Below are 141506 nucleotides of genomic sequence, written 5' to 3'. Positions count from 1 at the left end.
TCTGACGCAGGGCAGTGGATGGGGTGACGGCGAACGAGGCGTCAGGAGCCGGCAGTGCAGCAGGCAGGGCCCGGCTGCCCGTGAGAAGGCCTGTTCTGTGGCCAAACACGCAGCTCCCAGGAAGGGGCATGGCCGCCTGGAAGGGTGGTTGGACTGAGCACCGGGGGGTCGGGGACACGGTCCCAACCCTTCCCCAGACCCCGAGCAAGCCTCCCCCTCCCTGAGCCTCATCCCTTGCGGTAGGGGTGAACAGAAACTTCTCAGCCTCCACCCAGGCCTGTGATGCTTTTGCAGCAAGGATTTGGTCAAATCCCTTAAGCATCTGGGGTCCAAATCCTCCTGCCTGGGAGGCAGTGGCACACGGACGCCAAGAACCTCGACCCTGGAGCACGGCTGCCTTGGCCTGAAATTCAGTTCTGCCACTTTTAAATGTTCTCCCAAAATTTTCTTATGAAACATTTTAAACTCGGCAAATCTGAATGAATCGTCCAGTGAACGGCCCACCGCCTAGACGCTGTGCAGCCACCGTTTGATCCATTTGTCCTTCTCCCCAAGCCTTCTTGCTATTTGTGTATTTCAAGTCAAAGCTCCCTGACGGGACAGCAGCCCCTCATCAGCCCAGCTCTGCTGCACCTTGGCCATGTGATCTCGGGCCAGTCTCAGCTGCTAATACTGTGCTTTGTCAGATTATTTTCATCGTAAATGGTTTCAAATATAGAGGACGTTTGAAAAAAGTAACCCATTGCCCTTAACTATTGTTTTTTTTTTTTCTGATCCATTTCATGCAGACGTGGTGGCCATTCACCCCCAGTCACCTCGCCCTGTGTCTCTCACACAAGCAAAGCCTTCCTGTCATACAGGGAACTCCATCCATCCTGTCCCAGTGCCTCTAATCACAGAACCCGGTCAAGATTCATGCCTTGTGTTTTGTTTCAAATGTCTCTTTTGCCTGTTTCAACCTAGAACGGCCTCCCAAAATGTTCTCCCTCCTTTATTTACATAATATTCTCCCACAAAACATTCATTTCTCTTCCATTAAGAGGCACACAGGGGCTTCCCTGATGGCGCAGCGGTTGAGAGTCCGCCTGCCGATGCAGGGGACACGGGTTCGTGCCCCGGTCCGGGAGGATCCCACATGCCGCGGAGCGGCTGGGTCCATGAGCCACGGCCGCTGGGCCTGTGCGTCCAGAGCCTGTGCTCCGCAACGGGAGAGGCCGTAGCAGTGAGAGGCCCGCGTACCACAAAAAAAAAAAAAAAAAAAAAAAAACAGCACACAGACCCCTCACCCCTTCATACCGTTTAGGAACTCAGAGCCAGTTTTACTTTCACGTGGAGAAGAATGTTCCTCAGATACGTCTACCTTCTCTAAAAGTCACGTGGCTTCCTTCTTTTACTATGAAGATTCTGCTTTCTCGTCATTTTTTAACCTCTTGACCCTCAGAACAATTAGAAAAGGAACAACAACTCGTGTGAACTGAATTCACAGGTTGGGTCTTCTCCACAGGGTCTCCGTTGCTGCTAAAAATAACTGACTCTTGAAATTTGATTGGATTTTATCAAAAGTATCTTAACGCCTCTGTAATGCACCCTGTTTAAGAACCAGATAGGGAAACTCTGGAGTCAGTTGTTTGAATACTACTATGGACTTTATTGAAAGTTGGAATTTGCCTTTCATTACCACATGCAAGTCTTGCACAAAAGCTGAAATATAAACACGTTCTTCACCTGAAGGGGAGGAATCCTGTTTAAAATTGGTACAAAGCGGCCCTATTGAGGCTGTGTCGCCTGGCTCTGGCCCGGCTGCTCCAGAAGAAGGTGCAGACCCGGCCCCCCTGACCCTGGCTGGGGCAGTAACATCCTCAGCCCCCTACCCGGCCCGGTTGGCGTGGGGTGCAGGGCTGGGACACGGTGGGTGCGGGAGGTGGCTACAAAGCATCACCCAAGACAGAAGTGAAGTGGGCGATGCTTCTTCTCTGGGCTCCTGCCTCCCTGTCATCCTCTCCTGAACCCTGGACCCCCGGCCACCCCTCACCCCCACACAGAAGGCCTCGGCCGTCCTGCTCCGCCCTAAGTGGCGTCCAGGCCCTGACCTCACAGCCTGCCTCAGGAATCCCATCATGGTCCTTGGCGGTCAGACCGGAGGACAGTGGCAGGTGCTCAGGGACGGACAGTGTGCCCCCAAAGTCACGCCCAACAGGAGCTTGTGAATGCGGCCTCACTGGAAATAGGGTCTTTGCAGACGTCATCGAGTTAGCTGAGGTTACCCCGGGGTAAGGCCTGTCCTATAGTCCAACAGGACTGGAGTCCTTATAGGAAGAGGGAAACTTGGACACAGACACACAGAAGCCACGTGAAGACGGAGGCCGAGACTGGAGAGATGCACCCGCAAGCCAAGCACTGCCGGCCAGCCGCCGTCACCGGGAGCTGGGCGAGCCCGGCCCCCAACACCTGGCTTCCCGACTCCGGCCTCCAGACTTTCTGTTGTGCTAGCTGCCCGGCCGTGGTGCTTTGTTGGCCCTGGCAGCCACCACGGGAGGTGTTCACGGCCGGTAAAAGCCACCCTTTCTGACGGCGGGATCATGGCTCAGCCCCGAAGGGGACATCCCAAATGGTGACAGCGTAGAATCAGCCACACGCCAGGGAGGGGAGGATGGGGTAGGAGGGCCTCCGGGGGCCCCGGCCTCACCTGGGCTTCAACAGGAGTCGGAGGAAGCTTCCTTACGTCATTCTTCTAAGCAACTGTGTCAGGACAGCCAGGTCAACCCGAGGAATCACACATCTTTCTTTCCAAGTGAAGTTTAGGCAGACGTGCCTGACGTGCCCCACCTCCCCGCTGAGGAGACGCTCGGCCTGGGAGGGGGCAGCTCACCCCATCATCCAGTGGAACAATTCAGTCACTTTTCAAAGGATGAAAGGTACTGCGTGGGGTTTCTGGCTGGTTGTTTTTCTAGGTCAAATAGAAAATGTAGCCAAGCCCGGTCACACGCCCTGGGCAGGATTCTTCACATCCTCAATAACACCAAAAACACGAAAGTTTCCCCCCACTCTGATCTCATTGTTTACACACTAATAAGGAGAAACACAGGACACGGCACTTCGGTATAATCACACCGTTTCTTCCTCTTTTCAACAAAGACCCCACCGATGCCAAACTCTTTGGCAACTCGTTGATTCAAGAATTGGCAAATGAAGTAACCCCACCCATGTTTTTAAATATGCGGACAAGAGACAGAGAAAGACCACTTATATGTGGAATCTAAAACAAGTGATACCAATGAACTTACATCCCAAACACAAATAGACCCACAGACATAGAAAACCAACTTATGGTTACCAAAGGGGATAGAGAGGAGATAAATGGGGAGTTTGGGATTAACAGATACACACTACTACGTATAACATAGATAAACAACAAGGACCTGCCGTACAGCACAGGGAACTCTGCTCAATGCTCTGTTATAACCTATAAGGGGAAAGAATCTGAAAAGGAATAGATACACGTATATGTATAACTGAATCACTTTGCTGTACACCTGAATCTAACACAACATTGTAAATCAAGTATATTTCAATTTTTAAAAATTATTTTTTAAAAAAGGCAGAGAAGAAAAGAGCCTGGAGAAGTGTCTCCTGACTTTTCCTTTAAGGGGGAGGGGGTCTTGAAAACCAGACCCAAGATCTGCATCCAAGATTCCAGGCCTTCTGTGGGGTGACCACATAACACAAGCTGTACCCTGTGGAAGCCTGGAGTATACTTTTTCTAACGACCTACAGTTTGGGGTTGAATTAAATATTGAAGCAAACTCCAGAAATATCGACAAGGAAACACAGCAGCAATATTGTATCGATCGTGCTAGATTGCTTAATAATTAATTCACTCACCTCGGGGTTTGAATGTCTTTCTGTTTGTGCCTCAGCATCACAGACAAAATACCGGGTGAGGGGCTGCAGCTCAGGGCCTCACCTGGTGTCTCAAGTTCTGAGCAGAGTGTGGGAAGGAGAGGGCTGACCTCATGTCCCTACATCCTGCTGACCCAGGCAAGGGCTCTTCAGCTCGGCCCTTCTAAGTTCAAGCCTCGTAGGAACCTGGTAGGAGCGTTGGATGAACCCCTGAAGGGACCCTAGTGGATTTTTGGTGATGCTGCTTCTGTGCCCTTGCAACAACCTGATCAGTGTTTTGAACACAGTTAGAAGTAAGTGAGCTCAGCTCTGAGGCCGTTTCTGTTGTAAAGCTGGGCCCCCACGGCTTGTTTACATGGCCCCATGGGAGATAAGAACCAGAAATACCGGTCTCGCGTCTGTGTCTCTGCCTCTTCTAAGGAGAGACCTGTGTTTGGCAGCATCACACCGGGCGCTCTGAATTCGGGATCAAACCCAGCACATGTGCGTATCCCTGCTGGTCCTCAGCGCTGAGGTTCCGAACGGGGTTCTGGGAAGATCCGGTTCTGGGAGTCTCACCTAATTCTTAAAAATCCTGATCAAGTTATGAATTTAACAGCTGAATAGGTGAAAATAATCTTGCTCCAAGGATTTGCCAACAGGAAGTTCCCTAGATTATCAGTCAGTGTTTTTGTGTTTCTTTCCTCAACAAGTACAATGAGATGGTGGACTTCTTCATTCCAGGAGAGCGATGGGTGTCAGGTCTCAGTGCGGACACAGAACCCCCCACCCCCCTGCCAGGGCCAACTCGCCTGGAGGGGAGAGGGGCCGGCACCCAGCTCAGATCCCACGGGGATTCAGAGCTTCCAACAAAGGTTCTGGGGCCTGGGTGGAGCTGAGGGTGCTGGCCTCCAAGCTTATGTCAGATGATTTAGACAATCCAGTGGTGTGGGAAAGGGTGATGGATCCGGGCCCACGAGGTGAGGGGTGACGGTGGGTGCACGTGACCATCAGGGCCTGAAAGGAGCATAGGCAAGGCATGCGGGCGCTGACAGGGGCCCAGACAGGCGAGGAGAAGGACCACAGACCCTCTGCCCTTGGGCCTTGATCTGATTCTCTTAATGTGTGAGTTTCAGGGCTTAAGAAGCATAGATATTCAATTGTGTCTTCACTGCATCGCCTGGGACTTTGGAGTTTAAGCAAGTGGAACACAGAATGTGGTAAACGTCGGGCCAGCAGGCCCGGGAAAGCACACTTCACACCTTCACACCTTCATTCATTCATCCATTCACACCTTCATTCTTTCATTCATTCCTCTGCTCCACAAATATTTCTCAAGCATCGACCAAAGCAAGAGCTGCCTCCTACTCTGAGCCAGGCCAGTCGGTGCTCCTTCTAGACGCGCTGGACCCTCAGTTTTGTGGTGGGAGGGGACGAGTGGGGGCGGTCCCACCGTTTGCCGGTGAAGGATAACACGGCGCTCACTGTCAGCACTGTGTGGTCTAAAATTAGGGAAACATCACGAAGCCTCAGGGTTTCTACATCTGTTGCAAATGTGAGGGGTCCACATGGACGAGGGTGTAGGGGGCTCTCTGAGTAGGCAGCCTCCTCTCCATCCATCAGGGTCTGGAAACACGCACTTCCCTCGGGATGGGACGTCGTGGCCACGGTGGTCCCACCCCCACTGCCGCTTCTTGGGCACCTCCTGAGCCTCCCGAGCGAGAGCCAGCGGCAGGGCTGCATGCCCCTCCCCCGCGGCTGAACAGAGCCCCCAGCTCTCATCCTGCCGCCACCCTGAGGCCACTCCCAGCCCCCTCCACACCCCTCCCCCACGGACAGACCCAATATCCGGCTCATTAACGAGAAACCTTTTTACGGAAAATTCGACAGGTGAGAATTCACACTTCTCGCCATGAAGCAGACACTTCACACAACTTCTCTTGGCCAGCCATCTTCTTTCCTAAGCTCCCCTCTCCCTTTGCTCATCCCAGGCAAAGTCTCACCTGAAGTCCCCACCTCTCTGTTCATCCTGTGAATCATCTACCTCGGACCTTCTCCGGGCCAAGCAGAGCCTTATAAATCAGAGGGTGGGGCAAATAAATCAGAGGGTGTTTCTTCAAAAGCTTTGAAATTCAAAGAACAGTTCCAGGTAGAACTCCAAGATAATAACAATAACACCCAAAGGCGCCCTTGCTAAGCATGTAAAGCAGCTCAGAGTGACCACACGGACCCAGTAAGCACGAGGAAGGAACAAGTTTCCCTTAAAGGAGAGGTGGTGCAAAATTTCCCATTTCATAGCAAGAAAAGTGGGAACCCAGTAAGATGGAGTGATGTGCACAGGCCCACCCTGTGACCGAGATCTGGGAGATGGCGGGTTGGACCACCACCCAGCTGTGTTTGAAACCCTGTGGGACTTCCCTGGTGGCGCAGTGGATAAGAATCTGCCTGCCATGCAGGGGACACGGGTTCGAGCCCTGATCTGGGAAGATCCCACATGCCGCGGGGCAACTAAGCCCGAGAGCCACAACTACTGAGCCTGCATGCCACAACTACTGAAGCGCACATGCCTTGAGTCCGTGCTCCACAACAAGAGATGCCACCACAATGAGAAGCCCGTGCACCGCAACGAAGAGTAGCCCCTGCTCGCTGCAACTAGAGAAAGTCCGCATGCAGCAACGAAGACCCAATGCAGCCAAAAATAAAAATTAATAAATAAATAAAAAAACAAACAAAGAAAAAAGAAACCCTGTGCTCCATCCACTGTGAGGCCCTGGGTCCTGAAATGTTCCTGAACTTTCCAGGGTCCCACGTCACCTGCCACACAGCACTCTGGCCAATCTTGATTTTAACGCTTGTCACGCAGATAAGGCCTGGAGAGCATTTAGAACAATGATTGGCATTTTGCCATTCAAAACCTCACATGACCTCCAATTTTAAGACACCAGCCTTTGAAGTTTATTATCATGCAGCCTCCTTGATTGTAAAGCTTCCCCGTCCTACTGAAATCTTGGGCTGTACCTGGTGCACAGGAAAAGCACAGCTATTGTAAAAGGAAAGTCAGAAAAGCAAGAAGGAATATAAAACGGTTGCAAAATGCCCTCCTCGATATTCATGTTTTATTCATGAATGGACTTCATCAACACTTAGACCACACACTTTGTGCTATAAGTAGAATTTCTCAGGAAAGTGGCTAACTTAAATTTCCTCGCTTCAAGCAGCTCTTCATGAATAATGTATCATGTATAATCCAAGATGCTTGTCAAGTTTGACTTAGAAAATGGGAAAGTAAATTTAGTGAAGTAAAAAGGAAAGGAAAAACTCCAAATCATTCAAGTAACAACAAAATATGACACTTAAAAAAAAAAAAAACAACCAAGTGAAATTCCTCTCCTTAGTCACCAGGTAGACACAGAAAAACAGATCATCACTTATGTAGAACTTCATTTAATGGCGTTGGTTTGCTGCATACAGAATGTCCTCTGTCCTTGGCCCCTGCCTAGTACCAGCTGTCTGTAAGTTCCCTGTAAGAAACAGTCAGGGGACTTAAGTCTGAGGCTCAAGAAGTCCTGCCTCAGACACCACCATGTCATGTGCGGGGTAGCGCCCACCTCGCGCCATCGGGGGAGAGGGCGGACCTGTCCCAGCATCCTTCCGGTGGAATGGGAGCTGGGCCTGGACGTGCTCCCTGCATGGAGGGAGAGAGAGAAAGAGAAAACCCCCGGGTGAGAGAGGGAGTTTTGTAGGTTTCAAACAAAGATTTTTAATTAAATTCATTTTCATTTTCTTTGGTGGAAACTAATTCAAATTTTTTATGTTGAACCAAATGCAGCTGCAATTTTTCTAGGTGAAGTGGGTCACATAGGGGTAAGATCACATGGTTCAACCTCATATGTCGTTCGTGGCGGTCATTCTGGCTCAGGCCCACACATGCTACACCTTCCCGGTCAGGGGCTGGGAGTCTAATGTCCTAGCTCACTGCTTACCTCTTGGCAGGATGGGGTTTGCTCCCCAATGTCATTTTTGCCAGAAGCTCGATGGCGTAAAGAGGGGGAGGCGCCCAGGAGCGAAGTCTCTCCAGCCTGACGCAGAGCAGTGAGTGAAGGGTTGTCAGGGTGAGCGTCCACTTCCAGAGACCACCCGGCACATGCACTCTGCTGTAGTGTATTCATTCGACAAGTATTGTTTGGGGACCTACTGTGTGCACTGCGAAGTTTGGGGCTAGTGAACAAGATAGACATCATCCCTGCCCTCTGACCTTTCGTGACCTAAAATGTAAAATGAGGCCACGGTTTCTCAGATATGACACCAAAAGCGAACCCGTGAAAAATAAACTGCACTTCATCGGAATTTCAAACTTTGTATTGAAAATACCGTTAAGAAAGCAGAAAGCCCCTAGAGTGGGAGTATTTTCAAATCATGTATCTGATGAGAAAATTGCATCTGGAATATATAAAGAGGCCTCATAATTCAACAATAAAAACACAATCCCTATCTTAAAAGGAAATGGACTTGCACAGACATTTCTCCCAAGGAGACATACAAGGATCCCATAAGCACATGCAAAGATGCTCAACATCTTTAGTCATTGGGAAATGCAAATCCAAACCACAATGAGAAACCACTTCATACCCACCAGGATGGCGATAATAAAAAGACACATAATGACAAACGCTAGGAGGGACGTAGGGACACGAGCCCCATACATTACTGGCTGGATGTGACATGGTGCAGCCTCTTTGGAAAACAGTCTGGCGGTTCCTCAGAAGTTTACACACAGAGTTGCAGTGTGACCCAGCAATTCCACTCACAGGTATAGGCCCCAGAGCAATGGAAGCATATGTCCACACAAAGACTTGTATATTAATGTTTGTAAAAGCATCATTCACAAGAGCCAACAAGTGGAAAGAACCCAAATCTCCATCCACTGACCAATGGACAAATAAAATGTGGTGTATCCAGACCATGGAACATCATGCAGCCATCAGAAGGAAGGAAGCAGTGACACATACCACACCGTGGATGAATTGTGAAAACACATGAAAGAGCCGGTCACAAAAGACCACGTATTGCATGATCCCATTGATATGAAATGTCCAGAATTGGCAAATCCCAGAGACAGAAAGTAGATGAGTGGCTGCCTAGGTCTGGCGGAGGTGGGGGGAGAGTGAGGGCTAATGGGGAGGAATTTTCACTGGGGGTGATGGAAAGTTCTAAACTTCGTGGTGACAGTTGCACAGCTCTGTGAATATATTAAAACCATGGCATTGTACACGTTAAAGGAGTGAATCTTGTGGTATGTGAATAATATCTCAATAAAAATGTTTTCTATAAAGATACACAATACGAAAGTTTATATTTGGGGAAAGAAAAAAGTACCCATCATTTCATCAAGTAAAGCAGAGAAAATAAAGTTCAACTGGATCATCTCACGGGTAGTTTCTGTTAAATCACTAGGAAGGTGATCCTGAGCCACTTATCAGAACTGTGCCTGGCTTATAAATGTTGAGAAACGCGGTATAGACAGGCCTCCTGATTATACTCAGCCTATAAGATAAGGAACATACCACTTAGAAGGGAGGCTATACGTGTGTTAAAGTGTTTTATGGTTTTACAGGACCATTTGGCTGAATTAAGAAGTCCTCCTGGGCTTCCCTGGTGGCGCAGTGGTTGAGAGTCCGCCTGCCTATGCAGGGGACATGGGTTCGTGCCCCGGTCGGGGAAGATCCCACATGCCGAGGAGCGGCTGAGCCCGTGAGCCACGGCTGCTGAGCCTGCGCGTCCGGAGCCTGTGCTCTGCAACGGGAGAGGCCACAACAGTGAGAGGCCCGTGTACCACAAAAAAAAAAAAAAAAAAAAAAGAAGTCCTCGTTGGTAAGCAGTGCTGGGAAAACTGGACCGCTACATGTAGAAGAATGAAATTAGAACACTCCCTAACACTATACACAAAAATAAACTCAAAATGGATTAGAGCCCTAAATGTAAGACCAGACACTATAAAACTCTTAGAGGAAAACATAGGAAGAACACTCTCTGACATAAATCACAGCAAGATCTTTTTTGACCCACCTCCTAGAGTAATGGAAATAAAAACAAAAATAAACAAATGGGACCTAATGAAACTTAAAAGCTTTTGCAAAGCAAAGGAAACTACAAACAAGATGAAAAGACAGCCCTCAGAATGGGAGAAAATATTTGCAAACGAATCAACAGACAAAGGATTAATCTCCAAAATATAGAAACAGCTCATGCAGCTCAATATTAAAAAAACAAACAACTCAATCCAAAAATGGGCAGAAGACCTAAACAGACATTTCTCCAAAGAAGACATACAGATGGCCAAGAGGCACATGAAAGGCTGCTCAACATCACTAATCATTAGAGAAATGCAAATCAAAACTACAATGAGGTATCACCTCACACCAGTTAGAATGGGCATCATCAGAAAATCTACAAACAACAAATGCTGGAGAGGGTGTGGAGGAAAGCGAACCCTCCTGCACTGCTGGTGGGAATGTGAATCGATACAGTCACTATGGAGAACAGTATGGAGGTTCCTTAAAAAACTAAAAAGAGAACTACCATATGACCCAGCAATCCCATTACTGGGCATATACCCAGAGAAAATGATAATTCAAAAAGACGCATGCACCCCAATGTTCACTGCAGCATTATTTACAATAGCCAGGTCATGAAAGCAACCTAAATGCCCATCAACAGACAAATGGATAAAGAAGATGTGGTACATATATACAATGGAATATTACTCAGCCATAAGAAGGAATGAAATTGGGTCACCTGTAGAGACATGGATGATCTAGAGACTGTCATACACAGTGAAGTAAGTCAGAAAGAGAAAACAAATATCGTGTATTAACGCATGTATGTGGAACCTAGAAAAATGGTACAGATGAACCGGTTTGCAGGACAGAAATAGAGACAAAGATGTAGAGAACAAACGTATGGACACCAAGGGGGGGAAAGTGGTAGGGGGGGATGGTGGTGGATGAATTGGGAGATTGGGGTTAACAGTATACACTAACATGTATGAAATAGATAACTAATAAGAACCTGCTGTATAAAAAATAAATAAAATTAAAATTTTTTTAAAAAGTGGAAAACAAAGAAGTCCCCCTTGGGCTCTGCTTTGAGGTGCAGAGCAGGAATAACTTAGTTTGAGGGAAATATTATATGCTTCCATCTCAGCCCCAGAATTCTTTTGTCCAACAGATTTGGGTCATAAAAAAGGCAATTGCTTTGCTTTTATACCAGCTATTTACAAGATGTATTAAGCAAGTACTTGGGCACAATTCACCTGGGAAGGAGGGAGGCGGAGGCTTCACACACACAACCAGTCATCAGAGTTCTGGTGACAACCCCACATCCAGAGCAGCCCGGCTGCCGGCGAGGCCTGGGGCGACTGTGACATTCCTCACAGTCCCGGGGAAGGGCAGCGGCTCCAGCTCCCTGGGCTGTCGTCCCACTGGACCCCTCTGGCCATGGACCCCTGGGCAGTCGTCCTCCAGGGACATTATCACTAGGCGGTTGGAGAAATAAATACGATAGAGCCACGGAAAAACATTCAATTCAGCGATTTAGGCCAGAATGAGGGAGAGCTACACATGCTGGCAGAAAATTGTCCGGTTCCTTAAGTGAGAAAAACATTGCAGAGTCTTATGGAGACAACAGGACACACACGCATGCACGTACACACACGTGTGTGTATATACACACACCCGGGGGGAAAGATCCGGGGTTTGGAAGCAAGCTTTCGATTTTTACCTTATACCTTCCTGTATTATTTTCATTAAAAACCAACCAACCAACAAACAAACATGAACGTGTCTTATAATGAAAAGCAGTTAATAAATATTTTTCAGTCTCTTTCCCATGACAACAAGCGCGCCCGCACATCCTGCTTCCGGGCCCCGTTTGCCACAATGAGGACGTTGAGGGAGTGACTCCGGGGAGGACGGAGCTGGTGGCGGGGCTGAGTCTGAGGCTGCCGCATCCCCGCAGAGGCGTGGCGGGTCCCTGCCCATCCCGGCTGGCACGCCCGGGGGAGGGGGCACTGGGCCGGCTGTCCTGGGGGCCTGAGCCACCTGCTTCAGCAGGTGCCTGAAGCGGAGGGACCCGGGCTGCCTGGAGGCGCAGAATCGACTCCCTTCTCGACCTTTAATCACCTCAGTCTCGGTTTCAGTGCATTCAGCCCCACGAACACTGTTCTCTGGGCCCCTTGAAAGACATGCGGCACGGCCCTCCCCCGGGCTCTCGGGGACGCAGAGCATCACTGCTCCGTGGGAAGGGCATCCAGCCTGCTGGTCTCCACCACCAGCTGCTCCGAGGCAGGTCCCCGCACCTCTGTAAAATGAGGGGAGGGAAGACCATCTCGTTACGGCTCTGCAGCCTCAGGCAGGAGAGCACAGGGCAGACAGGAGCCTGACTGCCAAATTCAGTGTTGGGTAGGCTTTCTGGAAGGGGTTCCCATTTGTTTTATTCATTTCCAAGGCCTCCGTCTTGGTTGCTGTCCAAACCGAGGGATGCCAGGTGTGAGTCCACGGGGGCAGAGTCCGCCTCACGAGGACCCGAGATCGGTACTTGGCACTCGGCGGATGCACAGAAAATGCACGTAGAGTGACGGGGGGCGGGGGCCGTCCTGCTATTTCCCGGGGCAGATCTTGAAGCCGGTGTGGCCTCGGGGCCCCAGGGGAGAACTGGAAGATCACTCTGCAGTGAGTCTCTCTGAGGACCCAGGACCTCTTGGGAACTGGCCCGGCCCTCGTGCACCTTGGTGGCGTCTTCCCTTTTACCTGACGGGATAAATTGTTTTATTGTTTCCTATCTTCCTGCTCTTTAATGATTGTAGTCTCAGGGAAATGTACACTATTTCTATAAGAGGAAGGGGAAAAAATAAGAGCCCTAAAGGCCTAAAAATAAACTGCCTCTGCTAAGGCACGGACCTGAGGCCCCTCCAGGGGTGTCGCCAGTTTGGTCTGTCTGCCACGTCGAGTGTCCAGGGTTGGTTGTGCTCTGAACAAGTCGGCTCAGGACTTCACGCTATATGTTTTACTTCCGAGCTTCCCGAGATGAAAAGGATCTTTTCATTAATATCAAGAAGAATACAGCCAAACTGAATCAGGTGTTTTATAAGTGGTGACCAAATGCAACTGAATAGTTTCCCATCTTGAATTTCTGTGAGAAAATATTTTAAACTTGGATAGCCAATTAGTGAAAATAGGAGACTCTGAGAGCAGAATGGGAATGTGTGATTCCTATTTCTCTCCTTTTCATTTTCGAAGCATTATTTGTGGATTGCTAGCCACTTAGACTTGAACTGATCCCAGTGTGCTATTGACTAGAATGGCTTACAGAGATTTATTACCTTTCTCTGTGCCCAGAACAAAATTCTATTCTCAGATACCATGCTTAAGCCCTTCATGTGTGTCAGGTAAATATTTTCTAATCTATCTCCTTAGACATTCCTCACAGTAATCAATATCCTTATATTGATGTGGAAAAACTCAAGATTGTAAGTAGTTTTGCCAAAATCAGTTCAGCAGTCTAGGAGAAGATGTGAAGCTTTCAGACCCGTCCTTCAGCGGCTGCTGTCTGCCTGGCCTCGCACGGTAGAGAAGATTCCTCCAGATCCTTCTCGGGCGACCATCGGAAGCTGCGCGCCATCCCACGTTGGGGGGAGGGGGAGACGGAGGGGACACAGCCAGACTCAGCCAGGCTCCGCCCCGACTGGGTGGGCCCTGGCCTGTCCCGTGACCTCTCTGAGGCTCGTTTCTCCCAGGGCGGAATGGAGAGCCCCGCAGGGTGTTTGAGATCATTCACACGAAAGAACTTAGCAATAATCAACTTAGCATGAAAGAACTTAAGCATCTTGTAGGCACATTTTATTGCTCTCGAGGTTTGACCTTGAAAATGCAGGGTAATATCCCTGTGCTGTTTCAACTCCTGGAAAAAGAAAGAGTCATAGATTTATTTAATCACTCTCCTGAAATCAGAGGTTTTCTACAGTAGTAATAGTGAATTATCCTCAGAAAGACCCAAGAATTAATGTCTGGGCTGAGCGTTAGGGTGGGAAGCAGATAGCATCTTCGCTGTCCCACAAAGCCCTGTATTCGGGACAACGCTGTATTTGTGAACCCTTCTATTTGTTCATTCATTAGAGAACAGTGGTCGGCTTTGATTTACTGGAGCTGAAGTGATGCAGAGACTTAGGCTCTCCGCTTCTATCAGCTCAGCCCCGAGGAGAGACGACAGCTGGGGGGCGGTCTGCTGTTCATTCGTGATCGGTGGGGAGCACAGCGAGAAGGGACCCTCTCCAGGCCCTGGACCGGGGCATGGGGCCCCTCCCTGAAGCTCTGGGTTCCCCCAGGGGAAGACGCTCTCTTCCCTCTGATGGTTTACATCAAGGTCGGGACAGCACATGTGTTTCCACTGACCGAGGGGCATGAGGCCCCTCCTGGGCTCAGCTGTGAGGTTTGGGGGCAGCGTTTGTTGACTAATTTTTTTTTATTGTCTATTTATTTTTGGCTGCATTATATGTTTTGGGTCTTTGTGGATGCACGCGGGCTTTTCTCTAGTTGCGGCGAGTGGGAGCTACTCCTCCTTGCAGTACTCGGGCTTCTCATTGTGGTGGCTTCTCTTGTTGCGGAGCATGGGCTCTAGGCGCGCGGGCTCAGTAGTGGTGGCTCGTTGGCTCTGTAGTGGTGGCTCACGAGCTCTAGAGCTCAGGCTCAGTAGTTGTGGCGCACAGGCTTAGTTGCTCCACGGCATGTGGGATCCTCCCGGACCAGGGCTCGAACCGTGTCCCCTGCGTTGGCAGGCAGATTCTTAACCACCGCGCCACCAGGGAAGTCCCCTCACATTATATATTATGTGTATATACCTATATATTTCCCTAGCACATAACAGAAATATGGAGATATTGGGACCCCACGTGGGACTAGATTCACTAGTTTGAGATAATATATTTTATACTTGGAAATAAGAGAGAACATGATATTGTATTTACCTGATATTTTGTCTAAAAGTGACCACACACATGTGACAGGGATAGAAGGAAAAACTGGAGAGATGTGCTGTAATCTGCCTCTCCACTTTTACCCCTGCCCCCTCCCTCTCCTGGACCTCCTGCCCCATCCTGGTCACCCAGGGAGGCTGCAGCCCCCAGAGCAAACAGAAGGGGCAGAGCCTGGACCAGCAGACTTCAGTCCTTCAGACCAACACCTTCACCAGCCTGAGACGAAGTTAATTCACGCGTGGTGTGAACACCCTCAAACACTTTAGAAAAATCTCCGTAGCGCCCAAATTCCTACTCAGAGAAATATAAAGGAGAAACCAAGTGTAATTTATGATAAAATAATGCATATCTAAGAATGTAAGTTCTCAGGTAGGATCACAGGGCAAAACAGAAAGTACTCAGATAACGTAATCAGAGGCTCACTCACTTTAATGTATCAATCTTTTGTTTTTCTTTTCTTTCTTTTTTCTTTTGCCCAGGGCACGCAGCTTGTGGGGTCTTAGTTCCCCAACAAGGGATTAAACCCAGGCCCTTGTCAGTGAAAGCACGGAGCCCTAACCACTGGACCACAAGGGAATTCCCTAATGTATCAGTCTTGATGCTTTAAAAGTATGTTAAGAAGTGATACTGTTCAAAAAGTAGAGAACATGGCAAAACAGTGGTACAGGTGAACATGAGAATTTAAACTGTAAGTATACAATCTGCATGTTAAAACCACACACAAGTTCTTTAGGTTCCTATGTAACATGAGTGTCCAGGATGACTTTAAGGATGCCTCAAGGACCACTTCAGTCATGGTGACGACCAAGAGTGCCCCACAGAGTCCCAGAACACACCTGGGAGGCACCACCGCTTCTGTGGGATGGAAACAGTCAGATGAACTAATATTAACCATCTTGCAAAAAAAAAAATTAAACCCTGTTGGTTTTCTTAAAATTGGTTCCACATAATTCTAGACTTAAACATGGAAACACCCCAAGTGATAAGGGTCCCCAGTGTCCATAAACCTGGGGGGTGTCACATCTGCCACCTTGACCTTTGATGCTGCTATTTGACCTTGAAAACGGGCTACCAGAGAGGAAAGCTCTTTAGGATGCTGAGTCGATTCTTGCCCAGGAGGTCAGTGTGAGACAGGGATTCTCAGCCTCAACGCTGTCACTTCAGACCGAATAAGGTTTGGTTGTGAGGGCTGCTTGGTGCCTTGCGGGGTGCTAAGCAGCATCCCAGCCTCCACCCACTGGGGGCCAGTAGCGAGGTCACGAGGCTCAAAACTGTCTGCAGGTCTTGTCAAATGTCCCCGGGCGATGGAGTCTGTCTGCAGGCTGAGGAGAGCTGGTGGGAGCCGCGTAACATCCTCCTTTGGTCTCTGTTTAGTGCAGTTAGTGATTTTGTTTTTAAAAAAAGAGAGTATATAACACAGAAGCTTAACTCGCCCACTTAGAGCAGGGTCAGATATTATTATATCAAGACCATGAATGGATGGAGCTAGAGTCTGTCATGCAGAGTGAAGTAAGTCAGAAAGAGAAAGACAAATACCGTATGCTAACACATATATATGGAATCTAAAAAAAAAAAAAAAAGGATATGAAGAACCTAGGGGCAGGACAGGAATAAACACGCAGACGTAGACAATGGACGTGAGCACACGGGGAGGGGGAAGGGTAAGCTGGGACGAAGTGAGAGAGTGGCATGGACATGTATACACTACCAAACGTAAAATAGATGGCTAGTGGGAAGCAGCCGCATAGCACAGGGAGATCAGCTCTGTGCTTTGTGACCACCTAGAGGGGTGGGATAGGGAGGGTGGGAGGGAGATGCAAGAGGGAGGGGATATGGGGACATGTGTATATGTATAACTGATTCACTTTGTTATACAGCAGCAACTAACACACCATTGTAAAGCAATTATACTCCAGTAAAGATGTTTAAAAACAAAACAAAACATGAAAAACTCACACTTCCCTGTTCTGTGTTTTCAGCTATCAGTTTTGGCTTCAGGTTTGTTATCTGTGGTCCCAGTAACAATCACTGCTTTCGACTGTCTCCACAGGAAGGCCCCGCTTCTTTGCTCCTGCCCCCTTATTTCTAAAAGGTCTTCTTCACATGGGAGTCCAAGACCCAGGAGCCCTGGTTCCCACCCTAGTCCCTGCACAGTGGAGGAGGGTCGGGGCAGGTGTGTGCGAGCCCGTGCATGGGTGTGGGTGGGGTGCAGCTACCGCAGATCCACAATCTGGCTTCCGTTTGGGGTTTGCCTCCTGCCTGTCCCTCCTACTTGCTCATACCACCCTCCACCGGGAAGCAGCCATGCTGTGTGTGGGTCAGGGGAAGGCCCTGATGGCCCCAAGCTCATTGGGATCCTTCCACCCACCATGGACACCTACTAGCCAGGGGTCTGCACTTAACCCAGGCCTAAGCCAATCATCTGATGGCATTCCACCATCCTAGTAACTGATTGGCCAGGAATGCGCAGAGGATGTGGCCGGTCCAATCAGGGTGGAGACTCTCTTTCCCCTTGGATGGGAATGAAGAAACACACAGGCCCTGGAGTTCCCACAGCCTTTTCACTGTGACCTTCCTGTGATACTGTCAACATACTCAGTCGTCGTTGGATGTGTAAGGTAGGTTATTTCTGAAGATGACTGTTCATAGGTTCTCTCATCCTTTATGTAAAAGGCTCTGCCCCTCCCCCTTGAATCCAGGATGGTCTTGGGCTTACTTTCCCCAATAGAATGAGAGGAAGGTGATGATCCGGAACTTCCAAGCTCAGACCTTCAGGGGCCGGGCACTGTCCACTTTGACCCTCTTGGGATCCAGCTGCGTGTAAAGAAGCTCAGGCTGACCACCAAGCACGGACACAGAGGCCACCTGCTCCCAGCTCTCCATTGACCCAGCCGAGACACTAGACATGTGACTAAAGCCATCAGAAACCCCCAGGGCCCAGCTAAGCCCCCAAAAGAATGCAGATGCATGAACAATCCCAGCCAAGACTAGGTGGAACAGAGGAAACTTCCCCCAAAACACTGTCCTGTGAAATAATAGCTCACTGGTGTTTAAGCTCCCAAGTTTGTGTGGTCTGTTACACAGAAATAAATAACCCACTCACAGCGTGAGTTGGACTTAATGTTACTTTAATAGACACCTAACTGGTTTGGTTCCATAGGTTTATTTTTTTATTATTATTATTTTTATACAGCAGGTTCTTATTAGTTATCTATTTGATACATATTAGTGTATATATATATCAATCCCATGTTTCCACAGGTTTAGAATTAGGATGCTGTGAGCCGCTAGCAACAGAAAATCCAACTCAATAAGGATATTTATTATCTCTCAAAACATGAAATCCAAGTTAGGGTAGTGGCCCAGTGGTGTCACCAAGGACCCATGCTCTTCCCATCTCTCCACGCTGCCATCCCCACTGTGACGCTGTTCCTGTCACATCACGGACGCAAGAAGGCTGCGAAACGCCAGACATCCCATCCAGACACACAACATCCGGCAGGAAACGAGGAGCATGTCCTCTTTATGTGCTTTTTACGAGTGAGGAGACCTTTCCCAACAGCAGTATTCACTGGTTTAAAACTTGTTTCAAAACCAGTCACAAGAAGAGGCATGGAGTTACCGAGATTAGCTTACATGGACCAGTTTACCCCTAGCCACGCAGAGGGTGGCCACCTGCACCAAGGTGGGCTTCTGCCAGCAAGGACGGAGGGCATGGCTGTGGCCACCACAGTGTTTACTACAAGATGAAATTAGCATTGACCACTGAACAAAACAGGCGTCCCTGAAAGGCACACAGCCTTTATCCTGTGGCCTTGTGTGGCCTCTGCCTGTGTCCTTCCACCCGCCCCCTGCAAATGTCACCATTCGCAAGGTGCTAGGCCGGTCAATATCTGTCTCAAGCAGCCAGGGTCCCGGCAGAAAGCAGAAGGCGTTCCTGGGAGGAGATGTGGAAGACCGCATGGCGACAGGACCACCTGCTGCAGTGTGAACGTGGCTCCACGACCCACCAGAGGTGCTGCTCCCTAGGGCCCAGCTGACCCCGCTGCCTGGCTGTAGGAAGCATGGGGTGACAACTGTCACCCACTCATTCGGCGCCTGACACGAATTGATCCAACAGAAAAGAAAGCTGGGCAAGCACTGTGGTCACCGAAGGACACAGACACTGCCAGGCCAGGGTGCAGACGAGGGAAGAAAGGCCCCAGCCTCTCTGCTTGGTCTCAGCTAGCAACTGGCGCCCCGTTGGTGAAGATTCACTGATGCTGGCCATAGGCCTCCTGGATGCCACGCGGGAGAGAGTAGATTTGGTTGGAAAGTGGAGAATCGATGAGTTAGGTGACCAAAAATGAGCATTTTACTGAAGAAAAGCAGTTCAGAATCCAGATAGTTTAGCCATGACCGCCATTCACCCCCACTCAATCCCAGGCTTCTGTATCTAATCCCCAAAGGGTCCAGCAGCTTCCCTTCCACGACCAGCCAGGGGGACACTCAGTGGCGTTCCTCCAGGGGCGCTGTCAGGCCCCTCTGGTTTCACAAGCGGTGGCCCGTGGCAGAGAACAGATGCTGGAAACAAAGTGCACCCATTAATTCAAGGCTGACTGTGATTGAGGAGAGATAGTTCGTTTCACGTTGGGGAAACAGAAGCATCCCCTGGGATTGAAATCGAGGTGTCTGAGAAACGCAAGGATTCTCCGTCTAGTGACCAGATAACGCACGAGTGCGCGCCCCCCGGGGCCTGGAGGCCCGGAGCCCAGAGCTCCTTCCCGCGGGCCCAGCTCAGCCTCCGGGTGACCGCCTGGCGCAGCCAGGGACGGAGGCAGGAGCTGGACCGGCAGGACCGAAGGGGGCGGCCAGTCGGGCCGGGCGGGCCGAACAGGTTCAAGGCTGATTCCAACCCCTCAGCCCCGCCGGATTAAAAGTGCCTGTGACTGTCGCAGCTCTGGAGTCCTTGGGCCAGGGGCCCCGGGCGAGGGAGCCGGCGGGGTTTCAGAAAGAAGCGGGGATCCTAGGTGGGAGACGCTGAGCTCACCTTCGCCCCAGCGCAGAGGAGCTGCCCGACCCTGGGCAGCCCCGCGGGGCCCGCCTCGGCGCCCCCTCACCTGCCAAGCAGGCGGGCCGCGCGTGGGGCCAGCGAGCACGAGGGAGACACACGCCGGTTTTAGCTGGCCTCCGGCCCAACCTGATCCCGCCCCCTCCCCGACTCCCCGCGATCTCGCGCCTGCCCTCGGGTCTTCGCGGGGAGATACACGTTTCGGGCCGGACCCAGGGCTGGGCGCACAGGGCCCGCCGTCCAGGCCCCGGCTGCGCGGCCCGCACCCCCGCCCGGGAAGCGGAAGCAACAGGGAGCCGCGCCCCGCCCTCCGCCCCCGGGTCCCCTCGGCGGTCCTGCGCCAGGGGGCAGGCCGGGAGGGGGCAGGGCCGGGGCGGGCGGGCACCAGAGCGCCAGGGCGCGGGAGCGGGGCGGGGGCGCGGGCCGCGGGCGCATGCTCACACGCGCTCGTGACGTGCGCGCGGGGACCGGCCTGCCGGAGGCCGGGCTGAGACGGCGGCGGGCGGAGACCGGGAGCAGAGCAGAGCAGAGCAGAGCAGGGCAGAGCCGCGGAGCGGAGAGGAGGAGCCGAGCAGCAGAGCAGCGGCGGGAGCGCCGGCCGCCGCCCCCCCGAGCCCGCAGCCCCACCGCCTGGGCCTCGGCACGCGGGCTCCGGTCGCCGAGCGGCCACCCCCGAGCCGGCCGCCGCGGGCCGGGCCGGGCATGAGCGCGGAGGGGCCGCGGCCGCCCCCCGCACCGCCCGGCGCGCCCAGGCCGTGACCGGGGCGGGGCGCGCGGCCGCACTCGGGCCCGGGCCCATGGGCGCGCCGAGCCGGGCTCGGGGGCGCTGAGCGGGCGGGCGCGGCCGGAGGAGCCATGGACTGCACCCTCGTGCGGACGCTCCTGCACAGATACGTGAGTGCGGCCGGCGCGGGACCGGGGCCGGGGCCGGGGCCGGGACCGGGCGGGACGGGCCCTCCGCCCCCGATCCTGCCGCGGCCGCCGGCCCGGGGGCGCTGGGGGCTTGGGCGGCCTCGTGCGGCCGACCGCGCCCCGGGGGACGGCAGGACGCGGGGTACCTGCGGAGCTGGCACCGGGGCCCCGACGGCGCGGGCGCCCACCCGCCGCGCGCCTTCCCGGAGCCGGGCGGAGCTGCCGGGGCAGAGACTGCTTAGATCGGCGCGGGCCGGGCTGGGGAGGGATGCTCGGGCTTAGCCTCGCCTGCTGGCGCTACCCCAGGGTTAAGGGACAGGGAGAGGGGCACCCGCAGGGAAAAAGGCGGTGGCTTTGCTCGTTAGTTTGGTAACAGCACCGGGGGTTTCGGAAGTGAAGTTTGGGACCTTTGTCCCGAAAGTAACCAGTCAGACCCGAGGCCGGCGGTTCGGGGTTCCCCCGGAGTCTTCGCTCCGGGAGGGGCGTGGCGACGCCGGGCTTGGGCAGGGGGACACGGAGGGGCAAGTTGGGTTTGTTTCCCATCCGCCCGAGGGGAGCCGCGTGCGGCGCTGACGCCGGCCCCGGGGGTAGAGGGGGTGCGCGCAGGAGAAGGAAACTGGTCGCGTCTCTGACAAAGGCCCCCCTGTCCCCCGCGCGCACCGCCGCCAGTCCCAGGTTGGAAAAGTCGCGCGCACTGAGGTTTCCGCTAGGAGAGGGAACGGTGGTGGGAACTTGTTTTCTTCTGGCTGAGGAATTCCCTTCGTCAGTCATTCATATTTACGTGTTTTCTTCGAGGAGACCTCGGCCGCATACGAGAGTGTTTCTGTTCATCCAAGGGGAACGTTGAATCAGTGCCTTCCCCCGAATCCACTCACTCACCAGAGGACTCAAGGGTCAGGGGAGCTCGTGGCACCTTCCAGTAGCTCCCCTGGGGAGGACGGTCTGCCTTGCAGTTAGTGGGGCGAACCCCTCTGGGATTCTGGTTAGGGCCGGGAGGGCTTCCCGTGGGAAGGGCCCTGTCCCCTCAGGGATTCGTGAGTCCGTCTTATAACGTGAGTGTAAATATCAGGGTCGCCTTGGTGTCTCTACAGTAGTAAGTTCTGGAAAATCAGGTAACAGTGGCAGTAGGTAAGCAGATGTCTTAGAGAAACGCTTGACGGGTCCCAGACATTCTGTTCTCAGGCTTATGGCCCACAAGCTCGGAGCCAGCGTTTGCCTGGATGTGCTCACTAGTTTTCCAGTTAATTTCTGTTCTCTTCCAACTCTGAGACTCTGTGATAGGAAGGAGAGTTGAATTGTGAGCGGTAATGCGCAGTCTCTATCCACGAGTCTCCTGCTCCGAGGGCCACCGCCTGGTGGGTCTTCCCCTCCCTCCTGCTCCTGTGACCCCTTCGTCGTCGGAGTCCGGCAGACAGGTGTCGGAGTTTTGTGCTTTTACCCCCTTACGTCCTCCAGGCCTTCAGCTGTTTCATGGCATATCAATCTATATAAATGTTGGTGTACCTTATATATTTTAATTCCCCTTGGCTGTGTTATTAGACTTACTTTTCTCAGACCTAACTGGGAAATATTCTTCAGTGAACTTTCCCAGCATATATGTTTGGTAATGTCCCTGGAACCCAGTTACAGGGTGCTATTATTATTTGTTTCTCATTCCACATCTTTTTTTTTTTTTTTAACAGTCTGATCATTTGGCTACTTCACCATATTCACATACAAAACCATTCATTTCTATGATATGAAACTCATGTCTACGTTATTAAACTAATTTGACTTTTTCCAGAAACAGTCAATTTGTTTGCTTATAATTGGATTATGTTTCAATATTTAGGAATTAATTATACTTCCTTTTGCTAGAGGGCGAAGAAAGACTCTGGGATTAAATATTCATATTTCCTTGTGGTTTCCATATATGACGTACTTCATAAGCATGAATAAAGTCATACCCTGTTCCCATCTGGTGTTCACATAGTCAGAATTTCCAGGACAAAGAAACCTTTTCATGATGACGCCTGAGGGCTGCCAAAGATAAAGGAGTCCTTGGAAACCATTGCTGTGGGTATTCTATTCTGGGTTAATTCCAGAGAGGTAGAATAGGCAAATGAATGAGAGGATGCCCTTCCGGGTTAGGGCAGGTATATGCCAAAGCTGGCATTACTGGTCGTTTGTGAGCCTGGATGCATATAAGCCACGTAGAGATGCGCTGTACTTGTAAATGGCAAAGCGCTTCTGTACCTTGAGCTTTTAAAAGAAATGTTTAACGAAGTGGGTGGAGAACTAGTGTTATCCTCCTAGAAGAGATGTGAGGTGGGAAGCCCAGAGTCAGGTAGTTTAAGTTCTGAGAGGAACCTGCAGGGTCTCCGGGAGCCCACCTGGATGTGGACCTGGCCTGCCCACTTTGAGGCCTTGTCACCCTGGGCAGGTGGCTTCGCTTTTTCTCTGCCTCTGTTCTCTCATCTGAGGATGAATAGCGGTACCCGTTGCAGAGGGTTATCGTGAGAATTAAGTGAGTTAGTACAGGCCAGGAGCTAAGAGTGGTGCCCGGCTCTGCGGAAGTGCTCAGCACACGTGTCACGACTAGCCGTTAGCATAACTTTGCCCCCGGTCACCGGCCGGGGGAGGGCAGGCACCTCTGTCGGTTGCCGGCCAGGCCAGTCAGTACGGCCACCAGGGGCCCTGGGTGCCCTGCTCTGGAGCAGCTTCGGGAAATTTTAAAACGAGGGGTGCCAAAATGCTGCAGGCCCAACGGAAAGCCTGCAGGCCACCTGTGAGCACAACAGTTATTTCCAGGCCAGGAGGCTCACCTTGTCGGGACACTTCTCTCCTTCTTTCCATCCACGCCTCACATTCAGGAGATGTGACTGTAAAGCTTAAGTTTGTTATGTTTCTGGCGTTTGTGTTTAGTAAACATCATTGATCCCTGGAGAACCTCAAGCGTGGCTGTGTTAGAATGCTTTACACCTGAAAAATTCACCATTTGAATGCATGCACATGGGTCTGCTTTGGTTTGTTTTTTGATCACCAAATGGTGTGTGCCGTGGACGTCAGTGCCCACTGATGCTGCCCTACAGGCGGACCCATCCATCTGACGCAGATTTAGTTTTAACAACTTTCAGTGCCGCCTGACTCGGGGTTGCCTCTTAATGGCGCTTCCGACGTGGGGCCTCCGGATCTGCTCCTGGAGTCTACACCCCAGGCTAAGTTAAGCCACTGGAACCACCAAGGCCTTCAGGTATTTGAAGTAGGTGACCCCTTAGGATGGCCCGAGGGCTGTGCTACAGTGTTTGCACAGGCCTTTCAAAGCAGTCTGCCAGGTGTATAATTTAACCTTTGTGTCCTGGCTGTTAAGTTCAGTTCCTTCCATTGTCCTTTCAAACCCTGTTTAATGTCTGTTGCCACAAGGGAGCTTGACATGCTTTTCTTTCACGCCTGAGGGTAGGTTTAATAACCCGAGGGGAAAAGGGAGTTTAGGTGTTTGGGTTTTGCTGCAGTCAGTTGCATTTCTAGGGATGAGCACACTGTCCTCAGTTTACAGTTAGCTAAAACCACCTGGAATCCACTGAGCTGCCGCTCAGTACGCAGGAAGGCCTCTGTTCACAGCTGTGCTGGGCCTTGAAGCCTAGAGACGCACTGTTCCTCGGTGCTGGGACCACATGTTCCACTGGCAACAGGGTAATCAGAGATGCTTAGATCCCCAAGTCCCAGACTTACAGATGCTTTTTTAACCAAGTTAAATGCCGGCAGAAATGCTATTTATTTGCAAGGAAAGTCAATAAAAAGCCATTTTTACAGCAATATAAACTCAACAAGACGGAACAAGGGATCGTTTCTGCTTTTACTTGACTCCTGGTATCTGAGAACAAGACAGTTGTTTGTGGAGGTCAAAAGTTCAGCGTCAGAGCCTAACAGGCAGCTTAGACCTGGCCCGGCCTCTGACTGCGAGGCCTTGGGCATCTTCCTGCTTGAAACGAGGCACCGACTGCGGCTCCCTGGGGGCGCTGCCAGGATGGGGCGCTGTGGCATGGGGAGATGCTCTGTCAAGGGGCCTCTTATCTGAAAGGTGAGCCTGGTGCTGCTGGCAGCCCAGCTCCTCAGAGGGACGGCGTCTGCTGCTTCCTGGAGAGCCTCTGGCCCCCCTCCCCCTGCGGAAGGCGTGGAGGGCCGTGCTTGCCCTGCACTTGGTGGAGAGCACAGCGGTCCTCAGACGGGACGCCCCTCTGCCGCCGGCCCACGCCTGTCGGTGCTCTTGCCGCCCGTCTGGTTCGGGGCAGGTGAGCCCGCTCTGTAAAGGTCTGTCCTGCAGCTTGGGGTCCCCCGCCCCTCACCCCTCCTTATCCTCAATCAGCAGCGTCTCCCTTTTAGGGTGACGTCACCCAGTCCCTGTGGCACTCAGCCATGCCTTGAAATCGCCTTTTTTTTTTTTTGAAAAGCAAACTTTTGTTTGTTTGTTTGTTTGTTTGCGGTACGCGGGCCTCTCACTGCTGTGGCCTCTCCCGTTGCGGAGCACAGGCTCCAGACGCGCAGGCTCAGCGGCCATGGCTCACGGGCCCAGACGCTCTGCGGCACATGGGATCTTCCCTGACCGGGGCACGAACCTGTGTCCCCTGCATCGGCAGGCGGACTCTCAATCACTGCGCCACCAGGGAAGCCCTATTTCCCCCATTTTTAAGTGGAGCGGGAGGAAAGTCATTTCCCCCGAGTCCTCCTTTCCCCACGCTCTCAGCGAGGAGTTTGTTGGTAACATATTTACACACATTTGCAGGTGTCCTTCCCATCTATGTTTCCGTCACTCCTGACTTGAGGGGTTAGTCATCCTCTGAGGAGAAAAGTCACTCGGATGGATTTCCAAATTCCTGGTCCAGAAATGTTTAACCACCTCTCACCCTCCTGGTTTATGTGGGCAAAATGTTTCCCATTTTTCTGGGGTTTTGATTTTGTCTTTGGTGGGTTTCGGTATCAGAGCATCTCTTGGGAGTGGTGTAGGCAGTAGAAGAAGTCAGTTTTCCTGGGAGGCAGCAGCGTGCCCCGCGTCACCCGGCATCAAAATCTGACCCCGCTCGACACGGACTCGAGCCCACGTTCGTTGGCTGCCCCTGGCAGGGTTGGTGGCCCTTGAGAAATTTGCCCCGTCCATTGTGTGTGATTTGCGGATAAAACATTTTCACAAAGGTGGGCTGCCGGTGGCAAAAAGGCTTTTAACTTCCACTCACTTTGTTTCTGCTGTGCTCACACCAGTGCCTGTTTCACGGGTTCCATGATGGGTAGAGGCCAGAGTTACCGTCTTCTGCACCGTTTCCTCCACATGTTACCTGCTGGGGGACCTGTGTCCGTTCCAGGAGCCCCTCCCGCCGCCGGGCACGCGGGTGGATGGGATGCTGCCCATGTGGGCCTGGTGTCCCGCTGGAGCCCGTGAGTACATATGCGCCTGAGAAGATGCGAACGCTCTTTGCGAGTTTCCTTGGGGCTCATGAATCTTTCTGTGAACACAGTGGACGGGGGCCTGGCTCGTCCAGTCTGCTCTTCCCGGCTGTGTTCCCTGGGGGCAGCTCACCACCCCTCCGTCCCCTCGTCTGCGTTGGGCGAGGGACTTCCCAGCGAGTGTGGACGTTGTGCCCTTTGCCATGACCTTTCAGCGCCCTTCTTCATGCCTCTTTCCTGGGTCTTAGGTCAGAGACCAGCCAGCACGACTCTGAGATGCCGATCATGTCAACACACACGTTTGATTATTGAGGACATTGATGCTAAGAATGTGGCTGAGGAAGGAGTGGTCTTGATGGCGAAAAGCTGACATTGTTTCTGGGGTTGTTCTCTGAGATGCTCATGGCGGGTCTGTGAACTTTAATGTTGTGTTTAAGCGCCAGCATCTAAAATACGAAGCTGTGACAGGCCTGGGCGTGTCCTGGTCTGCTCACCGCAGGCAGGGCTGGTGCCCACTGCAGAGCTCAGATTCTCAGCCTCGGGGCTACAAGTGCAAGACCTGGGGCCTGCAGGTGGGTTCCTGTGAGGGGCCTCCTCCTGGCTTGCAAATGGCAGCCTTCCCTCCCCTCAGCTGCCTCCTCTGGTGCCCAGAGAGGGAGGGAAGGAGGGAGGGGAGCAGAGCAAGTGATCTCTTCTCCCTCCTCTTGTAAGGACACCAATCCTATCAGATTACGAGTCTACCTTTATGACCTCATTTCATCTTAATTACCTCCCCAAATCCCTATCTCCAACTCTAATCACATTGGGGGTTAGGGGTTCAACATGTGAATTCAGGGGGACACAGTTCAGTTCAAGGCTGTGTACTATTAAAGGAGGCACTGTTTGGGTTGTAAACATTCACACAGGTAAAGAACCTCAAAGGGGGCGGTTTGAAACAGTGCATCGTTTGCTGACTGTTTTATCAAACAAATACAAAAAAAAAATGTTCTGCAGAATCTGGGAAGACTGAAATAAAATAAACGTGTAGTGGGAATGGGTTACTTTTTAAACTGTGGGGCAGATTTAGGCCGGTGTTACCTCTGACAGACCACAGTTTGCATTATTTGATCAGATCTAAGGTTGTGTGTATTTATATCTTTTTCTTCTCTTTCTGTTGCTTCATTCTTCCCCCCGTAGGAGGATTGGTAGGAGAATGGCGGTTGGTGTTAAGACAAGACTATAAAGTGTTGTTTTGTGTTTTGTGTTATAACCAGCGTCTGGCTTGGTGACAGGACAGATGTCACGGTATCTGCCACGTAACTGGATTGGGTGCACATGTCTGCTTCGGAAGCTGGGAGGCCGCTGCGTAACGAGCCGATTCTCCTAGTCAGTGGGATTGGGTTTTAGGGACTCCACGCTGTCGATCTGCTCTGTACAGGGTGACCTCTTACCTTTGGCAAAATCGGAAAGCGATGGTTGGAAGGTGACCCCGAGCTGTCATTAGGGTGACAAGGACGTGACTTCTCTGCACATCCAGAGCATGGTGTCACCCTGTTGCCCACACATCGTGGGCTTTCGCGGTAGTGCGTATATGTTCCCAAGCCAGCTGCTGTGGACCTTTTCCTGTTAGGTTTCTCTGTGATCACAGCCTCGTTGTCTTTTATTAAAAATCTGCTTACGCTGTTGTCAGCCCGCGTCGGAAGTGATCCTAAAGCATTGTTCATCGTGTGATTAGGACCTTGCATGGCCTCTGCTGTTGCTGTGAGGCTGGTCGCTCGCCCCGTCTGATGCTGTGACACTAGTTAAAGCCACAGGACCCTGAGGGGCTCTCCCACCTCCCTGTACTGTCCCGTCTGAACTGTCTGTGCAGAATGACGGGCTCTGCTTCCTGAAGGTCAAGTTCGTACCTGGGCCGTGTGTGTCTGACTCTGGCCTGGCATGTTGGCCTCCCTCCCTTGAACCTGCTCCCGGACAGGGGGCCGACTGCCCCTCCCTCCTCTCCGGACAGACCCCCCGCTGCCGGGAAGGAGTCAGCCATCCTAGCCGTTACCTAATCTCCCTCCTTCAGAGAAAAGAGGATCTCCTCCACCCTTAGGGACAGTGAAGGGCGGCCATTGGAACGTCATCCGGATTTCTTTGTGATTTTTCAGGACGGCCTCGGGGACTGCCCACAAAACATGAGATTTTAAATCATGGAATTAATTTAAAGTCATTCCATGGAACAAAATCATGGGGTGATCATTGGTGTGGAAGAGATGTGGTATGAAGGTAAAGCAGACCTAGATTTATCTGTCACTTTCAGGTGAAATATCTGATAAAAGTGACGGATATATGCATGTGGAATAATTTACGTTACCTTTTCTGTTTAGAAAGCGTACGGAAACAGTTGTTTTGACTCGGATCAATTTAGGCAGAGCATTAAAATAGTAGATATAACCATGAGGCGTGTGCGTGCATTTTTTCAGTTGGATATAAACCTGAAAGCCACGTGTGTTAGAAAGTTGGGGTGACCATCTTGTGGTTAGGGTCTGAGTCCTCGCTTCCGATCTTCAACTCACTTCACCATTTTTCTGTGGTAAAATGGGAATAAGCTATGGAAACTCTTGACACTGAAGAACACGTGTGGGGTAAACCTAGTAAGATTCCAGCAGAGGAAGGCGTGCGTTGCGCTCGGTACACACTAGGTGCTCGGCATCGGCTGTTCACCACATGTTTATTGACACTTGCTGAAGGGATTCCGCGGCAGGGCAGGATACACAGACACCCCGGGCGCCCCTGGAGACTGCATTTGGGTGGTATAGGACAAAATAAATAAGCACACAGTAGGCTAGGTGTCTGGAAGGGCCACGGACAGACGTGAGCCGAGGAGGGGTCAGGGGGCGGGGGGTGTGACAGGAGCCAGGTCTGGGAGGGGGAGACAGGATGGTTCTGGGCAGGATGGAGGCCAGAGGCCAGCCCAGGGCGGCAGGCCCGAGGGCGGTGGCGGGGGTGGGGGGGATGTGACAGGGATGATATGTCACCAACGTTTTTTTTGTTTGTTTGTTTTTTGCGGTACGCGGGCCTCTCACTGCTGTGGCCTCTCCCGTTGCGGAGCACAGGCTCCGGATGCGCAGGCTCAGCAGCCATGGCTCACGGGCCCAGCCGCTCCGCGGCATGTGGGATCCTCCTGGATCGGGGCACGAACCTGTGTCCCCTGCATCGGCAGGCGGACTCTCAACCACTGCGCCACCAGGGAAGCCCATCACCAACGTTTCAATAGGAGCACGTGGCCGCCCCGCAAATTTCATTGCTTAAAATATGGAATGTGTTATATATGTTGCCTTTGATAAAGGTTTCAGTTTGTTTTAAAGTTATATGGACCTACTGTAGAGCACAAGGAACTCTACTCAATATTCTGTCATTACCTATATGGGAAAAGAGTCTAAAAAGAGAGCGGATATATGTATCTGTATAACTGATTCACTGTGCTGTACTTCTGAAACTAACACGACATTGTAAATCAACTATATAATAAAACTTTAAAAAATTATATGGCCAAATGAGAAAAATGTTACATAATAGCTAAATTAAGATGGTTTAACATTATAAAGATGCATTGACTTATTGAGTGAATATACGGTAGGTTGGTTTATGGGCAGTTCTTTTGTTATTGTGGTAGAATATCCCTAAAATTTACCATTTTGACCATTTTGAAGTAAGTGTATAGTTCAGTGGCTTTAAGTACATTCACATCACCTCCATCCATTTCTAGAACTATTTATCTTCCCAAACAGAAACTGATTTAAGAGCAATTTTAAGTAGTTTATTCCACATTTGATATTGTATATCTTGCTTTTTTGGGAACATGTTTTTTTTAAATCAATGATAAGGACCTTATCAGGGTCATGGGAAGACTTATTTAAACCTAAGTGCTGATTAAATTTTAATGGAAAATGTACCTTTGGCAGGAGGGTTTTTTTTCTTTTAAATAATTGGCAATGGTAAGTTTTATTAAAATTTAAATACTTGAATGTGCGGATTCATTTGGGCTTTATGTTTTGCTTAGTGTGTGCTTGTCGAGAGCGGCCAGAGTGGTGATTATCGCTCCAGAGAAGAAAATCTGATATTTGTCTTAGAACAAGTAATTCTGTAATGAAACAGAATATCATAAAAGTTATGTCTAGGGCTTCCCTGGTGGTGCAGTGGTTGAGGGTCCGCCTGACGATGCAGGGGGCGCGGGTTCATGCCCCGGTCTGGGAGGATCCCACATGCCGCAGAGCGGCTGGGCCCGTGAGCCATGGCCGCTGAGCCTGCACGTCCGGAGCCTGTGCTCCGCAACGGGAGAGGCCACAACAGTGAGAGGCCCGCGTACCGCCAAAAAAAAAAAAAAAAAAAAAGTTATGTCTAGTTGGCAATACTTTCAAATAATATAGTTCATAATGGTGTTTGTTTAACGATATGGTAAAGCCACGTGGCTTTCTCCTAAGTGCGTTAATAAGGAATAGCAATTAAAGCATTTTATGTGAAATTTTCCTCCAGAAACTGCATTCTGCTGATTCACTGGTTCAGATCAGTTTTCTGTTTTGAGTTAATCTATAACATGTGTTCTTTTCCTGTGTTATTTCTCCTCCAAAGGGGATATGAGATTTTTCTGTTCTTAAATTGAAATAATCCCTTGATTTCATAAATTGCCCTGTCGCTTTTTAGAGAACAGCCTGGTTTCAAAAGCAATAAGTCCCATTCTTATTAAGTACTTAATTTATTAACGAGAAACTTAGTTGAAAAGTTGAATAATTATATCTTGTAAAACGCTGCAGCTGTAACAGGGAGTTGGCGAGATGCCCAGCTTGGCAGGTGATCTTTGGAGCTGACGGAAAAGTAAAAATTAAAGGGCGCTGATGGCACCTCCTTAGCCCCCTCACAATTTAAGTTTCTTGAAAGGTGGGTTGATGCTGGTTTCTATCAATCCATTACCCTTGCAGATTCAGAAAGGTTTTAGGTCTGAGGGAGGACGTCTCATCCACACGGAGGCCTCTGCCCCTCACTGGAATGAGGACTTGTCACTGTGGTCGCCGTGCCCGGGGCTGATTTTTTTCCCTTTTTTGTCCCAACCTTGGCAGACAGTTCACCCACCTTCGGTCATTTTCTCAGTGAATGACTGACTTCCTGCCTGTGCTCTGAACTCACCGAGGGTGGGATTTGTGTCCCGATTGAGGATCATGTGTATCCGATTCTCCTCGATTTTATTATTTTAATGGCCCCGTCGAGGAAGAGAGCGACTTGGTTCAGGTCTTGACCCGAAGGCTGTGGGCCGGGCCCAAAGAGCAGACCCTAAGGGGGATTCAGGGAGCCGGTGTGTATCAGGGATCCTGCGTGGCAGGCCGCCCACCCGGCGCCCCACGTGGGCCCACGAGCTGCCCGCTCCCGCCCCGGGCTCGCTGGCCCTGCTGGGGATGGGGCCGAGGGGGGACCTGGGCAGTGGGAGCCTGGACTCGGGCCTGCCGCTTGCTCGGACTGACCAGCGTTAGGTCTGTAGCCGGCGACAGTGTCACGAAGATTTTCCAGGCTTTCTCTTCGCAGACGGGCAGGCCTGCGACCTGAAGTCCCATTGCCGGCCTTGTGGGCCCTTCTGGAAAGGCGCCCCCTCAGTGGGTTTTGGATTGTGTCTTAAAGGCCAGGACAAGGCCTCCAGCGTGTAAAATCCACACGTGGCTCTGCAGCCGAGGATGCCGTCCACACGCGGCCCGTGCCCTGTGGAGTCCGTGTCCCCGCTGGTGAGTGTGGTTCACTCACGCGCGCGTTTGCTTCTCTGCTTTGGTCCTGACGGCTTGACGACCACCCGCTGACGTAGCGCGGCCCCCGTGGCTCTCCAGCGGGTGGAGTAGCAGGGGGAGGTGGGCACAGCGCCCCCAGAGGACAGCCCGTTGTGACGGGCGGGGCGGGTGGACACAGCTCCACAGCAGGGGGCCTGACCCTGCGTCTGGGGTGGGGTGTTGGCCTCCCTGGGCCTGTGGGCGGTTCTGACACCTGGGCCCTACGGTCGGTGTTCTCGCTGCGGGTAGGGGGACCAGATGTTCAGTATTTAACGAAAGGGGTGGTAGAGGGAGGTCGTTCAGAGGCGGCCAGCAGGGCCGCGGGGAGACGGATAGTAATAAAGCTCGACTGTCAAACCAGGAGAGGCCCGGGCGGAGTCCGCTCTTTCCTGCTGTCACCGCTGACCCCCGAGGGGCTCGGGCGCCCTGGCCCCCGTTCCCGCGGACCCGGGCAGTGGTTAGAGATTAGCGACGGCGAGTGGCAGAGCTCAGAGGCACTGATTGTGGGGCTCAGGGGGACGCGAGGGGCACAGGGTGGGCGCCGACCGCTGCTGCCCCTCACGAGGGCGCGGAGGCACCTTGCTGTTGAAAACAAATTGCTGAGGTCAGAGGTCGCTGAGGCCAATGAAGGCAGGGTGGGGGGTCCATCCGGGGACTGGCCCCGTGCGCCCCTTCTGCCCGAGTGCGTGATGGGTAGCCCAGAGTGGCCGTGCTGTTGACTCGGTGCCCAGCGCGGGACTGATGCTCGGCCACCGTCCATTCCCTCCGGGGTCCCAGCCAGGAGGCGGCGGTGGGGAGGCAGGTTTACAGCCGGCCCGGGACTGACATTCCTCCTAACGCAGAGCCAGCTTCTTTTCCAGTCCTGTTGTAATTTAGCATTTAGGGCTCACTATAAAGTTTTGTGGTTTTAAAAATTGACTTGAAGTAGTCAAGGGGAGAATTGTCCGAAGTTACTTGTTTGTTCAAACTAGAAACTCAGAGGGAAGGAGCGGAGCTAACTTAGGTCAGATCTCAGCTCTGCTTGCTGGGACACCGGGGAGGAAAGAAGGGCCACCGGACTTGCTGACACGTGACTGTCCCCGGGTCCCGGGTGTGTTTCCATCTTGGGGCAGCTTTTCAGAATTCCAGGCTTGATTTTACTAGAGAGTGGTTTTCCGGGGGCTGGGAGGCTGCTCCAATGTGTGAGGTCGGGTTGAACTTTCACGCTGATGGGGACAGACAGAAAGGAGGCTGCGTGGTCCCCACCGTCTTTCTGAATGCGCCCCGGGAGCCTCGGCGCGGACTCGGTTCTGGAGTGCGAGGATGAAGAGAGGGCAGGGGAGAAGCCTTACTTACCATCCCGAGTCTGAGGTTCCTCACCCCAGCCCGGCCAGCTGTAGGGGACACAGTGCTAGACGGAGCTTTGTGATAAGAGCTGCCACGTGCCTCTTCTCCGTGTTTGCTTCCAAATGCCTAGCGCTACATATGCCTCAAACATACTGCAGTCGGTTTCTGCTTCCCAGTAGCTCCCAGGAGTAAGCAACACAGTGTCCCTGCAGGTAGAGAGCAGCCTGATTAAGTCCCCCCACCCTGCCCCCAGACACGGATGAAATGCTCTGTTCATGGTTCGGTTTACCTGGGGATCAGGGCATGAGGGCTGGTTTCCTGCAGCCCTCCTGTGTAGGTGGTGTCATTTGGGCCCCCAACTTACAGACAGCGAGGGGAGGCCGCCAGCCCAGGTCACACAGGGGCTGGGGGCAGAGGCTGGCCTGTCTCCAGGGCGGGTCCTTCGGTAGGCAGCCCGCTGGGTCCCACAGCTTGACTGCTAAGAGTGGCTGGGGAGAGCTCCACACCCTTGGGCGGGCCCGGCCCGGGGCAGAGGACCTTTCTTATGGTTGCAAGTGCTGCTACTGATTAGCTGGTGGTCACAGCCCCCAACTCCTTTCCTGTGGAGCCCCCTCCATGGACCAGCCTGGCGCCCCCGTGAGGCTAAGACCTCCAACGTGCCGCTCTACGGCTGCAGCGAAATCAGCCAGACAGCGCCCGCCCCTGCCCGCTCTCAGATCCACTGGACAGAACCATGAAGAGGCGAATATTCCGGAGCCATGTCCCGGGACCCAGTGCCGAACACACGCCCGGGCGGGGCCGTGCATTTAGTGTCGGGACGCTGTCAAAGGTGGGTGGTTTTCTGGCAGCCGCCCTGGAGCTCAGGGCCCGATAGACCTACAGTTGGTGTTTGTTAGGATCTTCGAGCGAGACACGTTTGGTTATCGCGAGTAGAGGCGTGAACGTTGAAAACAAGTTCCGTTGGATTTCCGTGGACGTGGACTAGTTGTAAATTCGTCCGCACGGTATTACCTAACGGAGTTCACAAAGCTCTGTGGATCTTTCTGAAATTATTTTTTATGAATTTCATGATCCTCGTGGATGTAAGAATTCATATTATTGAACATGTTGGAACAGAAAGGAGTCGTGTCCTGTGTAAATGGCAGTATTGAAATTGTATTACCTGTCCTCGTGCCTACCTTTTAGAAGATCTCGTGGGCTTTTAATTCTTGTTTAAGCTGTGGCTTCTAAGGCCGCAGTTGTTCCAAGCAGGATGGAAATTTTATTCCCATTTTGTTTGTGGGCCATTTAATTAAATGGCCATTCGGGCCATTTAATCTTTTGCTGGTAGCTAACTGTCGATAAGGATGAATTGAAACCAGGTATCAGTTTGGGTGTACCTGATTGAGGACAAGCAAGCCATACTCAGGCAGGTGGCGTAGGACAGAGGGGGGGCAGATGAGCCCTGTGGCTTAATTACCTCTTGTCCCACCGGCCCCAGGCTTCTCCGCCCTCCTGTTCCCTCTCCCTCACCTGCCTTTCTTCCTCCGTGACAAGCCCGGATCCCCTCACCTTACCCTCCGTCATCCCCCATCCTTAGGGAGCATCTTCTGAGTTCGACTGGAAACGTTCCCCTCTCAACCAGAGGAAACGCTGTGGTTTTCCTGCCCTTCGGAGGATCCCCACCCCAGCTCTAAGCCACCACGGGGCGGGGCGACAGGAAGGAAGGAGCAGAGCTGGGGGCCGCCCTGGCTGCTCATCCGGGCCGCTCCGTGTTCCGGCCCCACACCCGGGGCTTACTGTGTGTGTTCCTGGGCCATGACAGGTGCTCTGTGTGGGGAAGCCTTGACAGAGACACGTGAAGGTGAAACACCCCTGACCACAGGACGGCTGCAAACACCCAAGGCTGTTCGTCCTGTAGTTTCCAAAGGATTCATGAGATACTTATGCAGCACTTTTTTTATTGTAGTAATTTACCACTGTAACCATTTCATGATATAAAATCAGAGGCACCAAGTACATTCACACGCTTGTGAATGATCCCACCGTCCATCCCTGGACTCTTCGTCTGAGGTGGAAACTCTGTCCCCATTTAACGCTAGCTGCCCCTCCCCCCCACCCTGGTGATCACAGTTGTGCTTTCTGTCTCCGTGACTTTGACCTGTCGAGACGAGTCCCTCCTCTAAGTGGAGTCACACAGAATTCCCCTCAGCAGAGTGTCCGGAGGGCTCATCCACGTTGTACGTGTGTAGAAATCCCCCTCCTTTTTCAAGGTGAATTGTTGCATGTATATCACTCATTTTGTTTATCCATCATTGTTGGTAGACACACGGGTTGCTTCCTGCAGCATTTTTTTATAGACCCAAAGCCTCAGGTTGCCCCAGACTCCACCGGAGAAGGCCGTGTCACCTGTCTCTAAAGCTCGTCGCTTCGCACAGGCCTGCAGCTGGGCGGCTCCCTCCTGCTGCCGCTGTGCCCCAGCTGCTCTCCTGCCCTTGCCTGAAACCGCCCTTTCCCCGGGAATTCTTTACAGACTGGTCTTTCTCCACACTGACCCTAATCTCCGCCCTTTCAGCACACGTGTGGCTGCTTTGTTGTCAGCTTGCCTTCACCCCTCCTGCAGCTCAGGGGGACTCAGAGGGAGCCACCTTGGTGCAGCTGGCCCAGCCCAGCCTTCTGGGGCCAGAGCAGGGGCGGGACCGAGGCCCCCTCAGGCGCGGGCAGGCTCTCACCCCTCCATCCAGGGCCGAAGCCTGGCTGGCTCCGTGGACTTGGATTTGCCATGCATCCCCCCCACTCACGGCTGGGGTCCGTGTGTGTGCGTGAAGTGGGCTCGGCTGGGGGCAGCCTGGCTCCCCTTCCAGAGCCCCCTCTCCGTCTGCTTTGGAAGAAGCTGCACGGGCGATGGCAGGTGAAACTGCAGAAACCCCGGCAGTTCCGGGGCCCGCCCGAGCCCTGTGCTTTCTGGGCTCTCGGGTCTGTGGACACGCAAGCCCCGGGGGTCGGGAGCCCCGCACGGGGGTAAGGCGGGGGCTCAGGCGTGTTCTGAAAACAAGGAAGTGGAAGCTTGCTGCTGGGGTTTCTTGAGGCTCAAGACCTGTGAGCAGAGATTGTCCTACTTGGGGAAGAGGTCGTTTTCCAGTTACAAAGAGCTGAATGAGCGGGACGGAATGTCAGATGCACAATAGGGCCTCATGTATTTGGAATAAAAGCTGGTGAAATGGGTACATGAAGAGTTCACAGCCAGAAGAATAATTTTCCTCCTGAGTCACATCCAACTTTATTTCAGAATGTACGGCCGCACCCCAAAGCAGACGGGGCGGGCTGTCTCATCACAGCGTCAGGTCGGTCGTTGATCAGGAGGGGACGTGGGGTTCTTTGGAAAACACAGTTTTAGAAAACATTTTAACAGCCAAACATACTTGGATTGAGAATAAATATCCCCAAGTTCTTCTGTGGTAAATGTTTGTGATTTTGGCTGTACGGCCTTATGCTACTGCGTATTCCAGACACTGCCGCGTATTCCAGACACGTGCAGTCCATACAATTCCAAGTTTTATAAAAGACACAACTCTGCCCCGGGCCCAGTGGAAGTGGGGCCTGGGGTCAGGGCGGGGCTGAGGCTTCCTGCCCTGTCCCGGGGAATCGGGGCGTCTCTCCTGGCACCTGAGGTGCCCGCCCACCGCAAAGCTCCCCAGGCTGCTCCCTGGGGTCTCAGCACATCACCGGCCACGTGGCTGAGACCAGTCTTCAGCCCCCTGCCCTCCCCAGAGGTCAGCAGCGGGTTGGGAGTTCCAACCCTGTCATCAGTGTGTGGCCAGCCCCTCCCCTGAAACCATCCAGGTACCCACCTGAGCCACCTGGGGAGGTGTGGCCGAAAGGGGCCCGTTTTGAAATACAAGGACACTCCGGCCTCACAGGAAATTCCAAGGGCTTGCGAAGCTCTGTGCCGGGAACCACATCCGCAGTTTGTTTCAGGAATCATTTGCTCTCCTTTTCCCACCCACCGTCTGGCGCCCAGCCCTCCTGTTTCCCGCCTCCTCTCCAGGCCGCACTTGCGGCTTCTGTCCCCGGGCCTTGCGTCCTGGGCAGTGTCTTGGTTCCCAGCTGACAGTCACTGCCCGTTCCTATTGCCCCTGCCCCTTCCTACGGTCACTGCCCCTTCCTATGGTCACTGCCGCTTCCTAAGGCCACTGCCCCTTCCTATGGCAGGCAGGCCGCGCTGTTCCTGGTGGATAATTTGGACCCCACCCCTGCTTCAACCCAGGGGCCATCACAGAGGCCTCACCACCCCCCTGCCCCGGGAAACTGCCCCTCGGACAGACAGGTACCTCCATGGTTCCAAGACGTGTGGCCTTGTGTGTCAGGGCGTGTCCGCGGAGGAGGGGACCCGGGGCCGGCGAGGGGCGCTCGTGCTGAAGGCCGATCGTCTCCCTCCTCACCAGCCTCTTCCCCCCCTGCTGAGAGCAGCCGGCCCTGACCGCCCCGCCCCGCCATCTGCTGCCTCTGCCTTTCTGTTTGTGCTTCTCGCGCGCTGCCCGTCACGTGCCCCCCGGCACCAGCCTGGTGGACCAACTGCACCCACACGAGCCTAGGCCCCCCAGGTGCCTCAGCATAGTCTGCGTGGGGTTGACGCTGAGTCTGTGTTTCATGACCCCGGACGCAGACAGCGGGTAGTTTTCCCCTCTGCATAAAGTTAGCCTGTGGTGCTGTAGTAACGAAGGAGCTTAGACACACGGGAAATCAGCTTTTGCACCCAGTTCCACGGGGGCAGCCGGGGGGCATGTCCCCTCACTCAGTCAAGCAGTACTCCAGCACCACAGGGCGCTCCAGACTTCAACTCCATTATGACCGTCGACAGCGTCAGATCCCGCGAGACCACCCTCTGCTCCAGACGCGGGTCACAGGTCCAGGTTGCCACCTGTGCTTCTGACCCACCGGCTACAGTCAGAGGCTCCCACGGCCCCTCCTCGGGTTCGGTTAAATTGCTGGAGCGCTCACAGAGCTCAGAGAAACACTTTACATACTAACTCACCAGGTTATTATAAAAGTGCACAATTCAGTGTAACCGAGCAAGGGCTGTGAGCCTGCAGCACAGAAAGCCAAACTCCGAGAACAGGTGTTCGTGGCAAAATAACGGTTTATTTCAGGTGCCAAGCAAGGGGGTGGGAGACAAGCCTCAGATCGCTCTCTCTTGGACACTGAGTTGGGGTTTTGTTTTGTTTAGTTTTTCCTTGCGGCACGCAGGCCTCTCACTGCTGTGGCCTCTCCCGTTGCGGAGCACAGGCTCCGGACGCGCAGGCTCAGTGGCCATGGCTCACGGGCCCAGCCGCTCCGCGGCATGTGGGATCTTCCCGGACCGGGGCACGAACCCGTGTCCCCTGCATCGGCAGGTGGACTCCCAACCACTGCGCCACCAGTGAAGCCCCAAGTTGGGGGGTTTTTAGGGGAAGAAAAAGAGACTGGGATTCACCATCATCTAGTGACATTTCGGGAGCCAGGATGTCCCTGTGTTTACGATTCTCAGGCCAGGTGGTCCCTGGCTCAGGGGTCTGTTCACTCGTCTCGCCCTGGAGAGACAGCCTGAGTCGGTAGGTAATGATGGCGTCTATGGTAGCGGTTTTAGTCTGTTAACAGTGTTACCGGCAGCAGTGATCTTAGCATCTGACCCTGTTGATCAGTGTTCCGTGAGCACAGGATTGAGGTCAGAGGGCACAAGACAGGGAGTAAAGTTTTGCATGGAGGGATGAATCATAAACTCAGTTAGGGAACAGGGTTTCATCAGGAACAGCCAGATGGAAGAGGTGCACAGGACAAGCAGTGGGGAGGTGGCGTGGAGGGTCCAGGCCACCACAGTCCCCATCTGCACGTGCTCACCAGCCACCAACTGGGAAGGTCTCCAGACCCATCCTTTTGGGTTTTTATGGGGACTTGGTGTCGGGAAATCTTACGGAAAACTTTGGGGACGTTGCAAGTTTTCATTAATTTACATCTTTAAGGCTCTTTCATACTGTCTGTGAATTCTTTAAAGTAACTCAGTTTTATAGGTGTTGGTGAGGCTGAATGCTGTTTCTGGCAATAGCTTGCTGCTCTATTTTCAGCAAGTTTCCCTGTATTTTTCATTTTATTCAACCAGTAGTTAAGGAGCGCCCACTGTGGACCAGGTATTGTGCTAGCTGCTGGGAATATAGAAAAAAACAGACAACAGAAATAAGAATTGCTCTCTTCCGTGAAGGAACTTAAAATCCAGCGGTAGAAACCTGCAAAGGGGCACAGTTTCATTCTTGCACGTGAAGGAATCTCGCAGGGTGAGGTGCAGCGATTTTCTTTGGGAGGGTCCTGCCTAGCCCCTGGCGTGGGTGCAGATGTCCTGAGTCAGCTTTCTCGAGGGCAGCTGGCCGGGGGACCTTCCTCTCACCCAACTCGTGTTTCCGATAGGAAACTCTAGACCAAGCAGCCCACCCAGGGGCCAGCCTCAGGGCTGGGAGTGTTTGTTAGGGGTGAGGCCACACTTGTACTTGGCACTAGCGACCTGTCTCCGACCTGTCTCCTTGACTCATAACTGGGAATGAATGAGTAATGGTTACTCATAGGGCTCTAGTGACGGCCCTTCTCTGATGAGCAAAGGAAGAAAGTCCTTTTTCCCTTACCTTTTCCCTAGGCCAGCAGGTAGCAAACTTGTTTTGAAAAGGGCAAATCTTTTGGGTTTATGGGGGTCTAAGTATTTACAATATAGTAACTGTCTTAGGCTCTCAGGGCTTCGAGCTCTGTGGCAATGCCTCAGCTCTGCCGTCTAGCAGGAAGGTGGCCGTGGACCATTCATGGTGCTGGCCTGGCTGTGTGCCAGTGAAGCTGCGTTTACCAGTCTCCTGCTTTGTCCTGGACTGAAGGGGTGGCTGTTGGCCCATGAACTTGGTGACTACCCCTCCCCCTGACACTTGGCGCCTGTATCACTTTGTCAGTTTCCAGGTAGCTTTAACTAAAAATACTGCTTGCCTCCGGTGTTCATGTTCTCCATCTTTTTTTTTTTTTTCAATACGCGGGCCTCTCACTGTTGTGGCCCCTCCCGTTGCAGAGCACAGGCTCCGGACGTGCAGGCTCAGCGGCCGTGGCTCACGGGCCCAGCCGCTCCGCGGCACGTGGGATCTTCCCGGCCTGGGGCACGAACCCGTGCCCCCTGCATCGGCAGGCGGACTCTCAACCACTGCGCCACCAGGGAAGCCCATGTTCTCCATCTTTTTATCTTGATGACTTCGTTGATGGATGGATAGACGTACACGTGGCTCGAGATGCAAACATAAAAGAAGAGCATGGGGTGAAAGCCCCTCTTGCCGGCCCCCCCCAGGGCCCCCCACCTTCCCGCCACACACGGGGCTGGCGAGTGGGCACACATGCGGGGAATGACAGGGAGGGTGGGTAAAGCAGGCTTCCACACTGGCAGCGTTTGGGTGCTGTCTTTGTTCATGGAAATGACGCAAGGGCTTTCTTCCCTCCTAAAGTCCAGGATAGGGCCCAGCTGTCCCAAGAACCCAAGTGACAGAACCTTGAGGACTGGGGGACCGCCTTGCTGGGCCCAGGATGCTCGGGCTATGGGGACGTCCTGCCTCTGGCCGAGCTGACTTTTCTGGGGCTGCTGCTCCGTCACAGCTCAGAAACCACTTTGCCCAGTTCCCACTTCGTCCCCGCAGCCTCTGGGCTCTGCTCGCATGAGCCTGCTTGCCGTCTGGTACCGGCCCGGCGTCTGCGGTGAACAGAGCAGAAGGGCCTCCAGGGCGCCCAGCTATTCTTAGTCTCCTGCTATCTTTAGCTGATGCTGTCAGGCCACCTCCTCACGGGAGGGTTTAGGAAACTGGGAGGCTGCCTCCCGCCTCTTTGAAAGGCAGCAAAGGGACTGGGAAGCTGCTATTGTGGTCAATAATGGATCTGATTTGAAGCAGACTGGGAAAAATAACCGCTCTTAAGTGGCTCATAAGTATGATTTGTTGAATTCTTTAGGGAGAACGGTAGAGTCCACACCGCTCCACTGGCCAGAATTTATACTTAAGAAAATTCAGCGCTGATTCTTAGTTACACATTTGGCCTCTGGGGGGAGGGGTACAGATGCCACCTCCTTCCCCATTTTCTGTTTCCCGGTTAAGTGTGTTCCTGACCTGTGGACGTGAGCGTTTCTTCATGGGAAGTACGGTCATCTTTGGGAAACCTCAGCAGCCTAAACGTAGACAGTGGACTGAGCGGATGTATCGCGGGGCCAAGTGGAAGATGCCACCTCAGGGCCGGTCTGTTTGTCCCATCAGCAGTGGTTTCACGGGGCTCTGTCTGTCATCTTTGTTTACGGCCCACCAGAGCCTCGTGGGAGGAGAGGCGTTGATGGGGGCAGACAAGGATGGCACATTCCTGTTGTGTGAAAGCATCCTTGGAGCAGGGTCACACCTCACAGCGGTCAGTAGCTTCCACGCCTGTCCCTCGATTTCCGTGTGACGTCGACTCTCTCATCCTCAAGGGATATAGGAGTTAACTCCTCACACATCACTGTGTCTGTGATAAAGTAATGGGGGGGCACGCAGAAAATAGACACAGTGAAGGCGCTGGACCCCCGTGCCAGTTTGGGTTGGGGGCTGCGGGGGTGGATTCACATGGGGGGATTACAGAGGTGGGCTCGGGCTGGGGGGGAGATCACGGAGGTGGGCTCAGGCGGTTGGGGAGAGATCACGGAGGTGGGCTCACACCCCCACTGCAGAGCTGGGCTCCCGGGGAGAAAGCAGCCGAGGCCCCCGCCTGGGCATGGCCCTTCCTGACCTGCAGAGCTGGCCACTGGACCCAGCAGGTGAACCCAGGCTTGGCACAGATCATGGATTTGTAAATAATTTCATAAGGGAGAAGCTTTTCGGGGGCTTTCAGGTGTTTGGAGGGGAATTGCTGTAACGTTTCCAACTTCCCAGTAGAAGTTGATCAGTATTTCCTAGCTGGTTTTGTCTGCACAGACCTTCATCAGGGTGATTATCTGCTCACCACATACCTCACATCAGCCGTTTATCCGTTACCGGAGGCAACTGGGGTTTCAGCGCGTCACCCAGAGAGCAGGGTTCTTGGGGGAAAAGATCTAACATGTCAAAGGTGAGGGTTGAGTAGGACGGGAGCTCGTGAAGGGTGGGAATGAGCTGAGCCCCGCTGGCTGGCGGGCGTGAGGGGGACTTGTCTGAATTGGGTTGCTATTGTGGTGAAGCAAGTGGGCTTTTAAACAGAACTTCCTCGTGGGAAGATACTTCCGTTCATTATACATTCTTTCTTAAATAAATCAAATAAAATATTAAAGAGTAAAATTAGCTTTCTTACTAAATGAAGAGGAAATGCCATCAGAGCAACGACAGAGGCTGCACTCAGAGCTCTCCTGATGACAGCGCAGTTCCTGACTCGACATGCCTGTCCCGTTTCCCCAGCCAGACGCCCAGCCTGCGCCTCGTCCAGCCCCCTGCCGACCCCCATTCCCCAGGGTTCTCCTCTGTGCTGATGGATTTCTGTTTTGTATTAGGTCCGTGGTAATGTGACGATGTAGGTGGGAATTGGCCCTGCGTGTTAGAATCTGATTTGTCCCCATTCAGTGACCGCCTGGCCCGGCTTGTGTGTCCCCTTAAGGGGTGAGGGGTGGGGGACATAGGGGAGGCCACCCTGCCAGACCGTGGATCCAGGGGAGGGCAGGTGGGCTGAGCCGGGTCGGAGGAAGCAACCAGCCCTCAGGCGCCTGGTGTCCAGGGAAGCCTGTCGGACAAGTGTCAGGTACAGCAGGGAGGAGAGTGGGTCCCCAGTGCCTAGAGGGAGGGTGGCCTGCACGGTGTGGGCCCGGGGCGCACTGGTGTTTGCCCGTCACGAGTGCTGATGGGTCATTAAAGCTCAGGCAGAGCCTTCCTCCTATTGGGAGGGTAGGCCTGGAGTGTCCATTCTTAACCTGTCAGCAGGGACGCGTCTGCCGTACGTACCCTTACCCAGGGTTCCGCAGGTGCTGTGGTGGGCAGTGGGGGGGCGTGGTCGGGACCACAGGACCATCTTACCTGTCTGCTGGTGCATCGGCTTTATTTGGAGGAATGTTAACTTCAACATCTTTTAAGTTAAAACAAATTCTGGGGACTTCCCTGGTGGCTCAGTGGTTAAGAATCCGCCTGCCAGTGCAGGGGACACGGGTTCAAGCCCTGGTCCGGGAAGATGCCGCAGAACGGCTGGGCCCGTGAGCCATGGCCGCTGAGCCTGCGCATCCGGAGCCTGTGCTCCGCGACAGGAGAGGCCACAACAGTGAGAGGCCCATGTACCGCAAAAAAAAAAAAAAAAAGTGTTAGTCCGTGCACATGGAGCACACTTTAGACCATCAAACTTTGCAGGTCCACCCTCAGGCTGTTTGAGCAGCCAAACCCCGGCTGTATTGGACTAAAAGTAAATTTATTAGTATGGTAAATATTAGCGACCAATGTGACCCAATACTAAAGTGTCATTTCCCTTCCGTAACTGTGCAGATTTCACAGTGGATAGCGATACAAATCAGTCTCTTAGTCAGCGGTGCTTTGTTTTTATTGACGTAACAAAAGCTCTCCTGTTTCCCGCCACTGGTGCCCACTGCTCACGTTGCTTGTGGGAGCGTCATCCCAGTGTTGATGGGATGGCAACTCCAACAGCTGCTCCAACAGCTGAGTGTTGTTTTAAATGTCCCTCGACTTCCAGAATGTAGTAGAGGTGCTGTGAGCCCCCGCTGTTGAGATCTGGTCTTCCTCCTTCAGGAAGGGTTCGCGGTAGCTTATGCAATTAAATGCAACAAAAAGCAGGACATTTAAGAAGAAAAGCGTCAGCAGACAGCTGCTTACATTAGCTCTTTGTTTTCTTGCAGTTAAAGTAAAAAAATGGAAACGTGCATCTGGGTTTGGATTCTTTACCTTTATTGGGCAAAGCAAACTCTTCCATTCAAGGGAGAATTAATTATAAAAGGACACGGGGAAATCGATCATCTTAAACTGTGATTTTGCTAATGTTTCCAAAATGTTCAGATTAAGGTGTTCTTCTTTAAATAAAAGTTGGTCCCTCTGAGAATCGCACAGGCCTGGTATCCTCTCTGTGACTGCTGGACTTTGCTTTCCGAATTCCTACAAGGCTCAAGTTAGAGAACCCACAGCAGTCATTTCTAAGGTTTTCGGCAGCAGAGCCTCATCTCAAAATAATGTCATCTGTATAAATGTATAAGTTCCAAGTTTTACCATTTACTTACTATAAATTCAGAGACAGTGAGACTTTAATGAGCAGGAAATTTGCAGTCAGAGGTTAGGATGCCTGCTGGGGTCCATCTCTACTGCCGGGCTCTCTTTTGGTTGCGTCGTGTAGGGAAAATCTTGCTGACATGTGAGTGGTCGTGAAGGTGGCAGGTTTTGGAACCCTTCCCTTTGCAGTGCAAACAGCCCCAGAGCCTGCAGAGAGGCACACGTGGAGCTCCATTCTCTAGCAACTGCTTGAAATCACCTAACATAGTTGCCTGCGTTTCCGAACGTGTGCGCACATCTCAAAATGGTTGCTACCTGGATATAGTGCAGGTGAAGCACCCAAGCTTGCCCCTTGGCGTGAGCGAGCTTAGAGGTCTCTCCCTCCATCCGCACCTTGCACTGTGTGTGGACCACGGTACCAGGATGCTGGTTGTGAGGGCAGCGTGGATGGAGGGTGAGACCGGGGCCAACCCACTGCCCTGGGTTTGAATATGACTCTGTCACTTAGCAGTTGTTTGACCTTTGGCAAGTTATTTAGTTTTTCTTAGCCTCGGTTTTCTGGTCTGTAAAGTGGGAATTGTGACAATGCCTTCTTCCTGGGAATCTTCTGATGGTTAAATGAGAAAATATATGGAAAGCGATTAAGTAATATCTGACATAGTAAGGGCACAAAAAGTATTAGCTAATTTTATAGGAAAAAATGTGATTATGGGACAGCGCAGCTACCTCCTAAGACTAGCAGCTCTGACAGTCGAGCATTATTTTAGCTTCGCCTCAGTTTCTAGAAAATAATATATGTAAGCCACTCAGCAATGAAGGCCAGGCTGATGAAAGAGAAAAGAACTGCTAATTATGAGTTGTAGTATCCCTCTTCCAGGAAGGACTTGAAGTAGCTTACTGGAATTTAAAAAAAAGAAAAAAAAAAGTCAGTGTGGAGCTACAAACAATAGAAAAAGTTCTGTTCCGAGGTGTGCACACAAAAAGTGAGTTAACCTGGCAACACGAATTAAATTTAAATGTGGGTAGTTTCTAGCATGTTAATGTTTACAGCACATTTGAGTGTGCAGGTTTTCTGTCAGTATTTTGAGAATCGTGCCCTGGTGGTGTCCACGTAGTTGAGTGTCCATGGTGGAGGGAGAGGCTGACAGCAAGCAGATCACCTGTTAAATTACATAGTAGACAACCCGGATGTTGGCAAGGATGTGGAACTGTTAGAACTCATATATATGTATACCGCTCGCGGGAATGTAAACTAAGGAGCACTTCAGACAACTGTTCGGCCATGTCCGGTCAAGTTACATATATACACCTGGAAGCAACCCAGACATTTGTCAGCAGTAGGAAAAAAACAAAATAATTCATGATATGTTTATATAATGGCACAGCACACGCGATATAAAATGAACAACACATGTGACTCTCACAGACCTAGGGTTAAGCCCAAAGAAGCCAGATGGAAAGAGTACCTTTTACAGAGTTCCATTTAGTGAAGTTCAAGCCAGACACAGAGGTCATGGTGACAGATGCCCTGGCGGGAGTGGCTGGGAATAGTGGGAGAGGCTTCTCAGGGCAGAAGAGATGTTCTATTTCTTGATCCCGGTCTGGGTACCCAGGTGAAGGCTGGGCTACACACCTGGATGGGCACTTTTTGTTTGTAGGCTACTTTTCAAGGGAATGTTCATCGAAATATAAAGTGATATGGTGGTGAGTATCATGGGGAAGCCTCCAGTGGGACCAGGAGCTAGGGAGTGGTGGGCTTGGCGGGGGTGGGGTGGGTGGGTGGGTGGGTGGGTGGTTGCAGGCCCTGAGGTGAGAGCAGGGAGGAGGGACAAGTGACCTGGGGAGCCTTGGGCAGTGAGGTCAGGGAGGGCCCGGGGGCTGAGATACTTTCTCCTCTTAACTCTGGATGGATGGGAGCCTTGGAGGATTTGGGAAGAGGTGAGAAGGAGGCCACCTTGTTTCTACAAGGCCCTCTGGCTGTGCTGAGAATCACTGCGGGCTCAGGTGCTGAGCTGATAACCGTAGGGGGTGGTCCCAGTGACCAGGTCCTCCCAAGTACATTCCCCACAGCGGGCTCCCCGTGGTTCCGGGAGACGCTGCTCCAGCACGCCCTCCGGAGCCCTCTGAGCCCTGGAGCAAGCATGCAGGTGCTGTTGCCTTCTTCCCGGGACCACACTGGTCAGAGCTCCCGGCTTTCCGCGCCCTGAGCTCCAGAGGGCGGTGGTGCCCATCCGACGTCCGTCTGTGTCTGAAGGTGCTGGCGGTTCGGAAAGGCCTCTGTCCCTGTTCCCTGAGCCTGGAACAGTCGTGGGTGACATTTACGACGTGTATTGACAGCGGGTGATGCACGGGCGGGGCGGGGCTGTTGGTAAGAGGTCTGGACAGCGACGAGGGAGGGCGGCCCGGTCCTGGGCAGCTTCAGGTGGAGGTGGGCAGGAAACGCGGTGGCCTCTGGCCTAGCCGCGCCCGGCTGCAGCCACCTCCCGAGGCCCTGGGCGAGGACGACGCCCTGTGAGTCGCCAGGGCGAGGAGGGCTCAGGGGCGGGCCACTGGAGGAAGGCCCCCACACCTGCCGAGCTCCTCCATGGCCGTCTCTTTAAGGCCCCTCTCCCCCGCGACACACGTCCCATGGGGAGAACTGTAAGGTGTGCATCTCAAGTAAAAAGAACTGTGTCCCTCGGAAATTTCCCGTGGGGTGTGTGGTTTATATTTAACTTCCTTTAAAGTTAACGGTACTTAACTTTAGACCTTTTTGCTAGATAATACTTAATTTTTGGAGAATTCAAAGGAGGGGGATTTTTAGAATTAAAATCACATCACATTCACCACGGGTGGTTTCAGAATTCTTAGGGTTTATTCCATTGCCACCGTTTGTTTTTTTTTTAAGTTTATTTATTTATTTATTGGCTGCGTCGGGTCTTAGTTGCGGCACGCGGGCTCTTTCGTGGCAGCGCACGGGCTCTTCGCTTCGTTGCGGTGCGTGCCCGGGCTTCTCCCTAGTGGTGGCGCTCCAGCTCAGTCACCCCACGGCATGTGGGTTCTTAGTTCCCTGGCCAGGGATCAAACTGGCGTCCTCGGAATTGCAAGACAGATCCTTAACCACTGGACCACCAGGGAAGTCCCAGCGCCACTGGGTTTTAGCATTTACAAATCCAAGTCTTTGCAGTTGTTTGAGCTGTAAGGACCCAGTTTGGCAGGTAAGCGCGTGCATGTGTGAATCTGCAGCTGTGGGACTGAGGTGACAGTGGAGGTGGGGACTGAAGCTATAAAACCTGCTGAAAAGCCACGCATTTCAACGTACAGCCACTGAATGTGGTATGAAGGTTATTTGCTATTAATAGCTACGAAAGGCTGTTATTTCCCAATTTGCTATTAAGTTTATTCTAAAACAGTAGCAGTAAAACACTGGCGTGCAAAATTGCCTTAAATTATGTATGAATATGGTCAAAGACAAAGGGGGTGTGCAAAGAAGAAAATAGATACTAGTGTGTCGTTGTGGGCCATTTGCCTTTCTTGTCCAGACCGTCTGTAATTTTATCTGTATAAAAGTAACTGGACGCCAAGTGGTAGAAGGCGCCATTGTTTGTGTTTCTAGCAGCATAATTGGCATAAGGGCTGTGGGGCAAGATTTTTGGACAAAAATAAGCTATTAAAATTTTTAATATGCCTGAGTTTGTCTTTTAAGGAGAGTAAGAAGAGTTAATGACAACTTTATAACATTGTTTTCAGAATTAGATGAACAATAAAGTGTTCAGAACAGTACCTTATAATTAGGAAGCATTGCGCTGTGTTGTTTTTTTTTAATTAATTAATTAATTAAATTTTTGGCCGCGTTGGGTCATCGTTGCTGCGTGCCAGCTTTCTCCAGTTGCGGCGAGCAGGGGCTACTCTTCTTTGGGGTGCGTGGGCTTCTCATTGCGGTGCTTCTCTTGTGGAGCATGGGCTCTCGGCGCACAGGCTTCAGTAGTTACAGCACATGGGCTCAGTAGTTGCGGCGTGCAGGCTCTAGGGTGCACAGGCTTCAATAGTTGTGGTGCGCGGGCTTAGTTGCTCCGCGGCACGCGGGATCTTCCCGGACCAGGGCTCGAACCCGTGTCCCCTGCATTGGCAGGTGGATTGTTAACCACCAGGGAAGTCCCCACTGAGCTGTCTTAATCATGTTACCCTTGTTTGTTATCCAGGAGGCAGTGCTGTTGGGATTTTATGAGTAAATTTTACTTTTTTATCACGGCAATGCAAGTTTACACTGAAATAAGTTTCAGCTTTAGTAATATCAGATAAAACTGCCTTTGATATACATCTTTCTTGAGTTGTCTCTGGCCTTTGGCAGAAAGGTGTGTAAAGTTAAGGTAAGAACATTTTATCCTTTGCACAGCTGGGTCACTCAGTAACCCTTTGGAAGGAGCTTTAAAGTGAATGGTAGCCCAGGCTCCAGAAGAAGACTTCCCCAGAGAAGAACCGGCTTTGTCCATCCCAGCGGGCGGGCGCGCCTCCCTGGGCCCTCACTTTTGGTGTAACGGGTTATACTGTCACCACCTGTCTCCTCATCCCCGTGTGTCACGCCGATTCTGCTCCGGGGCCCAGGAGCACTGGTTTTGTGAAAGATGAGCCGCTAAGATGTCTTCTGAACGAGGCACTCGTTGCTGGAGTCACCTGGCAGTCGGCGGCGTCCCGTCCAGCTGCTAACATCTTGTCACGCTGAGCGTTAGTGAGGGTGAAATTTCGCTGATCTGACGAGGACTCTGACGTGCTTTTAAGCTTGTGTTTTCTGCAGGTGTGATTGTTTGAGACCCAAACGGCACCTATGTAATGATTTCTGCGTGGGATTTTGTCTTTGCGTTTAGGTCAGCGTTTTCAAGGGTATAAAGCCAAACAAACAACTGCTAAGTTCCTCTGGGGCTGGTAGTTTTGAGGGGTGGGGTTTGGGGAGGGGACTGAGGGCTGTAGTGGGGGAAGGGGCGGGGGGGGTCATTGTGGGGGGGGCGGGGAGCCACGGGGAGGGGGAGGGAAGCCACGGGGGGGAGGGGGAGGGGAGCCACAGGGAGGGGCAGGGAACCATGCCAGGGAGGGGGCTGGACAGGCGAGTCGGGGAGGCTGCTGGCCTCGCCAGGCTCTGTGGCAGGTAAGCGCTCTGGGGGCGACCAAGAGGGTAGAGGGTGGTGTCCGGAGCTTTCTGTCCCGGTGGCCCAGGAACCCTGTTGATGGGGGGAGCAGAGGGGCTGGCAGGAGGGCTGTGGCCTTGCCGTTCATGGATCATCTAGCTGGCGGATGGCCGTCCCGGGGCAGTGGGAGCCCGGCTCCTATGTCACGGCAGCCAGCCTGACCCCCGGGGGGCTGATTTTCAGCCGAGGCTGCTGTGTCTCTGCAGCTTTGTTGGACGTTTTCTCTGTCCACCTGGGTGGTACCCGGTCCCGGAGGCTTGAGGCCTTAGGAGCTGGAGGGGGTGTCTTGCCTTTAACACTGAAACAAATACTCGAGCCTCTTGTCCCAGGACTGTCCTGGATCCAGGGGAGAAAAGGTGACGATGACCCCTCCCCTGCAGAGCCCCGGCTGTCCTGACGCAGGGCAAACACCACACTCACTCCTGGTCCTGACGCACCCCCGGGACAGGCACATTCCGAAAAAGAGTGCCCTCGGGCGGGGCATCCCTCACGGTCACGGCGGGTCTGAAACCCCAGCCTCGCAGCGAGAGGATGCTGAGCGCGACCAGCTGAAGGAAGGGCCTCCCGTTTGGGGACAGGCCTGGAGCGTTTGTCACCCTGACGCGTCAGCGGTGCCCATGCCTGCAGGGTTTAGAGCAGCACCGGTGTCTGGCTTACAGTTGATGGGTATTAGGGTAAACTTGATATCAGCACTAATTTTAGATCCTAGAGAACCGAAAGCGAGACAAGGAAGAACTAAAAATTTGCTCAACTGTGTAAAAATGACGCTAATTACAGTAATTTGTATGAAGCCTATTATCTGTGCATAATAACAGCCTCCTTTCTCATGAAGCACCGGACTCGCCTTGTTTTCGTTCATCCCGATGGCATATTCCACGTAAGGTGACCAGCCTTCACGATGTGCCCCACGTGTAGCTGTATCTCACGGGCTCCAGTGCGTGTTCTCAACCTGAAAATTCCAAAGAACATTCTCGGAGACTGACCTTGAGAATGTTGTGCTTTTCTATTTACAGAACATGCACTTTTCAAATCCTTTATTGCATGTACTGCAAGAGGGGAAAGAAACTCAAGAATTGCTTAGAAGTTCGATAAAGATAACTTCCTAAGCTAATGTGGTTTGGTTTTTAAGCTCAGGTAGCATAGTTTATGATGCAGGGGATGCTGACGGCCTTTCTAGACGCAGAACGATTTTTGAAGCACAGTCATTAGCCGGCTCTGGCTCCTGCAGAGAAGATCCCAAGGATCGGAGCAGAGCTCGTGATGCCCTCATCCTAGCGGCGAAGGGCGTGGATTTTGCTGGGTGTCTGTCTCACCCTTTACAGCATCATAAGTACCAAGGGCTGGTGATGAGCGCATCTCCAGAAAGTGGGAGGGCCGGGGGCGGCCCTGGGGCGTCTCCAGACCCTGACTCTGCGCAGATGCTACAGGTTCATTGAAGCTGAGGAGTCTGTGGAAATACGTTTACGCTGACTTCTGTAGTTCAAGGGAAGAAAATGACCCATGGTTTATCTGCACTGGCCCCAGCATGTCCCGCTGTAGTTTAAAAATAGGGCCATCCAGTCATCCAGGGGGGTTGCTGTGATCTGGGGCGTTTGCCAAGGACCCTGGTTGTGACTGAACCAGCAGTGCAGGTTGTAGGGAAAGCCAGTTTTCACATTTTGAAACTATTTTGTGCTGGTGTGAAAAGTGGCCGTTTTAGTCATAATACTACTCGTCACAGGTAAGACTGAACCAGACCTCCACGGGGGGGAGTTTGGCTGCCTGCCTGTTTCGAGTAAGAAATGCCTTCCTCTTTGGCAAGAAGGTTCATCAAAGAACCGGAAGTGTCCCTGTTCTTTGACCTGATTTGGGCTGATCTAAAAGGGTGTGATTTCAGTGTTTTTCCTCTGTGTTGACTTATCCTGCTTTCCTCTGGTGATTTCAGGGGTAGTCCCTCTCAGTTTGCCAGCTGGTCCGCCTCTGAATCTCCCGTTTGGTGACCCCCGGACACATCATATGAAAGTGATAGAGCTTCACCGTGGTTAACAGTTTACAGACGGCACCGCCCCCCGCCCTCTGCTCACCAGCCCTCCCTGCCCAGTGACCTCTACTTGGGATGTTCACTGAACCCCAGTTGACTCTCCTGGCTTTTGCCAGGAAGGCACATTTCTCCACCCACCTCACCTGGCCGACCCGCAGTCATCCTGGTGTGTAGGGTGCGGTGTGGCGTGTCCCTTGTGTACACAGCTGTAGTTCGAGGTGTGCCTTTGTAGGAACCATTTTCATGTAAATCCTGCAAACTGTGACCACAGGACACACAGGGGCTGCCCTGTTCTTTTCCAAACATGCTTCCAGCTTTACAGGCACCTGACTCACTTTCAGATGAGTTTCAGTGCAGAGTCAGCTGTGGCCTAAGGTAGAGCCCAAGTGAAGACTCTTCAGAATGAGGAAATTGTGTCTGAAAAGATGATCCTAAATTGCAGTATTTCAAGCCAAGTGGAAGGAGAGGGATTTAAACTGTAGCTCTGGTGGTTTATCAGGTCAGAAAGAGGCAGAGCTAATCCGGAGGAAGGACCGTGGTTGGGGTGATGGAAGGGTGTCTCCCGACCCCCCAGTTCTTCCTTCTGTCCGTGTTCATGGCGCTCGGTGGGTTACCGTGGTGATGAGAGTCAAGTTTTGATCTTTGCTGGGATGTGAGGCCGAGGCTCCTCCCTGCAGAGGTGGGAGCTACCATTGCCTGGCCGTGGCCTCGCAGTGGGTTTCCTGTCTGGCGTCCAGCGAGCCGTTTGTCAGAGGGGCCTCACCCTGGCGGCCGAGGTGCGGGCAGCACTGCCCGTGTCCCTCCAGCGCCCCGCGCCCCGCCTCCCTGGCCTGCCCGCTGCCCGTCGGGAAGCAGCCACCCTGCATCTGGACACAGTGAACAGACTCTGTCCTCTTGGAGGTTCATGTTTTCCTCCTTAACTAAAAAAATAAAACAAAAACGAGCTTCTCCGTAGCACTGGCTTTGGCTGTAACTTCTGTTACCGTTTTCTTTACCGTGTGACACTGTCCCGTGACCCCTTGTTGACACTTGTGGCCCCCAGACTCCAGGTCCGGCCCTGCCCCCCAAGACGGGTGACTGCCGGTCCCCAGGCCCTGCTTCCTCAACTGGGAAGGATGCCCATGGGGGCGCCTGGTCAGTGCCCGGCACGTGGTCATGGACCCGCACTGCTAACTTCCCAGTGGAAATTGGCACTGGATCCAGACGAGACTTACGAGTCTTGAGGGAAATTGGCAACACAATTAAAACAGAATTTAGCTCTTTATGATTTTAGCCCAGGGTTTAAAATGATTATTTAGAGTGTCATCGCTACCCAGCTAATTGTTCGTTCTTTTACTCAGTCCGCGGTCATGGGAATATTTTGTAAGTGCTGAGCACCTACTGTGTACCCGGGATGTAGAAGATAAAAAGACACAAATAAACAAATATCCTTAAATTGCCGTTTATAATTTATAGATGTCCCTAGTCATGGTTATATTAAAATCATAATAAGAAGCTTTAAAAAAGGAGATACCCAGCTCCCACCCCAAGAAATGAGAAGCTCTGAGAGGCAGGCCCAGGCATTGTTCCTCCTTTTACTGCGTATTGTTTAAATGTATTAATGAACGCGTAGCATAAGGTGCACCATCCTGACTGCTCTTCAGTGCACAGTGCGGTAGTGTCAACTGTGCTCACATTGGAGCACAGCAGACCTCCAGAACTTTCTCATTTTCCCAGCTGAAGCTCCGTGCCATTAAATCCCCACCCTCTCCCCTCCCCTGTGTCCACCATGTACTTTCTGCCTCTGTGAATCGAAGCGTCTCATACGGATCATACATTATTTGTCCTTTTGTAAGTGGTTTGTGTCACTGAGCACAGTGTCCTCGAGGTCCATCCATGCCGTGGCAGGTGTCAGAATTCCTTTCCTTTTGAAGAGGCCGAATAACATCCCATCGTATGTGTGGACCGCCTTTTGCGTGTCCATCACCCTGTCAGTAGACGTTCGGGCTTCAGATCCTGTGTTATGAATGGTGTTGCTGTGGACATGGGCACACAAATGGCTCTTTGACTCCCTGCTTTCAGCCCTTTTCGGTGCGTACCCAGAAGTGGGGTTGCTGGGTCACATGCTAATTCTATGTTTAATTTTGTGAGGAGCCTCCAAGCTGTTTTCCACGGTGGCTGCACCGTTGTACGTCCACAGCGCACTCTCGGCACGTCCTCTCCCGCACCTGCTGTTTTCTGTTTTGACGGTGGCCACCCTGTTGGGCAGTGTCTTGTCGTGGTCCTGATTTGCATTTCCCTGGTGATCAGTGATGCTGACCATCTTCTCACGTGCCTATGGACCACTGGTATATCTTCTTTGTAGAAATGTAGATTCAAGGCCTTTGCTCATGTTGTGATTGGTTGTTTATTTTTGTGTTGTTGAGCGGCATTGGTATTGTTTTTTCAAAGCGTCCTAAGTGGTACTGATGTGCTAACGGGGCTGGGAACCAGTGATCAGACGTAAAACCAGCCCATAAGCAACGGATCTGAGATTCTGGTTTTGTGCCATTAGATCTGCTGTGTGTTCGGGAGGGTGGGAGAGGGGCCGGAGCCTCTGGAAAGCTGGCCGTAGGAGGTGGGTCCCTGCTGTGTGTGTCGACAGTGGGCGCGACAGTTCAGAGTCAGGGCCTGGCTGTGGACGGGGGGTGTTTCACCTCAGGTGCTGCTTAAACGTTTCTTCAGCACAAATGGGTCCTTGAGGAAGAGCAGTCGGGGAGCCAGGGAAGAGCTCGTGATGCCCAGTCCCGATGGGGGGCCGGGCAGGGAGCGGACAGCGAGAGTGACGGTGCACAGGCCGTCCCCGCAGGCTGGCCGACCCCCGGGCCGCCTCCTGGACCCTGGAGCCCTGACTGGCGAGGATTCGCTCCACTCAGCACGGGGCCGATGGTGCAAGATACTGCAAAGGCAAAATAGTTTTTTTGGCAGTGTTTCAAAGAAGCTCTTCTTTTCTTAGAGAGTGCGTCATGTGCACATTTCACAGATCCTTTGTAGCTTTTTGCAAAAAAAAAAAAAAAAATGTAAGACTGTGTGCAAAAAGAAAGGATAAGACGAAGTCGAAAGGATGGGATGAATTCATAAAACATTTATGGGCAGCGGCTGGAAGCCATTACACAGACCAAGATGGGCCTTTGTTACCTTTTAATTTTGATGAGCATGCAGTGGATGTATTTATTCTGAGAAGTAATCCTAAGTATGAATGCAACTTTAAAATTATGGGAATTTACGCCTATTTTTTGTTAATCTGAATAAGCAATTGTGTTGTCAGCCAGCCAGCTGCAGATATAATGTACAAAATATTGTAAAACCCTGTTACCAGGCAGAAAATGCTGCTTGTAGGTCTGTATCTTCAGTGTTTGCACCATTAAAATTTTAGCCTGTGGTCAGCTCTGATTGCTACAAGGGCTTCAAGATCATGCTGGCGTCTTTGTAACACCTTAAATTTGTTAATTCAGCCACCGCTGCCCGCTTTTGCAGTGCCCTCCACCCTTTTCCAGCTCACAGAGCGCGCACAGAGTCGTAATATTTGCACAAGGCTCTGGGTGGGCGGATGCGGCCCGGTGACACCTGAGTCCCCAGCCCCGAGGTAGCCGGTAGCCGTATGTGCAGCTGGCCCCCTCCTGGGCCTGGCCTTCATCCCAGCAGGATGAGAGTTGAGAGCCAGCTGGAATCTGTCACCCTGGCCCCGGCCTTCTATTTCTGATGCCACACTTCCCTAAAAAATGGAAACTTGTTTAGCATTTTGGAAGGAAGGGATTGTAAACAGTTTTTTATGAAATATATCAAGCATGCAAAAGTGTGTGTAATGTATACGAACAGTTTAAGAGTAATAATAGCACAAACGTGCAGCTAAATAAATCGGTTATCACCAGTATCTGCACACTTCTCGGGGGGGGGGGTCCATCCTGATCACCTGCCCTTCCCTTGTCCTTCTGTAGCATTTTAAAAACATTTATTTAAGAAGTCTTGGACTTCCCTGGTGGCACAGTGGTTAAGAATCCACCTGCCAATTCAGGGGACACAGGTTCGATCCCTGGTCCAGGAAGATCCCACATGCCGCGGAGCAACTAAGCCCGTGTGCCACAACTACTGAGCCTGCGCTCTGGAGCCCGCGAGTCACAACTACTGAGCCCACGAGCCACAACTACTGAAGTCCACGTGCCTAGAGCCCGTGCTCCGCAACAAGAGAAGCCACCGCAATGAGAAGCCCGTGCACCGTGACGAAGAGTAGCCCCCGCTCGCCACAGCTAGAGAAAGCCCGCGTGCAGCAACGAAGACCCAACGCAGCCAAAAATAAATAAATAAAATAAATTTGTAAAAAAAAGAATTGCAAGCCATTGAGAAACTATTATGGCCACTAGGTAAGAACAGGCAAAGGAGATGCATGGAAGTCAGAAAGAAAGAGGGAAATACAGACATGCTTTGGGGGAAATACTGAACCTAGATAGTAATCAAAGAAAGCTGGAACGTTGGCTTCTGGGAAGGTGGGCGCTTTGCTTGGAAGGGAGAAGGGAGAAGGGACACTGAGGCTGGTGGGGATCGGGGGAGGCAGCGCAGGTGGCACCGGCCCCCAGCCGTGCTGTTAGGAGCGGTCCGGCCTCCGTCAGCCCCTCGCGAACGTCTCAGTGCTGCCTCTTCTCTGCCCGCTGACATCCTGTGGACCAGGCTCTCTCCTGGGGTTGGGGGGGTGGATGCTGAGAGGCTTGGAGGTTGGACTGGCACGGAGACGGAGGCTGTCTGTCTGGCAGGGCCGACCCCTGACCTCTTCATGGTTAAGTGTGAGCAGCTTTCCCCTTTGTAACAAAGAGGATTGTTGTCATGGTTATTAGCAGCAGCCAGTACTTGTAGAGCAGTGGAGTCTGTGTTAAGGCATTTCTGGGTCTTATTCTCCACGACAGTCCACGAGGTGGAGCGCAACATTGTGTTCCATTTGCTGATGGGAATCGAGGCGCAGAAAGAAGGAAGTTGCCCTTGTGACGCGGCTGGTGAGTTTCAGAGAAGGCCTGTGGCTCGGGGTCCATCCCTTTACTGTGACGGACACTTCTTGTGTGTTTGTTCGTATACACATGTACATGCATAGGTGTGCAGATCTTAAAAATAATCATGTGGCCAATTTGTCAGTCTTTTTATGCCCGCTGGGGGGCCACGTGCTTTAAGGGACCATTTCTCTTCCCACAGCACAGTCATTCTTACCTTAGGAACTTAAGGTGTGTTACCTTTCCTGGGGCATTGAACTTGGAGCCTGGTGTCTGTTGATGTCGTGCAGGGTCTGTCTCCTTCCAAAGGAATTCTGTGCTTGTGGAATGGATGGCAGCTGGGGGTCAGGGCCCCCTGCACGTTGGCAGCATGGCTGGTACGGGCCTTTCTCTGCCAGGATAGTCAGGTGTAGGGTGGGCTGTGAAGGGGAGTTTTGTTGGTTTTTATGCCACCTCGCCATAAAAATGCACAGCATTTGCACTGTGTTATGGGAGAGTTTGGGATTGATTTCTCTGGGGTCCCTGCAGACTCTTGACTGTCTGTGATGTTGTGGAAGAGCCAGTGCTCTGCACCCTGGCCTCAGACTGCAAGGGTTTACTGGGGAAGAGGTCCGGAAGAGGGTTATGTGTGGACCTAGAGTCCAGATGTGCAGGGGGTGTTTGCCCTGCGGGCGGTCTTGGTTTCTCTTTCAGCTTCGTTCGGTCCACGGTGTTGCCTGAGTGCCTGCCCTGCCTGGAGAGTGCCGCTCCGTGGCGGTCACGGGGGCCCTCGTGCCTCCGTTCCGGCGAGTCAGGCGGTCCATGTGTAAAAACAGGAGCAGCTTTGTCGGATGTGAGGGCACAGAGAGAGGCGGGGGGAGGGTGCCGGTGGGCGTGATGGGCTGTTTGTGCGGCGCCCGCGGGGAAAAGGCGTCTCTGAGCACAGACCTGGGTCGTTGGAGTGTGCGAACATCCCGGGCCGGGCCCACGGTCCAGGGCCTGGGTGGCCGCACCGTTCCGTTTGCAAAGCTGGGCAAGGGGGGTTCGGGGCGGAGCCCCTGTGCGTCGGGGGCAGAGCTGCAGCCCAGAACGTGGACGGTCCCTGCTGACTGGTTGTGCGTTTCTATGTGAGAAAACTAATGAGGACTTTCGGTCAGAGACGTTCTGATCCTCCGAGCTTAACTGCCTTCTAAGTGGAGTACACCCCACGTTTCTACCAAACAAAGCGCGGACTGTAGTCGACACCCGGAGGGGCTGCAGATGCCAGCAGTCACTTTGCATCGCACACAACCGCGCTGGGCTCTCGCCATCCTGAAACTGCGGAAGAGAAGACGTGGGGTCGCCAGGCGACACCAGGGTTTCCGGGAGCGCCTGGCGCAGCGCTCCCGGGACGGGGCTCCTCCTGGCTCCAGCGGCTGCACGCGGGGCCTCTTTGGGGGCGAGTCCTCCGGAGTGAATGGAGGAGATGGAGAGACTGGATGTTATTTACACCTGCTGCTGTAAGGGGATGGAGCGCGCGGGCGATCTACGCGTCCTGCTCGCGCACACGCGAAAAGCCCAGGCGCTGTCTGTTCGTTTTGCACCCAAGTCTTCTGACCGCAATAGATCAGAACACCAGGACCAGGTGACTTCGCACGGCAGTCGTGGGAAATCCGTTCTGGGCCTCAGATGGTCCATAAGATTCGGCAAAAAACTGGTACTTGAACGCCATCACCATTTTATCTTTTTCAAAATCACCTTGCTTTGTAGACATTTGTTTGGAGAAAGGAAATGAGAATGAGCTGTCCTCGCAGTCAGCACAGTGCCTAAAAGCCACAGATTCACGCCGTCCATAGCTGGCGAATAGTATTGAGCATCAGGGAGCAGATCCCTTATTTGCAGCAGGACGCTCAGGAAGCTAGATTATTAGTATAGGAACAAAGGGAACCATAATCAGCGAATGGAACTTTCCACGCATCCTGCGTGGATTCAGAGGCAAAAATGTTTTAGGAAAAATGGCTCATTTATTAGCGTGGCTGAAAGTTTTGAACCAAAGTTTGGAAAATAAGTGGAGGATTGTGATTTTGTGATCGTGCGAACATATAGATTACGTGGTCCATCATCTAAAAGTCCTCAGAATATTTGTATATTTAATGCAGCAGTTCTCAGTGAGGGCGGGGGTGACTTTGCCACCCGAGGGGCACTTGGCGATGTAAGGAAGCAGTTTTGGTTGTCAGAGTTGGGGATGCTCCTGGCAGCTAGTGGGCAGGGACGCTGCTGACACCGCACAGGATGGACCCCACGACAGAGGTCTCCTGCCCGAGGTTGACAATACCTGATTCAACGTTATGCTCTTGGCAGGAAAGTATCGTAGATTTTGAACTCATTTCTGATGTTTGTGGGGTCTTTTCTTTTACTGCTTTTGAATTAAAATGCGAATTGTACCAATAGGATATGCGAGAGTATCCTACAGCAGTGAAAACAGAGATAAAAGTGTCAATGTGAAGAAACTGAATATCACGTTGAGCAAAGGACCACAGTGGTCACCTCTGGGCACGCGGAGAAGGAATGACATGGCGAGGGTCCAGCGGAGAGCGGCGGTGTGTTCTTCCTGGAGCGGCCAGAAAAAACTACCGCCGCGCGGGGGCCGAAGACACAGGGCTCTGTCCTGTTACGCCCTGGAGGTTTCCATCCCAAATCCAGGTGTCACGGGGCCGCGATCCCCCCGCAGGCTTCAGGGGAGGGTCCTTCTGGAGCGTCCTCTTCCTGCCTCTGGGGTTGCTGGGATCCTCTTTGTTCCTGGACTTGTAGGTGCATCACCCCTCTCTGTCTCCATCTCACCTGCGTGTCTGTGTTCCTCCGAGAAGGACACCGGGCGCTGCACTTAGGGCCCCTCATAATGCAGTGTGAGCCAGTCTTAACCAGTCACGCCGGCAAAGACCCCGTTCCCACATAAGGTCACAACCTAAAGCCCCAGGAGTTAGGGCTTGAATATGCCTTTCTGGGGGACACAGTCCAGCCCATTACAGATTGCAGGGTTTCAGTTTTCTTACGTTAGATGGCGGGTTCATGGACGTTTATTGTACTCTCTGTGTTTTAACCTTTTATCGTACACATTTTCAAACATATACACCATTAGAAATAACAGTGTAATGAACCCAGTCTCACTCAGCTTCAACCGTAACTAAGTTACGATCCATCTTGTTTCCTCCTTACCCTGCAAAAGCTCCTTTTTTCCCTGCTAGTGTACAAACCCAGCACTTCAGCCAGGTCACTTCACCCTACATATTTCACCCGGTCTGTAACTGACGAGAACATTTTTTAAACATAGGTGTTGCCCCATCATCACACCGCATCAAACCAATAGCAGCTCTTGACTAGTATCTACTATTCGGTCCACGTTCAGATTTCCCGATTGCCCCCAAATGTGTGCCCGTATTTCTTCTTTCTCACAAACGACAGCAAACCATAAGCACTGTCATGTCCTCGATCTCTCGGTACATCCAGAGGTCCTTCCTCACCAGCCTATTGCATGGACACAGCTGGGTGATATTCCCTTGTGAGTCAACCAGCCCGTTTATGGACACTGGTTGCTAGTCTCCTATTACAGTAACGCCGCAGTTACTAGCCTTGTGAATCGATAGTATTTTTGCAAGGATGTCTTTGGGATAGATTTTTAGAGGTGGGATTCCTGAGGCAGGAGGAAATGCCTCTTTTATTCACAATTTTGCATTTTCACCTGCAGTGACAATGATACTTGTTCTCCACCCACCTCACCTGCGCAGTGTTGTCAGACTGGGGTTTTCTCCATGGGGATCTCGTGTGTATCTCCAGTTTTTGGGGTGGTGGTGGGGAGGCACTGGGATCACCAAGATGCATGGGCCTGGGGGGGGGGATCCAGAATGGACCAGCTATAATTATTTTAGCTTCAAGAAGCACTGATCAAGCCCCAAGCTTCCTAGCCACTTCTGTCCTGTCGGCAGGGCTGGCAACCCTCTGTCGAGGCCTTGATGGTAAATATCTCGGGCTGCAAGGCCACGTGGTCTGTCCACGCCAATCTGTCCTGCGGTGCGAGCGCAGCTGTGACAGCCATAATGGACGAGGGCCACTGCCTGACAGTAAGACTTTATTACAGATGGCGGTGTTCTACTTTCCTCCAGTTGTCACGTCGTGAGGAATTATTTTTCTTTTGATATTTTTCAACCGTTTGAAAATGTAAAACCTGTACCACAGCTGGGGGCCGTAGTTTGCCAACCCTGGAGGTTGCTGCATTGCAGCTCCCTGTGCCCAGCCTGGCCTCGGACCTTCCAGACTCTTCCCCAGCTTCGACCAGCCTCATCTTCATCACGAGGGACGGGTTTTCTCCTTTTCCTCCAGTAGAGTTAAAGCCCCAGTTTGACTATACTGAGGTGAAATGCTTGTATTTATTCACTCGGAAAATAACTGCTGGGCGCCCACCGTGTGCCAGGCTCCCTGCCTCTCAGCTCATATGTGCTCTGTGCCTTTTTTATTTTAAGTGCAAGGGATTAAAAATGTACAGACACTAGAAAAGCTGCAGCTCCCACCTTCCAGGTGGCCGATGCTGTCTACTGCCACAGAAGGTGCTGGTCGTCAATAATAACACCCCGGGCCACGTGGCTAGAGCGGTAAACGTCTCTGAGAACCCTAATCTTGACTTAGTTTTATCATGATAATACTTATACCTTGACGTTACGTTACACTTACGCCGTAGAACCCAACCCAAAATGCACATTAAATACAATTTAGCCCATAAAACAGGAGGTGGGGCTGACCCTCTGCCGTGGCCGCAGCCTGAGCCACCAGCACGTTGTGGGTTAGCAGACACGCTGTCTGCGTTCTTTGCTGGGCCCCTCATCCGGGGCCTGTGTCAGCAGCGCACGGAGGCGATTTGGGTCAGGCCAGCATCACTGCAGATTCGGGAGAGGCTTCCCTGGAGGTGGCGGTGAGGGAGCTCTGGAGTCCACCTGGGAACCCCGGGTGCTCTGGGCCGAGCCTTTGACCTTTGTGGGTCTTAGCACCTCAGGACTTGTCCGCCAGGGGCACATGGAGAGTGCTCTCACCGGGGTCCTTCTCGTCCCTCCTCCTCTGAGGGACGGACCTCGTGCCCTTCTCACGTGTGTGTGTGTCAGTGACCTGGTTCAGCAATCTGTGACCTGCCATGTATCTGTCATCTTTGCTGAGTAACAAATTACCCCAACCTGAAAACAGGTCTGGTTATCACCTCAGTTTCTGGACCAGGAATCCTGGTGCAGGTGAGCTGGGCCCTGTGACTCCAGGCCTCTCCTCCTGGCCTCACTGAGGACGCCCCCTCCAGGTCACCCAGGTGCCCGTGCTGGCCTGGGTCCTCACGGCTGCTGCCCCCTGGCTTCTCCCTGGGGCGGCTCACACAGGACAGCCCCAAATCGACTCTTGTCAAGTACCGAGTTATTCGAGAGGCTCATCCAGAAGTTTCTGTCATGGAACAGGGGAAGGGGTGACAGTCTGAGGACCTCTGCCAGACTGTGGCCCATTCCTGGATCTAGTTGTTGGAAGACAGGGATTTTCAAGCATGTGGAGGACACGGGCCAAGGATAAGAACCGGGTATTTCTGGACTTTGAGTCCTCGGTTATGTTAACAGTTCGTTGAACTCGCACGCCAGTAAAATTTCCCCGACATCAAGCTCAGCTCGGCCAGTTGACCTTCGTTTACTGATGCAAAAATCAGAGATGGGCATTCTTTATCTTCTGTTTGCTTGTCAAAGATGCTTCCAAGATTATCTGGAGCATTTCGGAGCCTGTCTTGGAAGCTTTTGTTTTATCTTTTTTTTTTTATAGAGTGATTTCATTTTTTAAAAAATTTATTTATTTATTTATTTTTGGCTGCATTGGGTCTTCGTTGCTGCTCACGGGCTTTCTCTAGTTGCAGTGAGTGGGGGCTACTGTTCGTTGCGGTGCACGGGCTTCTCATTGCGGTGGCTTCTCTTGTTGCAGAGCACGGGCTCTAGGCACGCAGGCTTCAGTAGTTGTGGCACGTGGGTTTCAGTAGTTGTGGCACACGGGCTCAGTTGTTCCATGGCACGTGGGATCTTCCTGGATCAGGGATTAAACCCATGTCCCTTGCATTGGCAGACAGATTCTCAACCACTCCGCCACCAAGGAAGCCCTAGAGCGACTTCATTTTGTTCTGATTTTGCCAAGCAGGCAGAATGACATCGATTCTGAAATCTCGAATTCTTACTCAAATTAACGACGTGTCAACTGAAAAAAGACCTTGTGTAGTTTTTCTCCTAGAAAACCATAGTAACCGACTTGGTAACAAGTTATGTGTTTTTCACGTGAGTTGCTTTTTGCTTAAAAAAAGTGCACATGGTGGAAAACAGAACCTTGCAGATGGATCCACGCCACTAATTCCCATCCCCTCGGCTGGTAGGAGGCCCTCTGCCCACATGCCTCAGGACAGCTCCGCTTGGGATTAGGGGAGAGGAACAGGAAGGCTTCGCGGTGTTGGCAGCAGCGCGTGGGCTGCGCTTCCTGTCCCTCAGCCTCTGTGCACGCCGTCCAGAGATGAGAACAAAAGTCGCCTCTCTTATTTTTTTTCTCATTATCTGGAACTCACGAGAGTGCGGTCATGCTGGTTGCCCTGTGCAGGTCCTGGGTTTCCTGGGGTCAAGGCGCACGAGGCCAGCAGGCTCAGAACCACACAGACAGTTCACACGGGCACTAAGGGCACGTTCAGAGCTGGACGGGCGCCTCCTTCCACTCAGACTTGAGTTCCCGGATGCCGAGCCACGTCTGTCTAAGATGGTAATGACGGCCACAGCGCTGCCCATAATACTTATTGCTTTGATAGGAATTGGACAAAACCAAGCTGAGTTTTAAAGTACTGTGGCTGAGAAAGGATGAAAGTTAGTCTTTTCTGTAGTAAGTGTTTTCTTTGTCGAGTCCACAAGCCTTTTTAGCAGTTACTGGTGCTGGGATGGTGCCATGCATTGTACACATTGGACAAATACTGCCTCATCCGCGGGGTGTGGCCCCCAGGCCAGATGTCGTGGCATGTCCTGCCTGTGCTTTTACAAAGCCTTGAAACTCCTCAGCTCAGCCAGTGGTCCCGAACTGTCCCTGCCGCCCCACGGCTGCCCGAGGAAGGGCTGCCCAGCCGTGGGACACGCCCATCTCGCTCCCTTGGTTACCTGCCCGGCCCTGCAGGTGCTCGTGTTTCCTTTTTATTTGTTTGTTTATTTGGTTGCGCCGCGTCTTAGTCGCAGCGGGAGGCATCTTGTTCCCCGACCAGGGGTCGAAACTGGGCCCCCTGCATTGGGAGCGCGGAGGCTTAACCACTGCACCGCCAGGGCAGTCCCCAGCTGCCTGTGCTTCTGACCCTGACAGAAGATAGAAAACAACATTAAATATGATCCTTGCTGTTGCGGGGCTTTCATCCACTCAAGATCATGATAGCCAACACTTATGAAAGGTTTTTACTCTCCCCTAATTATTTATCCAGCCAAGCTTGACTACTTGGAATCTTATTTCAGCTCCTGGCCCTGACAGGTGGGACAGCACACCTGGTCCTGACAGCCCAGCCCGGGGACACGGGTGGGGAATCAGACTCCTGGGTTTTGCCCTGGACCTGCTGCTTTGGGCAAATCAATTCCTCTTACTGGAACTTTATCGTTCCTTCGTCTGTCAAATTATGTGGTGGGGTCTTCAGATCAATAAATCAATCAGCCATCAAATTTGTATCACCTAGGAACGGAAGTCAGATAACATCTCCTTTAAAAATATCAACGTGTACAAAGTTTTGCAGAAAGATGGGTAAGTCTGACTGCATCACAGTGTAAAACTCTACGCAAAAGACTATAAAAGTTAAAAGAGAATGACCGACAGGGAGGAGGTGTGCAGTGCTTCAGTGTCTGTCACCTGTAACAGGCTTCTATGAATCTGTGAGAAAAAGAAAACCCAGTAGAGAAAAGTGGGTAAATGACGCAGAGCTCACAGTTCACGAGGGTCCAACCGCGGCAGCCAGGAAGGCAGCGGGCTCTTTCCTCAGTCAGCTCGGCCGCATGGATAGGCCCGTGACAGCTGGCGGGGGTGGGGACCCGGGGGTCAGACCTGCTGGGGTGTACGTTCAGAACGCATCAGCTCCCCCAAAATGTGCCTGCCCGTGGTTTACTGTCCGGCCTCCTCTTCCAGAGTGATCCCCAGAGAGGCTCATGCCCACACGAGGATGTCTGTCTCGGCGTGAAACATCTGGGGGAAAACCTCTCGGGTGCATGGGTCACTTGTAAGTTCCTTCTCTGGGGTTTGCAGTGGGTTAAAAGGATGGGCCCGGTCTGTGTCTATCCCTATAGGTAAGCCGTTGTCTCAGAGTCACCGTTACAGCCCCATTCCCATGACCCTGGGTGAAACAGCGGGTTGGAGGGGATTAGCACGCATGCTGCCGTTGTGAGACACATTTGGGGACTCATGACTGCAGCAGGTCGTGTGCATGGCTCGTGGCTGGATTAACGTGGACCTGCGTGTGACCTCACCTTTGGGACGCCCCCAGAGTTCACCATCCATCAGATGTGCCTCGTGGGGAGGGGGCGGGGCTGAAGGGGGAAATTGGGGGCTGCAGCTCTGTCCATGAGGTGTTAGCTCTCAAAGGTCCCGAGTCAGACATCACAAGATGTTCATATCTGCCAGCTCTGGATGGTGGAGGCCTGGGCGTTCATGTCACGCTCCTGCTGCTTCTCTTTATTAAAGACAAAAGGTGTTTGACCCCAGAAATCAAATGCGGGGAAAGCCCCGGAGCCTTTTCCTGTTTCCGTCTCTCTGTGGATTTGAAGGTCCCGGCAGAGGGAGTGGTCACCGCGCCCCTCCTCCTTGGGACTTGCCTCTTGCATTGAGGTTTCTCACTGCCTGCCCCTCCCGCTCTAGTTTCTAATAATGAATGAGTCGTGTGTGGGGAACAGGGCAGCACCTCTGAGGCTCTGTGCAGCCCAGCTGTGGGGCGCCAGCCTTGCTGCGTTTCCCTCCATCCCCCTCCCCGCTGCAGCCACCCCATGTGGCCCTGCCCGCCTGGCCTGCTCCTGTTTCCGGGGATCTGTGATGTAACAGCTCCCTCCGCCAGGACAGTCGTTTCTGGTTCTGTGTGACTCACCAGACCTGATTAAAACAAATCCCGGTACATTTCAAAACATCAGCTGTGGGCTTCCCTGGTGGCACAGTGGTTAAGAATCCGTCTGCCAACGCAGGGGACACGGGTTTGAGCCCTGGTCCGGGAAGATCCCACATGCCGCGGAGCAACTAAGCCTGTGTGCCGCAACTACCGAGCCCACGTGCCACAACTACTGAGCCCACATACCACAACTACTGAGCCCACATTACCACAACTACTGAAGCCCACGCACCTAGAGCCCGTGCTCTGCAGCAACAAGCCACTGCAGTTAGAAGCCCCCGCACCACAATGAAGAGTAGCCCCCACTCACTGCAACTGGAGAAAGCCTGCGTGCAGCAACGAAGGCCCAACGCAGCCAAAAATAAATAAATAAATATTAAACACAAAAAACAAAAAACAGAAACGTCAGCTGTTACCTAAATTGTGGGGAGAGTTTATGTTATTTTCATCAGAACCTTACCAGGACTGGTTCCCATTGTGGAAAGTCACGTAGCCTGTAGTATCTCTGCTCATGGTGTCAGAGCCCAGTAAAGCAAGAGTGTTGTGTCTGGTTGTGCCTGACACAGACCCAGGGTGTCTGTCTGGTTGTAGCCGTGCAGCCCTGGTGACATCACTCCTGAAGTTTCGGGTGGAGCCGTGTCTGTGTCGTATGGGCTGAAATGCACGTGTGGTTTTCCTAACTTGTGTTCCTTCCATCTTCCCTTTAGAATCAGAGCCTCCCGGCGGTTTGTACGAGTTATTAGGGTTAGTTGGGGTTGTTCCTAGGAATTTCATAGCAAGGGGACGGTAAGAGGGGTTTACTAACAGGAGGGGACCCTGGGTCTGACGGGGTGAGAAGCACTCCAGGGACGGGCAGGGCGGGACGCAGGGAGACTCTGCCCGGACGGTGCCAGACCCCGGTGGGCTTGCTCTCAGCCCCTCCTGCCACCTGGCTGGCTCAGACGGGGTCTCCGGGCAGCTTGTTGACGGGGATGCTGGCTGCTAAGCCCAGCACGGGGATAGGCAGTGAAGGAGCGGCCCCAGAAGCTCTGGGACACCCGGTCCTCCCCTAGGCTGTATAATCTGTCATTCTTGTTCTGGGGGTGGGGCTGTCTGTATTTCATTTTCAATGAAAAGAATCAATAAACAGTCTATAATAGGAATAGAAAAGTTTTATTTGAGCCGAATTGAGCCCAGGAGACACCGATTCAAGAAGGACTGACTTGAGGCTCAGAAAGGCAAAACCGGCAAAGTTACCTAAGTTGTTTGCCAAGAAGTAGGATTGGAGCTGCAAGAAGTGGGACGGGTTGGGGTCTGAAATGGTTGCTTAGTTACACGGGGAGACCCTGGGACCCTAAGGTTGCAGCTGGCAGGTGTCGCCTGTCCTCCCTGCTATCAGTTGCCTGGCGCACCTTGGGCCTGTGGCACAGGTGGTGTGAAGGCCCTCACCTCCGGCCCGTCCTGGCCTTCGGCTCCCTGTTCTGGAAGCTTCTTTCTCAGGCCCTCCACCTAGTGCTGCAGGCCTTGGGCCCACCCTGCCCCTGGAAAAGGCCTTCCTGGCTGGCGCCCAGCCTCCATCTAACTATTCCTTCCTCTGAGAGTGTTTGGTGACACAGTGAAGATTAAGGAATGGCCTCAAGAGTGGACAAGGAAATACCGACATTTCTTGAGTGGGCTTCACACACAGGGAGAAACACTCAGTTATGTTTTCACGTCTGGGGAGTGAGTCACTATGGTGAGACCATTCATGTTGAGCACCTGTCGGGAAGTGGGCGGGAGCGGTGCAGGTGTCACGAGTCACGCAGAGGCCTGCGCCTTGAGCCAGGGGAGGGGCCGGACCTTTTGACCCCCTCGGAGGAGCGTCACAGTGAGCTTCCCTGGGGAGGGGCGGAACGGTGGGTGAGCTGGGCCGTCAGGAGAGGGGCTCCCGGTCACGGGGGGCGCCACGTGCAGACAACACGGCAGCCGCCCTGCTCTCCCCTCCCGCTTCTGTCCCCGCCAGCCCGGCCCAGGTCTCAGGACTTGTTGGTGGCCCCCGGTGGTCACCTTCCCGGGCCTGACACACAGACCACTGCGGGGTTGGCCTCATCCTCAGGCTCCCAGGCCGGTATCTCCCCCGAAATAGACTCTTCGCCTCGGGGTTTCGGAGATTCGCGCGGGTTTCAGGCAGCCCGTTTCCAGGCCGAAGCCAGCCAGCTGAACCACGATTTCTGAAGCGGCTCTGTGGATGTCGTTATCCAATTAGTCGGTATTTTCACCACGCAGTTTGCCGTAATTCCTGACTCAGCCCTGCGGGTCCTTCATTAGATATATATTCAATATTTAGAAAATATGCCTCCAGTGCGGCGGAAGGTATATAATTTCAGCTGTGAAAAGCCCCCATGTACACCAACATGTTTCTGTGTGGGAAGTGGGTGAGTTTGCTTAGATTTCTGGCTAATTCGTCTCTGGAAGGGGACGGTCTTTCCTGGGAAGTAAATATAGAAATCACGTGGGCCTCCTGCCGGCCTCCTGGTGACAGCTTTTCTAGTGCCGTATGAAGCACTGCGGTTGGATCCTTGATCATTTGAGCATCTCTCTCAGGCTAACTGATTCCCACCCACCGTCCTCGTGCTGTGGTTCCTGCTGGCCCGCGCGCGTGGCTGATTCTTCTTCGCGTTGCCCGTGTTCTGGCGTCTTTATCCGCGTTTCCTTCTGCAGAGGCTGCAGTCGTACTGTAATGTGAGCAGCCGGGGACGCACCGGGGTGTGCACCTGTTGTAAAGAGGGGCTGTTTCGTGGGGGGGACGTGGGGGGAGGAACCAACAGCCTCGGTGAGGTTAGCAGGTTGGGGGCAGATGCAGAAATTGGACGGGTCCCTGACAGGTGCCCAGCCCACCCCTCTGCCTCCTCGGAACCTGGGCCTCTGTTCCCTTTTCTGTCCCTTCTTCATAAATGCCCCCTGCCGGCACCAACACCCCCCCCCCCAGCACAGGGACCGTCTGGCCTGTGACCCCGTTGCCCTCCTGACGCTCCAGGGGACCCGGGGTCGCTGTGCTGTGCTCTGGACCGTGGGAGCCCTCGCCGCTGGCTCACAGGGCAGTACTTATCTGGTCAGCGACTCAGGACTCCCTGCCCTTCTCTCTGGGGGAGGAGCTGACAGGCTGGGTCCCCTCTGGCCCGGGCCGGGGAACTGGGCTCACATCTAAGACCTGCGGGTGAGGTTCTTTCTCCGATGCTGTAAACCTCGTCTCCCTTCCCCGGGCTCTCTCATTTCACCGCCTGGTCACTCACCTGGCCCAGCTCGCCCGCACCTCCACACTGACTGCACCAGCTCAGCCTGGAGTCGTTGCTTCTCGTCGATAGGCTGGTTCCCTGACTTCTACGTGGGGAAGCCGTGCCCCCAGCACGGAGACTGCCCCCTGAACAGGCAGGGACGTGATCCGTCCTCCCTGTGTCCTCCCAGCCCCTCCCCAGGCAGCATGCGGGGGACCCACCCGGGCCTGCTTCCCAGGGGAGCCGGGCCTCTGTGGCCTCCATGGGACAGGTGGTGGCAGGTAACCCGCCTGCGCGAGCTGAGCTGCAACCTGCTCCCCCGTAGGGAGGTCTGAGCCCCAGCACCCACCCCCAACCCACGACCAGAGACGAGGCTGCATCTCTGCACAGGCCCTGATGACGTGCGTCGTGAGGGGGTCACGGCGGGAAACTGGACGGAAACCCCCCTTTGATCGCTGCTGCCTTTTTTCACGTTGAAGTCGCAGGAACGATTGTATCTGCTTCATCTGCAGCCTCGTCTGGAAACTTATTTTTGTCAAAAACGTCACTGTTGTTTTTGCTCCCGTGCGTTTCACAAGGGGGTCAGTGGCGGCCAGTGCTCTGTCCTGTGCAGCCCAGTCCCGGCCTCCTGCCCGGGCGCCCCAAGCACAGGACTCTTTATCTGCTGCTGTGAGCTATCGAATTAGGAGAGCCCAGAGCGGGCCAGAAGTCGTCTGTGGTTAGAGTTTTTATTTTTAGTTTGGTTCTGGACCCAGTAAATTATGGTTTAGGTCACCTGGCGTCTTCATTTTCCAGATGGTCAGTGTTTCCCAATGAAGTGGACCATCGCTGGTGCTTCTGTGATCCAAACAATTTTGTGTTGGGAAATATGTCCACGGCAGGAAAATGCCACTGAGAGCCGTGCCGAGGCCCGGATCTGTCTGGGAAGGAAGGGCCTGTCGTTCCATCGAGTGTGGTCAGTGGGGAGGGGCTCCGGCAGAGGCCAAGGGCACTGGTCCAGTGACAGGAGAAAGGGTGCGCACCTGGGCTCCTGCCTCACCACGGGAAGTCGACTCTGCTTACTGGCCCTGGGAAGGCCGGTGATTCACGCAGAGAACTCTGATCTGATCAGCAGTTAAACCCATGGGTTCCACTTACGGAGCATCACTTTAATCATTGCTCCCGAGTAAGGCTTGCAGAAGCAGGAGTGAGTGAAGGCTCCCTGGGTGCAGACAGACACCCATGTTTGTGGGCAGGGGTGACAGAAGGGGCCACATCACACACTCCGCATCACGAGGAAGCTGAAGTGCTGGGGAAACTGAGCCAGAAAAACGTCTCAAGTTTAGAAACACCTCAGCGCTGTATCATCTTCTTACCCGTCAAACAAGAAATGTTGCCTTTTAAAGCAATAAACAGACACCAGAACAAGGAATCGCTTTGTCATTGGATCCCTGTAAATTTGAAAAATGGTCGTTAGGGGACTTCCCTGGGGGCGCAGTGGTTGAGAATCCGACTGCCGATGCAGGGGACACGGTTCGAGCCCTGGTCCGGGAAGATCCCACATGCCGCGGAGCAACTAAGCCCGTGCACCACAACTACTGAGCCTGCACTCTAGAGCCCACGAGCCACAGCTACTGAACCCACGTGCCACAACTACTGAAGCCCATGCGCCCAGAACCCATACTCCGCAATAAGAGAAGCCACCGCAGTGAGAAGCCCGCGCACCGCAACAAAGAGTAGCCCCCGCTCGCCACAACCAGAGAAAGCCCGCGCGCAGCAACGAAGACCCAACGCGGCCAAAAATAAATAAATACATTTATTAAAAAAAAAAAGAAAGAAAGAGATGGTCGTTAGGTGGAACCACCTCTACAAAAATTGATCTGGTAATTCGAGGCTAGATTACATGTTTACGTTCCAGTCTGACATGTAACTCAGCTAATAGGTTCTGTTTGTTTCAGCTGAAATTCAAAACTCCCATTAGGTGACTATCGCTGGGTGAAATTGATTTCCGGAGTATTTTAGAGTCTCTTCTGTCCTTGTGTGCTTTCTGACGTTAACGCTCAGGCTGCTGTGCCCCACATCCTAACAAGGCTGATGGCGAAGTTGCTGAAGGCGCGGCCACTGCGTCTGACATACCTGATGGCCCCGCGAGGCCCCTACAAGTGGGGTGTTTCCTTGGCTCAGGCCCAGAGAGCGAGGGTGCACTGCTTGCTGTGTTCATCCCATTTTACCCCAGATGTAATCTCTTCTTTTCCAGTTCCTCGGCTGTTGGGCGTTCTCCTTTGGAAACGCATTCAGCTCAGTTTATCCATCAGGAAATGCTATCTATTAAAAACCAAACCTTAAAGATGTTATTCGTTTTCCCTAAAACGGAGAGGATCCCTCATTCTGGTAAAACCCAAGCTTCACTGTGGTAAGAGGAGGGGGTGGATTTGTCTGGGAAGGAAGGGCCCGTCTCAGCTTCAGAGACGTGAGGCTCGCTGCACTGACGCAGGGTGAGGTCTCAGCACGGACGCAGAAGCAAGTGACGGGCAATGCTCGGGACCCAGGAATTCGTGGCGAGACCTAACCGACAGCTTTACTGAGGCAAAATTCATGGATCCTAAAACCCACCTGTTCAAGGAGTACAGTTCAGTGGAATTTAGTACTGAACCAAGTTATGAAACATCGCCATAATCTAATTTGATTGACTGATTGATGGCCACACTGTGCGGCAGGCAGGATCTTAGTTCCCCGACCAGGGATTGAACCCGTGCCCCCCCGTATTGGGAGTGCGGAGTCTTAACCACTGGACGCCAGGGAAGTCCCCATCATAATCTTAATTTTAAAACATTTTCATCACCCCGAAGAAACCCAGTACCCAGGCAACGGCTTCCCCAGCCCCTGGCAGCCACCACCACGCTTTCCGTCTCCATGGATTTGGCTGTGCTGGACGTTTCACACAAACATCATCCAGCGTTTGCTCCTTTGTGTCTGGCCCCTTCCGCCTGTGCAGGGTTTGATTTGCGTTTCCTTGAGGGCCGTTGATTTTGAGCATCTTTCCATGTGATGTTGGCCATTGTAAATCTTTGGAGAAGGTCTAGTCAAATCTCCTTATTTGTTTTTTCATTATTGGTTGCGATGGCCTCTGTCTATCCCAGATACCGATCCCTCATTAGATATGATTTGCGAGTATTTTCTAGGGCAACCCTGGGGACCTTTCACGCATCCTCAGGGGCCACGCAGGCAAAGCCTTGACGTCTAGTTCACCTGCGTTTTGGTGGAACGTCTCGTGATTCCCCAGGAACGTGGAAATCTGTGGGGCTGGGTCTCACCCACCTTCCTGCCACCCCCGGGAGGGTGTCCGGCACAGTTTCTTGTGGCCGCCCGGGGTTCTGATGCAGGGGAGCTGCCTCCTGCCCGCCACCCCCAGGACTGGGCCGCTGGGCTCTAGCAGTTTCCCAGGACGTCGTGCCTGCGGCCCTTGTTCACGCACACACTGCTTAGTCTGCAGCCAAGGAAACCCTTCCTGCTGCCCCTCGGTTGAGCCCTTCATGGAGTGCCCTTCTGCACCCCAGGTCTGTCTCGGAAGCCCCGTGGGGCCTGCTGGCTGCGTGCCCTCTGAGCAGACAAGCAGTGGTGCCCTTCTAGCTCCTGGTAAACTGGATGCTTCGTCTGTGGTCGACGTGGGACCCAGGGAGGGCCCAGGGAGGGGCAGGCGGCACTTTGGGTTACCTCATCCTTCTTCTGCGTTATAACCTGCGGGTGCTCCTCTGCACTCAGCCCGAGGTGGGGAACTTTCCCTTTCATGTCCACAGAGCCCTGGGGGTGCAGCTGCCAACCTCAGGTGTACCTGCGACCTCAGGTGTACCCGGAGACTTAGGTGTACCCGGGGCCTAGGGTGTACCCAGGGCCTTAGGTGTACCTGCAGTCTAAGGTGTACCCATGACCTTAGATGTACCCGGGGCCTTAGATGTACCCGGAGCCATAGGTGTACCGGGGGCCTCAGGTGTACCCGGGGCCTCAGGTGTACCCGGAGCCTTAGGGTGTACCCGGGGCCTCAGGTGTACGCCGGGGCCTAAGGTGTAGCCAGGACCTTAGGTGTACCTGCAAAGTCACCTTCCATAGGTGACACGTGTTGGGGGCTGAGCCGTGTCGCCTTAGGGGCACATGCAGGCTCTAAAGCCCTGTCCCTGCTCCAGTGGGGCCTGGAAGTGGCAGCCGAAGGCGTCACAGCAGGGAGTGTGGGTTTCAGAGTCGAGGGGGCCCGTGTGGAGCAAAGGGGTGCAGGATGCTTAGGAGGTTCACCCTCCCCAGGTCACCCCTCTCCTGTCCTGACTCAGCTCCTCCCCCGCCCCTGAGGAGAGGCTCGGGCAGGACAGGAGCAACGGCCCCTCCCTGCACCGCAGCTCTTAGTGAAGTGTCTCCTGCGCCCCCCGGGCCTTCCTGAAGCTGGAGGAAAGCTGGCCTCGCAGGTTCAGGGCCTCTTTCCATCGGAGGTTCAGCCTCTGTGCCCTGACGGTGGTCTCTTCTCGCCTGTGTGTGTGTCGGATCGAACAGGGCAGAAAGTCTGCTGAGGTCCCTGCCTGGTTTAGGACATGCTGGTGGAGAGATGGAGAGTGGGTTTATTTCTGTTGACAGTTTGTAGATTTACAACTAAGTAGCTGAAACAGCTCTGCCTTTGTAATTTGGACACGTTACCTGCCGTCTGGCTCAGCAGCAGGATGTAAACACCCCTGAAGTCCCGAGACTTGCGAGGCGAGTTGACGGTGTCTCTGGGGAAGGTGGGACGCATTTTCCTCTTGCACGTCCGGGCGGAGGACCAGCTCTGGGGCAGGGTTTGCCTGGCCGCTTCTTGCTGCTGTCGTCTGCAGGGGACCCGACACCCCGCGCGGCTGCAGGGATGGAGCCCCGCCCCTGCGCTGTCACGCAGGGCTGAGTAGGACGAGGTTCATTCCCAAAGGAGCTGGTGTTGCGATGACGTGGCGAGTCCCTCGGAATATGTCGTGTTGGGTTTGTTTTCTGACCTCGTCCCACAGGCAGGTGTTGTACCCCGACCTGTACAGTTAGAACAGCGCCGAGCGGGCGAGCGGTATTTGAGGTGTTGAATGATTACGGTAAAGCCGGCCTGTGCCCAGGGTATGAACTGGCCCTAATGAGCCTCCTTGCGCCGTGCCTCCCTGGGGACGGGGCTCCTGTGCCTCTGCCCGGCCGCCGCGGAGCCACTGTCTTCAGAGTTTAGGCGGAAGGTTTCCAGGATTTTCATGTTTGTGTTAAAGTTGGTGGCGCAGTGGTTGAGAGTCCGCCTGCCGATGCAGGGGACACGGGTTCGTGCCCCGGTCCGGGAGGATCCCACATGCCGCGGGGCGGCTGGGCCCGTGAGCCATGGCCGCTGAGCCTGCGTGTCCGGAGCCTGTGCTCCGCAACGGGAGAGGCCACGACAGTGAGAGGCCCCCGTACAGCAAAAAAAAAAAAAAAAAGTGAAGGTTCCCTGAAGCCACAAAGGCTGGACACGGTGCTGGATGGGACGGGCTGGGCCCCCGGAGCACAGCCGCGTGTTTCCTTTTGTTGCCTCTGTTTGTTCTTGACAACACTGAGCAAGGGGCTGGGACCCCGTGCTGGGGCTGCCTGTCCGTGGGGGGAGGTCCGGGGCCCCGTGCTGGGGCTGCCTGTCCGTGGCGGGAGGTCCGGGGCCCCATGCTGGGGCTGCCTGTCCGTGGCGGGAGGTCCGGGGCCCCGTGCTGGGGCCGCTATGCGAGGCTTCGTCTTAGTCTCTCATGAGCAGCCGTCGTATCTCAGGCGCTGCAGTGCTGACTGCGTACGGTTGCTTGAGTGTCACTGGAAGGCTCTTCGGGTCGGAGGCGTCTCCTTAGCGTCTGGTGCACAGCACTGTGACTAACGCGAAGATGAGCGAGACCCAGGTCTCCTCGGTCCCCAGGGAGGCTTATGGGTGGGCTGCTGCGGCGCGTGAACCGCCTTCTGCTCTGAACTCATAGCTTTACTTTCTTCTTTCGTTAAAGACCTTTCCCCAAAGTTCTGGGATTGTCGTCTTTTTTTCTGAAGGCTTAGGGCTTTGCTGTCACTTTCTGGTTTTGAATGGACCCGCCCTGTGGCATTTCCACTGCCCACCAGCCTTGAAGGCCCCCCTCGACTCCTGCCGGGGGTGCTGGTGGCCGCTCAGACCGCTCCTCTGAAGAGCTGGGCGGGGGTTTGAGCACTTACCCCGTGAGGGCCCAATGGGTGGGCAGGGGTGGGGGGCCCGGCCTTGCAGGGGCGCCCAGCCCTCCCCAGGGCCCAGCACAGACCTGCATCCAAGCTAAACCCCGGGAAGACCCCGCACCCCCCCGCCCCAAGGCCTGCTCTGACCGCTCTTCCCCCCGCAGTGTGCTGGGGAGGAAGACTGTGTGGACAGCCGGACCGTGTACGTGGGCCACCGCGAGCCCCCGCCGGGTGCTGAGGCCTACATCCCGCACAGATGCCCGGACAACAGGATCGTCTCCTCCAAGGTAAGCATCAGCCTGCGAGCTGGCCGCACGGCCCTTGGCGCGCGGGCTCAGCACCCCTCCGCTCGCCCCCGGACACTGTTACGACTTGACGTCACAGCACGTTCTCTTCACGTCCCTCTTACCTGTGTCACGTTTAAGGATCAGATTTGAAGTCTAGGACGTTCAGATCCTGCCGGCACCACGAATTAGCTGTCTGGCCGCGTGCCACGATCGAGCCGCCCCAGGCAGGGTCTCTTCCTGCAAAACAGGGACGATGCAGGTGCCCCGGTGCTACCAGCTTGCGAACGCGCACGCTGGACGCGTGTCAGAGGCCATCAGTTAGGAGCGGTGACGCAAAGAGGAGGACGCGCGTGTCACCGTTTACGGGGGCTTTGACCGTCTCTTGGCCTGGAGGTGGGGTTGCAGGACCGTCTTCACACCTCAGATTAACCGGTAGCTGGGTCTTGAGAACGGGGTCGCTGACTCTGGAAAACAGTAAACATGACTTTGCAGGCTACGGAGAACTTTCCACATGCCTGGTGTCCTGGACACCCAGACCCACGTCCCAGACCTACGTAATTCACACATCAGTGTGCTGCGTGTCCAGATACCTGCGGTGGACCCGCTTAATTCTGTCATGAGTTATCAAGAGTGTCCCGTGCTTGTTACAAATACTTGACAACCGAGGTTTTCTAAAGCAGTTTTTTTTTAAATTTTTTTTTTAGTAGAGGTACAGTTGATTTGCAATGTTGTGTTAATTTCTGCTGTACAGCAAAGTGGCTCAGTTACACATATATACACATTCTTTTCCATTATGGTTTATTCCGGGGTATTAAATATAGTTCCCTGTGCTGTACACTAGGACCTTGTTGTTCATCCATTCTATATGTAATAGTTTGCATCTACTAACCCCAAACTCCCACTCCATCCCTCCCCCATCCCTCTTCCCCTTGGCAACCACAAGTCTGTTCTCTGTGTCTGTGAATCTGTTTCTGTTTCATAGATAGGTTCATTTGTGTAAGGCAGTTTTCTTAACGGAATTATTTTATTTTAAAACTGCAATGTAAAATAATAACTTTAATCTCCAGAAATACAGCATGGGTAAGTCAGTTGCTCATAAACAAAATCACAGCCAAACAAATGTAGTCCGTGGTTGCCCAGACATGACCAATGAAAGGAGAAATAAACAGGAGGACCTCATATCCAGAAATAGGTCTTTCCAGTAGCGACATTTATAAGTTAGACAGTCTCGAATAGAGCTCACTGAAGATGCACTCTGTCAACCAGTAGTGCCCCCAAAGGAACAAAATCTCAAACGTATTTCTTAGAAATCTGCTCGTGTGCAGTGCAGACGCATCGAGGAATGGGGAAGTGCACTGAAAACACTCAGATGTTGTGCACGTGTGAACTTGCGGGGACAACTTCGAGTCCCCACTCGACTAGGCATCGAGTCCCCACGCTGCCCTGCGTCTAGTCTGGGCAGGACGTTTGACAAAGCCACCTCGGCTACTGAGTCACATCCCGCACAGCTGGCTTCTCCCCCAGGGACGAAGCATGGGCCCCGCTGTCCCAGCCCCGGTTCCTCCCAGGGACCTGGAAGGTTCTGTGCAGCCGCTCAAAGGAAACTTCAGAAACTCAGGGATCGGAGCAGCAAAGCCCTTCTTGACGCATCCGGTGGACTAGAGCCCGAGGCTGCAGGGCACTGCGTTTGTTATGAAGCCCCGTCCACGCTCTGGGGGAGATAATCGAGAGCAGTGATTCCTAAATCCCATTTATGACCCCTTGCTATGATTCAAGTTTTGAGCCAATTTATCATTTTCAGGTTTTCCCTTCTAATATTCCTGCAGCCGGTGGCCAGCAAGACGTTGAGGGGCCCCGTGTCACCTCCCGGCGTCTGCTCGGCCCCGGGGTCTGCAAGGTGCTGCCTTGCCTGCGGTGGCTTCTTCCTATGTGCCCCGAGGCTCCTTGGGTTCTGACAGAGGAAACCCACCTCCGGGGCGAGGGCGCTGTAAGGATGGGTTTAGATACACGTGCAGGTCCTGGGCGCCTTTTCAAAACTGTTTATTTTCGGGAAAGTTCCTTCACCCCACGCCCTGACAGAATTAAGTCAGCATCCGCCCCAGGAGCCAGATCAGGCTGTCACACAGGAGGCGTGGGTTTTGGTGAAAAGGCAACAAGTCTCAGCTCTGAGGAGAGAGGGCACTTGCAGTATTAGTGGCTTAAAGTCAGTTCCAGGTAGATGATGGTGTGTCATTTCAAGAACAATTACAGACAACGTAACCTCGGTTGCTAATTGATCTCAGTACAGAGGAGATCCTCAGACGAGGACCTAGAATCCAAGTCGGTAGCAGGGTGGACAGGCCGTGGATTTAGACCAGATGACGTGGACATCTGGACACATGATCATTCTCATTTAAAAACAGCTCAGGATGTGGAAAATACAACTTAATTTGTAAAGCGTAAGTTTACAGGCAGGTTCAGAGAATATGTTTCTGGTGATGTATATATGTTTTCTTGGGAAGAGAACATTCGTTTCTACCTTAAAAGAAAAGATGGTCAACAAAGATTTCGTAAGTGCGCAGACGCACTTTAGTAATAAGTTTTATGACTTACTACTTAAGGAGCAGTAATACTACTACCAGCAGTAAAGTTGTAAGTTTGATTTTATTAAATCCAAGGTCGTGAAAGCACTTAGCATGTGAAAAGTTACACGAGGGGTGAAAATGCTCATCTGGCCTGATCTGAAGAAGTGCTGTTATTGGTGATCAGTGAGTTCTGTTTCCTTTTGGGGCAGAGCCTGGTAGAAATGACCCCAGCACAACCCCTTGGCTTCTGACCTCACGCCGAGCCACCAACCCAAGGCCTGCTCTAGCACCAGATCCTGGACTCAGGGACAGTGGGGCTTCATCAAGTTACAAAATTGTACCTTTGGGCACAAGACGCGTGTGGCTCCCATCTCTGCCCTCAGCATGCTGTGGAATTCAATGTTCAGCTCAGGCTGTGCTGTCCCTCCACCCTGTACGGAAAGCTGAACTACTTGGGACCTTCCGGGTCGCCTTCCCTGGAGATCAGTGACCGTGCCCGGTGCGTTTTTAGGGCGCCCCAGGCGCACCTGTGCGGGACTCCCCCTCCAGGCACACAGTAGCCGCAGCCTCAGCGGTTTCCAGGCGCTCTGGTTTCACTCTCCAGGGCTGGCGAAGCAGGGTGGCGCCAGGCTGTCCTTGTCTCCCCGTCTCCATGTGACTAAAGGTCGACCAGGCGGGACGGCTTCTCTGCGCCTGAGCCGCCCTCCCAGTGAGTACAGGACACAGGTGACTCTCACGGAAGGAAGAGAGTGGCCAAATCCAGCTCAGCGCTGACGACACACGACCCCCAGGGCAGATGCACACTTTGGGTGTGAAGTCTTTCATGGCGTGAAAGAAACACAAGGCTAGTAATTGTCCTGTGGCTTCAATACTCCTCAAGTTGTCTGGTGGGAAAGAGATGCTCCGCCGACCTCAGACTCCTTAGCTCCCTCATAGCAAAAAAAAAAAAAAACCCCTTTGTTCCATGCTTGTGGCTCAATATCAAGGATTCCAGTATTAAGTTCTATTCTACTGATCCTGGGACTTGACAGATGTAGGTCAGAGTGTTGCATTGTACATTGTAATACAAAGTGTTACATTATATTGTGGCCCAAGTGTCTAGGCAAATATTTAGATCTTTAGAATTTAGCAGAGATCAAAAACACACAATTGGAGGACTTCCCTGGTGGCACAGTGGATAAGACTCCATGCTCCCAATGCAGGGGGCCTGGGTTCGATCCCTGGTCGGGGAACTAGATCCCACACGCATGTCACAACTAAAGATTCGCACGCCACAACTAAGGAGCCAGGCAAGCCGCAAGTAAGAAGCCCGCTTGCCACAACTAAGACCTGGTGCAACCACATAAATAAGTAAATAAATAAATATTTTTAAAATGTGGTAATAGAATATTTTAAAAATGTACAATTGGCACACCATTATCCAATTGCCAATCCTTACATGTGAAATAAAATGCTCGTTTTATTTTATTTTATCCATACAGTACTGATATATCAGTGCAGTCATGAATGTTTCAACTGTCTCTTTGGGTTTTCACTCTTCTTACCATACATCATCAGGGATTTTGACCGTATTACTAATAACCAGCAGTAATAACTTATGACAGTCGTTTATTCTGTAAAATATGGAGATCACAAAACATAATGTCTGAGCTGCAGCGTGGGCCTCCTGCACCTGATAGGAATGAAGTCATCATTTAGGTGGCTTTAAAGGTGCCTGTGGGTCTAGATGCAGAGAGATAACCAAGGTGCTTACCGGTCCAGATGAGAGAGATGCCGTGCAGAGCAGGCTCTCCCCCTTCAGGGGGCGATCTTCGTTAAGAGGCAAAACTGTCAAATGGAATTTTAAAAACAGTGTCCAAGCTCAGTGTTTACTGTAGGTTAATGACATATGGGACATTGTTGTTTTCAACACAAAGGTTAGGGAAGGTCTCCTTCTGAGGCAGAAACGAGACATTCGGTGAGTAAGTGGCCTGACTACCCTCCCTGTGCCCCTCTCCAGCCCCCTGGGTAAGGGGGAGGGGCTGGCCCAGGACACCTCCTCATTGCAGGAACCATAGCCAAGCTGGGTTAAGACCACCTGAAAATGGTGACTTCTGTTTCACGTTCTGTCCCCTCGCAGCCACGCTGTAACAAAACGGAGAGCTTACCAAAAATTACAGTCAAAGGAGAATGCTAACCATGTGTGTTTTGAGTTAACAATCAGAGGTTTACATTTTACGAGAGACATTTTAATAGTAAAACTATTCTTAAGCTACTTTGCCTTACCTTGAATTGTTGGAATTAGGTAGTTGACATATGCTGCTCTTGGAGCACATGTTCTGTGTTAGCGGTTGTTTTTACAGTCAACAAGTTGATAACATGTCTACAAACACTCTCAATTTTGTATCTAAAGCTAGACATTTTGTACTTTGAAATTCAGGACAGCTTATCATGTGGTAGGGTAATGCTACACAACGTAAAATGTGGTCAGAATGACTCCTTTCTGTTTTTCTTTTATACAGTACACATTCTGGAACTTCATACCCAAGAACTTATTTGAACAATTCAGAAGAATAGCCAACTTTTATTTTCTTATCATATTTCTGGTACAGGTAAGTCTGGTCATCTTTTTCTGTCACCTCAAATGTAAATATAAATAAGTGGCATTTATTCTCAGGTGATTGGTTTGCTCCTCAGAAGGAGCAAGGACTTAATGCCCCTTTATCTGCAGATACATCACTTGTTTTCTTCAAGGACTAGCATGTTGGGTCAGAGAGACCTGTTCACTAAAACATAGGCGTGAGCGCAGTGCATGTGAACTGGTCCTGGCCACTTTCCATCCTCGTTCTCCAGTACTGACGGGAGAGCAGGATCTTCCTAATCTTTAGGGGGGATTCTCCTAAAGAAAAACATTAAGAGAAAGAGAGTTAAAAAAAAAAGAGAGTGAAAACCACAGTGAGGTATGGATTAGGGAACAGGTCAGATGTGCTTTAAGAACAGCAACCTAACTTGTCTCAATCATACAAAATACCGTTGAAGGACTTTTAAAATTTCCCAGACAGTAATTTATGCAAATAATGTAATTAAAGTGTGGCACCAGAAGCAGAGGGGTGAATTGAAATAAAACGTGCACTGGAGTCAGCCGGTGTCTTTGCCACTGCTGACGTGGCTTTCTAAGCACATCCCGTGATTAAGGAGAACTGCCCTCAGTTTTATAGTAAAAATTCATATCTAATTTATCTCCAGTGCTGGGATGAAGTGGGGTAATAGTAAAGCGAGTTAAAATGAGTCACAGCAAACGTCGGCAGGTGTTACAGGGCCAGCCAGTCCGTCCAAAGCCCCTAAGACGTGTTTCTGAAAATGACTCAACGGTTCTCTTCTCAATGCAGCTGATCATTGATACGCCCACGAGTCCAGTGACGAGCGGCCTGCCGCTGTTCTTTGTCATCACTGTCACGGCTATCAAGCAGGTGAGCCTTACAGGCAGAAAGGACGAAGGTCCTACAGAATCTCTGCTATAGGACATCGCCTTTCATCCAAAGCAGAGTTCCCCGCTTTGTTTCAGCTGGTTCGTAGGAAACTTAGCTGACTTCTAGAAATTCACTTTTGTGACTGGTTTAGGTAGAGTCTTGAGTTAAGAGATGCTTGAGTTAAAAGAAGAGAGATTGTGTAATTTAGTGCTGGTTTGTCGCCCCAAGAGTTTGAAGAGGACACGGTCGTTCTCACGTGGAATCACCCAGAGACACAGCACCTGAGTTGCCTCGCCCGCTGTGTCCCTGGCTGCCCGGACCCCGAGGACCTGCTCGTGCAGAGGGTCTGGGATGTGGCTCCATGAGTAGAACAGCCCGGCAACCCCTGATTCGCTCCGTGTGGATCGTGCTGTTCTTTGCAATCCTGATAAACAAAGCCAGTGACTAACAGGAAGGACAGGTCGTCTGTTAGTCCCACCATCCACTCAGCCAGTTTAATGCTCAACCATCACTTCTGTTTAGTTCCAGAAAATTCCCAACATCTTGAAAGAAACCCCCGTACCTGTGAGCGTCACTCGCCATCCCCCTCCGCAGCTCCTGGCGGCCACCAGTCTACTTTCTGTTGCTATAATTTGCCTATTGGGGACATTTCCTATTAACAGAACCATACAGTAGTGATCTTTTGTGTCTGGCTTATTTCACCGAGCATGTTTTCAGGGTTTATCCACGTTGTAGCACGTGTCAGTGCTTCACTCACAGATGAATAATATTCCATCATGTGGATAGACAGACCACATTTTGTTTATCCATCATCCACTAATGGACATTTGGGGTGCTTCTACTTTTTTTTTTTTTTTAATGTGGCTTTATTTATTTATTTACTTACTTCTTGCCACATGGCGTGGCTTGTGGAATCTTAGTTCCCCGACCAGGGGTCAAGCCCAGAGAAAGCGCAGAGTCCTAACCACTGGATCGCCGCCAGGGCATTCCCGGGATGCTTCTACTTTTTGTCTATTATGGAGAACACCGTTATGAACATTCACATATAAGCTTTGTGTGGACATAGGTTTTCATTTCTCCTGGGTACATACAAAGGAATCGAGTTGCGCTAATGTTGTAAAGAACTGCCAAAGTATTTTCCAAAGTGACTGCCCCATTTTACATTCCAACCAGCCGTGTGTGAGGTTTCAGTTTCTCCACATTCCTGCTAAGGCTTGTTGTCCATCTTTTTTATTACACTTACCCTAGCGGGTGTGGGGTGGTATCCCACTGTGGCTTTGATTTTACGTTTCCTTGGTAACTAATGATGCTGAGCATCTTTGCATGAGCTGATTGGCCTTTTGTAAATCTTCTTTAGAGAAATAGCTTCAAGTCATTGGCCTGTTTTTAAATTGGGTTGTCTTTTTATCCATGAGTCGTGAAAATTCTTTGTATGTTGTACATACAAGTCCCTTATCTGCTGCAGACTTTTTTTTTAGTGATTTATTTATTTACTTATTCATTTGTTTTGGCAGCGCTGGGCCTTAGTTGCGGCATGCGTGATCTTTTAGTTGCGGCATGCAAACTCTTACTTGCAGCATGCATGCGGGATCTAGTTCCCCGACTAGGGATGGAACCCTAGCCCCCTGCATTGGGAGTGCAGAGTCTTACCCACTGGACCACCAGGGAAGTAAGTCCCTGCTGCAAACTTTTGAACAGGATGACATTTGCATTTGAAATAATTTACAGAAAGGTAGCATCTAGTTAAATTCTTGATGGTCACATTGTTGCTGACAAAGCCATGCTTTCTGTGTTAGTTTCTAAATAAAAAATTAAGAAACTGAACACACATGTCACATGAGACATGGTTCAAGTGACAGTGGGTGACAGTGGGAATGAGGTGACGCATGGCGGAGTGATTGACTCCAGACTGAGAAAACATGAAGCACGGAGTCTCAAGGTGACCTTTGTGAGTGTAAGGGCGGTGCCTGTATCTCTCACAGCCAGTCTTCAGTGTGAACGTCTGGACTGGTCTGTATTTAATACAGAACCGTGAGAAGCATTTAAGGATTCCTTTGTGATAGCTTGGGTTTTATTTTCCACTCACCAGTCATCTGGAAATACAGATTTGAACAACGATATGATTTTACTTTATACCCATTCAATTGGCTTGTAAATGTCTGAAGAGCAGATGGGATTAAGATGTGGTCAAACAGGCATCCACACACACTGATGGGAGCGTGTCGGGACCACCTTGGGGAACAGTTTGGAGTATCCGGCGAAGCTGAGGATGTGATACAGGGACCCACAGATGGAGCCTGGTCTATGCACTTAGCACATACTGTGTGAGCCTCTTAGAACAGACCAGTCACCAGGGGGCTGGCGACCCCAGACCTGATCTTAGAGGGCTCTGCCCTGAGACAGTGATGCAGGCAGAGCTGAAAGAGCACCGAGCCAGCCCCAAGAGCATCCTGACCACAGCGAGGGGCCTCTGCGTACAGCAAGTGTCCCTGTCCCTAAGTGTGTGCCCTCGAACTCCCCGCCCTGTGGCTACGGAGTGAGGGCGGTGGTAGCAGCTCCTGGTGGGTGAGACCCGCCCATGGGCACAGAAAGCGCCTGCCTGCCACCTTGGCCAGGACACGGTGCCCTGCGCAGCCCGGGTCCATCCTGGCTCGACCCTCAGACATAGGCCAGCAGACCCAAAGGGCCTGAGGAGAGGACGAAGGAGGTCCCTTGTCAGAGCTGTGACCTTCCAGGGCCACCCGTCCCCAAGCTAACCTCCAGCTCTGCCAGCCCCCCGCTTCCTCCTCAGCCCCCTCCTCCCTCTGCACGCAAAGCCCCTCCCACGGAGCCCACCGCCTGGCCAGCCCCCATGCTCCCATCCTCCTCTGGGTGCTGAGCAGCCGACATCGGGCGCCTCTGCGTGACCCTTGCAGCGCTCACCTGGGTGGGCACAGCCCCTTGGTGCCGCCTGCTCCCCTGCCCACCTGCCCGCGGCCCTCACCCCTTCCTCGGCGCTCCTGAGACCCAGGGGGCTCGAGCGGCCCTCGGCCCCGCAGGGACCCCAGGCACAGCCCAGCTGACCCGAGGGTGGCCATCCGCCTGCGCGGGTCCCGACGGGGAGCCTTTGGAGCTGTGTCGGGTGGGGCGGAGTTGGGTTGGTCCTGTCCTTGCGGGCCGGAGGCCGCGGCATGGGGCAGCCGGGACGCGAGCAGGAAGGGGTCAGTTCAGGACGCGTGTCCCTGTGCAGGACGCGCCAGGACTTGCCCGGGTGGGGGCTGGGTGCGAGGGAAGACGTGGCTTCGCGCACGGCGGCGGCGGGAGCCCAGGGACGCGGCTCCCCCCGCTCGTGTCCACACGCAGTTGACCGTGGCCACGGCCGCGCCCGCCAAGTCCAGGAGGGGCTCACGGCGTCTCTCCCCGCAGGGCTACGAGGACTGGCTGCGCCACAAAGCCGACAGCGCCGTGAACCAGTGCCCCGTGCACTTCGTCCAGCACGGCCGGCTGGTGCGGAAGCAGAGCCGGAAGCTCAGGGTGAGTCCTCCCCGCCCCCGCCGACCCCAGACGGCCCCCAGACGGCCGCAGACCTGTTACGATGAGGAAACAGCGCCACGGGGCTGTTTTCGTTGGCCAAACCTCCGTCTGAAATTGTTTCATTTATTGGATGCAGGCCCACCCTCTTCCCCAAGTACTGCTCACTTCGGGCAAGCTCCTACCACTATCTTTCTTTAACTTCTTACTTCTATGTATTTATTTTTAAAGCTTTAATCGACTTTATTTTTAGAGCAGGGTTAGGGTCACAGCAAATTGAGTGGAAGGTCCAAAGCCTCCCCGTGTCTCCCCCGCGCCCGGTCCCCCATGCACAGCCTCTCGGCCATGAGGCTCCCCCCAGGCCTGTTGTCTGAAGCGTATGACTTGATAGTAACCAGTCAAGACAGGGAGAGCTCTAAACACCTGTAGAGAAGTTATTTTACAGTAAGGCAAAATCATATTAGTGTGGTCAGCTCTACTAGCTGGAAATTCATGAAAATGGGGACAGAAACCTCCCTGAAAGCTGCATGTTAATTCTTCTTTTTCAATATATTATTGGTATAATAATGCATCCTTATGTTTAAATTCAAATTTAAATTATTTAAGTGGATTATTTCCAGGCCTGTGCTGGCCGTTTAGAAGCGCTTACACGTGTGCACGTGAAAAGTATGATTTTTACGGTTTGTCCCCGAGTCATGTCTCGCTGTGAGCCTGGGGGTGGAGCCTGGCCACCCTCCCCCGGATCCTCCTTGGGCTTGTCCTCCCCCTAGTCGCCGCCCCTCTCCCCCTCCCCTGCAGCCCCACCATCCCTCTGTCCTCCCCGGGGCTGCTTTCCTGGCCAGAAGTCAGCCTGGGGTCAGTGGGTATCTCGGGCGGAGGACAGGGTTCGTCATCAGCATGTGGACCGTCTTCGTTAACCTCAGAATAGTTATTATATGTGTTCTGTATTGGAGGTATTTTTAAGTTTCTAAGCCACATCTTCTTTGTTTTATAAATGTCACCGTCCAGGTGTTTCGGTAATTCCCCTCCGTTAGCCTAGGTTGGCGACATCTTCCCAGTGGTCAAGGAGTCAGGAAGTGGGGGGCTGGGAGGACAGCCTCTCAGCGTGGGAACAGCAGCGGGGACCCCCGTGCATATGTTAACAGGCTCTTTCGGACCCTAGGCTCCAAATACCGTTTCCTTTAACAACTATATTTCCTTTGCAAAGTCTTCTATACTTTTAATAAACATCTCTTCAAAAACAGACCTAAACAGTACCTGTCAGCAGAAAATTGAATTTTTAATGTATCGATCTCCTATGGGGAATGTCTGCTCTGCATCCAGCCTGTTTTACCCGAGAGGATTTTAATGGAGTCTGTGAGACAAGGAAGGAAGCAAAGGCCGCTTGTGGCGAGTAGAAAAGGAACCTTCAATTTGTCCACCTCCAGGATTTGTCCTCGCGTGGATGGCGTCACACAGCCTGTAACTTTCATGCAGCTGAATTGCCTTGGGACTCACCCAGGTTGGGCATCTGGACGCCTTCCTTTCGTTGCAGAGTCTGGGGGTGGGGTGTGGCCCAGGTGAAGGATGTTGATGCTTCTCCAGTTTGGGGCCGTTCAAGTAAAGCTGCTGTGAGCATTTGTGTACAGGTTTTTGTATGAGTATAGTTTCCGTTTCTCTGGCATAAAAACTCAAGAGTTCAGTTACTGGGTTGTCATGAAATAACGGTAAAAGGAACAGCCAAACCATTTCCCAGAGTGTCTGCACTATTGTACCAGCAACGTGTGAGAGGCCCGATTCTCGGCATCCCCAGCGGCGTTTGGTGCTCTCGCTGTTTCTTCTCTCGGTCGTTCTGATTCTCGGTGCGGTTTAAGTGTGCGCTTCCCTAGAGGCTGGTGAGCATCTTACCGTGCGCTTATTTGCCATCAGGGCATCCTCTTCATGAAACATGTGTTCATGGCCCTTACCCATTCCCTACTTGGATTATTGAGGGTTTTTACTGTTGAACGTTGGGAGTTCATATATTCTCGAACCTGGTCCTCTGTCAGAAGTACCTTCATGGGGTATTTCGCAAAGCAGAAGTTGTTCATTTTGATGGAGTCCAATTTACTGATCTTTCCTTTTATGGATGCTGCCTTTCGTGTCAAGGTTAAGAACTCTTTGCCAAGCCCTGGAGCCCAAAGGTTGTCTCCTTTTTTTTTTTTCCTGAAAGTTTTATGGTTTTATGTTTCAGATTTAACTTCCTGATCCATTTTGTGTTACTTTTTACGTCAGGTGTGAGGTTTAGGTGAAAGTCCCTTTTTTTGCCCAGAACTGACCAAGTGCTCATCTGTTGGAAAGGCTGTCCCCCCTCCATCGAGTGGCTTTCGTACCTTTGTCCAAAGTCAGTTAAGCGTATTTTCATGGGTCTGTTTCTGGGCTCTGGGCTGCGTCGCGATGGCCTGTGCCCGTCTTCTGTGGGGACCACTGGGGACCATTCAGTGCTGATCACTGCGGCCACGTCACAGGCTTCATGCCCGCAGGGTGACCACCCACCTCATCTGCCTGCTTGGAATACAAATGGTGCAAATATTTCTATCATTGCAAAATAGAATATCGCAAACGATTCTGTCATAATGCACTGTGAAGCATCCCAGGTCTAAGGCTGGGGCAATGACCTCACAGGTCTTTCCTGGGTTTGGGCCAGATGTCCGGGCAGCGATGTTTCTCAGTCATATTAGCATCCACATGTCTTCCTGCAGGTAACACCGTGGTGGTGTCTGTGGGAGCCGCTGCCCAGAGCCCGGCTTTCGGTACACGGTGCTGCTGTCTGTCTGTCCCGCAGGTCGGGGACATCGTCATGGTCAAGGAGGACGAGACCTTCCCCTGTGACCTGATCTTCCTGTCCAGCAGCCGCGCGGATGGGACCTGCCACGTGACCACCGCCAGCCTGGACGGAGAGTCCAGCCACAAGGTAATGTGCCTGTCGTTTGTGCCCCATCGGGACCCGTCGGGACCTCCGCATCCTCCCCCAGCTGTGCTCTTGTGGGCAGAAGCTGCACCGGCCATGAGGCTCTGTGTTCAGGGGAAAGCCAGGGACTGTCTCGTTTGCTTCTCCCTGTTTCCCACTTTCTTCCTTCCACCCTCAGCCCCCCTAACGACCAGCCTCTCAGGTTAACAGAAGCAGCTCCATGTTCCTTATTTAGCTGTGTCATTTAGTGGCGGTACCCAGTTAAGGATGGAAGGAAGAGATTGTTGGAATTTTGAAGTTTTCATTCTACTGGTCAAAGTTAGTGACTTGACTGGACTGGAATTGTGTGAAAAGTAAGTCATGAGTCTAGATTTTGCCCGACTGTTACATCAATGAGTGTCTTTTTTTTTTTTTTTATTTTTGGTTGCATTGGGCCTTCGTTGCTGCGCGCGGGCTTTCTCTAGTTGCGGCGAGTGGGGGCTACTCTTCGTTGCGGTGCGCGGGCTTCTCACTGTGGTGGCTTCTCTTGTTGCAGAGCACGGGCTCTAGGCGCACAGGCTTCAGTAGTTGTGGTGTACGGGCTTAGTTGCTCTGCAGCATGTGGTATCTTGCCGGACCACGGCTCTAACCCATGTCTCCTGCATTGGCAGGTGGATTCTTAACCACTGTGCCACTAGGGAAGCCCTATGAGTGTCTTTTTGTTCAAATATCTTAGTAAGGATTTTCTGAAATTGTGATTCATTTCTTACGCTCAATATGGAATTCTGTGCCAGCAGCTAGTGCTACAAAATTTTAATTAACAATCACAAAAGAAGAAACACATCGCTATTAATGTTAAGGATTTCATTGTTTTAAAAACCTGGAAGCTTCCAAGGAGTTTATGAAAGTGAGCCTTGCTCTGAGGCTCTGGCTCCAGAAATGTAGCTCTAACAGTGCTTGAATGCTGCCCGTGGACACAGGCGATTCTATGCCGGGAAAGCACCAAAGGATGCCCTAATCCTTTGTGGGTGACTTGGGGTGTCATCGTATGAAGCCCTATGGGGTTTCCCACGTTTACTCTCACATTTTCTATGTAACGAATCCCAGGAGGGGGGACCCTTCTGGCACAGTCAACTGTCAGGGAGAGCAGTTCTGGGCTGGAAAGTGCTGGGTGTCCAATGGCCGTTGGAGCTTGGGGTATCGTGTCCCATCCTCCCCGGCCCCGGTGAGCCGTGCACACCGGACTGCGGGCAGTGGGCTGCCCTCTGCACCCCGACCCACAAAGGGACATCACTGCCTAGACGCATCCCTGGAGCAGACGCCACGAGCCTCCGGGTGCATCAGTGCTGTCAGGGTGAAGTTTAACAGCACTCACCCTGGTCCAGACGTGGCCCATGTCTGCACCGGGGCTGCGCTTGGACCTCTCTGTGTTTGCGCTTGGCGGGGGGGGGCCGGGAGCCCTTTCCTTAAAAGCAGAAGTCACGCCTACAGTTTTCACATCTGTAAGATGGGGGCAAACCTGTGTTCTGGGGGCTCTTGTGAGACTATAACTAGGAAATGTCCCAAAGTGCCGGATGCACAAGTGCCTCCACAACGTTGCAGGGATGCTGTGATCACACCCCCTATTGCTCTGAATCCTTTCACGCTTTGCCCGACACTTACTCATGGAAGACATGGAGGAGTCTGCATCCCCTCCCCCCGCCCCTCCTTCCTCTCTCTTCCCAAGGCTGGTCCACCCATCCACGCTCCCTGGTGCCGTCTGGGCCCATCTTCTCAAAATGGGGTCCCAGACCCCAGCACCAGCATCACCTGGGATCAGGTTAGAAATGTGGTTCTCGGACGCCACCCCAGACTCACGGCCTCAGAAACTCTGGGGGCGGGGCCTGGGGTCCGTGGCCCCCTTAGTTTGAGGAGCCCTGGGGTCAAGGCCAGGTGAGGATCCGTGCAGAAAGCTGTGCTCCCCGGACAGCGACAGGTGAGGGCAGCTTGCCATGCCTGAGACAGCTGTCTGTGAACCACATAAACAAAAAAGAATATTTTAGGTCCCAAATTTGTTTCCTCATTCAGAGCCACCACTCTGACAGATGAATCCAAGTGTCCAGTTTTGAAGAAGGATTCTGTTAGTTGAGGACACTGGGTAAGAATGGAAGAATTTTCTGGCACCTAATAGGTACAGGAATCCCGGTGGTACCTACAGTTCTGTAACCTTGTTACATTTGCAAACTCTTTATTATACACCCTGTCTCGTGTGGTAACCAGGCTTTGTAACCAGGCTTATTTATATGCCTAAAAAATTAAACATTGGTGCTGCCCTAGGACGGGAGGCCCCCGCTGCTGGGTTTGTCTTGATCATTTTGGCTGTGAATTCCCATTTCTTGTCAATCTGCAGACCCATTACGCAGTTCAAGACACAAAGGGGTTTCATACGGAGGAAGATATAGATTCTCTCCACGCCACCATCGAGTGTGAGCGACCGCAGCCCGACCTCTACAAGTGAGCCGGCCTCCTCCCCCGGGGTCCTCGCTGCTGTCCGTGCCCATGGCCCAACTGCGCGGGGGTTTGGAATGAGATTGCAAATCACTGCTGAAAAATTAGGACCCGGTCAAACATATATTACTTCTGTATTTTCATAGTCCAGCAACATTCCAATCCATAAATCTTAATACAAATATTTGAAAAGGCTTGATGGAACTACATTTGTCAAAGAAAAGTGAATTTTCTTTATTTTGAGGAAGTGACTCTAAGGGAAATCATTTAAGTCATGAGCTAAATAGAACAATTAAAAAGTGGGAGGAGAGGGGAGGAGTGGTTTAGCCTCACACCCCTGTGTTTCCAGTACAGAATCCCAGTCCTTCTTAGAAACGGGTCAGGGGTGAAGAGGGGGGTTCCCCAGAGCCGGGGTCTCGGGTCCTGCCCCCCTCCCCGGTCCCCTGTTGCCCTGGCAGTGACCTGACTCTCCTGTCCCCAGGTTCGTCGGCCGCATAAATGTTTACAGCGATCTGAATGACCCCGTGGTGAGGTGAGGATTCCTGCTTCTTCTAAACACTTGGCGATTTCCTCTCTATCGTTCAATTAAACGTGGATTCTTTTCCTGATGAGAGTTTTTCATCGTTGCTGTCCTGCTGGGTTTGAGGGGGGAATTCTGCATGACCAGAGGTCCGGGTTCCACTCCACTTGCTGGTTTCTCTTGTGTACACGCGTCTGGATGCGTTAACAGACGAACGCCCCCGTGGAGCATGTACTCCCATGACTCTGCCGAGGGTCTTCTCACAGCCGGGAAGGGTGGGAGCTGGTCCAGCAGGCGAAGGGGAAGGCGCGTTTCCCCAATAGAAACGCTTTTCATAACTGAACAGACCGTGTGTCTTCAGCCAGGACGTTGAAAGGTTTCTGACTTGGGGGCCACTTCATTGGGCTGCATGAATCTGCCCAGACTCATCACTGGGACACAGCCGCAGTCTTAGACGTTGGGGGATGTGTCTCCCAAGGGCTTGTGCGGGCTCGCGCCCCCCGGGGACGGGGGAATCTGCTTCAGGGATGGGCAGTGGCCAGCGCGGTCACAGGTGGGTGTCCACCCCTGCTTCATCAGTGGCCTCACCCCGGGCCGCTGGCGGCAGGGAGCTGACTCAGCCCTGAGGTCGTGGCGCCCAGATGAGCCGGCCCTGCTCGCTGCAGCTGTGGCCCGTGCTGCCTCACTTCCCGGGCCTTGGACGTTTTACCTGCACGTGGCCTCGGGTCTACGCTGAGGGAACTTGGCTTTCAGTAGGTTTTGACACCACTCTCCTTCTTCACAAATCCCGCTGGTTAGAGAAATTATTTTTCTTCCAAGTTAAGCAGTCACCAGATTCTCTGTGTCCTGGCATTGCCTTGTGTATTAAGGAAAATACTGGGCCAGAAGTAGGAAAAAACACTCAGTGGGAAATTACTGCAAAATAAATCGTCATGGGGCTTATGTCCTTGAAAGGCTCCAGAAATTACTCGCTTTAAGGAGACAGTTGGCACCCCCCCCAGCATGTTTTGATCACCGTTCATCAGCAGGTCAGCAGTTGCTTTCCAGAACCTGTGGAGGCATTGCCTGACCATCCTTAGATACCTATTGTTCTAAAGGTAAATGCCTGGTTACCTTGGAGAAATAATGTGGATTTCTGTGTCTTGCGAGGATTAGTTTGAGTTTGAACAAGAGTGAATATATTTAGACGGATCCATATTGCCAGTGGGTGAGGCTGGAAAAGTGAGCACCGCAGGCTTTCCTCGTTTGGTATTTGGACGGAGTTGAAGGCTGAGCCCTTTGGGAAGATAATTACCAATATATTTTGTATTTTGATACGAATTCTACTTTAGCTTTTTAGGTATCTATATGATTCAGCAGACTTTTAATATTTGGGTATTTAGAGACGTTTATAAACTCGTGGTGTGGACAGCTGTGAGTTGCTCTCAAGCTGTCTCTCACAGTTGTCCAAGCTGTGAGAAGTTGTCCAAGCTGTGAGAAGCTCTCAGCCCTCTTGCAGTGATATTTCTCCATCCTCCTGTCCAAACTAGAAGTGAAGTACTTTTTGAAGTAAATTATTTTTAGACTCCCCAGAGACACTTCATAAAAGGGCCATTTATTTCCATAAACACCTTGGATGTGAGCTGTCCTAAGTGTTTGCTAACAGGGGCTGACAGTACTTGTAACACAAGCAGACAGCACGTGTGCAGCCGGGCGCCTGTCCCGCGTGGCTGTGAGGCTGGGGGACACACCCTGAGGCCATGGGACAGCCCTGGGTAGGCCCGTCGCGTCGTGGGGGGGGGGGGCCCTGCCAATGCACCCTGCTGGGCAGGCCTCCTTTCTCATCTTCAGCCTGATGTGGTCCTGAGCTGGGTCAGCTAAGTATACTGAACGCATTTAAGCTTATCACGTTCAGTGGATTCTCAGCCTTCCGCGGTAAAGGGAAATTAAATGCCGACAAAGTGAAAAGCAAGCTTTAGCAAACCGTTCCCTTTACCCCAAATCAACGCTTTCCCTTTACCCTCCGAAGAAAATCGGGAGAATATTGTAAATGGCAAAATTAGTGCATCTGGATTCTACCTATTTCCCTTCTACTCTTGGGAAACGAGAAGAAATTATCACTCGGTCAACAAAGGGGACCACGCGTCCACGAGCCCCTGCAGGCAGAGCGTCTGTCTGCGGCTCACTGTCGCGTCCAGAGGGCTTGTTTTTGCACGAATGTTTCTAAATGCCTTGGTCACTGCGTTGGCCCCTGGATCGCCCCAGACTCCCAGGCCACCAGCATTCAGGGGCCCTTGGGGCTCGGCTGCAGTGCTTGTAAATGCCACGCAGGGCCTCACAGCCTTCTTCCCTGAAAGCGTGACTGTGTTGTGTACGTGAAACCCCCGAGGGTGTGGTAGAAACAGCTGAGTGAGGGGCAGGCACCACTTGGGGTCCCCGGTGCCTCAGGCCTCAGACGTGAAGCCTGTTAGGAGCGGGTTTCCGGGTTGGTCCCTTGAGTGGCACTTCTGCCTAGTGCCCAGGGGCTGCTCAGGGCACCCGTGGGGGCCCCAGCACCCTCGCTGTTGCCAGTGGAGCACGTTTAAGGCCTTGGGGTGTGGCCCCTTGGGGCTGGGGCAGGGCCGGGGCCCTGGAGGGGCTGACTCTTCCGGGATCTCCCAGCAGACAGGTTCTTCCCGCCCCCCCAGGGAAAGAGCACGTGCTTTTACATGGGCCCGGCTAGCTTTCCTGGTCCAAGCACAAGCAGATCTTCACTGAGACGGTCTCCTCTCAGAACGAAGCGTGTGGAGCCAGTGAGCTGCTTCTGCGTCTTGTCGTGCCGACCTGCTTTCTCCATTGCCCTGTTTCTGGTCATCCTTATCTTTGCAGGCCATTAGGATCGGAAAACTTGCTTCTTAGAGGAGCCACGCTAAAGAACACTGAGAAGATCTTTGGTAAATGTTTTAATTAGTGAATTATTAATAATAGCTTCTAAAACCAAGGACCCGTTAAGCAGTTAAAATCCGTAGATTTAACTATGGATGAAAGCGTACCATAAAAGCGTCTCTTTGTGCTTTGAGGGGCTGTGGATTTATGGCCGCGGTAATTTTCCTCACTAAGAAAACCGGTCGCCGCGTATAACCGCCATCCACAGAGCCGTGACACCTGAGAGTGTTGCTTGCAAATTAAGTGCCTGTAGTTTTTGACTCAGACGTGAACTTATATCTATGAAAGGATTCACACAGTGTAGTTCTGCAAGAAATTTCCTTTAATGGCTGTATTTCTTTGCTAGTATTTCCCACTTCTGGTGGGTTACTTTTTATGTTTTAACTGAAACAACTTATAAATATACAAATGTGTCCCGTTGTTGGAAAACTCAATACATTAAAATCTGAACCTAAAAAAAAAAAGCACGGATTGCTCTTTATGCAGGAAAAGAAAAGCATTCCTTTGGTCTAAAGAATCCTGTGTGACTTTTTATTAACAGCTAGCTTGCCTAGAAAAATTTAAAATACGATCCGTTTTGTCCAGAATTTCATTTTTATCGTAGCTGTGCATACTTCACGATGTAGAGCAAGACACAGTTGTGTTGTTCTAACATCTGCTCTGTACTTTATAGGTGTTGCTGTTTACACGGGCATGGAAACCAAGATGGCGCTGAATTATCAGTCAAAATCCCAGAAGCGATCTGCTGTCGAAAAGTAAGCCGCTTGCCCCATGGTTCGAAACGTGTAAAAACTCATCCGTGGCTTCCCACTGTCGCAAAGCCCCGCAGATGGGGAACCATTTTCCTCTTAGTCTTACTAGCAACTCCTTCATGGGATCTGATGGACAGTCAAGCGGGTTATTTAGACCTTAGATTGACAGTGTTACTTTGTGGGGACGTAAATGGCCACGCACCCTCAGCCACGTCTGCAGGCTCCCGCCCGCGTGTGGACACCTGGAGTTCTGGGTCAAGGTCCGTTGTGGGTGCCCAGCATCTCCTCCCACCATTTCATGAAAAAGTGAAGGTTCAGTCACTTTTCTGATACGGGTTCAGTGAGGAAAGCATTAGCAGAGGGAACAGTCTTCTTTTCATTAAATGATAAAATCCTGATAATGTCAAGGACACAGTTGAATTTGTAAGAAAACATGGCCCAGAATGATGTCTTCTTTGCCTCTCGCTAAAGTGTGTCCTTAACTTGAAGTGTACAGCTGAGTGTCCTCGTGTAGTGTAATGAAGCGCTCCGGGCTCCTGGGTGATCTGTGGGGAGACTGTGGAGGCATCGTCTGTCTGTTCCTGGCAAGTCGACCTTGAAACGTGATCCTGGGTCTCTGTCCATCTGTGGCTGCATCAGATATGAACTTGGACAGTTGGTTCTTACTAAAGAAGAATGCTTAGTTTCCAGATGTCTGCACTGACAAACCTTCTTCATAAGCTCCTAAGATACCGGTTAAGGATTCAGCACTTTTCCTAGGCGGAGGGCATTCGCTCCCTCCCTCCCTCCCCCCTTCCTTCGTGGTGATAATCTCCAAGTTTGGAACTCACTGGCTGATGCTCCATGGTAGAAGAAATTGATTTCTGGGTGTTCTTTGAATTAAGAGCCCTAGACCATGCAGAAGCCCTGTGAGCCAGGCTGTGCCCTCCTGTCTATAGGAGTTCCCTGCCCTCAGCACTTTCCCAGGTGGCCGCAGAACACACGCCAGTGCCCACGGCGTGTACTCAGATGTAGACGAGTTCGCATTTTCACTTTTACCCTGACAGTTCGTCGGGGAGGCGGGGGGAGTCCTTTAAAACCTGTTGTTGTGCTGTTCCTGTCTGTTCACAACATGCTCATGCTGACGTTTGTGAGAAAGGCGACACCCAGCTCAGGATTCCTCGGGGAGCAGGAGCTAGGTCACCGCCGCTGTCTTGTGTTTCAGATCAATGAATGTGTTCCTCATCGTGTACCTCTGCATCCTGGTCAGCAAAGCACTGATTAATACCGTCATGAAGTACGTGTGGCAGAGCGAGCCGTTCCGAGATGAGCCGTGGTACAACCAGAAGACAGAGGCAGAGAGACAGAGGAACCTGGTATGGAAAGTGACTCCGCAGGCTGTCGCTGTGGAAACGTGGGGAGACCGGATGAGGTCTGGGTTGATGAAATCTTTGTGGTAGACGCCGTGCTCATTGATGGTGAAGGTTGTCAGCTGCCTGCCCCCGCCCCCGGCCCTGCAGCTGTAGACACTGGTTGAGCCTCCTTCTTTGGGTATTTGAATAGTCAAGTCTGAAAAGGTGTCGGCTTCCATCCTGGATTCATAAGGACACACCTTAAACACCTAAAACTCAGCGCGGCGACCTGTATTATAAGGGGGCAGAGTAGCTGCCTATTGGTGAGATACACGGTCCCTAATTAGGTAATAGGTGGATAAAAGGAGCGTCTCGATGACGATGGAAAATTACAATAAGAATTGGCTTCATTTTCATTTATCAAAAATGTTTTCCCCCAAACCAGTGAGTTAATTTGATGAAATGTCCTCTACTTAAAGCAGTACAGTCTCCTGGCTGGGCCTACTGCGTCCACCTGAGCGGTGTGCAAATCCACACCTGGATCCACTCAGCTCAGAGCAGGGCCGTGTGCAGGTCCCAGCCTGGCCCCCACTTCCTTCCTGTGTTCAGTCCGGCCTCCCATGAGACAAATGGCTCAGAAAGAAGGATAAAACTATACAGAAACACCATTTGTACAGACCCCTAAATTCGGTCGTTTATCAGACTCTCGAGGGAAACTTGCAATAATCACGGTATACAGCGTCCTGCGGGCTCTCAGCTGGAGACCCACCCCCGCTCCCCGCCGTCTCTGAGTGTGACTCACAACCCCCGCCACGCCCCCCACCCCCCAGCAGCGCAGATGTCGGGCAGCTCCTGTCCCGGGCCTGCCACGGCGCTGAAGTCGGGTGCGGGAGACGACGGCCCCCGCTGCCCCAGTGGCCTTTACCTTTGGGTTTGAAGCACTTGGTTTAGAAACAGCACTTGTTAAGCTGTGCCTGACTGACTGAGGTTTGAGCCATCGTGATGCTGGCGGGTGGCGGGGGGTCACACGCCTTCTCTTAGCTCCTCAGAGCCTTCACTGACTGACTGAGGTTTGAGCCGTCGTGATGCTGGCGGGCAGCAGGGGGGATCACACTTTGAGCCGTCGTGATGCTGGCGGGCGGCAGGGGGTCACACGCCTTCTCTTAGCTCCTCAGAGCCTTCACGGACTTCCTCGCCTTCATGGTTCTCTTCAACTACATCATCCCCGTGTCCATGTACGTCACCGTGGAGATGCAGAAGTTCCTCGGCTCCTACTTCATCACCTGGGACGAAGAAATGTTTGATGAGGAAACGGGTGAAGGGCCTCTGGTTAACACCTCGGATTTGAACGAAGAGCTAGGACAGGTCAGGTCTCCTGAATTGTCTTCTCTCACTGGCTGGCCATTGAGCCCCTCTCTTTTATGTCCCAGGTTTCTAGAAGCTACGTGATTCTTATCACGCAGGCAGGTCATCAGGATGGTCAGATGGGAACGTTTCCATTTCAGCTCGTGCACAGCGGTGTAACCTGTACCTAGTGAAAGAGGGCGGCAAAGCGGCTTTTTATCTTTACGTGACAGTGCCCGGGGCTCTGGGTTTACAAGCTGTGCACAAACTCACTGCCATAAGCTCATCGTGGCCTTTCTAAGTGGTGCTGATTCTGGGTTTCAAGGGACAGTTAGCAGCGAGCCTGCTCACAGGGGCTGCCCTCGGCTGTCCCGTCCCATCTCCTCGGTCCTCACGGCCCCGGTCATCATCGTCAGGGTGGGCAGAGTAAGACCTGAGTTTCAGTCTCACGGTGTAAAGAGTTCAGAAACCCTCCACTGAACCCCTGCTCCAGGCTGACGGCTCGTGGCCTGGGCTCTGCACTGGCAGCTCTTGACCTGTAAAGTGAGCGTAGTAACAGGTACCCGCCCTGCAGCGTGTCCCGCGGGCGGAACGTGAGGGTGGGAGCCCCCGAGCGGGAGCCCAGCAGGATGGGTGGAGCAGGGACTCGCCGGGACCCTCCACCCCCTCCTGGGTCCGCGGGTCTCTGATAGCCGGCGGTGGGGGCTCAGGGGGGACCCGTGTTCCCCACAGCTCATGAGGTGTCCACAGGGTCCGGGATCCCCACCTTCTTTCAGTTCATCAAGATCCAGGGTTTAAAACTCCGTGTAGTTTTCACACTTGCCACAGTTTTCTATCGGAGATTTTTGTCCCTTGACTTGTTTGAATTCTGTCATCTTCCAGCCCTTAAACGATGCTGCAGGCTTGGACCTCCCAGGCCTTATGGGATAAGCTCATCCCACCCGTACCCTTGATTTTTTGGTCAGATCGGATCTAGGACCAAGCCCCCAACCCCTGCCACGTCTCTGTCTTTCCATGAGATGGAAGGAGAAAAGTGTAGAAAGTCCCCCCTCGGCCCCCGGAGCCAGGCTGTGTCCAGGCGCTCGCATGCACGGAGCTTCGGGCGGGGACGGCCAGTGTGCTCACCGTCCGGCCGGGGAGGCAGCGCGGTTGGGTGAAAGCCTCGGAAATCGCTTCGCTTGGACGAGGCTGCCTTGGGGGGTCCGAGGGCCCTCGAGGGGCAGCAGCTCCCAGCTGAGTCATGTCCGCAGGTGGAGTACGTGTTCACGGATAAGACGGGCACCCTCACCGAGAACAACATGGAGTTCAAGGAGTGCTGTGTGGAGGGCCACGTGTACGTGCCGCACGCCGTCTGCAACGGACAGGTGCTCCCCGCCGCCGCTGCCATCGACATGATCGACGCCTCCCCGGGCGCCGGCGGGCGGGTAGGTGGCCGTGCTCCTGGCCGTGTATCCTGCTGCCACCTGTCCACGGGCGGGTCACGCGAGGGGCCAGGGGCATCTCCTGTCCTGGGGTCCAGGACAGATGCTGCTCTCCGGCGACTCGGGGGGGAAGAGCTGTGAGTGTCCCCATCTGCACAGGCGTCCCCAGGTGCATCTGGCCGTCACATCAGGGTTGGGGCAGCTGTCTCCACGTGGCCAGGTGGGGAAACCGTGGGCTGAGAGTAGAGGGCCCTGCAGACCATGAGTGCTCACACACGGACACACACACACACACTCGCACACACAGACACGGGCACACGTGCTCACAGACATGGGCACACACACACAGACACAGACACGGGCGCACACACAGACACGGGCACATGTGCTCACAGGCACGGGCACACACACACACAGGCACACACGTGCTCACAGACACATGCACATGTGTGCTCACAGACACAGGCACACACGTGCTCACACACACACATCTGCACACAGACACATGGACACACACCTGCACACACATGCAGACACACACACAGACACACAAGGCACACGTGCTCAGACACAGGCACATACCTGCACACAGACACAAGGCACACACGTGCTCACACATACATACACACTGACACATGGACACGGACACACACCTGCACACAGACACACACTTGCTTACATACACTTCACACACACATACACACACACACACACACACACACACACTGGTTCTGTGGCTCCAGGTCTCACCCCCTCCAGGAGGGCCGTGACCCTCAGCGGCAGTCGCCCAGGAGACCGTTCCGGAAGCTTTGGTGGCTGCAGAGCCTGCATGGAGCCCCAGGGGACTGAGGTGGCCTGAGTCAGCTCTGCTTCAGCGGCCTTTTGAGAGCTGGTGCGCATGTGCCTCTGGTGGTGCAGAAACGGCCTCTTCACCCCCGAGCCTCGGGGGAGGGCCAGGTGGTCTGTGGCCTTGCGGGGTGTCGCACCTGCCTCAGCTGCCCACCTGGCCTGCGCAAGGCCAGCCCAGCCCTTCTTGGCCCCCTCAGTCTCGGTCGCACCCCAGGGCGCGGGACGGCTTCCGGGAACCCGGGGATCGCAGGCCCGTCTCTTCTTGTGGCCTTGAACCCGCTGCCTCCCTGAGGTCCGTGTCCATCTTCGTCTGGACCGCGAGACGGAGGAAAGGCAGCCGGACTCCGCTGCCACTGCCAGAGGTGGAACTAAGACTCCCTGACCCCCAGGGCTGCAGGCCCGGCGTTGTTGTTTACCGTCTTCTGTTTGGTCTCCTTGTTTTGAGTGGGTGTGCCATAGAGTTGTGGGTTTGTGCTGCATTTGTAGGAGAGGGAAGAGCTGTTTTTCCGGGCCGTCTGTCTGTGCCACACCATCCAGGTGAAGGACGACGACGAGGTGGACGGGCCCAGGAAGTCGCCGGATTCAGGGAAGCGCTGCGCGTACATCTCGTCCTCGCCTGACGAGGTGGCTCTGGTCGAAGGCATCCAGAGGTGCGTCTCCGGTCCCTGATGCGAGGGGGGTGCGGGACCTCTCCACCCCGACATTCAGTCATAGAGATCACCCTCCAAGCAGCCTCTCCTTCAGCCTGCCAGCTCCTGCCAGGTCAGCGGGACCCTGTCCCCCTGGTCCCATAGAGTCTTCCTAATACGATTAGGGTTGTTGCCGTGTTAGTGTATGTCTCCATCTCCACGTCCCGGAAGCTCCTTGAGTCCAGAAGCCAGGCCCGTTTGCTCTTCCCCATCCCAGCCTGGGCCCGCATGGGCAGAGCCCTCACACGTGCTGGTGCAGGAGGGGGCGTTACAGATGAAGTGCCCCGTGGCCCGTTGGTTGAACGGGGCTATAGTTTGCTCATCAGTAAGATGGAGCGTCTGTCTGGAAATTGATGGGCTCCCAGAGTCCTTCCAGTTCTGACATGGTCACCAACCTGTAAGCAGCCCCACTGATCAGCAGAGACAGGGACCAATCCTCAGACCTGCTGCCGTCCATACCCTCCAGTAAGAAGGCAGCTAATTGCGTGTGGTACGCCAGACGGTCGGGTAAGTCGACATTCCCTGGGCTCCTGCAGAACGTCTGAGACAGTGCTATAATTTCCCGACTTTACAGTGCAGTTTACAGCCTCTTTTTCTGGAAGCGTTTCTTTTTCAAAAGGAGAGCTTTCCCGAAGTGTAAAATGGAAACATGCAATGAAAGAGGGCCATCCGGGTCCACATTGACTCCCAGGTGTGTCTCCTCCCACAGATTGGGCTTCACGTACCTGAGGCTGAAGGACAATTACATGGAGCTCCGGAACAGGGACAATGACATTGAGAGGTGAGAGCCTGCCTGGTTGGGACGGCAGTACAGGGTTGTCTTTACAGAGCTCTTTCACTGGAGAAAATACCAAGTTCTCTGCACTCCTTCCATAACTCGTTCTCCCTCTTCTCAGTAACAACACCAAGAATGTCACCGAAACACCTGGAGAAGTTGAGTCGGATGGTTAGAGGAGAAGTTGGGTGGTGGTGTGCCCTCAGACAGGCTGGGGTTAAGCCACACATTGTCAGTTTTACTGCAGGAGTTGACAAAGCTTCTAGTACGTTCTGACACCCCCAAGGCCGAGCTCTGACTCCCCACGAGAGGGCCAACGTAAGCCCTTCCCCCGGGAGTGGCCCTGGAATCCTGTGTTCTCCGAGCAGGTTCCCAGGCCGTGGAGCACGGGGTCCTATAGAAACACTGAGCGGTAGCCTTGGAGGGACCAGATGGACGGGGGATGTTTCACTTTCCATATCGACTCTTAGGGACCATCTAGTCTAAAACTGCTGCTCCCAGAGACAAATGGCATGTTTTGATTTTGACTCAGAGGATGGGGCCATCCATCTCTCCTTGCTAAATAAACATCAATGGGCCGTTATGGATACGGCACACGTGGTAAAGAATGTAAGATTTGGTGGTGACGGTCTCAAAAGAGCTGGATTTTACATTTTTGCTCTTAAGAAAAATAAACTCCCAGGCTGCAGAGGTGGTGAGCCCCTCGACTCCAGAACGGCTGCTGGGCCCTAGGCCCGCCAGGTCAGCTGGGGCTCCTCCCGCAAGCGCTCGGGGCCTCTGGGCGCCATGGGGTCACCCCTGGGAGGGCAGTGACATTGCTGTTTGGCTTCTGGTTTCCAGCTGGAAAGGCAAGTGAGCGCCCCTGAGGCCGTAACCGCCGCTCGGTGCTCCAGGCCCCCCGGGAGCCAGCTTGTGGGCCAGCGGGGCCGGCGCAGCCTCACAGCCACCTAGGCTGACAGCCCCCTTGCTCTTTTAGGGATTGTGAAGCAGGCAGGGGAGGGCCGGTAGTCACCCCGATGTGGTGAGACGTGCGGCCGGATGACAGTAAAAGCAATCCTCAACCTCTTTTTCAGGTTCGAATTGCTGGAGATTTTGAGCTTTGACTCAGTAAGAAGGAGAATGAGTGTAATTGTCAAATCTGCTACAGGTAGAGATTTCTTTCCCTTTGGTTTCTTAAATGATACAGTGTGACTGTGTTTTACTCTGATGCCTAAATTCTGTAGGAGCTTTAAGGATTTAACTGTTTATTCTCTTTGTTTAAAGCATGGATAAACCACCACTAACCCCTCAACCTCAGGCCCCGTTTGTCCCTGAGCACCTTCGGCTGAGGTTTAGTCACCTTCGGTTTTTCCCCCCCGAGGGAAAGTCCTGTGACTCTTCCCCAGGGCTCTGAACTCCCCTCAGTTTACGCATGCCACAGCCTGTCTCCTGGGTCCCCACCTGCAGGCCCCGCCCACCTGCAGTCCCCGCCCAGGCGTCTGCGACCACGTCCTCCTCGAGCCCTCGTGCGCTCCCTGTCTCTGCCGGGCCTCCTGGGCTCGGGTCCTTGATGGAAACAGGCAGCCGCCCCTCCAGCTCTTCTCATGGAGGCTCTGAGCTGCCTCCCAGCTTTCCTTCCCAGGCCACCCCCTAGGGTACACCACCCGGGCTTTTCCACCTGGAGGCCCTCTACCTGGCCTAGACTTTTCCACCTGGAGGCCCTCTACCTGGCAGGGCTTTTCCACCTGGAGGCCCTCTACGTGGTCTGGACTTTTCCACTTAGAAGCCTTCTATCAGGTGTAGACTTTTCCACCTGGAGGCCCTCTACCTGGTCTGGACTTTTCCACTTAGAGGCCTTCTATCAGGTGTAGACTTTTCCACCTGGAGGCCCTCTACCTGATGTGAACTTTTCCACCTGGAGGCCCTCAACCTGGTCTGGACTTTTCCACCTGGAGGCCCTGTTACTCATGTGCAGCTCTCCCAGGACATCTCCACGGCCGCCTGCAAGAAGCCTTCCTGGCTTCCTCCTGCCCTTGCGGGCTGCAGATGTCCTGGATGCAGAGCCACGCTTACTCAGCAGTGTGCCCAGCACAGCGCTGCCGAGCGTCCGGTGAGTGCCGCTGGGTTCAGTTTGCTAACGTGTTTGCAAGTGGCATCTTACCAAGAGACAAGGCATCTTACTCTTTCTCGTTTCTTAAAACGAGACCGCACTAGGCTATGTTTTTCTCTTTGGAAACTTGCCTGGAGAGCAGCGAAACAAAGCTGCTGCCCTGAACCTAAACAGACTCGGCCTCAAGTATGACCTGGAGAGCTCTGCGTCAGCAGTGTCCTTACACTCAGGTCGAGCGGATTTCTTTTCCACAAAGTGAGTTCCCGTAACAGGGCTGCTTGAGCCTCTTTCGATGGAACCGGAAATGCCTTATTTTGTCTCCCAAGCCGGTTGAGGACATCGGGAGGTTGCTGAAGGCCCATCTTTCAGCCAGGCCCCGTGAACCGCGCTCCGCGAGCTGCAGCGCTTGGGCGTCTCGGAGCTGGCGCTCGGACCCGCGTGGCTCCCTCGCCTGTGAAGCAGGCCATCAGACGTGGCGGCTCCACCAACGAGCCTTGCACCAGTGAGCGCCATGGACATCAAGTCTTTATGTAAATGCTGCCCCGAACACGTGGCCACAGGGGCAGCAGGACACGGGAAGCACACGGCCCGTCATGTTTGGAGACGCGTCCCCTGGGCGCGTTCAACTGCGCAAGGCCCCACCATCCATCTTTCTCTCTTGTGACTTGCCCCGGCACAAACGTGGATCATGCTCGAGACAGTCCGTGAGCCAGCAGTCGTGGCCACAGCCTCGGGAAGCAGTGCGTCAGCTGGTCACACACCACCTTCTCCCCCTCTGCACATTCTCCTGACCCGCCCCGCACAGCGCAGGAACCGAGGTGTGGACTGTGGAATCTTCACGAACAGCGACACTTCCCGTGAGAAGGAGCGTGGCTCGGCCTGGAGCAGCAGCTGGGTCACGTGAAGGACTTACATCCTCGGCGCTCGCGCCGCTAGAAACCCCTTCCTGGAGGGGAGAGGCCGGGCCGTCAGAACCCCGCAAGGCAGCAGTGAATTCTCAGAGACGTGAATATTTAACTAAACAAGTTGTTCTCTAAGTAGTGATACCTCCCCGGAGATGACCCTAAAGGCACTGATTTCCAGCCTCGTGGGCGGGACGGAGACCGGAGCCCCTGCAGCCCTGAGTTTCTGAGGATTCTCCCCGAGAAGCCACTGCAGCCGTGGAGCCACCCAGGTCCCACGGCGCTTGGCGTGGGCCGCGGTCACCTCACCTGTGTGTTTGCACTGCTCTGGAGTTCTAACTTCTTATTCGTTTACAAAACTGGAAAAGCAGGTCTGCAGCTGGGGCCCAATACTCTCTGCTCTTGTCCTTTGCAAGTTAAACGTCACCTTCCACTCCAGATGTTTTCACGTCAGAGGCTCCGCTTGACAGTGTCTTTAGGCTGAACACGTCCCACGTCTACGGCGGGTACAGAGGGATGACAGGTTGAGACAGTAGAAAATTTAAGTCATTCACAGGCCATTACTTGGAGTCATCTGTGATTTTTCTAGAAAAGGAATTACTGTTCAAGAAGGTATCACCACTCAGAATTGTCTGGACCACGAAACTTGTTTTATCCTATATCTGGTGCCGTATGTACAGCACTGCCTAGAAGTCACGGCTGGTGCTGGGCACGGATTCTGCCTTCAGGCTGGCGGGCGTGTGACCAGACTCTCGGGTCACGGCCTGAGGGTGTGCGGGCTTCTCCTGGGGATTGGACTCACTGCTCAGATTCCCACTGGGGGCGGCGGCCGTGCTGCCGCTTCTTTCCCAGCTCAGCCCACGTGTCCCCTCCGCATGCCTGCGACACACACTGCAGACACCGTCCTTCCTGGCCGTAGGTTGACGTTGCCCTGGGTTTAACTGCAGGACTCCCGTGAGCGTGAACCGGGCCGTGTTTTAAGTGTTTCGCTCTGTATGTTGCAGGAGATAGTTCTGGGACCAAGGACAGAGCCACCCACGATGAGCTCCGATGCTGCCCCTGAGTTCACGGGCCCTTGTCCAGATCCCCGTGTGGACCACCGTTTCTGGGCACCCCAGCCCTCGCCCCAGCACTTTGCCCCCTACTCCCGGCCCCTCCTGGTGCTCTGGGTTTGGCTCCCGGGTTTCCTTCCCGCGGGCCGTCAGCATCTTGGGTTTCCAGGGACCCACCCCAGGCCGGGGCTCGGTGTTCGTGATTTCTGTCTGATGACAGAAATCTGTTCAGGGCTGAACAGAACCTGGTTCCAGCAGCCGTGCCCCCTCTCTGGCCCTGCAGCCGCTGTGACAAGCCCCTCGGTGCTTCCGCAGAAGAGGGCCACGTGGTTTGCAGGCCAGAAGAGTCCTCGAGAAAGAGGAGCCCCGGTGCCAGCGGCCTGTGGGTCAGCGCGGGCGCCCGCAGTTCTGTCCGAGCCGAGAGCTTCCCGACCCATCTGGAAGGGAAAACCTTTCACCTCGAGCGGGGAGGAGCGTGCACCCCCAGCACTGAGACGTGTGAAGTGACCGGGGCAGTAGGTGTGGGGAGAATCGTTCGACAGATGCTTCTCGTCACTGTTGGTCACGCCCAGTGTCCCAGCAGCTTGTTACCCCATTTGGGGTCGGCCACGCCCTCTGCGTCCGTACCCCTCCCTGGTCCCGAGGGCATTCGTCCCTCACTCACATCCTTGCCAGGGAGCAGGCGGAAGTGACAGGACGATGGACGCCCAGGAGCCAGTTTCGTTCCTGGTTCCTGACTTTCCTGAGATTCTGGGCTTGTCGGAATAAACCGAGGCTTTGTGGGGGGATCTGTGGCTTTGACGTTTTCCTGATCTTACAGGTTAACTGGTCAGTCGACATCTCCATGACAGTCTCAGCGCTGGTACCCCTGGTTTTGTTTTTAATAAAAGCGTCACTTGAAAAATAATTTAGTCTTCCCCAGAGAGTGATTAAATGAAAATCTTCTTTTCTCGTTTTCTAGGAGAAATTTATCTGTTTTGCAAAGGAGCAGATTCCTCAATATTTCCCCGAGTGATAGAAGGCAAGGTGGACCAGATCCGTTCCAGAGTGGAGCGCAACGCAGTGGTGAGATGCGGGCGGCGGCCTCACGCCTCTTCTCCCTCGTGGGGCACACGTTCCTGCTGGGTGCCACGTGCCCTTGGGCGGGCACCACCCTCCACAGCCCTCCGCTGGTGTTTGGGGGTGAGGGCGTCCAGAATGACAAGCACATTGTGACGGTCTTGAAGAAAATAGATCTTTATCCTGAGGGCTTCCAGTGATTGGCGGCTAATGCTTTCCCTTGTGACCTGTTTGGTTTTCTTCTCACGTTTTGTTCTGAAGTGAGTGCTCAGTCTGTTCTAGGCTCATCCGAGTTCTTCCATCATCGGAGCTTCGTTCCATTTTGTGGCTGAAAAATATTCCACCGTGTGGATGCGCTGTATGTGCCACCCTGTGTTTATCCGTCACCTGTTGGTGGGCACTTGGGTTGTTTCCACCTTTTGGCCACTGGGAACGATGCTGCTGTGAACATGGGTGTGCTTGTATCTGTCTGAGTTCCTTTGATTGTGTACCTAGGAGTGGGATGGCTGAGTCACCTGGTAATTCCAATATGTTTCACTTTTTAAGGAAATGCCAGACTGTTCCCCAGAGGCTGCACCGCTTCGCATCCCCACCAGCAGTGCGTGAGGGTTTCAGTTCCTCCACCTATTTGCCAACACTTGCTATTCTCCATTTTTGTTAACTGTAGTCACCCTGGTTAGGTATGAAATGGTAACTCATTATGGTTTTTGTTTGCATTTCCCTAATGACTGAAGATGTTGAGCACCTTTTTAGGTGCTTATGGACCATTTGTATCTTCTTTGCAGAAATGCTTATTCAGGGTTTTTGCCCATTTTTTTAATCAGGTTTTTTTTCTTGTTGAATTGTAGGAGTTCTTTATATATTCAGAATACTAACACCTTATCAGATGTATGAATTGCAAACATTTTCTCCCAGTCTGTAGGTTGTCTATCACTCTCTTGATAGTATCTTTGGATGCACAAAAGTTTTTAATTTTAATCAAGTCCAATTTACTTTTTTGTTGTGGGCCTGTGCTTTTAGTGTCATATTTAAGAAACTGTTGTCAAATCCAAGATCATAATTTGTCCCTATGTTTTTTTTCTGAGAGTTTTATAATGTAGCACTTATATTCAGGTCTTTGATCCATTTAGAGTTAATTTTGCGTGTGTGGGACAGGTGAGGGTCCAGCTTCACTCTGTCACATATGGATGGCTGCTTGTGTCAGGACCGTTGGTTGAACAAGACTGTTCTTTCCCTGTGGGATGGTCTTGGCATCCTTGTCAAAAATCATTGGGCCACATGTGCAGCTGTTCATTTTTGAGCTCTCGGTTCTGTTGCGTTGGTCTATGTCTGTCTTTACGCTAGGACCACCCCGTTTTGGTTACTTGTCCCTTTCCGGTGAGTTTTGAAACCAGGAAACGTGAGTCCGTCCTCCAGCCTCGTTCTTTTACAAGATTGTGGTCTACTCTGTGTCGCTTGAGATTCCCCATGAATTTCAGGTGGGTTTTCCCATTCCCGCAGGAATGCCACTGGGGTTGTGATAGGCGTTGTTCGGAACCTGTAGACCACTTTGGGTGGTGTCGTCATCGTGGGATGTGAGGTCTTACAGTCTATGAACACAGGATGCTGTCCATTTACTTAGATCTTCTGTGATTTCTTTCAGCAACATATTGTAGTTTTCAGTCTATGAATCTTTCACCTCCATGGTTTAACTCATTCTCGGGTATTTTATTCTTTTTGATGCTACTGTAAATGGTATTGTTTTCTTAATTTCCTTTTTGGATTGTTCACAGTTAGTGTGTAGAAATGCAACTGCTGTTTGTGTGTTGACTTTGTATTCTGCACCTTTACTGAATTCGTCTTTTAGTTCCAGCCATTTTTTTTTTTTTTTTTTGGTGGTGGAATCCTTAGAGTTTTCTACGTATAAGATCCTATCATCTAAGAACAGAAATAACTTTATTTCTTCCTTTCCAACTTGATACCTTTTTTTTTTCTTGCCTGATTGCTCTGGTTAAGACTTCTGGTGCCATGTTGAATGGAAGTGGCAGAGGCAGCCATCCTTGTCTTCTGCCTGATCTTAGGGAGAAAGTTTTCAATCTCCCCCCATTGAGTATGATGCTAGCTATGAGTTTTCATATATGGCTTTTATCAGGTTGAGGAAGTTCCCTTCTATCCTAGTTTACTGAGTGGTTTTATCATGAAAAGCTGTCGGGGTTTGTCAGTTGCTTTTTTGCATCTATTGAGATGATCATGTGAGTTTTTCTCCTGTGTTCTATTTATGTCATATATTACATCGATTGGTTTTCATATGTTGAATCACCCTTGCATCGCTGGGATAAATCCCTCTTGGTCATGTATATAATCCTTCGGACATACTGTTAGATTCAGTTTACTGAAATTTTGTTGAGGATTTTTGCATATATGTTTGTAAGGGATAATATTCTGCAATTTTCTTTCCTTGTGGTGTGTTTGTCTGGCTTTGCATATCAGTATTGTTTTATATACAGTGTCCAGGGTTTTAGTAATACTTTGCAGGAAGAATAGAGAAAAGTATTTCTACTCCATGTTTCCACAAGGGGAAGTCCCATAGCTGCTTTTAAAGGCAAGGTTCTATTTATTTCTGAAGTTTCTGCTGACCGTTCACACCAGCTCTATGTTCTGGGACGGCTCTGAATTACTATCCTCGTAAAACCTCTTTCTTATCGTGCAGTTTTTCTGGCGTAGAATGAAGTCATATACATGTTTCCTGTGCGTTTCACCTCTTAGGAGAAGTCAGAGGATCCATTCTGTAGCTCGAGTTCATGTCTCTGATCTGTACCTTGATCACCATGGATACTTCCGATCCAACTTCAACCACTTTTTTTAGCAGAAGTTACTGAGTTATTATTGTGTGCCAAGGAGTCGGGGGTGAAGTAAGACAGTGCCAGTGACCTGAGAGCTCCCACCCCACAAAGGAGACAGACAGGAGGGCAGCGAAGTGGGCAGGGAGTGGACCCGGGAAGGATGCAGGGGAAGAACATCTCTGTGCTTTCACGGCTCAGGGGTGGAGAGGGACCTGCCTTCTCAGAGGGGCGAGCGGGCTGCTTGCTTGCTCCCCTGGGACGGCATCTGGATGGTGGGCGGTCACAGAGCTCAGTGCCTTCCCAGAGCATCGGACACACAGATGCTGCTTTTGTCCTGCTCCTTCCCGGGGGCTCCCTTCCCGCCTTCAGGCTTCCGAGACCTCCGGGGACAAGAGGAGCTGTTAACCGGACTGTGATCGTGTCCTTCGGCTACATCTGGAGGTCGGAGAAAACATGAAGGATGTGAAGCGTTCCCTGAGGGCGATGGGACGTTAGAATTCATAGAGTGGAAAACCTTCAAATCTTAGAAACCAGTGTTCTCCCAGAATTTGGACTGGCTCATTTCAGGGGATCTGTAGAAGGAACAAGGGAAGCAGAAGGGGATCGTCCAGGGTCGCCAGTCGGGCCGTTGTGATGGTTGCTTCATCGCGACCAAAGGAAACATCTGTTGACGCAGTGAAAGTGCTCTGTGTGGCGCCTTCGAGTGCCCGGCTTCCTGGTGCCCTGCCGGCTGGTGTGCTTGCCCTGCGTGCCCTGACGTACAGAATTAGTCTTAGGTTCTTATTTTACTCTCCTGTGGACCCGATAGGTTTGATCAGTAACCGTGTGGTTTTCCTTCGGTGAGACCCGTATAAGATCAAAGTGTCGCACAAACTCCCCACGTAAAGCGTCACTTTAGAAATATCACTTGATGGGACTTCCCTGGTGGTCCAGTGGTTAAGACTTTGAGCTCCCACTGCAGGGGGTGTGGGTTCAATCCCTGGTCAGGGAACTAAGTTCCCACATGCCACGTGGTGTGGCCAAAAAAAAAAAAAAAGAAATATCACTTGATATTTACTATAAATTGCAAATTGCTGCCCTAAAAAAGGTTAACTCTTCATTTGTCAAAATAAAAGAACAAAGTCTTATCTTTCGACGGCCCTGGTTTATATCTTGTATTCCCACGCTTACTAGTTTGAAAACTTTATCACCTACCGTGATTGTGTATATTTAAGGTGGATACGCTTCACTTGCAGAAGACCAGCCCCTTGAGGGTGGGTTGGTTTCTCGTTCTCTGGTTAGTCACTCGAGCTGGAGGGGGATGTCGGGAAGGCTTTGGGAAGTGATATTCAGCAAAGTGACCCTCGAGTTCACGTTAAGTGCCGCTCTGTGTCCTGCAGGAGGGGCTTCGGACCTTGTGCGTTGCCTACAAAAGGCTCATCCAGGAAGAATATGAAGGCATCTATAAGCTGCTGCAGGCCGCCAAATTGGCGCTTCACGATCGGGAAAGGAAATTAGCAGAAGCCTATGAGCAGATAGAGAAAGACCTTATCCTGCTCGGTGCTACGGCCGTGGAGGATCGGTAAAGGCTCGCCGCGCTTGTCTTCAGAAATAATAATGTTGCAGCGGGATCGCAGGGGCTACAGGGGCGCTTCAGGAGGAGCCCCACAGCCGGCGTCGGCCGCACCCGGTGAACGCGTTCACGCGTCAGGACCGGGCAGGCCACTTGGTTGCCTGGGGTAATAGTGCAGGGGGTCAGGCTGCGCTATTGTGATGTTTGACTTTCCACGAATAAAAGGCCCCCAGAAGAAACCAGAAATGGTCAGCATTTTCACACCATATTCTGAATAGTCAAGCTACAAGGCTATGCTGTTCAATTATTCTTTAGAATGGAATCAATAACTAATCTGTTGCTCAGTTTGTCACTAGTTCTTTCCAAATACAAGTGTAAACATGTTGGATCTTAACATTCTCAGCGTTCTTGTCATCACTCATTGAAGGAATTTAAAATAATGAAGTAGAATATTGCAAAAACTGACAATAATAGCTGGTAGAATTCCTGGGTCCTTGGAGGAACTGGGGAGAAGGGAAGGCTCTTAAGGGTGGAGGGATCCTTGCCTGCACAGCCGAGGACCCTCATGGGGGTCCTGGGAGCTGATGCACCCGGGGGGAGCTGGCACCTCAGGACATTGAGAGTAGATCCCCGGGGATGGGGTGGAGGGGAGGGGTTGAAGTGATGATATTTGATTACAAATTATTTCTTTGAAATCTCTGGCCAACATCTTTACAGACCACTCTGGGCCTCGGTTTCCTTTTTGCAAAAAAGGATGAAATGAGAGATGGTTTTTTCTGCCTCTAGAATAGTACGATTATATCATCTCCAGACTTGACCTAGGAAGTTTATCCCAGAATCTAACCAGATGGTTCCAGTCAGAATCCGGATCCTTTCCTTGCCTTTCACTCAGCACTGGACACAAACACATCACTGACACACATCTATCAAAAACTAAGACTCTAAAATCTAGAAAACACAGCAGGCCCCCAAGTGAGGCAGACGTGGTTTTGATGCCAGACTTCCACGGATGGCAAGACAGCCTGACCAAGGTCAAGAGGGCCGTTTATCCTCAGACATGTGCCGTGGCCTCTGCAAGCTGTGGGTTTTCTACACGTAGACCAGGATCCTAACACCGTCCTCATCCTGTAAGGTTCTGGCAAAGACAAAACGTCTCGGGCGAGTGCTTCCCGCAGCGTCTGACGCGGGGCGAGCCTGCGAGGCCGTCAGCCCGCCCAGAGCCGTGCCTGGCATTTCACGTTCTTTAGGGGGACCTGGGCTCCGATTTGATACGTGGCAAAATTAGAACAGTTTATGCACAATGAAAAGGTCGTGAGTGTCACCTCTTTTCCAGGTCCCGTTTTTCCCTGGTTAAGACTTTTTTGGTTGGTGGTTATGACGGGCCTTCTTATAATAGCGTAAAATCCTCTCTAAGTAGCAAGTCCCACCAGGCAGAAAACTGTGTGCTCGGCAACTGTTACTCGTACAAGATGCCGTTTTGTTTCTTAATATTTTATCCCTGTGGATTTTCTGGTATTAGGAAGTGTTTTGTTGTAAAAAGTTAATACTGTAACCAGCCTCAGGTCCTTTACGGTAAATCACGAGCCAGCACCGCGGTGCTTTTTAATTTGGGGGCAAAAAACTGAAACAGTTCAGTAGATCACAAGTTCTTGGAATTCTACACTTGGTTTGCTGTGTCCACGCTGACGGGTGCGTGTTGTCCCCCGCCCCCCGCCCCCCAGGCTGCAGGAGAAGGCGGCCGACACCATCGAGGCCCTGCAGAAGGCGGGCATCAAGGTGTGGGTGCTCACGGGTGACAAGATGGAGACGGCGGCCGCCGCCTGCTACGCCTGCAGGCTCTTCCGCAGGAACACGCAGCTGCTCGAGGTGACCACCAAGAGGCTGGAGGAGCAGAGCCTGCACGACGTGCTCTGCGAGCTGAGCAAGACCGTCCTGCACTGCAGCGCCAGCCTGACCCGGGACAGCTTCTCAGGGTAGGCGGGACGTTTGCAGAGGACTGGGCAAGCTCCGCGGGCAGGGCCGTGGCCTCAGCTCCCTCTGTGCGGACGTGGTCCTGTCCTCTGGCCTCTAACAGCATCCCGTGGTCGGGACCATGACCAGAGCTGTTTCTCTTTAGCAGCTGTGACATATATGCCTTTTTGCATCAGAGCGGGGTGTGTGTGTGTGTGTGTGTGTGTGCGCACGTGTGTGCGTGTGCGTGCTCACTTGCAGACTGCTGGCTGAGGGTGCAAAGAGACTTCATTCATGGATTTACAAAATATCGTGCATGGGGTGATTCCCATCTGCTTCTACGACACTTGCGGGCTGCATCGTGGATTCCTCAGGGCATCTACCAGAGCAGGAGGGAGACGTGAATAATTCATGGTCGTTTGTCGATTAAGACAGAACAGTGTATGCCCGACAGTTGTTTTTTCCAAGAATATTCACCAGTTTATTCACATTTTATCCATGCTGTCCTTGCTGGTTTTAGATGTATCATCTAAGATTAGATTTCATTTGAATCATTTCAAGTTTTCATTAATTTAGGTAAAGCAAAGACAGCTCTCTAATCATATGTGGATTTAAAATTATTCATTTATAAATAGTACAGCAGTATTTCCCTTTGCCCTATCTGCAGAATTCCTTTTGGGGATTAGAGATATTCCTTGTAATTTTGAAACCCAGCAAAGAGAAATTACGACCATGTTCTTTCCAAGTCAGGTCACCCGGGCAGAGTCGCACGGAGGTATTAGTTGTAACAATAAAGACTGTGGTTGGCTGAGGTGGCCAGGCAGTTCGGGAATGAAGGCCGATCTCTTTGATAGCGGGATAAATGCTCTCCTTCTGTTGTCAAGAAGTACCGGAACACGCCCAGGAGTCCACAGTTGCGACCGTTGTTTGCTTTGCCTCAGTGAAATGAGAAAGTTTAATTCACACACAATTTTAAAATGTAATCAGAGGCCTTACAGCCACTAATCTAGAGACTGTATTATTACTGACAAAACAAGAAAAACCAGTTTCTTAATCCTGAATGTATAGCATCTATAGATAACCCCAAAAAGTACATAGTCTTCTCAAATCTCTGGATTTATTGAGTAATTTCTCTGGTTTGTATGATCTAACAGACTCTCAGCCGATGTGCAGGACTACGGTTTAATTATTGATGGTGCCGCGCTGTCCTTGATAATGAAGCCGCATGAGGACGGGAGCTCCAGCAACTACCGAGAGCTCTTCCTGGACATCTGCCGGAACTGCAGCGCCGTGCTCTGCTGCCGGATGGCGCCCCTGCAGAAGGCCCAGGTCCGCCGCCCACCAGGAACCAGCTAGGGATCCCCGGGGGAAGGGGTTACGTAGTGAGAGCCGTTCATGAGCCCTTACAGCCTCTGGGGGTTTTTTTAAATCTAGCAAAGCACCTCCTTTTAAAAATGGAAGCAAAAATGATAGAAATTGAAACGTGAAACTTAACTTTGCTCGCTGTGATTAGTAAGCGTTGATGGAATCAGATGGATGGCCCTTCCGGGTGCAGAGACCAAGGGAGATGCTCGTCCCATCTCTCACGTAAACAGAACTGTATCAAGGAGGTAGAGCCGTCCGTAAGAGTCTGTACGGAAGCCGGGACGGAGGCAGCTGCAGTCGAGCACCTACTGTGTGCCGATTGCTGAGGCAAGTGCGAACCCACCGACCCTCACGGTAACCCTTGAGGCGAGGGAGGCTGTGCTAATTTTAGGAATGAAGTACCTAAGACAGAAAATCGGGAGAACCTGCCTGGCGGGATGATTTGGAAAGTGGCCGTCTGAATCGGCTTCCGCTCTGTCGGACTCCGAACTCACGTTCTGCCCATTGCACCACACTCTTGTGGAAACACCACCTGACGTGTGTTTTTTCCTTAATGTTTTTTTTTTTTTTTGTCTGCGTTGGGTCTTCGTTGCTGCACGTGGGCTTTCTCTAGTTGCAGTGAGCGGGGGCCACTCTTCGTTGCAGTGCGCGGGCTTCTCATTGCAGTGGCTTCTCGTTGCGGAGCACAGGCTCTAGGCACGCGGACTTCAGTAGTTGTGGCTCTAGAGCACAGGTGCGCGGACTTCAGTAGTTGTGGCTCTAGAGCACAGGCTCAGTAGTTGTGGCACATGGGCTCAGTAGTTGTGGCTCTCGAGCTCTGGAGTGCGGGCTCAGTGGTTGTGGCGCACGGGCTTAGTTGCTCTGCGGCGCGTGGGATCTTCCTGGACCAGGGCTCGAACCCGTGTCCCCTGCATTGGCAGGTGGATTCTTAACCACTGCGCCACCAGGGAAGCCCCCTGTTGTGTGTTTTTAAATATTTTTTAAAGCATATGGGATACGAACGTGAGCATGTGTGCCTTTCTGGTGTTGGTAAACCTAAAACGGTCCCAATTCTGTAAACCACATTTTAGATAAGGGAGATCAGTTTCTCTTGAGTTGCTCACGAAGGAAACTGTCAGCTTCTCAGACTGACCTAGTGCTTAAAGTGAAATACTGAACACCACGTGCAAAGGGGTCATTTTTCGCGTCCTTGCATGCATGCTACACTGATCTGCCGCGTGACAGCGTCACTAAGCATAAAACACATAAAGCATGGCCCTGGGGTGATTCTCAGTGAAGAAAAGCAGACTCAGGCGTTCATGTACATTCTGTTTGGGATAAACATGGTTTCGTTCCCGACTGTCCCTCTTAAGTGTGTGACTCTGTGCAAACCTTGTACAGTGACGTCCAGAACAGAACTAAGGATGTCGTTTGGTCTTCACATGTTACTTGGTATTTCTTTTAGGTTCTTAAGTGACTTTTGCAAACTTTTATACCAATTAGTGCCTCAGTCTTGAAACAAGAAGGCAATCCACACATTTTTTCCTCATCTTTTCAGTCTTACATCATGGAACCTTATACTTAGGCACATAAATAGGAAAAAAGACTGTGAAGAAACAGACTAAAAATTTGGAAATTATTCATTGCACTGAGTTGTCAGATTTGGTTTTGCACGCATGACAAATTTGAAAAGTAAATGAGCAGCTTATTTTAAAAGATAGATGCTTGAAACCAGATAGCTTGGAATAGCAGTATCTTCTAACGGAATGCAGCGTTCACACTCCCCCCCGTATATTTAAATCTGTTTCCCCCACGTTTACATAAGGAGTTGAGCAGCCCCTGCAAATGACTTCCTGGATTTCACTCCCTGTCCTGTCTGCCCACCAGCCTGCTCAGCTCATCTTGCTACAGTCATTTCTTAGCTGCTTTTGCTGAAGTGTGTTTCACTTTCGACGTCAAAAAGATTTTATCCTAAGTGGATAAAATAGACTGCATATAATAAATAATTCACTTTAAGTACATAGTTGTTTCATTTTTCCTTGACTAACTTGACATCTTTGTCGTTTCTGCCTAGTTAGTGAATGACCTTTGCAAAAATAAAACAGAGACGATAAAATCTGCACTTACTTCTTTTCCAGATTGTTAAATTAATCAAATTTTCAAAAGAGCACCCTATCACTTTAGCGATTGGTGACGGCGCAAATGACGTCAGCATGATCCTAGAGGCCCACGTGGGCATAGGTAAGCCCCTCGTTTCTGCTTCCCTGCGCCTCTTGGTAACCCGGGTTTATCACGCAGCTGGACGAGAAAGGACACAGCCAAGGCAGGGCCATAGAATTTAGACACACGTTCAGGACACTGTCTGTGACACAGAGCATCCGTGACTGGAAATCCGACAGTCACGGTTCAGCCTCTCCCCATTTTGCCTGTGTCCGTGTCCACCTGCGTGGTGTTGAGAAAGGCTTTACTCAGCACGTTTGCTCCCTTCTTGTAGGCATCATTGGGAAAGAAGGTCGCCAGGCTGCAAGGAACAGTGACTATGCGATACCGAAATTTAAGCATTTAAAGAAGATGCTACTTGTTCATGGGCACTTTTACTATATTCGAATATCTGAGCTTGTGCAGTACTTCTTTTATAAGGTAGGAAGGCTTTCGTTTCCCCTCTCACCGTCTCAGAGCGTGTGATCGATGGCTCGTCTGTCACGATGCCCCGAGGCTACAGGGGTGATTTGTCCATGGATAGAAGTGACTGTCAGAAAGGAGGGGGTAATCGTAGGACCACGGGAGCAAACGCCCAGCTCTCTTCTCAGTCTCAAAACTGAATGTGGAACCAGTGAGATAAGGGCTTAAAACGCTTGAGGAAGGGGCATTCTTTTATAGTTCCTTGAAGTAGTTTCTTCTTCTTTAATGCAGTTGCATTCTTTCCTGTCTGTACTGACACCGACGTTGCCGCCTCATTTCTCTGCCACAAGTTTCCCTTGAGTCTGTCTGATCTCAGGGTGACCAGAATGGTCCCGTGTGCACTGTGGGAGCCCCTGAGATGAGCAAGGAGTTTTAGAGCCATTGCCCGTCTTGCTGGAGAATGTGGGGCACTTTGCCCAGGTAGAGTGTGTCACGTGGCCAAGCTCTGTGACGGGATAGAAAAGTGACGTCTCTTACAATGTGCCCTTGATTAACATGCGTGTGACTTGTCTTTCAGAATGTCTGCTTCATTTTCCCTCAGTTTTTGTACCAGTTCTTCTGTGGGTTTTCACAACAGGTGAGTCCTGATGCCTGAGGTCGAGCTCACCTGAGCCTTATCCCTCTTCCCCGCATGTGTCTGTGGTGGGCGGAGGGTGGACGGCAGGGCATGTAGGCCAGATGACCCCCCCGTTCCCCGCATGTGTCTGTGGTGGGCGGAGGGTGGACAGCAGGGCATGCAGGCCAGATGACCCCCCCGTTCCGTCGCTGATCTTCTTTCGTCTAAAGCAACCAGGACCGGGGAAAATCTAAGCTTGGAGGTGGTGATCAGAATTGCAAACTTTTATGCAACTTTCCATTGTTGCAGGTTTGGAATAGCAGGACTGGGTGGGTCCGCTGTGATTTTAATCCAGACTAGTCGACATCCTGACACTTTGAAAAATGTCCTTGTCCTTCTGTATCTGTAGAAAAATGGCTCTGTGTGCATTTTAGAATGCTCGTGCCTGTGGCCCTTTGTAAATGAAAACTACACATGCATATTGAAACGAATCATCCGAAAGTCTTGTCGAGATGCCCGGGTGCTGTTTTCACGTGGCTTTTCGGTCCCGCAGACCCTGTACGACACTGCCTACCTGACTCTCTACAACATCAGCTTCACCTCCCTCCCCATCCTGCTGCACAGCCTGACGGAGCAGCACGTCGCCATGGACACACTCAAGAGGGATCCTGCCCTCTACAGGTACCTCAAGCAGGCAGCCGCTGTAGGCAAGGAGAAGGACCGGGCAGCCCTGCCGCGAATCCGGATAATACTTGGTTGAAGTACTTAAAAGCCAGACGATTCAGTGTCAGCTGACACACTCGCTTCCACAGGAGATTCTTCAAGCAGGAAGCCATGTGATTTAAGTGAATATACTCCAAATTCAGACAGAGGATTTGTGTTGCGTTTGAAATGTACACGTTAAGCCAGTTTGTATTTTACCGTGGTTTTCGATGGTTATGAAAGAACTTGGGGTGAGAGTTTCTATCCCCTTGTGACCCCAGTAGATTTATGGCCTAAATGATCCTCGCAGGTCCAAATAGGTTCCATTCCGTGAGAAAAGAGAAAAGTTAACATATCTGATCTGAGGGTGCTCTTTTCTGCTAAAAAGTATTTTTAATAACAAGGAAACGATTTTTCTGCTATTTCAGAACTGCACCCCAGGATCATTGGCCGATTCAATGTGTCACTGTTTATTGTGGCTTTGTAAATTAAACGTGTTATTTTCAGAACATTTTAGATGCACATGTGGTTGTAAGAAATAGGAGAGAGATTCTGTGAGGTTTTATCCAGTTTCCCCAGTGGTAACATCTGACAGACCGTCTTGCAGAACCGCAGGACAAGGTCACAAGCAGGGCACCGACGCGACACGCCCAGCCGTCTTACTGTCGTTGCTCGTGTGCACACGTGTGCTCACGTGTGTATGCACTAAATTCTGTGCCGGCTTTTCACATGTGTGAGTCCTGTGCCCGCACAGTCAAGACACCTCCCCAGCCCCACGGCCTACATCAGAATCATTAGCTGTTAAATGGGGTCTTGAAGTGTTGGGGTCCACAATAATCCCTGTAGGTGATAAAAAAAAAAGCAAGCTCTGAGTTTGTCACGTGCATTTAATGATACAGGAGTAAGCCTAAGAAAATAGGGAACCCACACCATTTTAGACACACACCCGGAGGGAATCCTGCAGCTTCTCTGTCTTATTGAACTAAACTGACAGGGTAGGAAGCCCTGTCGTGAAATGCGCAGCCTGGTCCAGGAAGCCCGCGGTCTTGGCATTTGGATGCCAGCATGCCCCTGTGTCCTGTGTCCTTCCTTTTGGAAGCAGAGGTGTGAGCGCTGGCATCTTTCTTCCTCTAGTGATGTCACAGTCCATTTTTGAGAAATAAAATATTCAAACAGAGATTGTTCAGGAATATCCGTATGTAGTAAAATGCAAAGTCTGGAGAGCATTTTGCTTTTGCTCCCAGGAAGCTCAAACTTAGTGTCTGTTGGTCCTTCCCACTGTATCAGCTGGGGACGTCGCCCCTCACACCTCAGCATGTTTGCTCCCTTCTCACTGTGCTTTGACCGTGATGGTTTCGGTTACTACAGCTTTGTGCTACAAGCTGTCCCAGGGCCTTTCTGGGACCAGGTGTGGTGTTGAGTCAAGTGACAGGCGGTGTGGCCAGAGGAGCCGCAGAGCATCAAGTGTGGCTCGGGGGCGTGGTCAGTCGTGAGGCCCACCTGGCATCCCACAGGCTCCGTGCATTCAGAGCGTGTGCCGGCCAGCCGAGGGGTGGAGATGGGGGTCTGGCCGCGACGTGGACAGGCTGTGTGGGGTGACCCCAGGCGGGAGACCAGGAACCCCGTGCTCGCGGCCGGGCTTCTCCAGGACCCGCTTTTCGGGGCTTGGCTGAGCGGGTGTCGGTAGGGGCCCCGCCCCCTCCGAGGGCCCTCCTTCTCCTGTCCTTGCCTGTCCCTGCAGCTCTGCCACCTCGGGACTCTCCGCGAGTCAGGGGCCCCCGGACGAGGACGGCGGCCGCAGGGCCGGTGGACACAGTGGGGGCTGAGTGGGCGCGTGCGCCCGGACGCGCTCACAGGTTCCCACCCTTTGCCTCCCCCAGAGACATCGCCAAGAATGCTCTCCTCTGCTGGCGGGTGTTCATTTACTGGACGTTCTTAGGCGTGTTCGATGCTCTGGTGTTTTTCTTCGGTGCTTACTTCATGTTTGAAAACACAACCGTGACCAGCAACGGACAGGTTAGTACGGAAGTGGGTCGTGTCAGCGTGGCTCCGGGATTCTTTGGGGATAGAGCTTGAATCCAGCACGATCCCGGGTCAGCACAGTCTCAGCACAGCCCGTGGGGACCGTGTCTGGGTGTCTGCTCCCCAGCTGGATGGAAGGGACATGATGGCAGAGTTCTGCCGACTGTAGGGACACCCTTCCTGAGGGGTTCCAGGCTTTAGTTCTGTAGCTTACTCACCGTTAGCTATATATCTAGTGGTTCGATTTGATCGTTGAGACGTGGCTTATTAAATATGGGAAATAATTTAGTATTTAACCCACTTTAGTGTTTGTTCACATCCTTAAGTATCTGTTTACTTTGCAACAAGTAGGTTTACACTTTCCTGGTAGACGTTCAGCGCTCTGGTTTTTTGCATAATTTCTAGGGGTTGTTTTATTTGTATCTTGCTTTTTTCTTTTTGCCATGGCTTCCTTCCCACTCTCAGATAGTGACCACCAACACACACATGGTAAGAAATCTGTGGGTGCGTCCTTTGTGTTTTTGGAGTGCGTTACAAATAAAATATTTCTCGAAAATATTTTCCAACGTGACTCCCTTTGTGTGCTTTGTCGGTAGAAATGCTGTTAGTTGCTGCCCCACGTCTGTAGGACTGGGGTCGTCCCAGAAACCTGTGTGTCCACTTGGGTCACTGTTACTGAGGTTACTCCCTGTATTTCCACGTTGGGGACCACCAGCGGGGTCAGTGATGTTTCTAAGTGGACTTGATCTGTTTGGACCTCCCTTGACCTAAGTAAGTAGGAAGACACACAGGCATGTGAGGCTGGAGGAGATGCTGCTTTGACTGTGGCCAACCTCCAGCCCCGCCTGGAGAATATGAGAGGCCCGGGGCCCGGTGTCCTGCTTCTGACCTGATGCCCCAGGGTCCACGTAAAGGGGAGCTTGTGAACAGAGGTTTACTGCACGTCCTGTTTGATGGGACACCTCTCTGCCCGTTTGCCCCTCCACGTGGCTGGCCTGAAGTTCAGAGTCTTGCTGTGTGTTTGCCCATCAATTTGTCTGTTTCTTTTTTCTTGTGACTGCAAGGTACAGTCATCTCTCATTATAACTGAAACCAATTTTTCCTAAATTGATCTTGAGGATTTTTCAAAGTCTTATTGCACTTTTCTAAAATCTTCACATTTTTCAAGAATTTACACTTCGTCTTAGTTGTAGTAGAATAGCTCCCGGGTGCCACGAGGCCATAATGTATCAGTAGTTGAGTCGAGCTGTCTTAGCGTTTGCTCTGATGCATCTTTAGTGAGAGTCCCTTGCGGGCCCAGTTTTAAGTGAGCACCTCACATGTACCTTAAAGAGCTCAGACTTTGTGTCCCGGGCATCCGTGGTCCCAGGATCCAGGCAGTGAGTCGCTTCTGCAGGCGTCACCCTCGCTCACCAGTCGCTCCTTCAGTCGGACAGTTTCACGGTGTTAAAGCCGAGCAAATGGAAGTTCAGACAGATGAATACTGTGCGAGGTCAGGGAATTAGAGCCCAAACCCAGGGTATGTGTTTTAGACCACGGAGCTGCTGAACTGCTTCACGCTCACATCACGTGGTGACATGGTTGGCCCTGCTCTGCAAGCCCACGAGAGGGCGGGTGTGAGCAGGGAGGGGACATGCACCCTGGACACAGGTGCCGGTCGCCCGAGGGGCCCCGGATGCAGGCCTGGGGGGCCTTCCCGGCACGAGGCTAGGCCACATCTCCTCCTGCCGCTGCTGTGGTCAGAGCTGCAGGCCCGGGTGCCTTGAGGCCCTTCCCGTGAGCCAAGGGCTTCTGCCGTTTCCTGTTTCTCTGCTACTCACTCCTGAGGGCACCCTGAGCCACCATGGAACCCGGATCCCAGCGTCTAGAAGGGGTCTTTCCCGTGAGACGGTTACGTACCATCCCTTCCCCGCCTGCCACCTCTGCACCTTTGCTCAGCTGTTATGGGACAAAAGGGTTGGTTAGAATCTGGAACGATGACAGGAAGGGAGAGCGAGGTAGAAAGAACGCCAGTTGGCTGGGGCCCTGTGCTCACAGGCCAGGAGCTCTGAGGCCCCCGTGGGAACAGAGTCAGCACAGGCCACGCACATCCTATCACGTGAAAAGCTCCTGAGATGCACGGTGATGTCAGGAAGCAGCGTGCGCGACAGTCGTACCAAGTGAGGTGCTGGACCTGGGCGTTGGTCCACAGCTGTGCCTTGGGTCACTGGCGCCCGGGGGACGATAAACAACCTGCAGACGTAGAGGCGTGAGAGCAAGGCCAGCGCTAAGCGGAGGGACACCTGCGGGGACCCAGGGTAGACCTTTATCACCAGGAGGACAGGAGCCCCAGGGCCACGTGTGGCGAGTGCGCCCCGTCGATGGTTTGACTCTAGACCCCCGGTACCTCGGGGCCTCCGCACAGAGCCTTCTCGCTCTGGATCACTGAGTCTTAAATTCTTGTTTGTTTGTCAGGTAAGGGGGTTGCATCCCTTACAAAACCAAAAATGATATTGTAGGCTGGTTCTGTAGCAATTCAGACAAAGCAGCAAACAGAGCTGTAAGTCCAGGGCGGCCTCAGGGGGCTGCTGACGTCCTTGGTCTTGGGCAGCAGGTGGTTCGGCGAGGATAGCGGTCATCTCTGTCCTCTTCCAAGGAGGACGGACGTGTCTTCTTGGTGGGACATTTTAGCTGCCCTGTTCTAGTGATGGTCGGGAGGTGACCCCTAAAGACCTAAATCATTCTGTAGGCACGTTCGTGGATCTGTTGAGAACAATTGAATCATCGATAACTTTTGAAAAAGAGAAATTCACTTGTGGAGCGTTTTCCGCACAGACATCAAGAGCTGTATTATTTCTCAAGTAAGAATATAAGACAATGATTATTTTATTGTTGAACTGCGGGATATTCCTAGGTGAACGCTTGAAAGTTTGGGGCGCGTTGTAATAGAAGCCAGTAGACATCTAGAGAGCTGGAACGCGAGCTGTCCCCAGCGGGCTGAGGGCGAGGACACCAGCCGCTCAGCAGAGGCTCCCAGTCAGCATGTGAAGCGAATGTCGTAGATGTTCCTTGTGAGTGCGACCTTGAGAAAACACAAGACATGTTTGTCGTGGGATATTTTTACACACAAAAATTAAACTGCTCTAGGCTTTAGAGCTTCTGTGAGCAGTAAGATTTCCTACAAGATAGTCCTGAGGAAGAGGAGAGAGGGCGGAGTGGGAGAAGGAATTAAACTTGGACCTGGTTGCGGGGGAGGTGGGAGACCTCCTACTGAATCCTCTCCTCTGAGCGAGGCCCAGAAGTTCACAACGTTCTCCGCGGAGACACGTGTTACTTTAGGAAATCAGCCCTGGGGCTTCCTGGGGGCTGGGGAACTGATATCACTCGGGAAAAAGGCCGTCCCTCAGGACACCCCTTTGAGAAAGGGGATTGGAGCCCCAGTGGATCACCCCCAAAGTCCATAGAAATAATGGCCAACGAATTCAATAATACAATGACTATCAGCTCGACCTGAGGGCTCCCTTAAATACGGAACCCCGGAGGAGCTTACGGACGTGTCACCGTGATCACCTCCCAGTGAGCTGCGATAGCTGGCGGAGGGCACAGGTGAAGGTGGGCAGCTGTGCAGCCTTGCCCAGGTTCCAACCCAAATGCCCGAATCTGATTCGAGGTACTTGTGTTTTACTGCTGTTCGCCTGTAAAAACCACACCCTGTGTTTCACTGGGCTGGGCGTGGATCCCAGATCCACCAGAATCTACCGAATCCTAGGAATCTCGGCAGTGCCTTGGGAAGCACCGTCCTACCCCTCTCGGGAAGAGATGAGAAGCCATTTGAGTGACTGAAACTTTGTCCCCGATTGCGATGCTGCTGGAGATGCCCTGTCACTCTGCCACTCGTAGTCCACACCCACATTTGCTGTTATCTAACAGTTTTGTAAAAGATCTCTGAATCCCTGTCAGGCAGGGGCGGCAAACACAAAGGCTGTGAGGGCTTCTGCCCTTGCAGCTGAGCTGACGGTGCCCGCGGGGTTCAGAGCCGCCCCCTCCCTGCACCTTCACCTCTTGCTTTTGGCTAAAAACGGTAGCTTCCAATGAAAAGGAAGTGGGCGCTGCGTCCTCCTGCACCTGCTGGCCACTGCCGAGCTACAGCCCACCTCGGAGGTAAAATTTCCTGCCCCCGACATTAAGCATTGAAGAGAGAGCCCTGTTTTTGAGGGTTTCCCAGCCTGGGCACTGTTGCCGGTGAGGCCAGGAGTTCTTGGTTGTAGGGCTGCCCCGCTGCAGTTAGCAGACCCCTGGCCTCTGCCTCCTGGATGCCAGTAGCCCCCCTCCCCCGAAATGTCCCCAGACACTGCAGGTGTCCCCCACCTCGGGGACAGAATGCCTCCAGGGAGGGCCACTGTGGCTGTGGATCTGAGCCCAGCTTTGATCACGCCGATGAAGCGAAGAATAAGTGATGAGCGTCCTTGAGTCTGTTCCCTGCAAAAGTCCTGGCGCTTTGGGTTTTCTCCTAGAATTCTGCAAGTAGGTTCTTGCCTCGGTAAACACCTCACAAGGCCTGCAGCCCACATGCTCGCCTGAAGTGAGTCGTGTGTAGGGATGTTCCTTTGGTTGAAAACTAACCACACGGGAAAGCAGTTTTTATTCTGGCTGGTAATGCTTTGTTTTCTCGTAAAGAAGAACTAGGAGCGTTTTCTGAGAGGCCCAGCTCGCAGAATCCGACAAACCAGAAATGGGTCGGCTCTTAGGCGGTGCAGAAATCTCAAGGAAGATAACTCTTGTAAAATAACACGTCCAAGAGGCTGGTTTGTCCCCGGGAGGAAGACTCTGAAGTGGCTGGTGTTTCCTTTTGCTTGTGTCTGTGTCTGTGGGTGAGAAACGTGTTGTCCCCTGGTCGGACATGTGTGCTCCCCGCTGGCCGAGCCCACATCCCGCCGGGGCCTCGTCCGGGGGCCGCTGCGTGTCCGAGGTTCTGGCCGCGGACCTGCCCTGGGCCCTTGTGCAGCTCTGTCGTGTCTCCCCTCCTCCGTTTCCATGACTCCCACGGGGCCGCATCCCAGTGATGCCGCCCGCAGGGGACAAGGCTGTTGCTCTCACCGTTCCCAGGACGATGGCAGCAGTGGTTTGCCTTCCGAGCCGACAGGTGTTTGAGCTGAAAAGAGACTAGACACACACTCTACCGAGCGTGGGCTGGGCCGCCGGGTAAAGGTCTCGTCCGCATGAAACACGAGCAGGAGAGCGGGGTCGGCCCCCTGCGGACCATGACTCTAGCTCACAGGCATGTCCTGTCGTCCGCGTGAAACACGAGCTGGGAGAGCGGGGTCAGCCCCTGCGGACCGTGACTCTGAAACACGAGCGGGGGGAGCGGGGTCGACCCCTGCGGACCGTGACTCTAACAAGCGGGGGGAGCAGGGTCGGCCACTGCGGACCGTGACTCTAGCTCGCAGGCGTGTCCTGCTCTGGTTTGTAAGCAGGGCCGCCGTGTGCGGGAGCAGCGAGGGGGCCACACTGGGGGCGGCCGTGCAGGAAGGACGGGGCGCCCAGCAGGAACCACCACCCGCCCCGGCGATGCTGCGGGATCCGGGGCCTAGCGAGCCGGGCTCGGCCGGCCTCCCTCTCACGTTTTGGCGACATCGCGGGGTCTCCGCGTGTCTGGGGCTGGAAGTGTCAGGCGGGGCCGTGGGAGGTGCTCTCTGCCCCTCGTGCGGAGTGCGAAGGAGGAGAATCCGTATTAGTGGGAGACGACGTGGACTCTTGTCTCCACAGGTATTTGGGAACTGGACCTTCGGGACGCTGGTTTTCACGGTGATGGTGTTTACGGTCACCCTGAAGGTACATCCCCTGACCTGACGTGCTTCCTCCGGGCACAGTCAGCCCTCCTAGTGAGTCGTGACCCTGACCCTAACCTTGCCGGGGTCTTCTCCCCGCCACCAACTCGGCCCCAGCCCCGAGGGGCAAAGGTTAGAATTGCACAGAAGGTGCTGGAGGGAAGGAGCCTATTCTGTGGGAAGGGATGGGTATTAGACTTCTTTTAAATGGCCATATGCCCCACCCCTAGTAGAAGCAAAGTCCATCTTAATTGGAACAAATTAATGTACCGTGGAAAATTTAGCTCTTTTTCGAGTCAGGTCGGATTCTTCCTGGAATCTCATTATGAAGGTCCCAAATCCTAGCAGCCTGAGTCTTGGAAAACCCCAGAGCAACGTCCCGGGTGGAGCTATGACCAGCGCCTTGAGCCGTCGCCCGGGTCGCCCTGTGGGAGCATCTCCCTGGGATCCAGGCAGACTTACTGGCAATGTTGAGACTCGGAGGCCGTGGGGAACCCTTTCTCTCCATTGGAACCTAAAGTGTGTTTTCCCCAAACAGGTTTATGTAGGCATTTGAGCTAAAATTAAGGCTGTTTCCATTCTCTTCCCGCTTCCTTCCCCCGCTGTCAGGGCTCCCAGGGCCATGCCCAGGTAACACCACCATCAATCACCTTTTCCCTCTTTCAGCTGGCGCTGGACACACACTACTGGACTTGGATAAACCACTTTGTGATCTGGGGGTCACTGCTGTTCTACATCGTCTTTTCCCTCCTCTGGGGAGGAGTTATCTGGTATGGAGTTGATAATTATAAAATCATCATTATGTTACTGGCCCCGCGGTGTCTTTCCTCGAGGGCTGACAACTCATTATCCGGATGACCTCGTTCCTGTGTGCGGGAGGGGCATGGCGCCAGGGCTGGGGCGGGGGTCCCCCGCAGGGGACGAGGCGGGTGTGGTCCCTGCTCCTTTCCGCCAGGTTCTCAGTGGGGGAGACAATCTGCATCATATGTGTGACAGGGGAGGAGCAGACCAGACACTACAGCAAGGGACCTATTTCAGATCAAAGGTTGGGGAAGGCCTCTCCAGAAAAGCTGTTATTTAAACGGAAACCTGGGAGGAAAGTACTGTCATCATCGTGGTGGGTGCGCCCGGGGAGCTGGCCTGGGCCGAGGCAGTCGGACCCCAGCCAGAGCCCTTCCTAAGGAAGGGAGCCCCACGTGCAAACACCTTGGGGCGGGGCCCGGCAGGGGAAGGAAGGTCCAGCCTGCCGGCCACGTAGGACCTAGACCCCAGCCTGCCGCCATCGAGGACTTTAAGCAGAGGAGCATCAGAGTCCGACTGCACTTTTAGGAAGGTCACCGTGGCTGCTGTGTTGAAAGTGAACTTGGGAGTGGAACACAAACAAGGCAACCGGTCTAGAGACCATTGCAGTACAGCGGTCAGTCCTGACGGAGGCAGCAAGTGTCTGCCTTTGCCGGCGCTGTTCCCTCCGCCCAGACGTCCTTTCTCACTAGCCTGCCTGGGGAGCGCCTGTTCATCTTTCGAAGCCCGGCGGCCCATCAACCTCATCCACTCTTCCCTCGAGTCACCTCCCAGGCGGGCATTTCCACCTGGTCCCCCAAGCAGCTGTTCCTCCCCCTGTCACAGCGCATGCCGGATTTACCTGTAATTCTCCCGTTTACGTTTCCACCTCCTGCATAAGATGGAGAATTTCCTGAGCAGGGCTGGGACTGGGGGGAGGCGAGTGAGGCCCGGGACCACAGCCTGGCCGAACGGGAGGCCAGAAGCAGTGTCCCCTCCACCTGGTGTCCCCAGTGCTGACCTCGGCTCCCGGGAGGGGCAGGCGGCCCCTGAAATGGGGGAGAGGCTTCCTCGGTCCATCAGGTCCCCACGTGGAGGTTGCTGAGCTGACATCCACCCAATGACCCGCTCTCTTTCTGACCCCCGAGTGGCCAGATCCATGCGTTGCACATTCTTGGAGACCAGGAAATCCAGGAAGACCAGACCAGCTTTTGGTGGGTTTCCAGCAGCCCTGCCCCAGGCCACAGATCCCTGTGGTTCTAGCGAGCTCTCCTAGTGAGCTCTCCAGAGCGGCTGTGTAAATGGGAGGCTCCCCCGAAAACTCCCAGGCCAGCTCCTGGGCCTTGGGGCTTTGGAGCCGAGAAGTTGTGTGACTCAAGTTTAGCATCATCACTGCCCCTTTCCAGAGGCTTTTGTGATTCACCTGGCAGGAGAGTCATTTCATTCTCTGTATTTTTATGGAAATTAAAAAAATATATTATGGCATAATTTTTTTTTTTTTTTTTTGCGGTTACGCGGGCCTCTCACTGTTGTGGCCTCTCCCGTTGCGGAGCACAGGCTCCAGACGCGCAGGCTCAGCGGCCATGGCTCACGGGCCCAGCCGCTCCGCGGCATGTGGGATCTTCCCGGACCGGGGCACGAGCCCGTGTCCCCTGCGTCGGCAGGCGGACTCTCAACCACCGCACCACCAGGGAAGCCCCTATGGCATAAATTTTTAAGTATTTAATCATTCTGCTGACGCGGGCAGATATGAATGCATGAAGATATGCATGCTTGCATATCTTCTCCATATTAATAGCTCTTGTGCAGATATGATTCTAAGGTACAAAAAATATCACCTACTTCATCTTTTAAAATCTTTCCTGCTGTTCTGAAACTGAACTTCGGGGACTTGTTTTCCCCTTTGGGATGACTTCATAGAATTCCTCTCCTTTTCCCGTGGGTTAACACGCAGCGTTACAGGGAGAGGTCACAGCCCAGTGTTTCTGGGGTTAGTCCCCGCAGGCAGGCTAGGTGGCTTGTCCAGTGACTGTCGTGACAAAAGTGAAAACTCCCAGAACACATGGGCTCTTCGTGCAAGTAGAGAAAACAGACCAGGATTTCGGTGTTTCTCCTGCCATCGTGTTACATTTCTCCTTTCCCTCGACGCTGCAGGCCATTCCTCAGTTATCAAAGGATGTACTATGTGTTCATACACATGCTGTCCAGCGGCCCCGCCTGGCTGGCCATCGTCCTGCTCGTCGCCGTCAGCCTCCTTCCTGACGTCCTCAAGAAAGTGCTGTGCAGGCAGCTGTGGCCCAGCGCCACCGAGAGAGTCCAGGTACCGCCCCGGGCGCCGTGGGGCAGCCCTTAGAAAGGGGAGCAGGAAAGGTTTGGGTTTGGAAATGCGGTCAGTCCACCATTACTAACGAATTCCATGATGACACGTGGTTTTACCCCTGAACCTAGATGACCAGTGGTTAGACTTGAGTGGCTAGTCCCTGAACTAAGAAAAAGATTAAGAGAAAAAGATGAAGCCAATACAAAAGGCAGATTGGTTTTTGTACATTTTTAAAAGTTTTTTCAACTAGCCATTACCTTGAAGGTAAAATTGCATTATTTTTAGGGATGGTGGATTTGGCTCAAAATTTAGCATTTATTTTGGAAAATTCTGGTTATGAGTAGTTCGGGCTGTTGTTTTCCACACTCCCAAATGGAAGCCAACAAGCTGAATTCTGGATCCAGGAAAGATGAGAGATACGAAGGATGCCGGGACCGGCATCAGACACAGGTGGTACTCAGAGCTTCCCAAGAGCGCTCTGGCCCTCCCCGGGGTTCCTGGGGAGGGGGTGTCCCCCGTCCCCTTACCCCTGTGACCCCCCGCTACCCTCTCACCCCTGTGACTTGCCCTTGGTGGTGCAGGCCTCAGGAGGAGGAGGAAGGATGCTAGTGAGAGGGCAGAGGCCACAGCAGGGCCCGTTGCTGCAGGACGCTTGTCTCACCTGTAGCAAGGTGCTTGTGCAGGTGAAGGGGGCGGGGCATGCAGGTGGGGAGGGACAGGAGGGAGGGTGACAACAGGAGAGGGCGAGTGGCACGTCCTGGGGCTGAGTCACTGGGAAGCTCAGGGGCCCCGTGGTCTCAGTCCCCAAGTGCTGTTGGCCGGCTTTAGGGTGGAAAGCAGGTGGACCTCCAGGGGCTGGAGCCGCAGTCGCGGCGCTTGCCCCCGCTCCCCTCCCAGCAGGTGACGGGTCGGGTGGGCAAAGCCTTCAGGTTCCTGGTGCTGGTTTAAAATGCTGAGCGCAATGCCCCAGCCCTGGGGATTCTGCTGGGTTTGCAAAGTCGGTGCCCAGACGAACGCAGGAGGGGTTAGTGCAGGTCCACGTCTGACAACTTCATTACGAGTTGCACAGTCGTCCGGGGCTGTTCCCGGGCGGGACACAGGCGGGAGTGCGAGAGGAGGGATCCCGCCCGCCTGGGCTGGGCTGGGCCGGGCCGGGCCGGGCCGCGGGGCCGGTGTGGCCTGGTTTCCAGTGGCTGCAGGGACGTCCGGAGGCTGCCGCCCGTCTCACTGGACTCACCGCCTTTTCTTGTCTCTTCCCTTCTTCGTTCCTTTCGTCTTCCGGCCTCTTTGCCCAAATAACCACCTTGTTTAACGATGTGCATGGCCTCCTGACCTCTGACCTCTGACCTCTGGGACCGGCAGACTAGGAACCAGTGCCTTTCTGTCGAGCAGCCCACCGTCTTTATGCTTTCTCAGACTTCCAGCAGTCTGACTTTCTAACGGAACAAGGTGACGCTTTTCTGTCTTTTTGCATGCTTGGGACTCAGTCGCAGGACCGCACAGGGTTGACGGTTAAGCTCGGAGCCGCGCTCGCAGGCCCGCCCCAGGCAGCACCGGGCCGCTGGCGTCGGGGACGCAGGGTGCCGGGCTCCTGCCGTCCGCGCCACTGACCGGTGCCTGCACGTGTCCCTGGGGAGCATCAGAGCCCGCTCTGCAGGCGGGACTGAGGGCCTCCGGAGAGACCAGACTCAGGCCATGGCACCGGGCTGCAGAGAAAGCCAGGACAGACGTGTCTGGGGTCAACTTTTTTACCAAAGTCCCTCTTAACTTTTTTAAAAAGTCTGATCATTTTTAGAAAAAGGCGCTGACCTTGCCTTAAAGGGCCGTAGCGCCTCTCTCTCAGGCACATAGAGCCATTCACACGGCGTTCTGTGGCCGCCGCCCAGTCGAAGGCGTTTCTTCCAGAGGCAAGGCTTCGGGGACACGGCGTGTCTGTTTTCAGTCGTTTGTGTACCTGGTGCCTCGTTTCTGTGTGCTCCGAACCAGGCACACTTTGAAGATCTGTGTTTGGTGTTACTGCTTTACTGAGGCAGCTTGCTTAATGGGAAAATGCCTAAAGCAAAAAAAAACAGAAAGGCTTTTTCTTCTTTAATAACTGTTCATATGCTACACAGCTTTAGCACTGCTTTTTAACTAGCAGGATGGTACATTTTTTAAGTTCAAGTAATTATTGGCGATCGAAATTTTTTTAATCTGATGCCATCAGAATTTGTTAGAATAAGTTACATCATTCCATCTTGCTGTTCACACACTTGAAAACATTCAGGATGAAATTATTAGGAACATTTTAATAAGTCGCAGGAGGTGCTTATGAGATTGGTTGAATCATGCCAACTCCAGGTTAAAACTAAATTCCTCTGACTGTTGATGGGGTTCATTTAGAGTTGATTTGCAGACGCCACACTCTGGCCGCTGGGAGAAGGGCCCTGAGCTCTGTGTGTCCGTAGCCGCGGCCGTGACCCCAGGGTGCCTGGAGCCTGCACTCCGGGCACACACAGGGTCAACGTGTTGTTGCTGGAGAACCGTCCAATTTCTGCAAAACTTGGGAGGAACAAACACTTGACTAGCCGTTTTGTGGGACATACTGCGTTTGAGATGGATGGCTTTTTCTTTTCACCTGTCCTATTAAAGCGAAAAACATGGCAGGCACCGTGTGTGTACACACATAGGTCATTTATATATACGTGTGCATTTCTGGTTTCTACATCCATTTGCACATACCGTCGTGTGCGTTTCTGCCCCTGCAAAGAGCAGCCACCCCAGCGCTTGTCTGCTTCACCCCCTCCTCGCCAGAGAACGTTCTGCAGCTCACGCCTGTGATTCTTCAACTCCTGCAATTCTCTTCTTCCTTGTTACTGAGAAACTCATACAGTTTGACTAGAAAATCTCAGTGTTCAGATGCCTGGCCCTGCTGACCTGTGGCCCTGTGACTCCTTGCACCTCCCAGATTCTGGTCTCAGTCCAGGACTCCTCTGTTTGACCAGAGACAGGGCCGAGGGACGGGGTCGGGCAGGCACACAGAGAGTGACAGGCAGGTTGACAGAGGACAGAGGGACAGGCACACAGAGAGGGAAAGAGGGACAGGCAGGCACACAGAGCGGGCTAGAGGGACAGGCACAGAGCTCCTCCCTTGGGGCCGGGTGCCCGCTTGGGGAGCCCAGCCGTGCCGGGGTGGTCTCGGGGAGTGGGCAAGGCCCTTAGCCAACGCCCCACTCTGGGCAGCAGCCTCCCCGGTGGCCCGGCCTCCCCTCCGCGGGCTCAGTGTCTGTCCTCGCCTTGCAGAGGAGCTCGAGCCGCCGAGCCCCGGCCGACGCCGCGCCAAGCCCTGACCGGCCTCTCCTGATGGACCCCGAGCCGCGGCCGAGGCGCAAGTAGCTGGTGGATAGGTAACGGCCGCCCGCGGGCAGCCCGGTGTGCTGTGCTCTTGCTGACTGCGCGGTTTTCCTCCAAAGTTTTGCGTGCTGTGCTGTGTCTGTTAGGTTCGTGGTCACAAAGAAAGGCTTTTACACACGTGGGTTCCATCCCAGGTAAGTGGCCCACCCAAGAGGCCGGCCGCGTGGGCTGTGTGCCGTGCACACACACGCACACGCCTGCACACCTGTGCAGCGCACATGCCAGGTGGACATCGCCCCACACATGTCCGGTGTTCGGCGTCCAGAGCACAGTTCATTCATTCTCATCCGTGGTGGTGGGAATGGCTTCACCTGAAAGGTCCATCAGGAAAGACCACCTTTCGAAGTAAAAAAGGGGATCTGGAGTGAGCGGCCCGAGCCTTGGCCGGGGCAGGTGTCCAGCAGCGCCTTCAGTGTCCAGAGCAGGTGTCTCCCGCCTGGCTGCCCCTCCCCTCCCTGCCCGTTCGATCGGAACACACGCGTGGGCCGGGTAGGGGAGATGCCTCTGGGGGCGCTGGGTAGGGCGAGGTCAGCATCCCCATTAGAGAAACTGCAGCCAGTCCGGATCCAGGGAGGGGCTTCGTGTTTTCACGCGTCTTCTGCGGGACGGTGGGCCCGAGAAGGGGACACGATCGCAGCCGGGACGGTCCACATGCCTCCTCCGTGTCTGGTCCAGCTGTGTTCAGGGGAGCCCAGGCCGGGGCAGCGAGGGCGGCGGCCACGTCGGGGCGTCGGGTCAGACGACGGGTGCTCGATGGGATTCTCGCGGGGGTCCCGGCACTGACTCTGTCCTTTCTGTTCCCGACAGACCACGTGCTTGGTGTCAGGACCACCTCTCGGGAGTCATCCCCTTGCCTCTCTGTAGACCCCAGCCCTGGGCAGCACCCTGGGAGGGCGGGGGGCGCCAGGCCCCCCTCCAGCTCAGCCTCTCCCACTCCCCGCGTCCCCACCCGGCTACAGACCCCGCTCCCGTGGCCCGAGGGGAGACCGGATGCATGGATCACGGGTCCAGCCGCTAAGAGCCGCACGGTGAAGGGGGCAGGACAGGCGTCTCCGGGTGGCGACCAGGCAGGACGCACGCGAGCCCTCGGTGCACCCCGTGGGAGCAGGATCTGGGAGGATCGCGCCCCCACCCGGGTGAGGCCGCACCTCGACCTCTTGGGAAGCGCAGCTGAGCCTTGCAAGCGGGGTCGGGTCTGGCCCCTCCTCCCGGGCCCCAAAATCTCTGCTTTCGGAACCAGCCCAGGGACACCTCAGGACCGGCACCCCTCCCTCCCATCCGTCCGCTGCTGGCACCGGGACCTGCGGTAGCGAGGCTGACCGTGGACGTGTCTGGTCCCACGTTCCTTCCTCCGCGGGGCTGGGGCCTGCGTGCTTCGGCACCGCCTCCTGCCTCCCCCCAGCTGCCTATGCGAAGAGGGGAACCTATCCAGTAAAGCTTCCGGCACAGGTTCCGGGCAATTCATCTTCCCGCTCCCGAGGATGCGGCTCACCGGGGTGCCCTTGCTGCGAAATGCCCGTTTTGGGGGCTGAGGGGAAGGGTGGGGTCTGGGTGCCGGAGGCCGGCCTCTGGTGTGGTGCTTAGGCCCCCATTAAGAGTGGTCGGTCTCCCGGCGGTGTTGTCCCCCAGATCTGTGTCAGGCCCACAGGTCTGACAAGGTGGCCTGGGCGACCTGAAAAGCAATATCGCAGCCCTCGCCGCCACACGCTGGCTCTGACCTAACCCTGCTCTGTCGGGGGTCCTATCCGTTGTCTCCGTGTGGGGGTGAACCGTCAGAAGGCAGCTGAGCTGTAAACTCCCTGTGACGTTCCTGTACCAGTATCTTATTTCTGGAAATAACCCGTTCGACATAGCCTTAATAGTCCGTAAAGAAGACATTTCAGTTTGAGATTCAGAGGGTAAAACCAATGGCTTTTTAGGAAAGGGTCACCCAAAAGCTAAACATTGCCCCCGCTGGATGTATGGGTGGGATTTAGGGATGTCAGTTGGGGAGTGAACACTGAGTCTACTTCCGAGATGCTCGACATTAGGGGTTTCGGGAAGTTCAAGTTTCAGTTTGATTGTATAATGTTCACCTATAAACTATTTGTTTAAACGAGGGGATGAGTTAACAGCAAGAACAAGCGTACACAGGTAGTCGGGGTGAAGCAGGTGAAGTATAAACATACCAAAGACTAGGATGATGGACGTGGGGCCTCCAGTGAGACGGGGATGGGAGGGCGTGTCTGTCTGAGGGTCCTCCAGCCTCCGCCCCGCCCCCGTCACTCACGCTCCACGTCCAGTGTGTGGTCCACACTAGACCCTGCAAACAATGGTGTGTGCATTTTTACAGTCGTTTTTAAGAACCTAAAATGGGTATAAATGTAATACATGTGGGGGACAGATTCTCTGTACGTTTAGTTAACAAATTGTTTGTAATGTATTTTTTTAGAAATCTTAAAATTCCCTTTGCACTGAAGTATTTTCATAGCTGTTTTATTTGTTAATGTATCATATCTAATTTTTAAAGTATGTTTTTAAAGCTTTTATTTTTTAAGTTGATGACATTTTGGCCACTTTATATTTGAATTCTGATGAACATTTTGGCTGAATGTCTCAATATCTGATGAATGTGAATTTCAGATTTGATTTTATTCTCTACGCCTGTTTATTTTTGGTGTTTCTGGCGGTAGTGAGTAGCTAAAAGGCATATTTGGAGTATGATAATTTGCTATGCTCTCTCTTCACAGTTCATTGCCATTTCATCTGCTTTTTATTTGGTTTTTAATTTCTATCCTTCAGCCTTAAAATAGCTTCTTGACGGTCCCGTGTCCTCTTTTTGCCTGTATTGAGATGGTTACCATTTACCTCGGATAAGTCAAGTTTCCTTATGAAAGTTACTGACCTTTACATGCTCCAAAAAGTCTTCTTAAAATTGTTTGGGAAATTATTAAGTGACTGTGCCTGATAATTTGAAATAGGCGAGGGGCATGAGATCAAAAGTGAAGTCAAAGGAGGGACAGAAGAACCCACCGAAGTGACATTTCGGACAAGACAATGAGATTCCCACCTGACAGTGGGCAGTACTTACTTGCCTTACACTAACCTTAAAGCAAGTAATTTAGTTTTGAAAATCTTACAGCTGCACGTTAATCACTTATTAACATTTCCCCCGCTGGTCCAGATGTCTGGTTCCTGACCCACACGCCATCCCCCAAAGCAAGCTGTCTGTAGGCCGTGTTGCTCCGGCCACCTCCGTGGTCCTGCTTTCAGCTCCCGGCCACCCGAAGCCGCAGGTGCACACACATCCCACGTCCTAAGGGGACCCTGCGGGGGCCTCTGAGCTCCACCCTCAGGACAGGTGGCTGCCAGCAGCCCTCGGACCCTCCCAGCTGCAGCGTCCCTGTGTCCGGAGCTGGGAGTAAAGACCCTCTCTTGGCAACTCCTGTTAGAACCCAAATCAGCCCATTCCTGTGCCCTTGATTCCATGGGGTGAAGGCAGACCAAATGACCTGCGCCCCCCTCCCCTGGGGGGGGCCGTGGCCCCGTGAGACCCACTGGTGGCAGTTCCGGGCCACGGGAGGAGCCCAGGAGCGCCACCTTCTGCAGTAGCAGGTTTATAGAAGCATAGTTTGGCCTGGTGAGACTTTGCAGCTTTAACTACAGAACTGCCTCGCACAAGCTGTGTAACTATTCCTAAGTTCACGGGCGTCAACCAGAAGTTCAGGGCAAAACCTAAGGGAAGTTTCCGGCCTCTTTCTTTAAAACCACTGAGTTCATCTGTTTTGCACTATTAATGACGTAATACAACCACTTCTGCTTTATCTTAAAATTAATGGTATTTATTTGACAACTCAGCGTAACAGCTTGCTATGCACTTTCTTTTGGAAGTTTCCCATTTGTAACTTTAAAAACAGGAAAAATGTCAGCTGGCAAACGCATCCTTTTTTTTTTTCTTTTTTTTTTTAGTTAGAGGGTAGGTGAATGGGGCTGAGAATCATTCTGATTGTCTATAAACAAAGCTTTAATGAAGATGTGTCAGAGTATTATTAAAGTGTGATTCTACTTTTGCAGAAAAAAATCTAAAGATCAGTTTATATAGCTTTATTTTTTACCTTATCGGAATATACAGAATTTTCATATGTGTATATTGTCTCTGACTTAAAGTTATAATGTGTGTCTGCATTGCTGTTTAAAATGTCCGTTCATCATGTAATGTAATAAAAGAGAATCTTCAGAAATGTATTTAACACGAAAGTTATCTCTAGGTGTTGTCATCGTTGACTATAGCAGGTGCGCCTAAGATAATAAATCAGCCTCCAAACGGTAACGTTTAATTGATAATTAGTTATTAAACCAAATCTTACATTTCTGTCGAATTTATTTTGTATGCTACTGTTTTTAACTTTTATTTCTGTAGATAAAGCATATCTTCATAATACGAATTATGATTGGACTTTTCTGCAGATTATCTAAGCAGGAGACCTGAATCTGCTTGCAATAAAGAAGAAGAAAGGTCTGGATTCATTTCTTTACAAATTAAAAAGATCATAGAAGTTGGTCTTAACTTTCTGCTAAGAGGAGCTGCCGGGTAAACACTCTCAAAGGGAGTGTCTCTGTTTGGGATGAAGTGGACGGCACTGTGGGAGCTGGTGCCCTGGGAACATGTGGGACCGGGTGCCTCACCGAGGCCGAGGGGCGCAGAACAGGAAGCTCAGTGTCGGATTTCCTAACGCTGGGATCCTGCCCATCCCCCTCCAGCTGCTCCCTGACCCTCCGCCTGAGACCCCTCTCCATCTGGATTCCTCCCCTTTCCCTCCAGGCTCTCCTCCCCGCTCTTGTCCGGGCCCCGGGTCCCACAGGTTCGTGGGCAGTCGGAGGGAGGGCGGGTTGCTCAGGTTCCTGGCCCACCAGCCCTGGCCTCCCCAGCCCCTGGCCACTGCTCCCACCAGCACCAAGCTCCCTGTCTCCTCTGAAAGCTTCAACCTCAGAAAACTCCACACATCCTCGCACCAGGTCTCATTCCTGGGATTAGGGGACCAGGATGGAGCCAGGTCGAGGGTCCTGAGAGAGGGCCTCCCTGGGCTGGGGCAGGACTGCCCCTTCAGGGCCGACTGGCTCCCTGGGAGGGACCGGCTCAGGCCTCTGGCTTCACCGGGCATAGTTCTAAACTGGGGGCTTTTTTCCCGGCTCCCAAACACCATGAAACAAGCACACAGCCGGGGCGAGTAACTCACCCTGAGTGGGTGACCTTGGCTGTCAGACCAAACGCCAGCAGCCAACACAGCCACAGACGCGACAGGAAGCAGATGCCGCAGGTGAGTCGGAGCCCCGGGGCTGCTGGTTGCTGTGGTCTGGTGTCCACACCTGCCTCAGGTGACCCAAACGTGTGACCACGCTAACCTCGGCAGCTGGGAGGAGCGTGCTCGCCTTTCAGAGCGAGCGAGCGAGGGCACCCTCGCCTGAGGCTCTGCGGTGTGAACAGCCAGCCTGCGCGCCTGTGTTCCCGTGAACACAGCCCTTTATTCTACTGGGTCGTATCCCAGCTTGATCAACACCCACGTTAGTAAGCTTCCTCTTTCATGGAAAGATCTTAGAAACACATACTTTCTCAACTCCTTTCTTGCACTAAGGGGATACCACTAAAACTGTATCATCGTATTAACTTCCCCACAGAAAATGCTCACCCCTTTGTACATTTTTATTATTCAGGCCGTTCGAATAATTCAGGAGCATTTAATTAGCAATCTTCTAATTCCTCATCGAGGTACATTAGTCCTAATCAAGCCTGACGGAGGCCCAGCAGAAATCGAGAGATGCAGCATCTTTAATCGGATGAAGAATTTCTTAAGACATCAAACCCCACAACTAGTGGACAGGTGTCATGTCTAAAGGCGATCTTGAGTCAGCACTTGACACCCAGAGAAATTTACCCTTAATGCCCCACACAGCACATTCTTCAAGGCCCCCGTGTCTTCGTTACATCGTGTCGTGTGCTCCACTGACCCATCTGCAAGGCATGAGAACTCATAACACCCCAGAAACCATGAGAAGGGCTGTGCCTTGTACCTGAGGGGCCTATGACAGACCCTGTCCCAATTTATTTGTTAAAACTTTAATGAGAAATATGGATTACTAGCTGTATTACTTATTAAGAGTATTATTATCCTTTAAAATTAGTTATACAGGGACTTCCCTAGTGGCTCAGTTGTTAATAATCCGCCTGCCAATGCAGGGGACACGGGTTCGAGCCCTGGTCCGGGAAGATCCACATACCACGGAGCAACTAAGCCCGTGCGCCACAACTACTGAGCCTGCGCACCGCAACGAAGAGTAGCCCCCGCTCGCTGCAACTAGAGAAAGACCGCACACAGCAACGAAGACCCAATGCAGCCAAAAGTAAATAAATTAATTTCAAAAAATAGTTACACAACATCATAATTTGAAAAAATTCACTCATCAGTGCTCGTATTCACTTGGTTTTTACAAGATCCAAAGAGAGAGAGAGGGTTGTAAAATAATTAATAAAATTTCCTCTGAGACTCAGTTTCAGTACCTTTAGAATTTTAAAAAGACCTCCTGTAAAGTCTCAAAATAAAAGCCAAGTATCAAAATAAACATGGTGCTTTAATTAGCTAAGACTTTGTCTTGTTTATGAAGGATTACAGTTCCCAAGTCCTTATAAACTAGCTGAGCAGAAAATATATGTGTTGTTAGGGGCATGAAGGCTAAAATACAGACTAGTGACACTGAATGTGTGAAACCTGAAGACTGGCTGTTGCTGTGGCACTTGCAGGTCGTCTTACAATAGTTAAGAGGAGGTCACTCCATGGGGACAGCGCAGTGTCAAAGAATCACCAGGAAGCACAGTAAAGCCACTTGGAAGAAAATGTGTCTCCCGTTCCCTGGGGCTGTGGTGGCCCACGGCTCAAACACAGGAACTGACTGTCCCTCAGTCCCCAAAGCAGAAGTCTGAGATCAGGCTGGCTCCCTCGGGGCTGGGAGGGAGGGTCTGCTCCTGGGGCTCCTGGAGACCCTGTCCCTGCTTCCATCAGGCAGGCGTTCCCCTGTGCCTGTCTGTATCCCGACGTCCCATCTTTATAAGGATGTCCGTCACATTGAGTTAGGGGCCCACGCTGATGACCTTATTTTACATTAGTTGTGTCTGTAAAGACCTTATTTCCAAATAAGGTCACATTCTAAAGTGCCAGGGGTTAGGATCTCAACATACCTTTCTGGGGAGACACAATTCAACCCATCAGTCTGTTTGGGGGGATCCGTGGCAGGGCACTCGGGGCGACCACGGAGGCTGTACCCTTGGGATGCGCGTGGGGAGGGAGCAGCAGAGGGCGGGGGGGGGGGTTGAGGGCAGAGCTCAGCTGCCTCCCCTCACCCGGAGCTGCTAACTCACTGCGGCCTCCACGTTGTCCACCTTGGGGTGCAAGCCCGTGACCACCGTGGGCCCAGCAGGTCCTGGGGGTCCTGCCCGCACCGCGCCGGTGTTCACAGCCCGACTGATTCGTCCCACGGGAGCCGCCCAGCGCAGCAGCCAGCGCGGGGCCTGGGGCCTGCCCGCCCCGCCGGGCCGCAGCAGAGCTGGGGCCCCGGGCCGGAGGCGCCTCAGCTCAGGAGGAGCGGGGGGAGGGAGGGTCGGGGCCAGGATGCTGCCGACTGGGGGCCCGCTGGTCCTCCCCGCGGTTGGGGCCCCGACGCCCTAGCGATGGGGTAGGCAGCCCCTCAGCCCCCCAGAGGGATGGCCCCTCAGGGCTCCTCAGGACTGCAGAGGACCGGGTCCCGTACCTGGCCTCCCGCGTGTCCCAGGGGACACCAGGCTTCCAGAGAGCGGGGCGGTTCTCCCCGCTCGGGTGTTACTACTGCCTTTAACACAAACTTCTCTGTGGGAGCAACGCTTTCCACAAAGGATTTAATCTCAAGCGGCAAAGTTCCAAACTCCCCGAGCGGCCATCAGCAGTGACCCAGCGGGGACGCCGTCCCAGGACGGCCCTCACACCTGCCGGGCGCCCGCACGCCCGAGCTGCGCAGGGTCCAGGCCGCGAGCCCCGCCTCCGGGGAGCCCACGGGGCCACGGCCCTGCCTGCCCGGAGGCCCTGCTCTGCCTCACCCTGGGGGCCGACCCCGCGGGAGCGGAGGCTCCTCAGGCGAGCTGTCCCTTAAAGCTCAGCTCCTCGGGGCTCTTTCTAGAACTCCATTTGTGATGCTAATTTCCTTGTGCTTCCCCGGGGCCTCGGGGCCTGGAAAGCCGGGAGAGTCGGCACAAAGGGCTCACTAGGCCCCAAAGGCCGCCGCCAGCAGGGCGCCCGCCGGGCTTTTGTTCTGGGGATTCGCTCCCCCTGAGTTACGGCGACTTTAATGAGCCCTGACCATTTCTAAGAGCACAGGGGTCTTGGGGCGTTGTCCCCCGTGTCCTGTGTCCTCCCCATGTCGCTCACCACATCCCGAGGCAGAAAGCCTTCACGGGGAAGGAAAGGGGCCCCGGGCTCGCTGGCCTGTTTCCGGGTGCGGGCGACTGAGAAGGGGACCCAGGACCCTTCGTGGGACGCCCGCCTTGGGGCAGCTGGGCTTCAGGTCGGAGTCCGTGCTGCCCGGCCGTGGGATCTGAGCCTGCAGATCCCCTGACCGGGGTCGAGCGGGTCAGCGACTGCTTCCGCTCGTTTCCGCACCAGCGGTGCTGTCTGTTCGCACGTCTCTGTAGAGAACCCCTCCCGGGCGTGCTCGCCGCCAGGCTGCCTCTCTTTGGACTTTCACGCCTCCGGTAAGTGATACTCAAACAGCCTCTGGGAGGGCATCCCCGTGACCCAAGTCCTCGGTGTGTCATGGGAAAGAGGGACGTGGTCTTAACAGTTCAGGACCCCACACTGGCACACCTGACTGGTCTCCAGGCCCTTTGAGAAGCGGCACCTGTCTCCAACCCTGGCAGGTTCTTGGGGGCGTTAACAGTGGACCCCTCCACCCCACTTCTGTGGAGGAAACCATCCAGCTGGGGGAGTTCCCTGCCTTTACCGTCCTGTCCCCTCAGGCCACCCTCCTTCTGCAGCGGCCGCCGCTGCGCCCGTGAAGGAGCTGGTGTCCTGTCCACCCAGGAGCCCTGCCCTCCCCCGCACCCATCCCGTAGGGGGAGAGCCTGCCTGCCCAGCCCGGCGCCCCAGCCTCCGCCTGGGCTCCGGGACGCCGGGGAAGTGCACGCGGACTTGCAAGGCGATGCTGCGTGGCCGCGGGAACCGCACTTTGAGGGGAAAGCCCTTCAGAGGCGCCGTCCCGCCTCCCCAGGGGCGCCCTAGAGCCTTTGGGGTTCATGTTGGCCACCTTCGTGGCAGAAGCCCGCGCTTCTTTTACTCACATTTCCCACCGTGACCCACGAAATGCAGACGTTTTAAAGCCCCAACTA

The 141506-nt window shown here is 52.9% G+C and overlaps 1 protein-coding gene across 4 annotated transcripts; it reads left to right on the top strand.

Moving 5' to 3' along the window:
* The first annotated feature begins 20421 nt into the window (after positions 1-20421).
* On the top strand, positions 20422-136345 carry ATP11A (ATPase phospholipid transporting 11A). 4 transcript variants are annotated; one of them, XM_089899339.1, is made up of 30 exons: positions 20423-20852; positions 75464-75586; positions 80652-80741; positions 81519-81599; positions 85005-85112; positions 87913-88041; positions 90407-90510; positions 90986-91036; positions 93872-93936; positions 94602-94683; positions 95885-96035; positions 97179-97376; positions 98606-98779; positions 100112-100275; positions 101024-101095; positions 102163-102236; positions 106094-106197; positions 110393-110574; positions 112287-112538; positions 113670-113844; positions 115998-116100; positions 116354-116499; positions 117059-117118; positions 117651-117778; positions 119680-119815; positions 125567-125632; positions 126295-126398; positions 128563-128728; positions 132011-132114; positions 132929-136345. In XM_089899339.1, exons 1-29 carry the CDS (start codon positions 20814-20816, stop codon positions 132101-132103), a joined length of 3420 nt encoding a protein of 1139 aa, XP_089755465.1. In that variant the 5' UTR covers positions 20423-20813; the 3' UTR covers positions 132104-132114; positions 132929-136345. The 4 variants fall into 4 exon arrangements, with proteins under 4 accessions (XP_089755466.1, XP_089755465.1, XP_089755464.1 ...); XM_089899340.1 differs by lacking the exon at positions 132011-132114 and having other exon boundaries at positions 20422-20852; XM_089899338.1 differs by having other exon boundaries at positions 132011-136345.
* The last annotated feature ends 5161 nt before the right edge of the window (positions 136346-141506 follow it).

This window comes from Delphinapterus leucas, chromosome 18, assembly GCF_059928025.1.
Source record: "Delphinapterus leucas isolate spDelLeu-1000000601 "Yukka" chromosome 18, BTC_Dleu_Yukka2, whole genome shotgun sequence".
Taxonomy (NCBI): domain Eukaryota; kingdom Metazoa; phylum Chordata; class Mammalia; order Artiodactyla; family Monodontidae; genus Delphinapterus; species Delphinapterus leucas.
Note: the sequence above shows the minus strand (reverse complement) of the source record. Positions and strands in the feature narration are given on the sequence as shown.

Coding starts and splice junctions, on each gene's coding strand:
- ATP11A (XM_089899339.1), top strand. CDS start 20,814: ATGGACTGCACCCTCGTGCGGACGCTCCTGCACAGATAC. Junction 80,742..81,518: donor TTATCATATTTCTGGTACAG/GTAAGTCTGGTC, acceptor TTCTCAATGCAG/CTGATCATTGATACGCCCAC. Junction 101,096..102,162: donor AGGGACAATGACATTGAGAG/GTGAGAGCCTGC, acceptor CCTCTTTTTCAG/GTTCGAATTGCTGGAGATTT.